This window comes from Phascolarctos cinereus, unplaced genomic scaffold, assembly GCF_003287225.1.
Source record: "Phascolarctos cinereus isolate Bilbo 61053 unplaced genomic scaffold, phaCin_HiC Scaffold_4;HRSCAF=312, whole genome shotgun sequence".
Classification (NCBI taxonomy): Eukaryota; Metazoa; Chordata; class Mammalia; order Diprotodontia; family Phascolarctidae; genus Phascolarctos; species Phascolarctos cinereus.
Window position 1 is genome coordinate 441,849,390 of NW_027555847.1, and position 144,179 is coordinate 441,993,568.

At 39.0% G+C, this 144,179-nt stretch overlaps 2 protein-coding genes across 3 annotated transcripts in view; both read left to right on the forward strand.

The window, feature by feature from the left end:
* Nucleotides 1-3,301, forward strand: part of LOC110214670 (serpin B4-like) — a 12,107-nt gene extending 8,806 nt beyond the window's left edge. Inside the window, exons 7-8 of the mRNA XM_020995695.1 lie at nucleotides 1,772-1,927; nucleotides 2,771-3,301. Of these exons, the coding sequence (XP_020851354.1) occupies nucleotides 1,772-1,927; nucleotides 2,771-3,172 (558 nt within the window). The 3' untranslated portion in view covers nucleotides 3,173-3,301. The remainder of the gene's footprint in view (nucleotides 1-1,771; nucleotides 1,928-2,770) is intronic.
* Nucleotides 3,302-33,423: 30,122 nt separating this feature from the next.
* On the forward strand, nucleotides 33,424-96,698 carry SERPINB11 (serpin family B member 11). Of its 2 annotated transcripts, XM_020995788.2 has the most exons (9): nucleotides 33,424-33,615; nucleotides 52,659-52,806; nucleotides 73,854-74,038; nucleotides 75,405-75,464; nucleotides 77,872-78,000; nucleotides 79,970-80,087; nucleotides 89,889-90,031; nucleotides 93,703-93,858; nucleotides 95,713-96,698. In XM_020995788.2, the coding sequence occupies exons 3-9, from the start codon at nucleotides 73,871-73,873 to the stop codon at nucleotides 96,112-96,114; spliced, it is 1,176 nt and encodes a 391-aa protein (XP_020851447.1). In that variant the 5' UTR covers nucleotides 33,424-33,615; nucleotides 52,659-52,806; nucleotides 73,854-73,870; the 3' UTR covers nucleotides 96,115-96,698. The 2 variants fall into 2 exon arrangements, with proteins under 2 accessions (XP_020851447.1, XP_020851448.1); XM_020995789.2 differs by lacking the exon at nucleotides 52,659-52,806.
* Nucleotides 96,699-144,179: the final 47,481 nt, after the last annotated feature.

Sequence of the window (144,179 nt, forward strand, 5' to 3'; positions counted from 1 at the left end):
AAAATAGTCATTTTATATCACTAGACTATGAAAAAGTTTTATTTTATAGCATTAGACTATGTCCATTCACAAGGGCTCTTAACCAAGAAACAAACCAACGAATATTTACTAACCAACAACTATGTGCCAAACAGTATAGGAAGAAGTACGACACAAAGAAGGGGTTTACAATTCAGTTGCAAAAGAAAATGCCAACAGGTTAAATATTTGGAAGCAATGGAAGAGATTTCTCAACATACTACTGTAGTTAATTACTGAATGATGGTTTCAGATAAGAAATGCCTTGGTTCATGGCAGGGGGAGATCACTGTGGGTTAGAGTGGTTGGGAGTTCTTGCTGGTGTTGGTGAAAGAATTAGAGGCATGGCTAAAGACCGGTAAGGCTTTCAAAAGTCATGGCAGATGAAGGAGGGTGTCCTAGACAGGAAGGAAAGCACAAGATAAAGTCAAAGAAAATGATTCTGTGGCAAGATCTGGCAACTGATTGGATACGTAGGATAAAGAAGACATATAAGTTGAGGATAATTTTTGAAGTTACAAACCTAGGAAATCAGAAAGATAGTGGTGCCATTAACAGAAATAGGGAAGTTTAGAAGAGGATAAGGGATGTGGGTAAAGATAATAAGTTTAGTTTTGGACATGTCGAGTTGAGATGTCTTTGGGGCATCAACTTTGAAAAGTTTGATATGAAATAGGTGATGCAGAGCTAGTGCTTAGGAGAGAGACTAGTGTTGGAGATACCATTCATTAAAAGAAAAAAAAATCACCCCCTGTTAATGCCACTCTTCTTGACACATTTCAACAATGTTAGACATGAAAAATGATCAGTATGTTGGCACAATCCAATGTTATTTTAAGGGATGATAATTTTTTTCTATTAATGTTGGTTTATTAGTGTTGGCAGCTAGATGGCACAATGGATAGAGCTCTGGGCTTGGAATCAGAAGGATTCATCTTCATGAGTTTAAATCTGGCCTGAGACACTTATAAGTTGTATGATCTTGGGCCAGTCATTTAAGGTTGTTTGTGTCAGTTCCTCATCTGGAAAATGAGCTGGAGAAAGAAATGGCAAACCAAAATGGAAAACCCCAAAATGGGGTCATGAAGAGTCAGACATGACTAAACAACTATGAGAACTTTGGTAAGATGAGAAAAAAATTCCTATTTTGTACTACTCTAAGATAACATTTTAGTCATGAAAGGATATCAAGAGTTATTTTAGGATTAAACTGAATAGATGATTTTGAATGAATCTGCTGAAATTAACCAGTTCAGATTTAGCCTCCAGCCGTTTTGTTTACGCTATTTGCGAGGCTTCTCTAGGATTCCATTTGTGGGAAGGCAGAAATAACAACTCACCACTTTTTTGAGGGTTCAAATGCATCCAACTACTCTTTAATCACTGCATTTAATTAATGTTTTCAAGGCCTATTACTGTAGAAGTGGATGTGTCACATCCCCTGGCTTGATGGTTATATTTGTATACCTGACAATAAAGGGTTAAAACATACTTCCAAGTTAGAACTGGATTGTTAATCTGATTCTTTCTGGAGAAATCTGTTGCTAAAGTGGGCTGTACTTTAAAGTTGATTTAAAAATGATCAGTTAGTCAACCCCACGTAGCCATGGTCAAAGCGGAACAGTTTGCTGAAGTTGTTAGTTTATTTTTTTGAAAATATCCTGACATTTTTGATATTATTGAGTTTTTAAAAGGCTAAGTTCTCAGGGAAATAAAGTATTTATTGGATAATTATTATTTTCTTTTATTATAGGACACAAGCAGACCTGTGCAGATGATGAAACAGACAGGCTTCTTCAATATGGGATACATTGAGGAATCTCAGGGGAAGATTCTTGAATTACCATATACAAACAAACATCTAAGTATGTTTGTTCTGCTACCTTCTGATAGCAGCAGTTTAGAGAAGGTAAAGAAACAGAGGCTCTTTGCTCAGAGTATATTCAAGCATTTTCTTGGCAATTTGTTTATGAAACCACAAATAGACACAATTAATCCCCTTCCTTGCAACTGATTACAGTAAAGGGCATGAAAGAACAAGGGCCTTGTCTTCTCATTGTTCTGAGATTAGATGTGTTTTCACAGAGAGCAAGACTGTAGTACAGGGAATGTTCTCAGAGATAGTGTCTCCTGCCACAAGGATTTTATCCTCTGAGGGTTCTGAGACTAGATGCATTTCCACAGAGAGCAAGCTTGTAGTAACCAGAGCATTCTCTAAGATATTGTCTCCAGCCACAAATATCTTGTCCTCTAAGTCTTATGTAGTTGAGCTGACATTTGTTTTTCCTCCCCCTTCCTGGAGGTGAGAGGTTCCCAGGTATTACACATTGAACATGGTTTCCAAATGCATCAATCAGTTGGGCTAACTTTTTCCCTCCTCTGTCACATACTCTCCTGCACATGCAGGCACACACAGGATCCTCAGGGATCAGTCAGGTGAGGAGAGGGAGGTAAAGGGGGGAGGGTTAGAAGAAGGTGGTAAGAGAAGGGAGGAGCAGGGCTGGGGAGGGGAAAGGAAGGGAAGAAGGTGAGAGGCAGGTGGACAGCTGCCAGCAGCTCCCTCTCTTGACTGTGGGGAACAGGGATAAGAACACTTTTAAAGCATAAAAACACATTGTTAATCCATGTCTAAGTTTTCGCATGTACGATGTGAATGGAAACCGGTTTGCTCTGCAGACACACAACCATTTACAATTCTGATGATTTAAAACCTCCCCTGTTATGATGGCATTTGTCCTATTTTCTTTTGTAGTTGGAACAAGATCTCACCTTTGAGAAATTATTAGAGTTGATGAATCCTGAGAATATGGCCCGAAAAGAAGTTAATTTGCATTTTCCTCGGTTTAGAATAGAAGAGACTTACTCTTTGAGGCCCACATTGGAAGCTATGGGGGTGACAGATATATTTGATGCAGAAAGTGCTGACTTTTCAGGAATGACAACCCAGAGGGGCTTGGCTGTGTCCAAAATCATCCATAAATCCTATGTGGAGGTGAACGAGGAGGGCACGGAAGCAGCGGCTGCCACTGGTGTTGTGGTTGGATATAACTCTTCCAGAAAGGAAGAATTTAATTGTGACCACCCATTTCTCTTCCTCATTCGACATAACAAAAGCAATAGTATTCTCTTCTATGGCAGAGTTGCTGCCCCTTAATAAAGAGCAGTTGGGAACCGATAAAATAGAAGCTCCTTGAGGGGAGGAACTGTTTCACTTTTGTCTTTGTATCCCCACAGAAGCTATTGCGTAAAAGATGCTGAACAAATAAACATTTGTTGAATTGAATTTACTCATGCTAAATGAGAAGTGGTTGAAATAACTGGGATATTTGTTTTTCTTTTAAATTTTATTCTTATTTTTGGCTCTGACTTTTCCCTCCCTATACTTCCCCCCTCCTGTGGAGAAGACAAAAAATACTTTACCCTTTGTACACACGAAGTCATGCAAAACATTCTGTATTAGCCATGTTTCAGAATAAAGAAAAATAAAGGGGGAAAATATGCATCAATCTGCATTCTGAGTCCATCAGTTCTCTATGTGGAAATGGACAGCATTTTTCATCATGAGTTCTTTGAAACTATGGTTGATCATTATAATGATTAGGGTTACTAAGTCTTTTACAGTTGATTTTTCTACAATATTGCTATTACTGCATACAATGACCTTCTGGTTCTGCTTACTTCACTTAGCATCAGTTCATGTAAGTCTTCCCAGGTTTTTCTGTGTGTGTATGTGTTTTTTTTTTAATGGGGCAATGGGGTTAAGTGACTTGCCCAGGGTCACACAGCTAGTGAGTGTTATGTCTCTGAGGCCAGATTTGAACTCAGGTCCTCCTGACTCCAAGGCCAGAGCTCTATCCACTGCACCACCTAGCTGCCCCCCAGTTTTTTTGAAACCATCCTGCTCATCATTTCTTATATCACAATACCATTCCATCACAATCATGTACTACAACTTGTTCGGCCATTCTCCATTTGAGGAGGTGTGGCTGAAATCTAAGAATATGGGATGATTTTCCTTTCCCTCTTCTGAAATGCCTTATTATTGTTGAGGATACCACTATCCTAGTTACCCAGGTCCACAACCTAGGTGTCATTCTCTGCTCCTTATTCTCATTCATTTCCCATATCCAATCTATCACTAAGTCCTATCAAGTCTCTTGTCTCCCCTCTCTCCTCTGATGCTACTGCCACCCTGGTGTAGGCCCTCATCACCTCACTTCTGGACACTTACATTAGCCTTTAGGTTGGTCTCCCTGCCTCAAATCTCTCTTCAGCCTTGTCCATCCCCTGCTTAGCTGCTCCTAAAGCACAGGTCTGATCATATCACCTCTTCCCTCCCCTACTCAACTCCCCTTTTACCTCTGGGGTCAAATGAAAATCCTGTTTGGCTTTTAAATTCCTAAGAACTTTAGTAGCCTCCTCACCCCATTAAACTGAAGATGCCTTGGGAAAGCTCTAATTTTGGGAATTAAATCTGTCAGAGTAAGACCAATAGTAATGGCTGAAAGCCTCTTTTCTGGAGAGTTTGGATATTAACTATCTTTACAATTCCCTGGGGATCTCCCCCTGCCCCCCACCTCCCATCCTCCAACTTGTATGAATCAGTACCAGTCTCCAGGTCCAGACTGTTTGCTCCCTGCCCCCGGTGTCCGATATTGCTTAATATAGACATGAAGCCAATAAAAACTCACCAGACTCTACTGGTTTTGGGTCTCAATTCTATCCAGAGCCCCAGTCAGCGGAACTGGTCCACTTCTGCTGTTCTCCTTGGTTGCCCCTATTGTAAAATGTGTGCTCCATGTTTTCTTGTATTGGACCAACTATCAAAGTATTCCACAGGTTCCCAAAGCTTGTCATTTATTGGTCAGTTGTGTCTGACACTTCATGATCCCATTTGGGGTTTTCTTGGCAAAAATACCAGAGTGGTTCGCCCTTTTCTTCTCCAGCTCATTTTACAGGTAGCCTTTTAGGGGTCAGGAAACTATGTCTATTTTTGGCATGGGACAGATGAGGATGATGAGTGTCACCTACTTTTGTTGGTAATTCTGTGGTATGGTAATGAGGGATCTACAAAGAAGATAAAATCAAATGAGTACCAGACACACTGATCAAACCATCTTTAGGTTAGTTCTTCATTTGTTGTTCAGTCATTTTTCATTCATGTCCGACTCTTTGTGATCTGATTTGGGGTTTTCTTGGCAAAGCTATTGGAACAGTTTGCCTGCTCTTACATTGACAGGTCTAGGGTTTCAAGAGAAGGACGACCACCTATGTCCTATGTATTTCAGTGTCCTATGGCTAACCCTATTATGGGTTATTATGTAAGAGTACACTCCCTGACTCATAAATATAGCTCTCAAGCCCCCACCAGTGTGATTTTGATTTATACAAAATCATCTATTCACAATTGATGGCATTAGATTTTAATTATGACCACTAACTTAACAATAAAGTGAAAGTAATGAGAATCATAACATCAGAGATACTCATATAAGATGAATGAAGGAAGAATAACTACATTCCAATCCACAAATAAACCTGGGTCAAATTCTAGCAGACAAAAACCTTCTGAGTTTGAGTGAATTTACCTCTAGACCAAAATGACTCAACAACAATTTTTTAAATGCCAAGGGTTTTTTTTTTCATTTAAAAAACATCACTTCTTGAACAAAACATTCAGAAATGTTATACCTGTCTTGGCCATCAAGATTCTTTTGTTGGCTAGAGAACATAGGAATTACTATAGTTTCTATAAAGAATTGGGGCAGCTAGGTGGAAAACAGGGTTAAGTGACTTGTCGAAGGTCACACAGCTAGTACCTGTCTGAGGCCAGAATTGAATGCAAGAAGACGAGTCTTTCTGACTCCAGGCCCAGCACTCTATTCACTGTGCCACCTAGGCAGACTAGAGTTAATTAGACAGCCTAGACAGTTAGTGAATAGGTCCATGACAGGCATGCGACACAGATTTTAAAACTATTGTGCTTCTTCCTCACTTTCTCCTCCAAGAATCCTTAATTCAGGTACCACCTTTTATAGAAAACCTTGCCTCAACCCAGTGGCTACACTTTCATCTAATTAACCAATATTTATATATCTGATTACTTGTTGGATTTATACTCCAATAGAATATAAGTTCCTTGAGAGCAGGAACTGTTTAACATTTTTGTCTCTGTATTCACAAAGCCCAGCCTTCACTTACTTGGCATTTAATAAATGCTTGTTGATTTAATTAAAAATGAAACACATTAAACAATCAGCGTCCAGTAGGACGTAGTATATGATTAAGAGCTGTTTTGTATGAGAAAGATTGACATATGACACAAGAATTCAGAGAAGGAAGAGATCGCTGTGGGTTGGTATAGTTGGGGACTATTCCATGGAGTAGCAAGGTAAGGGTTTGGCCTTTGAACTGAATGAGAGGAAGGGAGAGGGCTTTGGGGCAGGGCCACAGTATGAGCCAAGGCATGGAGCACAACTTGTAGATGACAAATTAGGGTGTGGCCTGATGAGAGAATTGGGAAGGAACACGAAATGAGCACCAGATTGAGTAAGATCTTCAAATCCAGGCTGTGTTTAGATTTGTACCCAACATATTGTGAAATTACATAATGGGTTTGTTGATTGATTGATTATGTTGTTGTTTAGTCGTTTCAGTTGTGTCTGACTCTGTGTTTTCTTGGCAGAGATACTGGAGTGATTTGCCATTTGCTTCTCCAGCTCATTTTACAGATGAGGAAACTGAGGCAAACAGAATTAAGTGATTTGCCCAGGGTCACACAGCTAGTAAGTGGCTGAGGTCAGATTTGAACTTCTCCTGACTCCAAGTCTAGCCACCTAACTGCTCCCTAATTGATTGTAGTAAGTTTGTAAATTAGAAAGTTTCACACAACCTGGAACCCTGTCTTATAGAAGCTGTGTGTCCCAACCAAGCATTTTATTAAACACCTACTGTGTGCCAACAGTAGATACAAAGACAAACATGAAATAGCATCTGCCCTCAAAGGATTGTTTTGGGAGGACATGTCTGTATATAAATTTGGACAAAATAAATAATAGGTTATTTTTGGCAGGGAACAGCCTCAGGAACTTGACACTTACTAGCTGTGTGGCCCTGAGCAAGTCACTTACCACCCCTCCCCCAACTGCTTCACCAAAAAAAAAAATAATAATAATAGCAGACAAAACCTGAGTTTGAGTGAGTTTACCTCTAGAACAAAATGACTCAATAACCATTGTTAAAATGCCAAAGTTTTTTTTTTTGTTTAAAAACATCACTTCTTGAACAAAGCATTCAGAAATGTTATACCTGTCTTGGCCATCAAGATCCTTTTGTTGTCTAGAGAGCATAGGAATTATTATAGTTTCTATGAAGAATTGGGGTAGCTAGGTGGCAGAGTGAATAGAGCCTGGAGTCAGGAAGACTCATCTTCTTGAATTCAATTCTGGCCTCAGACAGTTACTAGCTGTGTGACCCTGGGCAAGTCATTTAACCCTGTTTGCCTCAATTTCCATATCTGTAAAATAAGTTGAAGAAGGAAATGGCAAACTGCTTCAGTATCTTTGCCAAGAAAACTCCAAATTGGGTCATGAAGAGTCGGACATGAATGAAAAATGACTGAACAACAAATGAAGAACTAATGTGAAGATGGTTTGATCAGTTTGTCTGGTATTCATTTGCTTTTCTTTATCTTCTTTGTAGATCCCTAGTTACTATACCACAGAATTACTGAAAAAAGTAAGTGACACTCATCACCCTCATCTGTCCCATGCCAAAAATAGACATAGTTTCCTGACCCCTGAAAGGCTACCTGTAACAGCAGAGGGCTAAAAATTGGTGTATTGGGATCTCTTCTTAGGGCTAAGACCTTTAAGTCTCATAAAGACTTAAGTCTATTATAATGACAGCTCTCATTAGTATCCACCTTTGTGTTTTCCTTTCATTACATTCTTCTCAGCAACCCTGTGAGAGAGATAATACAAGTATAATTATCCCCATTTTACAGAGGAGGAAAGTAAAGCTTAGAGAGGTTAAACAATTTGATTGAGGACCCACAGTTAGATGCTTCTTCTATGATGCAGAGGCTGCTCAGGGGAATTAGATCTCTTTGGAACCATATGCTACCAAGTATAGAGAACACTCCGCGTTGATCAGTGTGGTACTAGCTTTAGTTAGGGCCAATCTCCAGTCATCCTGCTCTGTATCTTGCCACTGGACTGAGATGTCTCCAGAGGTGAAAGTGAGGCTGGTGACTTTGCACAGCCCTCCCTCAGTTAAATCCAATTCACTTGTAAGTCATGATATCACCTTCCTGATGGCATGGTCCTTTTCAAGAACAAAAGACAAACAACTATGAGCTTTAGTATGTAAATAAGTACATTATTTCAACACATCGGTGCCCTATCACCCCGTGATTCTTATCCATATACTCTTATAAATTCTTCATGGAAGACTGAGCCAGTGTATTGAATGTCTTTATTGAGTTCTTTGAATATTTCTTGGATTCCACTGTAACACTCAGGCTATCTTTGCTATTCTTGTTTTAGTTGTTCAGTCACATCCAACTTTATGTGGCCCTATGGACTTTGTCCATGGGGTTTTCTTGGCAAAGATGTTGGAGTGGTTTGCCATTTCCTTCTCTGGTGTGTGCCCATTTTATGGATGAGGAACTGAGGCAAATAGAGGTTAAGTGACGCCCCCAGGGTCACACAGCTAGTTGATGCCTGAGGCCAGATTTAAACTCAGATCATCCTCACTCCAGGTCCAGCGTTCTATTCATTGCTCCACCTATCCGCCCAAGGTTGTCTATTTGCTATCTATCCCTTGCTCTCAGTATTTGACTCACCCACCTCCATTTCCCAGCATAAATGTCTTTAATGGTATCTTTCATGTCATTTCTCAAGTGCATCATTCTTGGTATAAGTGACCACCAGCTTGTACATACTATGACTCTTTCCAATACTTTTTGAGTCCTCTTAATTTTCATCTAGGTGGCTGCAATGGGGATTATAATAGTGCCTACCTCCTAGGGTTGCTGTGAAGATCGAATGACATAGTAATTGTAAAGCACTTAATTCAGTAATTGGCACATGGTAAGTGCAAAAAAAAATTGCTAGTGGTGATGATGATGATGATGAAGAAGAAAAAGGAGGAGGAGGAAGAGGAGGAGAAGAAGAAGAAAAAGAAGACGAAGAAGAAAAAGAAAAGAAGAAGAAGAAAAAGAAGAAGAAGAAAAAGAAGAAGAAGAAGGAGAAGAAGAAGAAGAAGAAGAAGGAAAAGAAGAAGAAGAAGAAGAAGAAGAAGAAGAAGAAGAAGAAGAAGAAGAAGAAGAAGAAGAAGAAGATGATGATTATTCCTCCAAAGCTGTGGTGTTCTATGATTCATAGCCATATAGCATTACTGGGAGTATAATGTCAACAAGACAAGCTTCTACAACAGCAAGCCCTCAGGATCACTGGAAATGCTATACAATATCCCAAATGTAATCTAGTCTGATCTCCTCCTGTTCTGGGTCCAGTTCACCGTACATCTTGAGCACCAATATAAGATACGTGATGGAATAAAGTAATTGAGTAGGCAGCCATCCTAAGTGCATGTCAAAATCTCAACAAGAATTCTTTAAAAAAATTTTTTTTATTAATTTATTTATAGTTTTCAACAACCACTTCCATAAGAAGAATTCTTTATCTACTTTGTGGATGCTACATGAATGCTGCTTAGGATGAATATGCATTCATTGTGATTTTGATTTGGTATTAGTTGTCACTATTGCTATATGTTACAGGAAGGGAAAGAAGGGTTAGACCACATGATCAGAGAGGTTCAGACTGGGGAAAGATCTTAGAGGCCATTAAGTTCAACCTCCTCATTTTAGTTATGATGACTTAGGTGACAATGACCTAGAGGTTTTGGAAGGCTATAAGCTAAAAAGTGTTAACAGTGTAACATGGATGCCAACAAGGCCAATGTAGCCATGGACTGTGTCCACAGAAACAAAAGTTTTAGAAAGAGAGGCGATTGTCTCATCAGCTTCCACCCTGGATTGTTGTGTTGGGTCTTTTTTTTTTTTAGTGTTGTGTTGGTTTTGGATACCACATTTTAGGAAGACCATTGATAGGTTAGAAAGTGTCTGGGAGAAGGAGAGGAGGTCAATGAGGGGACTGGAAAGCATAACATGTAACCATTGGACATCTTCTGAGGGAGGCTGAATGTTAGCTTGTGGAATTATTTTGTATTTATCATGTTCATTATTTTATATAGTTATATATAACATATTATATTTATTATTTTACAGTTAGGTTATATAGCATCTTCATAAAGCTATGTATTTTATTCCTGACTCCTTTTAAGGCTCATCCCAAATACTACTTGGAGAAACTTGGGAATATATGTACACTGAAATTCTGAAATTAGTTCTGGACCATTAACCATATAGTGAGGGGCAAAAAAAAATATTTTAATTAATTAATTAATTTTTTTTGAGGAAAAACTTTTGATTGCACCAGTCTTGTAAAGACTTCACTTCTTCTCTTGGTTTGACCTCTTTTGTTTGGCCAACTTCTTCCTGGCTGTTGGCATTTTGGTGAGAGGAGAGAGACATGTTGCAAGGGAAGAAACTTCAGGCCTTTTCCCTCTGAGACCAACATGTGCCTCCCAGAATAAAAGCCTTAGATCTTTGCTTTGCTTTGTTCTTTTGTTTTAGGTGAAGGAGATTAATCTGGAGGCTGCAACCTTATAGTTTTGGAAGGTCTGGTGAGTGAACCAGCTGAGGTCCAGGGGTTGAGGATTCTGGGAATTGAGGTCTTGCTGGGTTTTGCAGATCACCAAACATCAGTGCCCCAAGCAACAAGGAGTGACTGTCAGGAATGACCTTCTGGGCCCAGCCTAGCTGTAGCTGAGATGAGGACTCATGCAGCAGTGATCCTGCATTTGGTTGGGAACTTGGTGAAGCTAATGTTATATGGAAATTGTACCAAGTCTGAGTCCATTTTCTTTTCTTTCTTTTTTTTTAATATAAATTTATTTATTTTTAGCTTTCAACATTCACTCCCACAAGTTTTTGAATTCCAAATTCATACCCCATCTCCCCCCTTCTCCCACCCCAAGATGGCATGCATTCTGAATATCCCTTCCCCTAGTCTGTCCTCTCTTCTATCTCTCTCCCCTTCTCTTATCCCCTTCCCCTTCTATTTTCCTGTAGGGCAGGATAGACTTCTGTACTCCATTTCCTGTATTTCTTATTTCTCCTGAGTCCATTTTCCTTAGAGACTTAGAAAACATAGGGGAGAGTATGTCCTAGAGACAAGGGGAGAAATGTTTGCACTATTGTTCTTGCTGTATCTTAGAAGAAAATATTTCATTGTAAAAGCTAATTGACTTTAGCAGTAGAAAGAATGATAGCCTCCAAATCTTGTCATGCCCCACACTTGGGGTCTGAATTCATAACCTCTTACATAGTCCCTTCCCAAAATCCTACGGGTGTTAACTGTGCAATGTCTGAATGAGAGTTTGGCTTGGGTTGCTAGCATGAGGTCAGGGTAGTATGGGGCCTGGCTTCCCTGTTTCCACCTTGATGGTGAAGAGGGTTGAGATAAAAATGTGCCCTAAGAATTTGAGTTTTTCTTAGTGGTATTGCAATGTAATAGTCTTTAAAAGTTGCCCTTTAATCCTTCATGATAGTTTAGCTGAGAAGTTATCTATCACTTTGAGGAATTGATCTATGATCTCCATTCCAGTTCTGTATTTTTCTTATTGCTTGGGCCCTTTAACCCATCGCTTCCCACAACTCACATACCTGGTGTGAGGGCATTCCCTTCACAGAAAGGACAAACTTGGGCAGGCCTGCATTCCTCTCAAGAAGTCTCTGGGAAGCAGCTTGATGTGCAGTCTGAGGGCATGGCTGTGGTTGAGTTCTTCAGACTCATTTGGCCTACTAGAGGCTGTTCTAAATATTAACTCAGCAGATGAGGAGCGATGCTTTTTTTATTTGTCAGGTACCAAGCAAATTTCTTGTAATTTCAGCACTTAAATTACTGCAGTTCTGTCTTTTGAATCCTTTTGTTTATATGTGGGGTGTGAATAACAAAGTGGTTACCTAGTTATAGTTTATTTATATCTATTGTAAGACATGATGGAGCAATAAAACCAAGTGTTATCTATCTATCTATCTATCTATCTATCTATCTATCTATCTATCTATCTATCTATCTATTTATCTATCTATCTATTCATTCATTCATTCATTTATTCATTTGCTTGCTTATTCATTCATTCATCTATTTATTTTTTATTTATTCATTCATTCATCTATTTATTTTTTATTCATTCATTCATTCACTTATTTATTTGTTTGTTTGTTTGTTTGTTTATTGCAAATGTTTAATATATCTCTATTTCACTGGGCTCGCATAATTGAACAATTAAAAAAATAACCCTTAACAACAAGCATGTAAGTCTAGCAAAACAAATTGCCACATTGATGAGGTCCCAAAATGTATCTCTCATTTTAGATTTTTAAGTCCTCTTTCAGAGGAGGTAGATAGCATGATTCATATTTAGTCTTCTGGTCTCATGGTTTATGATTACATTTATCAGAGTTCTAAAGTCATTTAAAGTTATTTTTCTCTATAACATTGTTATCATTGTGTGAATTATTCTCCTAGTTCTATTCACTTCATTCTGCATCAGATCATAGAGCTCTTCCTATTTTCCTCTGAAAATTTGCATTTATTTATTTCTTATGGCACAATAATGTTTCATTACTTTCATACATCACAATTTGTTTAGCTATTTGTGTAATATAGATCGTTTTCTTTTCTTTTCTCTTCTCTTCTCTTCTCTTCTCTTCTCTTCTCTTCTCTTCTCTTCTCTTCTCTTCTCTTCTCTTCTCTTCTCTTCTCTTCTCTTCTTTTCTTTTCTTTTCTTTTTTAAATTTCTTTGGAGTATAGGCCTAGTAGTGGTATAGCTGAATCAAAGGGTTTAGTACCTTCTTTGGGCCTTGTTCTAAATGGCTTGTTTTCCCATACCCCTGTAACATTTTCATTTTCCTTTTTTGTGTCTGCTAACTTGAAGGGTAGAGGTAAAACCTCAGAGTTGCTTTAATTTGCATTTTAAAAATTATTAGTGACTTGGAAAAACCCGGCTTTTTTTTTTCTTCTGGTGAACAGATGTATCATATATTTTGACAACAGCTAGTCCAGATTCAGTATTGTGAATTTAGGGGAGAGAGTGAGAAGAAACACATCAATTTCTTCTTTCAGACAATGTAATATGAAAAATTGAATTAAAGCTATTTTATAACACACTTTATATGTTCCAGTAGTTCTATTATTTACTGTTGGCATTACAGAAAGGAGTTTATACTTTGTACTTCAATAAATTTCTTTGATATCATTTTTTTTTAAAAAAAAAGCTAACTGATATTAAGTGGTTAAGCAAAATCAGGGCTGTTAGTGACTGGCAGCCAACAGTAGGGGAACACACTCAGAACGAAAGCTTGAACTGATGGCATTTCAGGACCCTCCCCACTCCTTTGGCTTATACCTAGAACCCTGAAGGGGCAATATTGCTGGCCTCATTCTGGGAGACTAAGGTTGAGAAGATGCTCGCTGTGTATTTATTTTGTATTTGGTTGTTTTCCCCTAATTGAAAGTATTTTCCTTCCCTTGAGTAGAAGGTACTTTAAGGCATGAACTTTCTCATTTTTGTCGTTGTATTTAAAATGTCTAGCATGGCACCTGGAACATACTGGGTGCTTAATAATGTTTTTTAATGAATTTAATTGATGTCACTTTACAGAAGAGGAAACTGAAGTAGAAAAAACCCCCATATATACATAAATATGTCTATTATGTTTTTATGCATATGTATAATTATTCTTGAATTTTATGGTGATTAGGCAATGATAAGCATATAGAGGCCTTATGGTATAATGTAGAAGGTACTGGATTTGGGTATCTGGGTTCAAACTCCATCCTGAGTTTCTTCATCTGTAAATTGAGGTGTTGGCTTAGGTCAGTAATTTCTGTTCTAGCTCTAAATCTATTTTCTTTTGATTTTTGTGATTATGATTTAATGCAATGCTTGCTTAGTTTTTTTAAGTTGTGAGCAAACCATGATGCATGAAGACAAAATTGTAGATTGAGTACACCAGTGTACATGGTTTAGTGCTACATGTATAGCTTCAAATAAAACAGACCTAAATCAGTTTTACACAGACTAATAAATGTGCATTATGATATCTAGAATCATCTTGCTGTACAATTAGGCACAACTAGTGTGAAAAATGATTCTCAGAGCTTCCCCCTTAGCCAGCCCCCTTCTGAAAAGTTCTTCACCAGAATGTTACTGATAATGAGATTGCGTTGAATCGTATCCTGATCAAATTCCAACCTAGGCCTGAACTGATTTAATCTGCTCAGGTTTGGGTGGAGACAGATTCTTCTGCCTACATAGCTCAAGGCTGAGAGTGGTCTGGTTGGAGGATGGGCTGATAGAACAGATATTTCCTCTGTCCAGTAGAATGATCCCAGGGTGATATCAGCCCCTGTTGAAAAGGTATTGTACCAGGATTAAGTGACCTCAGTCAAGCACTCAAGACCTCATTTTAATATAGCTCACCTCCCAGTGCGTTGACCAATCAGAGTTGCTTGATACCTCTTGGGAATGACTACTCTTTGAAGGGCATATAACCCTGTACTCCCAAATCCCAAATCCAGCCAGTTCTGAACTGGCCCCCTTAGGGGTCCAGTTCTGGACTGTAACTTCCATGCAGTGCATGTCAAGCCAGCTTGAGAGAAATAAAAATGTGTACACACACTTTAATGCATTTATCTCTTTCTTAGAACAAACTCTATTTTTGGGGGTGACACTAGTGAACCAGTATAAATGATAGTAATTAGTATTACTTTTAAAAACAGTTAATTTACAAATTTGTAGTTTTTCCCTTTTAACTTTGTTAATTCTCTAGTATTCACAATCAGCCTCAATGTTGAGAAAGCTCCCCTATGTCATATATCTTTCAGTAGTCACCTTCATACACAGAAAATAACACTCAGAAGTCCTGGATCTAATTTCCCAGCAGCTGGAGTTTTGTTGCTACTGACAACAATCTCAACCTGAGATTGTTTAAAATTCCTAGTGATCTACCTCTTCTATACTCTCCCAAATATCCCCAAAACAACTAAGATTTGAGTTCCTACGTATGGGATTCAAGATTCTTGAATCTTATCTCATGCCTCTCTGCCTTTCCAGCCACGTACCTTATGATTTTTCCCCACATGCACACTATGCTCTTGTGAATCTAAAGTATTCCTTGTCCCTTATATCCATCCTCTAATGAAATCCATTTCGCATTTATAATATAATCACAGTGTCTATTATCTTTTTATGTGTATATTCCTTAGGTATGTTCCACTTTGGATTAGGAGGGAGGGTCTTCTTCTGAAGTTGGCCCTCAGGAAATGGAACAGACTCCTTAAAAAACCTGAAGGTAAATAATTTTTTTTTCCCCCCAACAGGTACTGTATCTTTTCCCTACTTCTTTTTATTCCTTCCAGCTCATGGAAAGTGCTTTGCACATAGTGAGTGATGAAGAAATTCTTATGCCTGGAATGCTTTCTCCTATTTGACTTTTGAATTTTTATCCATCTTTTGAAGCCTCTCCCCAAGTCCTCCAGTGGGAGCCTTTCAGATCTCATATGACACTTTTCTGGACCCTCTTATGTACTTATTTATTATGCAATATATTAGAGTTATTTATACATGTGCCATAATCTTCATTGGGTTACAGCCATAACTTTTCTAAACTTTGTTCTTTCCTCCTCACCCCCTTGCATCCCAAGGGCCTAGCACAATGTTCTGTGGACAATATTAAATGAAACCCTCAGGATAGCCTTAGAATATCATATCTGAAATGCAAAGGACCTTTCACTTATGAGTGAGGTTGAGATATTAAGTGATTTGTCCAAGGTCATACAGCTTGACAAAAGCAGGCTCAGGGTAGGGACTAACCCCATTGACTCTCATTGAGCATTCTTTTTTTTTTTTTTGGTTGGGCAATGGGGTTAAGTGACTTGCCCAGGGTCACACAGCTAGTAAGTGTTATGCATCTGAGGCCGGATTTGAGCTCAAGTCCTCCTGAATCCAGGACCTGTGTAGCTGCCCCCCATTGAGCATTCTTTCTACCAGATTACACAAGTCTGTAGGAAAAAGTTCCTTCTCCCAATTTCCCAATCTCTTCTACTATTCACTATAGTGAGCCTGATGGTTCTGGACAGGAGACAAAATATTTCATTATATATTTGTAGAAAAGGTTTGAAGGTACACCTTTGGTAAAGTGGAAAGAACAGGAACCTGGAGTAAGAGAGTTGGTGTTTAAGCCAAAGTTCTGCTATTTTGGGGCTGTCAGCTAATCTCCTCAGGGCTCAGTTTACTCATCTGTAAAATGAAGGAATTAGAATCAGTGATCTCTTATGATCTCTATGGTCTCTCTCAATCTTTTATCTTTATCTCTTGTGATCTCTTTCAGTGCCAAATCAGATTATCTTAAATTTCTGTGGCATTAACAAAGTGATGATTTGTAGATCAACTATATTGTACAGGAGGAAGGAATAAGAAAGCATATACTGGATACTGAAGAGAGATGTATGTTGGGTATGTCACTGAAGGCAGAAGGAGGCAGAAAAAAGTCTGGACGTGCAAAAGTTAAACTTTCTTGACTTCAAAATTATTGTCCATGGACGAAAAGTAGCTACGGGCAAAGGTGCATTCTCAATATTTTCTGCATTTTTCTTAAGAAGGTTTGGTTGTTAATTGATAAGGCTGAGGAAATTACAGTTTTGCAAGGAAAGAAAACAGAAATTTTCAATTTTTCCTGAGTGATCACTTTTAGGAATCATTTTTCTCATTGATGAGATAAAGAACACGGGCATTCCACCAAATGTGCTTTGCTTTTTAAATATGCAATGACAAAATGGGACAAGGTTTTCTCATGGCCTCAGATAAGAATTTTTCCTAAATGAACACAGACAGAAAGAATAGAAAAGAAAGATTCACCATTCTATGTTGGTTCACTCATTCAACAAGTATTTTTTGAGAATTATGTCCACATCCCTATGTGCCTGTTACTTTACTGAGAAAATTGAAAACATTAAATGTGAGCTTCCACTTCTCAGATTTTCTATATTGTAAAACTTGTTGACATTACTCTTCAGTCTCTCCTGTCTCCCAGCCTCTATGAGGTGGTCCTTTTCCTTGCCAAGGTTAAGTCCTTTGCCTGTGTATTTGATCCCATTCTCTCTAGTCTTCTTTATCCATTTGCAACCTCAACATCTACCCTTTCTCCAGAATCTGCCATCTCTCCTTATCTACTAGTTTTCTTCCCTACTGCCTTAAACATGACTAAGTCTCTGCTATCTTTCAAAACAAAACAAAACAAAACAAAACTTCGCTAGGTCCTACCATCTCCTCACACTATTATCCCATATCTATCTTAATTTCTTAGCCAAATTCTTTTTAAAAACTGACTCTACTTCCTCTCCTCTCACTCATTTCTCAGTCCTTTGTAATCTGGCTTCTGATTTCAGTATGCAACAGAAATTGCTCACTCCAAAGTTAATGATCTCTTAATTGCCAAATCTGATAGTATATTCTCAGTCCTTATCATTCTTGACCCACCTGCTGAATTTGGCAATGTTGACCACTCTCTCCTCCTGGATTTACTCTCTCCTCTCTCTTTTCTGTTTTTGTTGTACCACTTACTATCTCTTAGTTCGAGTACCTGTCTGCTTCTTCTCAGGCTCCTTTGCTGGTCCATTGTTCATACGAAGCCCTCCAATTGTAGGTATTTCTTAAGGTATTGCCCTGAGAGTCCCTTCTACCCCCATGCCATTGCACTGGCTATTCCCTATGTCTGGTATTCACTCCCTCTTCCCCTTCACTGCTTCCCTTTCTCTGTCCCTCTCTATAAGCCCCCCTCCCCAATTGATCTCCCTACTCAAATCTCTTGTCCCTCCAATCTCTTTACACATGTCTGCTTAGGTAATTCTCTTTAACAGAGGAAGAGACCACGTCACTCCCCTACTTAATTAACTCTGGTGGTTTCCTGTGGCCTCTAGGATACAAGATGTATCCTCTGTTTAGTTTTTAAAGCCTTTCACAACCTGGCCTCAACCTATCTTTCTAGCCTTATTGGACATTACTCTTGAATCTGCACTGTGCAGTCTAGCCAAATTGGCCTTTTCTTTGTTCCTTATACGTGATACTAATCTCCTACCTCCAGGTCTTTGTACTGGCTATCTATTATTCCTGGAATGCTCTTTTTCCTTACCCTCTACCTCATAGCATCCCTCTCTTTCTTAACTTGAAGATCAAGCTCCATTTTATTTCTGCATGAAATTTCCTGGTCCTCCCAATGGCCAGCGCTTCTCCAAACTCCTTTGTATTTATTTACTCTATTTATTATGTACATGCTTATATTTGTATTTGGAATCATAGTTATTTTCCACATTAGCATGTAAGCTCCTTGTGAATAAGGATCATTTCATTCTGTGTGTTTGTATCCACTGTGCCGAGCATAGCCCTTGGCATATAGTAAATGACTGTTGATTCACAAAAAGCATAAAACACTAGATTTCCCCCCTGAGAATCCTACCATCTTGCTGAAAAGCCAGAAAGCTGGTGGCAACATATATGACAAAGTCTGGTGTAGTGTGAAGTCCACTGGTGTTGGTGTCAAAAGCCCTGGGTTCAAGATTGACTCTGCTACTTCCAGTTTTGTGTTGTCTTGTGTAACTTGTAGCATCAGTCTGGGCCCAAGTTTTCCTCATTTACAAAATTAAGGTCATGGGCTGTTGTCTTCCTTCAGGCTCTAAGTCTTAGGGTCCTACACCCTCAGTTACTCAATCAACAAATATTTATTAAGTGGCTGTCATGTGTCTGGGCCCTGTGCTAAGATACAAAACCCAAATGAAATGGTTTCTCTCCTCAAGGAACTGATATTCCAATGAGGAAGACCATATGATTCTATATAAATATAAAAATATATATACAAAATGAATACAAGGTGGTTAGAGGAGGGATGGCACTAACTCCTGGTCAAGATAAGGAAAGTTTTCATAGAGGTGCTGGCTTTTCACCTGAGTTTTGCAGGAAATCAGGGATTTTTAAAGGTGGAGGTGAGGAAGGAGTGAATTCTAGACCCAGAAGAGAGCTCTTACAAAGACATGAAGTGAAGATAGGTGGAATAATGTGTGCGGAACATGTGTGGATAGGATGGGTCACAGAGAGTGTGGAGGGGAATAATGTGTAAGAAGACTGAAAAAGAAGAAAGGGCCCAATTGTGAACAGATTTAACTGTTAAATGGAGAAGTTTATATTTTATCCTGGAGGTAACAGGAAGCCACTAATGTTTATTGAATAGCAGGTATTGGAGAGTGACATGATTAAACCTGCACTTCAGGCAAGCCACTTTGGTTATTGCGTGAAGGATGGATTGGAGTGGAGAGAAGCATGAGGCAGGGAAACCGAATCAGAGACTCTGACAATAGTCTAGAACAGAGGTGTTAGTTACTCAGACCACAGGCTGTAGGTTGACCCCAACACTCCCCAGTGAAGCTGGAACCAGATTAAAATGTAAATTTTGTTGTTGTTCAGACTTTTTCAGTTGTGTCCAACTCTTTGTGACCCCTTTTGGTGTTTTCTTAGCTAAGATACTTGAATGGTTTGCCATTTCCTTCTCCAGCTCATTTTACATATGAGAAAACTGAGGCAAACAGGGTTAAGTGACTTGCCCAGGGTCATACAGCTATTAACTGAGGCCTGATTTGAACTCAGGAAGATGAGTCTTCCTGACTCCAGGGCCTGAAACTCTATCCACTGTGCCACCTGGCTGTCCAAAATGTAAATGGGAAATATTTAAAGAAATAAATTAAAATGCAATAGAACATAGATGACATTATTATGTGGTTTTCTAATGCAATATGTGGCCCACAGAGATCCTTATTTATCATTTAGTGGCTGATTTCTATTTGAATTTGCCACCACTGGTCTAGAAGAAAGATGATGAGACCCAGAATGATGTTATTGACTCTGCGATAAGAGAGGAGTGGACATCTGTGAGAGATGTGGTAGGGATAGAAATGAGATTTGGCCAGTGATTGCATATGTGGTATGAATGAGAGTGAGGAGTGAAGGATCTAAGTAAGGTTGGGAAACCCAGATGACTGGAAAGAGGGTGATATTCTTGGAACAGGGAAAATATCTGATAAGGAGCAGTTTAGGGCAGAAAGATGATGAATTCTGTTACTTCATGAAACCACATTCTTGCGTCTTGGTCCACATTGATCATAGGTTTTAGTGAGCGAGAAAGAACACTTCAAAGGGAATTCTCAGCATTAGTTATGGAGTGGGGAAATATCCAGACTAGCCTTGCTTCAACACCAGAACTATGATTTTCTGGTTTCTTCATTCAACAAGTATTTATTGAGCATTTTCTACATGGAAATAAAGGTCACTAGTTCTTACCCCAAGAAACTTAGAATCTCATTGAAAAGTTAGAAACCATTTGAAAGCCACACAAAACACAAGTAGGAATTGGATGGGCAAAATTGGGAAAGGAGGACATTTTATATGAAGGGAACAACACAAAGCAAAGTCAGGAATGCTGGAAAGAATGGAGAGTGTTCAAGAAATGGTAAGTAAACCAGTTTTACCGGAATGTTCTGTTAAGCTATCCTGTAGTACTCAGTGTTCTTGTAACCAAGGTATAAATATCACAACTTAACTTGTTCTAGCATTAATATCCCAGAAGCAAATGCCCGGAGGAGTGTGATAAGACAACATTTAATAGCATGTTATTCAGAACTTTATATATTATCTATCCCAAGTCAAATTTCACTATGGCTGACGAGATCCCATGATACTATGTAGTTCCTGCTCTTACTCAGCATATAACCTGGCTGGGGAGACAAAATCTACACATATGAAATGAGAAAACAAATCAGGCCTAAGTTGTATGACATTTGTTGCAATCTGAATGATAATAATAATTAGTAGCTCACATTCCTAGGCTGGAAGCATATTAAAAACTTCCTTTTTATTTTCTATAGAAATATTGAGAAATAAGTATTTCTCAATGTGTTCTCACTTCTTCAATATTCTTCAATAAGTGTTTCTCAAACTATACTACAAAGAATCTTGAAACACCTCAAGTTTTTTTTTAAAAATCAACCATATGTTTGTTAATAGATATTAAAAAGAATAATTTTACAGGATTTTACCACAATTATTCTGCCAAAGTTTTGTTGAAACTTAAGAATTCTATTACTGTAAGCAAGTTTGAGAACCACTGTTTTAGTTTAAAATCCCTTTAAGACTTGTCTCAGGTCTCTTACTTAGGCCTTTTATTCTGGGCCTGCCTTCCTATGGAGACATAATTATTAGTCCACTAATACATGTAGATGATTTCTATGTAAACTTGTGTTAAAATTGCCATGGAAATAGAGATGATTTCTCCAAGCCCATCAGCCACTGTCAATGTGAGACTGAGGCATCTGGGATTGTTTGTAGATTGTATCTTGTAAAAAGGAAGAAGAAGCCAGATCAAGGGGTAGAGGATTTAGGATTTTGTCCTCCATCTTCACATTATGTATACTTTTTCCAGAGTTGAGTACTTAGCTGGCTCCTGATTTGTGCTTCTCAAAGCTTTCCTAGAAAGATGCCAAGAGGTGGTTGTGGTGAAGGCTCCCCTTAACAAGGCAGTTGATTCTAGACCAAGAGAGACCAGGGGTTGGTGCTTATCAGATCAAGTTTTGTGAGATGCTTTCAACTACTCTTTAGAGACAAAAATCTCTCCCAAGATCTCTGACGCAGAGAAAAAAAGCAAGTGTTTTGACCCCTCTCCAGAAGAAGTTAGAGCAACTAATTCTACTATAATCAGCAGTGTGCCAAGCTGCCCATGCATATCCACAGGCTATTCCCCTCACTCTGTTGTTTTTCTTTTATATTTTCTAATTATTAGATAAAGAAATTAGTGAATGCCAACCATTGCTTCCTGTTTGATGGTAGTCATGGTGATAGAAGTTGGGAGGGGGAGAAGTAGTCTGGATGAAGGCAGAGAACACATTCAACAAATAATGATTCTTTCCCCAGGAAATCACAAAGCTGGTAGCACTATGTTGCCATAGCATTCCTTAGCCAGCTCAAAGGGAGAAGGAGGAGTAGAAAGTAGAGAGCTGTTTCTTACCTGAAGCAAACCAAGAATTAGAGATATTAAGAGTGTCTGTCTGGACTATAGGGGAGAAATAAATGCATTTTTGGAATCCTTTATTAGTGCATACCTTGGTTTCCCCCCACCTCCCCATCTATTTCCCTTAATAAAAGCTCGTCAGCAGGTGACCATATCTACAATGAGGGCCTCCCTCAGACTTTTTACCTCAGTCAATCAACAAGTATTTAAGTGCTTACAATGTGCCAGGTATGTCAAGAGCTGTGGCTGCAAAGACAGTCCCCACTCTCAAGAAGGGGAGGTAGGGACGGAATAAGCATTTATTAAGTGCCTCTATGTGCTAGGCACTGTGCCAAGTATTTTGCAAATATCTCCTTTGATCCTCATAACAACTCTAGGAGGTAGGTGCTATTACTATAATACGCATTTTGCAGTTGAGGAAACTGAGGCAGATAGCAGCTAAGTGACTTTCCTAGTGTCACACAGCTAGTAAGTATCTGAGCTCAAGGACCTTACAATCTAATGGGGACAGACGACATGTAAACAACTCTGTACAAGCTATACAAGTGATGCATTGGAGATAATCCATAGAGGGATGCACTAGTACCAAGGAGGCTCAGGAAAAATTCTTGGAGAAAGTGACATTTTAGTTGGGAGTTACAAGAAGCCAGGGAGATAGGAAGATAGAGCTGAAGAGAGAAGATTCTAGGCCTGAGGACAGTCAGTGAAAATGCATAGAGATGGGAGATGGGTTACATTGAGGAGCAGCAAGGAGGACAGTGTCACTGGATTGCAGAATATGGTGTGTGTGTGTGTGTGTGTGTGTGCGCGCGCGTGCGTGCGTGCGTGTGCATGTGTACACATGCATGCATGTATGTGCATGTGTGTATATGTGTATGCATGTGCACACGTGCATGTACGTGTGTGCATCTGTGTGTGTGTGTTTGTAGGGAGTAAGGGGTAAGAAGATGGGAAATGTAGCAGGGGGTGGAGGGCTTAGGTTAGGAAGGCTTTGAATGTCAAGCAGAGGATTTGTATTTGATCCTGGAGGTGACAGAGAGCCAAGGGGTTTTATTGGATAAGGAGGTTCCATGTTCAGACCCGTGCTTTAGGAAGATCAATTTGGTGTTTGAGTAGAGGAGGGACTGGAGTAGGTTGAGGCCCAAGGTACGGAGACCAATCAGAAGGCTGTTATAATAGTCCAGGCATCAGGTAATGAAGGCCTGGAGCAGGGTGGTAGCGATGTCAGAGGAGAGAAGAGGGCAGGCATGACAAATATCAGGATGATAGAAATGATAGGACTTGACAACAGTTTGGATATTGGGGGAGGGTGGTGGGAAGAGAGTGAGGAGTTGAAGATGACTCCTAGGTTTCTCGGATAGTGTGCAGTGCCTTTAACTGGGATAGGAAAGTTAGGAAGAAAGGAGCGGTTAAAGGAAAGAAAATGAGGTTTTCTTGGTGGACGTTTTATATTTAAGATGTCTCTGTATACCCATCACTGGTATTTCACATTATAGGTAGAGGTATATTTCTCATGGAAATATAGCTGGATGGCTCAATGGAGAGAGTGCTGGGCCTGGAGTCAGGAAGATCTGAATTCAAATGTGGCCTTAGATGCTTACTTAGCTGTGTGTCCCTGGGCAAGTCACTCAATCTTTGCTTGCCTAAATCCACTGGAGCAGGAAATGGCAAACTATTCCAGCATCTTTGCCAAGAAAACCCCATGGACAGTGTGGTCCATGGGGTTGTGAAGGGTGAGTCATGACAGAACAACTGAACAAGAACAAAACCTCTCATGGAATTATTATCGTAAGTATCTCCCAAGAAGACTAGGCCATAAAAAATTTGCATCTGGGAGATAAGGAGCAACCTAAACATTCTAATCTTCCCCATAATTCATATTACATGAAGACCTCCCCCCTTTATTCTTATTAAACATGAATAAAAATCTATCTATCTATATATATACCTATCAATATATATATATCAATATATCAATCTCTCTCTCTCTCTCTCAATATATATATATATATATACATGGTCAATTTTTTTTTTAACTGATAACGTATATAATCAAGAAAGTTTGGAGGCCACTGTCCTAGACAGTTGCTAAGATCCTTTCAGCCTTAACATCCAGATTCCATACAGTATGTGGAGGCAGCAAGTGCATGAAAAACTTAGTCCCTGGAATCAGATATAGCTTCAAGTTCAAGCCTGGCCATTTATTAGCTATGCGATATTGGCCAAGATGGAATTTTATAACTTCTAGGGTCCTCTTCATCTCTAAAATTCTGATTTGATATTCTATAGCATGTGAATATAAAGCAAACTCAGCAGAGCTCGTACTCAGGCAAGCCTTGTTTTCAGTCAGTCTATGAGGCACATCAGAAAATCATCAGAAAATCGGTCCTTTGTCCACTTTCTTATACTATTTTAAATCAAAATGATCGATTTAGAACTAGAAGGTACATTTACCTAGCATCAAGACCAAGTTACTCATGAGCCCTAGAGAAGTAAGGTGACTGATTATAAGGTCCAGTATTCAGACCCTGGTCTTATAATTTCAAATCTAGGGCTCCTTCCATCACAGCATGATTTGCATTTTATGTAAATATTTTCTGGACCTTCAACAAACTCACTGGGACAGCTGAATCACTGGGACAGCAAGTGACAGCCTGAGTGGAGCCTAGATTTATATGTCAATTATTATCTCTCGTCAGAATGTGGCTTCATACTCACCCACGCCATTAATAACTTTGTGGTTGAAGAAAAGAAGGTAAATACTTCTATTCCTTTCTATTCTTCAACTCTTTTCAGGTTTCTTAGGATGTTTTCTTGACACATAATAATTTCCACAGCAATGAACACCTTAGACAAGTCTCAGGGGGAGGAAAAAGCCTGGAAAGAATTTTAAATTTAAAAATTAGTTTAACAGAAAAAAAAAATTAGACAAAGGTTAATGTCATGGAATGTCATTGGTACTAACTATTACATGGTTATAGTAAGGACAGGGACAGGTTAAATGTATTTTGACTCTATTTATGAAATCAATTTTGGTCTAGCAAATTTACCACTTGTGAAATAGAGGCTATTCATTAGTCAAGAACAATCAACACACTTTTGTTTAGCACCTACTAGTACTTGGCTCTGTACTAGATTCTTGGGGTACCAAGACATAAATCGGTCTTATGGAATTAGTCTTGGACAGTGAATCAGAGAACGTGGATTCTGTTTCTATCTCTACGACCATTATCTATATGATTTTGAATGTATCTTATAACCTATCTCTGAACCTCAGTTTCCTCCTTTGTAAAATGGAGAGATTAGACCAGAACATTCCTATGACCATTTTCAACTTTAGGAGACTAAGTTACTATCTAGTAACACAGCTTTAGCATATATTTTTGTCTGCTATCCAAAGGCCTTTCCCATGCTCTTCATTTGCTTTTCTGTTATATCCTCTCTGTTTTAATACCAACATGTTCTTGTTTAGGTCCTTGTTTGGGTACATTTTAGTTTAGGTGCTTGTATGGTTGCTTATTTGTAAGTGGGTTCAGAGCTTGTAAAAAGAAGCATTCAATAAGGCAAAAAGTACTCATTTTCCAAATTCAAAGGTTAAATTCAGCTATTTGTGAAATTTTTTTTAAAAAGTAAGTTACTTATATGCATTTGGGATATAAATTATTTGGTGTATTAAAGACAAGGTATGTCAGGGAGACCCTTGTGCATTTCATATTATATTTATAATATAAAAAAACAAAACTTTAATGTCAATTTAGTTAACTGGAAATGATGGAGGAAACCTCAGTAATTAGTCTGCTTAAAGTAACAGTTCAGAAGATTGGGATCAAATCCTGCTTCTGACACTTATCTATCAATTTTGTAACTATTAGCAAATCACTGAACTACTGAGTCTTTGCTTTCTTAATTGCAAAGTGTGGCTGGTAACCAGTGGAGTTGGAGTCACAGTATGAGGGCTGGAGCCCCAGTTCAGTAAAGTCCTTCCTATGTGACCTTGGGCTAAAATCAGGGGGTTGGACTAGATGAGCATTAAATTTATTTTACTATAATCCTTGCATCTCAGAGGGTTGTTGTGAGATGTACCTTTTGTAAAATGTTAAATGCTACTGTAATGCGAGACTTGACTGTCTATTTACACACAATAACAGCAAATATTTGTATGATGGTAGAATGTTCACAAAGCACTTTCCATTCTATCCCATTCTGTTTTGGTGACTTAGTGGCATTCTCAGAAGAGTCAGATTGTCCAGGGGTGACAAAAGCAAGAGATTGGCCTCACAAAAGGCCTGAGGTTTAAGGGGACAAGCAAGGGTGGAAGCAGAGGTGGTGGGCAGGGACCACAAGGGAAGAGTATGGTTGTTGTGGTCTCTAGATAGCTTTGCACCATGGCAGAATGAGTAAGAAGGCTGAATGATCTTCTAAAGAAGCTATTCTTCATCCTTCAAGCTACCAGGTTTACTCTCTAATCACTCCTCCTAAACAGTGTAGAGACTGTGGGTCTCATCTCCTTTCTCAGGGCCATTCCTTGAACTTCCTCCCTGCCCTGAGGCCAAGGACTGATTCTTCCAAAACTTGGGCCATAGTAAACTCTGTCTGATTTGATCCTCACAGCAACCCTGTAAATAGATACTATAAGTATTATCACCTCCATTTTATAGATGAGCAAACTGAGGCTCAAATAGGTAAATGGAATGGTCCCAGAGCTGGCAAATATCAGAGGAAAGATTCAAACCCAGGTCTTCCTGGCTTCCAGCCTAGCACTCTATCCATTAGACCATCTTCCTTTTAATAAGAGTAGCTCGTTATCTTGATATTCAGGTTTTGTAATTTCTTGTTTTCTTCTTTAGGCTTCATCAGCTTGACAATGAATTCTCTCAGTGCAGCAGATACCAATTTTTGCTTTGGTATTTACAGAGAATTGAAGAATAAAGATGGAAATATTTTCTTTTCACCTTTCAGTATCTTAGCAGCATCATGAATGCCAATATTAGGAGCCAGAAGGTAAGTGCCAACAGTGTCTGATTTTGGTTCCTCAAATGGCCTTTCTAAGTTGTTGGTACAAAAAAGGGCTTTTTAAAAAGCTACATTCCAAATCCTAATTCAGGGTTCTTGTTGAAATGTCTGTCATGATAGAATATAAACTTTTATGTCAGATCTGACTGAAGCTTGTCTGTGTCAATCCTTTCCTCATTGCATTGGACTTAAACAAATGTTGAGATTTATTTGCATTTGTGATCATATACCAGGTCAGAGGGAAATCAGATGGAAAGTAGAATCTAGCTGCATTTAAAGTTCTAGATTTGAAGACCTAGGTTGATCACAGTTCTGTTTTGTTTCACTTTTTTTTCCTATCTGTGTGTCCTTGGGTAAGTCACCTCATGTCTCTGGGCCTCAGTTTTCTCAACAGTAAAATGAGAGGGGTAGACTTGATGATCTTGGTGGTTTCCTCTAGCTCTAAATCTGTGATCCATGTACTGCCAATAGACATGTGGACGACAGAAGTATATGCTTTTTCTTTTCCTCTGACTCCTGTAACAATGTTTCGGATCTCTTCATGTAGGTCACTGTGATGAAGTTGCAAAAATTAGCACACCAGGTGTCAGAGGGAGTTTCAGCACATCACCAGAGGTGAGTTTCATGACTGCAGAGGCTAGGGCAGTCCCTCCATATCCTCATGTCATCTAAACTGGTTTTCCAAATTGCTCAGGAGAGTGCCAAGAAAACTGGCACCCCAAACAGAGCTATTTTCCCAGACAGGATTGCATCAGATAAAGAAATCATCCCTGGTCTGAGACCCTTCTGCTCCTCTGTCTTTGTTGTGTGGTTCCTCCTTCATTCTCTTACTAGCTGTGTGACCCTGGGCAAGTCACTTGACCCTGTTTTCCTCAGTTTCCTCATCTGCAAAATGATCTGGGGAGGAAATGGCAAACTACTCCAGTATCTCAGCCAAGAAAATCCTAAAAGAGGTCACAAAGATTCAGACACTACTGAAACAAATGAATAATAACATATTACCCTACCCTTCCTTTGGGCTATGCGTACCTAGGCTTAGATTAACCCCAGAATTTTCCCTTTATTTGAAGGCATCTGTGACAAATATGGAGAGCTCCATTCCGCATTCCACTATCTTTTGGCAGAGGTAAATAGAGCCCAATGACGACTCTTTAGTAGCCGTTACCTAAAGACCGTATGTCTTTAGCCAGACATTCTGTTCCTGCAAGTGAGTGCTCTGGCTCTGTCACTGATAATTTAACTTTAATTGCTGAACATATTGGTGCTCAAGAACACATCATTTTATGTTATCTGAGTAAAGTTTGATGAATAGAAGTTACAAGGGGTAGTAAGTAAAATATGGCAGCTGGCTGGCATTTTCAGACTGGTTGTAAGAAAGAGGCAGTTTTTAACCCTTTCTTATTTTTATTTATTTATTTATTTGTGTGTAAGCTATGGACTCCTTTGGCAGTCTGACTAGGCCTATGGATCCTCCTTCAGAATAATGCTTATAAATGCAGAAAATGGCATATATAGAATTACAAAAAATCGATTATATTGAAATAAAGTTGTCAAAATATTTTAAAACCCAAGTTCATGGATCCCAGCTTAAGCATCCCCATCACATAGAATGACAACCATAAGACAATATACCAAAATTTATGAGATGCAGCCAAAGCAGTCCTTAGGAGAAAATTTATATCTCTAAATGCCTACATCGATAAAATAGAGAAAGGGTAGATCAATGAATTGGGCATGCAACTAAAATCACTAGAAAAAAGAACAAATTAAAAATCCCCAATTAAATCTCAAATTGGAAATCCTGAAAATTAAAGGAGAGCTTAATGAAATTGAAAGCAAGAAAATCATTGAACTACTAAACAAAACTAGGAGTTGGTTTTATGTAAAAACCAATAAAATATGTAAACCATTTGGTTAATTTGATTAAAAAAAGAAGAAAAACAAATTATGACTATCAAAAATGAACAGGCTGAATTTAAGTGAAATGGATATTTATAAAAATATAAATTGGCCATATTAACAGAAGGACTAGAATACTCAAATAACCCTATCTTAGAAAAAGTAATTGAACAAGTCATAAATGTGTTCCCTAAGAAAAAACCACCATGACCAGACAGATTCACAAGTGAATTCTGCCAAACATTTAAAGAACAATTAATTCCAATACCATATAAACTATTTGGAAAAATAAGCAAAAGAGTCCTACAAAACTCCTTTTATGAAAGAAATACAGTTTTTGTTGTTGTTCAGTCATTTTTCAGTTGTGTTCAACTTTTTGTGACTCCACTTGCAGTTTTCTTGGCAGAGATACTGACGTGGTTTGCCATTTTTTTTCTCCAGCTCATTTTACAGAAGAGGAAACTGAGGCAAACAGGGTTAAGTGATTTCACCAGTGTCACACAGCTAGTAAGTATCTGAGGCCATATTTGAATCTTACTGACTTCAAATCTAGCACTCTATCCCCTATGCCATGGTGCTGATACCCAAATCAGGAAAAGCAAAAACAGAGGAAAAAAAATTATAGACCAATTCCCTAATGAATATTGAGCAAAAAATTTTATATAAAATGCTAGCAAGGAGATTAAAGCAACATATCATAAAGATCACATGCTATGACCAGGTGGAATTCATATTAGGAATGCAAGGCTGATTCAATATCAGCATAGTTGACTGCATCAATAACAAAATTAACAAAAAATCATGATTATCTCTATAGATGCAGGAAATGGTTTTCATAAAGTACAACATTTGCTTATATTTAAAACACTAGAATGCATAGGAATAAATAGAACTTTCCTTAAAATGATAAGTGGTAGCTATCTAAAACCATCAGCAAACACTATCTGTAAAGGGAATAAGCTAGGAGCCTTCCTAATAAGATCAGGAGTTAAAAAAGGATATCCATTATCACCACTATTATTTGATAATTTATCAGAAATGCTAGCCATAACAACAAGAGAAGAAAAAGAAATTGAAGGAATCAGAATAGGCAATGAGGAAACAAATTTATCACTCTTTACAGATAATATGATGGTACAGTTAGAGAATCCTGAAGAATCAACTAAAAATAGTCAAAATAATTAACAACTTCAGCAAATTTGCAAGATATAAAATAAACCCACATAAATCATCAGCATTTCTATATGTTGCCAACAATGTCTAGCAGCAAGAGATAGAAAGAGAAATTCCATTTAAAATAACTGTAGACAATATAAAATACTTGGGAGTCTACTTGCCAAGACAAACACAGGAACTGTATGAACCCAATTACAAAATGCGTTTTACACAAATAAAGTCAGATCTAAACAACTGGAAATATTAATTGCTCGTGGGTAGATCAAGCTGATAGAATTAAAATGACAATTCTACCTAAATTAATTTACTTATTCAGTGCCACACCAATCAAACTAAATCATTTTATGGAGCTAGAAAAAATAATAACAAAATTGTCTGGAAGAACAAAAGGTCAAGAATATGAAATGCATCAAGGAAAAAAAAATGTGAAGGTGGGCTAGCTGTACCAGATCTCAAACTGTATAACAAAGAGGTCAACATCAAAACAATTTGGTACTGGCTAAGAAATAGAGTGGTGCATCAGTGGAATAGATTAGGTATATGAGTCACAGTAGTAAATGACCATAGTGATCTAGTGTCTCATAAATGCAAATATCCAAGCTTTTGGGACAAGAACTCACTATTAGACAAAAACTGCTGGGAAAAGCAAGAAAGCAATTTGGCAGAAATTAGGTATAGACCAATATCTATTTATTTGTTTTTTGGCTTTTAGGCAATTGGGGTTAAGTGACTTGCCCAAGGTCACACAGCTAGTAAGTGTCAAGTGTTGGGTCTGAGGCCGTATTTGAACTCAGGTCTTCCTGACTTCAGGGCCAGTGCTCTATCCACTGCACCACCTAGCTGCCTCTGGTATAGAGCAATATCTCACACCCTATACCAACACAGCTAAGTTTTGCATGCTGAAACATACATGATCCATGTCTAATTACTTGCCATCTCAGTGAGGGGGGAGGGCAGGGAGGTAGGGAAGGAATTTGGAGCTCAAAATTTTTTTAAATGAAAGTAAAAATTGTTTTTATGTGTATTTTGAAATTACATATATGTATATCTAATTTTTTAAAAAAATGTGTTTTTAGTCCAAAGTTGTTTCTACTATGCCATGCTGCTTTTTTTTGAGGGTTAAAAGCTTTTGAAACAGGAGTCTCCTTTTTTTCAAGTGAAAGCCTTTATGTGTGTACATGTGAAATCTTTTGATCTTATTAATTATAAAAATTGTTGAGCCAGAGTTAAGAGAGGCTCAAGCAGCTCTTGCAAGGAAAGTTGAATTAAGATAGAATCAGAGGGCAATTGAAGCACATTTTCCTTCTTTCTTTCTTTCCTTTCTTCCTTCCTTCTTTCCTTCCTTCCTTCCCTCTCTTCTCCCTTCCTCCCTTTTTTCTTCTCTCCCTCCCTTCTTTTCTCTCTTCCTCCCTTCTCTCCTCCCTCCATTTCCTCCACCCTCCTTCCCTTCCTTTCTTCCTTTCTCTATTCTCTCCTTTCTCTCCTTCCTTCCTTCCTTCCTTCCTTCCTTCCTTCCTTCCTTCCTTCCTTCCTTCCTTCCTTCCTTCCTTCCTTCCTTTCTTCCTTCCTTCTTATACATAAGAGAATTAACTTTAAGGAAAAAGAAAATAAAAGACATTTTCTTTACCATCCTCCTGATGGAGAGGCTGATCAGGGGAATTAGATCTCGTCACAATCATATCTAGTGGCAGTTCAGTCACCCTCCTGTAGGGGGGAGAGTGAGACCTTCACAGATGCTCAATGTCATTCCAGTCAATTTTATCCAGTAGAGGGCAAACGTACTCAGCTTTGGAAAGTCTTCAGTTTTGAAATATCAATTGTCAAATAAATTGTCTTTGCAATCACTTGTTAATAAAAAGGTGTAATTTAGATAATGGTCCCACCCCCCAAAACAAAACAAAACAAAAAACAAAACTGGGAGATGCTTTGAGTGATTTTTTTCAAGTCCCTTTCAGGCACATACTCCTTCCCTTTTAATGGTCAGGCTCTGATCTCCTTATATCATGGCGTAATAAGGGCTGGTGAACATTGGTCAGTGTACTTTGTTGATGTTTTTGACACATGGACTTTGGATCAGACATCATGCTAACCACATGAAGAGAAGCCATTTTAGTTGGCTGAGCAGGAGGCATTCCAAAAACATTAATTAGCCTAAGCAAGTCTATATGCTGAACTCCTTCCATCTGACTGGCTTTTAAGAAGAAGAACAAACTGTGGTGGGTCTCTGGGTAGGGAAGGAGCCTCTGGTCCTCTCTGAACTGGAGCCAGTCAGAAGTTGAGAATGCATGACCCTGTGGTTCTCTCTCTCTCTCTCTGTTTCTTTCTTGCTTATTCCTTCCTGCTTTTAGGAGAAAGATATTGGGGCTGATTATGACCTTTTGAGCATTATAATGTCAGGAGAGGTCCAAGACCTGGAGTCCATGAGAGTACTTGTTAGCAGTTGAGGAGTGAAGTCCTGAGCAAGCTGCCTGACACTAGAGATGTTAATGTATCCATCCATAAGCTATTTTGCGTTTGGAGGTGAACTTGGTGGGCTCAATACTAGGGAGAAACTACTTTTTAAGTTTGAGCCCATACTCCTAACAGACTAAGGTAATACAGGAGAGATTGTCACCTTAAAGTTTTGGGGAACTGTTCATACTTGTGTTCTTGTTAAAGCCTCATAGAAAATATCCATTTGTAAAAGTTAGTTGATGTTAAATGGAACTGAGGCACTAATCATTGGCAGTTAACAGTGTGTGTGTGTGTGGGGGGGGGAATTGGGTCTTGAGGCAATAGCATTAGAGAAAAACAGGCACAGACTCTCAGGGGTACCCCTAGAACTCTGAAGAGAGGTGTAGCCATCTTTATTCTGGAAGAGTTAGTCTAGAGTCTTGCTAACTTCCTAAGCAGAGAAAGCAAGTGGGGCTGGCTTTACTGTATGCCTCTAAATGGACTAAGCCAGTGCAATGTGCTTCTGTGACACAATTAGAATTTCATAATTTCTTAGTTGTGTTGTTCTCATTTTTCGTATTTCTTCAGCTAGTAGAACCCTTTAAGAAATATCCTGCTTTAAACCACACTGCATTCCGTTTAGAGGGTACATCAAAACAGTGCAACAACTATTTAAATGAATCATGTATGTGGAAACAAAATTTCCCTTTTCTAAAGTTAGCAAGAAGTATCTGTTTTTAAACCAAGTCAGCTGGAGCGTCTAGGTGGGAGCAACAGGTTCCAGGGAAGAGAAGGCCTACAGTTATTCCAAGGAGGCAGCTTCAGCGAAGGTAAATAATTCCCTTTCAACAGACACTGTATATTTTATTACTTCTTTTTATTCTCTCCAGTCTCTGAAAAGGTCTTGCACACAGTAGGCGATCAATACATTCTTATATCTGGAATGCCTTCTCCCTTATATGACTGTCAAATTCTTATATATATAGTCCAACTCAAATATTACTATCCCTTCAGTGGGATCCTCTCAGATCTCACATGGCACTTTTCTTCCATCTTTCTAGTATTTACTTATCAAATAGTATTTCAGATTATATATAATATATCTATGTATGTGTGTATGTATATACGTGTATATATATACATGTGTATATATATACACATCTACCTATCTATACATTGGTTCTTTTTTTTTTTTGTTTATCCATTGGATCTTATCTAAATTCTATCTTCCCCTTTTTATTCCCCTTCCCCATCCCTAACACAGTGCTCTGTACCCAGGAGGGTATACTGGTGTGTAGTGCTTAATGGATGTTGGTTTAATTGAACTTCAAGGAAAGTGTTAATAATAGAATTTTTGATATGTAAAGGACTTAGTGTTGAGGTTGTGGCAATGATCTGGAGCCAGAGGACCTGGGTTTGAATCCAAGATCGGCTACTTTTTGTCTCTGTGGCCTTGAACATGTTCATAATCTTTTTCTGGTTCAGTTTATTCATCTTTAAAATAAAGGAATTAGGCTCAGTGATTGTTATGGTCCCTATCAGCTTCCAATCTTGTAATTTCATATGCTAGTTGAGTTAACACACTGGTGACTTCTACATTGGACAGGAAGAATGAATTAGAAAGTAGGAAGAGACTGGACATCTGATTAGATGTGTGTGTGCGTGCGTGCGTGTGTGTGTGTGTGTGCGTGTTGGGTGTGTCACCAAAAATAGAAGGGAACAGAAAAAGGAGTATAGACATGCAAAAGATAAACTTTCTTGACTTTCCAAGTTTTATTCTCACGTGTGCTACTTTTTAAATTAATTTTTCAGTGAATAATGATTTATTTTTCTCCTTTGTACTCTGCTTTCTGCACTAGAAAGAAAGGAAACAAAACCTTCATAACAAATATACATAGTAGTTAAAAAAAACAATTGAACAAGCCTAATCGACAAATAAGAACAATTATTACTTGGGGAAAAAATGAAAACTCCTAACTTTCCTTTCTTTACAAAGCTGTCATTCTTCCAATTTAAAAAACAAACTTTAGAAAAATGCAGAGAATGCTGACAAAAAGGACCTTTCTTTGCTCACAACTTCTATTTGCTCAGGGACAGATGAAGATAATAGAACGTGTGAGGTTAAGTGACTTGCCCAAAGTCACATATCTAATAAATGTCTGAGGCCAGATTTGAATTCAGGTCTTCCTGTCTCCAGGCCCAGTGCTCTAGCCACTGAGCCACCAGCTGCCTCTGGGGTCATATTGACTGTCTTCAAGTATTTGACTACCACATCGATGGATGAGATTAGTTCAGCAGGCCCTAGAAAACAGAACTTAAAGTAAGATGGATTTTACCGTGGGAAAATTTCCTAACAATCAGAGTTGTCTATAAATGTGATGGGTTAGGAAAGGTGAAATGGTGGAGGGGCAAGTGTTAAATTTCCCCACCTCCTTATTTAAAGTCTTCCAAAAAAAATGTGGTCACCTACTTGGTATGTTTTAGAGAGATGACCACTCAATATGTTATTGTTAGGTTTGAAAATTAAGGTAAACTGAGAGACAAGATTCTGAGTAAGACCAATTCATTAGTTAGGCTAGCAGCACCAATAAATTGGGTCTATGGTTTCTCAATAACTGAAGATCCCGAGGTAGAGCTAACTAGTCTTTATATAGCTTTGGGAGGTACAAGAGAACAAAGAACAGATTTGGGTAGGTGGAGAAGACAGTGTGATTAGTTGCATCAAGGAAAGTGGGCTTGCACCCACATAGGGCTAGCAACTATTTCCCTTTGTCATTAAGGAATGCTGAATGATTTATGGCATTCATCTTCATGTTGCAGATCTTGTTTGTGGACTTGAATGAGCAGACTCCCTGGAACCTAGAAAGGTTTGTTAGGGAGATAATGGCTTTCCTTAATGATGCAGGGACAGATCAAGGACAGTAGAGCTAGCTCTTAGAGCTAGCTTCAGGACTTAAAGATAATACCAGATGTCTGGGTATTTTCCCAGGAGCCAAAGGTATTGATAGATAGCAGTTTTTCCCATTAATGAGAACTTTAAACCAACTCAGAGGGAAAGCTGAATCCCGGAGCTCAACTCAAGGACATAGAAAAGTGAATTAAGACAGATGCAGACTCAATTACAAAAATCAATATGGCGTAAAATCAATTATATTGTAGAATCAGTACAGTAGAAATCAATACAGTAGAAACTCAAAGTAATAGTAATTTCGATCTTCTTGCTTTGAAATCATCCCCTTCATTATTTCTAATGGCTAAATGATATTCCATTCATATAGCATAATTTGTTTAGCCATTACCCAATTGATTGGTATCCACTTAGCTTACACTTTAGATGCCTATGTTTGAAACCTTAAAGGCAGGGATGTATAAAGCTTTGTAAACCTCATTTATTTATTTATTATTTTTTGGTGAGGCAATCAGGGTTAAGTGACTTGCCTAGGGTCACACAGCTAGTTAAGTGTCAAGTGTCGGAGGCCAAATTCAAACTCGGGTTTTTCTGACTCCAGGGCCAGTGCTCTATTCATTGTACCACCTACTGGTCTCACTTTAAAGTGCTATATCAATGCTAGCTATCATTTACTAAAACACTTCCTCTGTCTCTCTACTTCTGCTTAGTAAAGCATAACACATGATTCTGACATGTAAGGTCTTTTTCACCTTACCTCATGCATTTTTCACGTTCTAGCCAATCTATATTTTTCTCCCTCTTTCTTCTGTCCTGCGTCTCCTGTCTCTGTGTCTTTGCTTACACTGTCTCCCATTTCTAGAATGCCTTGTTCTCACCTCAGTCTGTTGACACCCTTTACATCTTTCAAAGTACATACTGACGTTATCCCTTACATGAAGCCTTATGATTTCTTCTAGGCAGTTATTGATGGGTTCTTCCTATTTTCACTTTGCCCTCTGGTTCTAATAGATCTGGGCAGTTTTCATTCATGATTTCTTGAAATATTTCAATGTCTACTTTCTCTGAATATTAAATGCAGTATTCTTCAAGGTTTTCAGGGATGGCACTGGCTGGGGACTTGTAATCTTTCAGTGAACCTAAAATGGTCTGACAGAGAACAAAGTCGGATTGCTGCCCTTATGCAGTGAGCTTTGTAAGCTCCTGATCCCATTTAGGGTCTGGAAAACACAATTGTAGGCTTGCTTCCAGCAGGTCTTAGATCCTGATCAGCTGACTGGAAGGTTCTTCAGATTTAGAGTAGTAGGACCGAAGGCTCCTCCTTGGTCTGAGCTCCTCTCCATGGTTAGTCAGCTATAGTCCCAAGACCAGCCCGGGAGCTGAATTTGTGGCCCTGCTCTGGATTCAGAGCCACATAGCTATGACTCACTTCTCTGCATGTTCCTTGCCCAGTACATTATGTCAGACTATGACTGCTCCCTGTCTTGGTCCCTAGTCTTATGCGTAGATCTGCTGGCCTCTACCCCTTGATGGGATCTGGGACCACTACCTTTTGCTGCAGCCGCAGGCTCCCAGTTCAGTCTGTTCACTGGAAAGTTCTCTTGGCTAGACCAGTGCCTGTATCCCTGCTGACTTGGGACAGAAGAATGACTCGTTGTGATTTTTCCTTGGATTCCAAATCATGATTTAGTCTGGCACTCTTTCTAGGTCATTGTTAGGGTAGCTGTATAGAGAGTTGTATGGGGTCCTAGCAGCTCTGGTGTGAGGGCTTGCTGAGCCCTTTTCAGGGCTGCTCATTCACCTTTGGTGTCCACCTGACTCACTCAACTCTCACCCGTGGCTCCAAGAAGCTATAGCATGCATAGTAGCCACACCTTGGTAAACCATCTCAGCAGACGGGCTAAACCAGGTTGAGGGAAACTGATGGGCCTCAAACCTGTTGGTGAGTTAAGGGGATGTTTACCCCAAGCATGTGAAGACTTTCCCCAGGGGAATGTGCAGATGAGAACAATTTGTTCCAGTGGCCATGAAGGAGGCTGAAGTAGATGCTGTGGAGCACTTAGAGCTTGGTCAGACTTTGAAGATGCCAAGGTCACCCAATGCATCCTGGGTCATTGTCAGTAATCCTCATTTTTGTCTTGCCACTGGACTTTGATGATTCTGGGAGAGACGGTGAGGCTGACAGATTTGTGCAACTCTGCTTCACTTAAATCCAATTCATATACAAATCACTACATCACCCTGTGATGTCATTGGTCCTCTTTGAAAATAAAGGACAAACAACAACTTAGCACAGAATAGTAGTTTGACAAGCTATACTAAATGGAACCCCTTCCCTCCCCACCAAAACAAATAAAGCCACCGAAAAATAAATACAAAAACAAAACAGTAATCCTCGGTTACAAGCTTGAATATTCATCCAGGTAAGTCCTTTTGAAAAGTTGAAGGTTTTCTACCTCTCCCAATAAAACAAACACTGAAAAACTGAGGAAATAGACCACATAGTGTGATTTCACACAAGTAGGTGTGGGGAAGAGTAAGAGGCAGGGTGGGTGATCCTTGTTTGTGGAGATGGAGATGGGAGTAGAGAGAGATTTGTTGGGAGCAATGATTTTGCTGAAGGCATAGGAAATTCAGCACAAATCAAGGGTCATCATATGGGGCAGTAGAGTGGTACAAGACGCAGGTTTTTTTCTTTAAGGAGCTAACATCTATTTGAAAAAGCCTTTTATTTATGAAATATCTTTGAAAACTACAGGAGCCTGCTGTACTCAAGTTTTTCTTTAATTTTTAAACATTCTTTTGTTTATTTTCAGTTCCAAAATCTCTCCCTCCAACCTTTCCCCCATCCATCGAGAAGGCACTTAGTATGACACCTTTTATATGTAAGGTCATATAAAACATATTTCTGAATTAGCCATGTTGCAAAATAAAAAACAAGAAAAATAAAGTGAAAAATACACTTCAATCTGTATTGAAGATGAAACTATGTTCATCAATTCTCTCTCTGGAGGTGGAGAATATTTTTCTTTATATGTCATTTGGAATTGTTGTGGATCATTATATTGATCAGAGTAACTAAGTCTGACAATTGAACATTGTTACAATATTGTTGTTATTGTTTTAAGTCACCAACGGAGTGAAATCAGGCTGTGTGCTGGCTCCCATGTTTTTTAGCATGATGTTTTCAGCCATGTTGTCAAAGGCCTTCAATGTGGATGAAAATGGCATCAAGGTCAGCTACCACACTGACTGTAAATTATTCAACTTGAAAAGGCTGCAAGCCAAGATCAAAGTGGAGGGGGTATTGGTGCATGATTTTTTGTTCATAGATAATTGTGCACACAATTCATCTCTGAAGATGAGAAGCAACAAAATATGGACATATTTTCTGCTGCTTGTTCTGATTTAGGCCTAACAATTAACACCAAGAAAACACAGGTGCTCCATCAGGCAGCACCCCACCATTCACATGTGGAAGCATCGGTTACAGCCAATGGAGAAGTTTTGAATGCTGTGGATAAGCTCACTTACCTTGGCAGTGCACTTTCCCAGGATGCACACATTGATAACGAGGTTGACATATGCATTGCCAGAACTAGTTCAGTGTTTGGGAGACTCCAAAGGAAAGTGTGAGAGAGAAGAGGTATTAGACTGACTACCAAACCGAAGGTCTACAGAGCTGTTGTGCTGCCCCCATTGTTGTATGCCTGTGAAACCTGGACGGTATACCAATGCATCACTTCCATTTGAATTGTCTTAGGAAAATTCTGAAGATCAGCTGGCAGGATAAGATATAAGACCCTGAGGTCTGTTCTCAAAATAAACTGCCAAGCATTCAAACTCTACTGCAGAGAACACAACTCCCATAGGCTGGCCACGTTGTTTGAATGTCAAACGTACGCTTGCCAAAAAGACTTTTATGGAGAGCTCACACAGAGCAAGTATTCAAATGGTGGTCAGAAGAAGCGATACAAGGATACTCTCAAGGTCTCTCTTTGGAAATGATTGGTGACATGGAAGATACCAGCACAGGACCGCCCACATCAGAGAAGGTGCTGTGCTCTCTGAGCAAAGCAGAATTGAAACAACCCAAAGGAAACACAGGATATGCAACCTTAGAGAATCCACCCCAAATGTTCACATGGACTATTTGCGCCTGACTCATGGCAGAACATTCTGAGCTTGTATTGGTCTGATCAGCCACAGGTGGAACACTGTAACTTGACTCTAACAAAATGATGTCATTTTTGTCCTCTTCGAGAACGAAGAATGACATCCATTGTTGTTATTATGTACAATGTTCTCCTGGTTCTGCTCACTTTGTTTTGCGTCACTTAGGTTTTTCTGAAACCAGCCCTTTTGTCGTTTCTTATAGCACAAAGTATTCCATTATATCCCACAACTTGTTCAGACATTCCCCAATTGATGGGCTTTCCCTCAATTTCCAATTCTTTGCCACCACACAAAGAGCAGCTACAAATATTTTTGTAACAATAGGCCCTTTTCCCTTTTCTTTGATCTCTTTGGGATACAGACCTAATAGAGGTATTGCTGGGCCAAAGGTCATAGTGTTATAGCCCTATGGACATAGTTCCAAATTGTTTTCCAGAATTGTTGGATCTGTTCACAACTTCAATAGTGCATTAATGTCTCTATTTTTCCACATTCCCTCCAGCATCTGTCATTTTCCTTTTCTGTCATGTTAGCCAAACTGTCAGGTATGAGGCAGTACCTCAGAGTTATTTTCATTTGCATTTCTTCAATCGATAGTGATTTAGAGCATTTTTTCCATATGATCAATGGCAGCTTTGATTTCTTCTAAAAACTTCTTGTTCATGTCCTGTGACCATTTATCAGTTGGCTACCTTATTGCTACCTTCAAACAGGCAATTCTGAACTTTGCTTCTCACCATCTGACTTTAGCAATCCTGGCATAGACTTCAGCTCCCTGGACACATAACACTCACTATTTGACATTTTGAAGCTGCAAGGTTGTAGCCATTTCCAATATTTCTTCACCTAAAGTAAGTGAGAACAGAAGTCCATAAGCATAGGCCACAGGCCAACCCCAGTTGGGGAGGCCTTGAGATCCAAGGCCCATGTGGAGGCTTGCAATATGTCTCTCCCATCCAAACAGCAGCCAGACAGGAAAGAGGAAATGCCTGAATATACCCCAGTTTTGGCTAAGCAGCCAATCAACAATCTAGCTCTTTACCACATGGTTAGAGAACTGGAATCAGTTACAGAATATCTGCCTATGTTCCAAATTTGGGAGTATGGCCTTTTCATTGCATGTTGCTATGCCTTTCTAGAAGCTGGTTCTCTGGATTCTTCCACATGGGCTGGCAGATGGTGCCTGCTCTGGGAATGGAATTCCATTGGCCTGACCCCCATTCCATTAACAAAGGACTATCTTCACATACCCCTCAAATAGTCTATTTCTTTTGGTCCCCTGAGGTAAACATTAAAATATAAATAGTTCACATTTCTATAGTGATTTCTTCATACCAGCCTTGTAAAGTGGGGTGTGCCAGGATTATTATTCTAATTTTAGAAAGAGGTAAAGGACTAGTGGTCTTCCAGGCTCAGGTCATTTTAGGGATGAGGAGGGATGATGATGACTCTTTGTAGCTGAGCAAGTTCTCCTGCCTAGTAGGAAGCCTTTGGCCTGCACAATTAGGCTTTGTGCTGACAGTTCCCCAGGCAGCCTGATCTTTATCTCAAACCAACATACTAACAAAGCTTCAAGTTGCTTGATCAAAGGCCTGGTACTGGTAAATATCCTGAAGATAATTCACTGTAGCACTAATGGGTATCTTTACATCTTCCTTTTTCCATAGGAACTCTAAAATAACTATATATACAAAAGTTTATAAATGACTTGGTGAAATGGAATGTGCTGAGTTTTCTGAGGTGTTTAATAATGCTCTGGCAACAGCTAGTGATAGGTGCCTTCTTAATTGCCAGTAATTCATATCAATGGTAAGACAGGACACTTTAAAAACTAAATCCAATTCAACCCAGTAAATACTAATCAAGTGCCTATGATGTGCCAACCACTGGGGTTACAAAGACAAAATGATAAACAGCCATATAATCATAGATTTTAAGAACAATCAGGAATGTTAGAGGTAATTGATTTTAACCATTTCATTTTACACATGAGGAAACTGAGGCAACAGAGAGGTTCGGAGACCTGTTCTGGGTCACAATTTAGTAAGTACATGAGTTGGGATGTGAACATAAGTCTCTTAGACTTCAGCTTCAGTTTGAGAAGCTTGTTTTCACCAGGCAGATAGAATAAACATATAAGCACACATGATACATAATTTGAGGAAGAGGGTGAGACTACTGAAAACCAGGCATGGGGGGAGGGATCAGAAGAGGCTTGGTGAACATACATATATTCCTATGCCACCAGAAGTGGTTCATGAGCTGGATGAAACTTGAGATGTTAAAAAGTGAGGGTGTAGCAGGAAGTACATTTCAGGAATGTGGAATATCTTGGGCAAAGGTACCAAGGTGGGAGATGTGATGCCAGATTTAGGGAATAGGAAGTAGGTCAATTTGACTGGAAAGAAAATTTCTGAAAAAGGAGTAATGTTAGTGAACTTAGAAAGGCTAGTTGTTGGCTGTTCATATCTCATTAAGTCTCAACTTTGAGGATATTTTAATTGGCTCAAGCTATTGTGAGCTGGAACCCCACTTTGTACTGAGCAGATATTCCTGCCGTTCTTTGAAAGATGGGGGAAGGCAGAGCCAAGATGGTGGAGTAAGGCAGGAACTTGCCTGAACTCTCTCAAATTCACTTCCAAACAACTAGAAAATGATGCCTCAAAAGGAATTCTGGAGTGGCAGAACCAACAAAAGGATGGGTGAAACAATTTTCCAGACCAAGACAACATAGAAGGTTGCCAGGAAACATCTATCTCACTTGGGTAAAAGGGGAGTGCAGTCCAGTGCAGGGCATCTGGGCAAGCCAGCAGCAGCCACACCCCACCAACCCTGCAGAGAGACCCTGAGCCCTGGCGGAGATCAGCAGCAAGGCCCCATGGCCCTGGCCCATAGGCCAGACCCTGTGCCCCCAGAGTAGTAGCAGGTCAATGGCTAGGCCCTGTGCCCTCAGTGTGGCAGCCAGCTGTGAGGCCCCATACTATCACTGTGAAGCAGGTCAGCTGTAAGACCCCATGCTCCTATTGCAGCAGAACAGCAGTGAGGCCACGTGCTCCTGGAGCAAGAAACTTGGTACAGTGCCCCTCTGCCCTAGGAGCAGAGCCCAACTTTAAGTCACAAAATAGGCCAGAAAATGAGCAAAAAACAAAAAAAGAACCTGACTATAGAAAGTTACTATGGTAGTGGGAAAACACAAACTCAAAAGAGGACAAAAATGTCAAAACACCTGCATGCAAAGACTCAAAGAAAAAAGCGAATTGGTCTCAGGCCCCAAAAGAACTCCCAGAAAAGCTCAAAAAAGATTTTAAAAATCAAATAAGAGAAGTAGAAGAGAAATTGGGAAAGGAAATGAGAGCATTACAAGAGAATCAGGGGGAAAAAAGGTGTCAATAGCCTGGTAAAGGAAGCACTAAATACGAAAAAAATATGTACAAGATTCATTTAAAAAAAAATCCTCCTTAAAAAGTAGAATTGGCCACATAGGAAACAAGGTACACAAGCTCACTGAATAATTCCTTAAAAATTAGAATTGGGCAAGTGGAATCTAATGGCTCCATGAGAAATCAAGAAACAATGAAACAAAATCAAAAGGAATGAAAAAATAGAAGAAAATGTGAATTACCTCACTGGAAAAAACAACTGACCTGGAAAATAGATCCAGGAGAGATATTTTAAGAATTATTGGACTACCTGACAACCATGATCAAAAAAAGAGCCAGGACAGCATATTTCAAGAAATTATCAAGGAAAACTGCCTTGACATTCTAGAAACAAAGGGTAAAATCTAAATTAAAATAATCCACTGATCACCTCCTGAATCAAGAGATCCTAAAATAAAAATTCCCAGGAATAATATGACTGCGTTCCAGAGCTCCAAGGTCAAGGAGAAAATATTGCAAGCAGTCAGAAAGAAACAATTCAAATATCACGAAGCCATAGTCAGTATCACCCAGGATTTAACAACTTCTACATTAAAGGATTGGAGGACTTGAAATATGATATTCTGGAAGGCAAAGGAGCTAAGATTACAACCAAGAATCACCTACCTAGCAAACTGAGTATAATCCCTTAGGAGAAAAATGGATCTTTAGTGAAATAGAGGACTTTCAAGTATTCCTGATGAAAAGACAGAGCTGAAGGGAAAATTTCATTTTCAAATACAAGATCTAAGAGAAGCATAAAAAAGGTAAACAGGAAAGAGAAAACATAAGGGATTCAATAAGGCTGACCTGTTTACAGCTCAACACAGGAAGATGATACTTGTAACTCTTGAGAACTTTATTGCTATTAGGGCAGTTAGAAGGTGTGGGTATAAATTGACTTTGATGGGATGATATCCAAAACAAAAACAAAACAAAATTAAGGGGTGAGAAAGAGGATTGTACTGGGAGAAGAGGAAAGGGAGAGGTAGAATAGGGTAAATTATCTTACATGAAGAGGCATGAAAGGCATTATAGTGGAAGGAAAGATTTGGGAAGGGGACATTGCTTGCACTTTACTCTCATCAGAATTAGCTCAAAGAGGGAACAATATACACATTCATTTGGCTGTAGAAATCTACCTTACCCTATAGGGAATTAGGAGGGGGGAAGGGCTAAGAGAATGGGGAGGAGACTGATAGAAGGAAGGGTGGATTGGGGGAAGCAGTGGTCAGAAGCAAAATACTGGCAAGGAGGGACAGGGTACAGGGTGAAAGGAGAGACAGAGAGAGAGAGAGAGAGAGAGAGAGAGAGAGAGAGAAGAGAGAGAGAGAGAGAGAGAGAAGGATAAATAGTAGAAAAATAGGATGGAGGGAAATAGTCTTTGAAAGATGTAGAGAGAGATGGGACCAAAGATTGGTACAGACTCCTAGAGATCAAGTGCCCATTCCATTCCCACACTAGAAATGGTAGCTGTAGAGAAGAAGTGATTGAACCTCTCATCTCAAGAGATGGCAGGAGCAGAGATCAGTGGTGGAGTAGAAAGAATCCATGGCTCCCAAGTTGCTGAGCTTTGTTATGGAGTAGCAGTGGTAGAATCACTTAAGTTCAGTGATGGCAGCTATGGAGAGAGGAGCCAGCTAGCTGAGGTGTGGGGATTCTTGAATACTAGCCTCTTGGGGAAGGGTCAAGTGTCCCTGAAATGACCACCCTTCTGGAGGAGTGCTAAGACTAGCCAAGGACTGAGCGCATGAACCTGGATTTGGAAGAGCAGTAAGTAGCTAAGCAAGGGAAGGAAAAAACTCAACATTGCCATAAATTACTCCTTGAAGTTCCGTTATAAGGTTTGCTTCTCTAACAACCTCAAGTTCATTTTGCTTCCTAAGGGAGACCAGTCTCTTAGGGTGGTATTATAAGGCTGTCAGCCTATATAGGTTACTTGAGTAGAAGGTGAGAATGTGGAGGTGCCTGGCTAGTAACACCAAGTTTTTTACCTTTTTGAAGGGAGTATGAGAACTTAGGATGGTACTATAAAGCATACGCCCTTTATCGATTCCTGAGATAGAATGGGGAGTCGCCAGAGGAAAGGACATTTTCTTGATCGTTATGGACTCTCATGGGTCCTTTACATTGTTTTGCATTCTTTCTGTGGGTTGAAATAAAAGTTGTCCTATATCTGGTATACATTTCTACCGTGAGCGCCTGAGTGCCTGAAGCTAGATTTGAACTCAGGTATTCCTGATTTCAAGCCCAGTGCTCTATCCTCTGTGCCTTTGCCATCCATACCTAGGTGAAGTGGATAGGTACTTGGGCATGAGTCTACAAAAGTGTTGCACGGTGGAAAGAGAATTTCACAGAGAATCAGGAGACCTGGGTTTGAGTTTCTGTCACAACAGCTGTGTTAGCTTGGATAAGTCACTCAACTTTAAGCATCATTTTCCTTATCTATAAACTCTTTAGGAGCTTGATAGTCTATAAGCAAACAGGTTATCAAGAAAATTAGGATTATGGGACAGAGATATAAAACAAAAACCATAAAACATACTGACCAACAAAATCGATGTTCCCTTACTCATGTTTTCTTTACTATGGGTTGATCCAGGATCCGTATATCCTGTTGTTTTAGGAACTTCCAAACCAGTTTAGTATCATCAGTGGCAGTAATTTGTAGGTATGTGAGCAATCAGGACAAGTTGTATTTTTCATCTAATTTTTCCTTTTGCAGAATTTTCCCTCAGAAAAATTGGAGCTGATAATAGGTTTATCGTGTGCAGACAAGACCAGTCAACTACATTGTAAACTTGAAGGCGAAAGCATCATTGGCAAGAGGGTGTGGTTGCTTGCATCTAGGAGGGTAACATTTTTAGATGTTGGGGGTGGTAATTATTCTCTGTGAAGGTTTGGAGAAGGTATTTGGACCAATTGCTCTTCTTTCTAATAGAGTATTAGGCTGGAAGAGACCTTATGGATATATCCCAACTTACTCATTTTATCTAAGAGGAAACTGAGGTCCATAGAGTAAAGTGTTTTAAAGTCCAGGGTTACACAGCAATCCTTCTTAAACTGTGGTTTGACAACAGTAAAAGGTTTCTGAACGTGCAATGACCCAAAATTAATTAAAATCAAATTGGTGATGAATCCGAGGTGTTTCTGGCAGCGCTTGCCTGTTTTGCATTCCACAACTTCACTGAAGCCTTGGTTCTGAACACAAAGCATGCACACTCTCTTTGCTATGTATGCCCTCAGGACACACAATGCCAACAAATAGCCGCTGAAACTCCAAAAGGGGTCGCCAGTGGAAAAAGTTTAAGAAGCCCCGCAAAGAGCACCACTGTCAGAGCAAAGGCTAAGACTTAGGTGCCCTGACTCTTGATCCTGTGCACCTACCAGATGCTTTATGGACTTACAAATCAATAGAGTTGAGAAAGAATAATCCAATGAATAAGATCAATGGGAAGATGTCATAACTAATCCATCAATCAACCAACAAGCATTAGTTAAGTGCTTATTATATATCACACTCAAAATAAGTAAAAGCTTCCTAACCATTAGTGCTGTTGCAAAGTAGAATGGACTGCCATTAGAACTGAGATCCCTCGCTGGAGGTATTCATGCCACTCTCATTGTAGGGGGTATTCTTGTTGGGGTACTGATTGAACTAGTGGGGGACAATGGGCCCTGAGCTCCCTTCCAACTCTGAGATTCTGTGGTTAAGATATGATGATGATAAGAAACATGCTAACCAGGTGTTCATATTTATTTATGTAATAAATATGGTGCCCTGGAAAGGAGGGTAAGAAGACAGACAGTGAAAAGTAAAGGGGAAGCCCTTCAGATTCAAAAGAAGCTTTCTTTATCTTATTTATCTCAAGCCTCTGAGGCTTGACTAGCTCAGTTTTTATGTGAAGAGACCAGCAAAGAAGATGAAGTTGCCTCTAGAGCACAGGCTGTATTCTGACCTTTCACCTTACCCATTCATCTGCACAAGACTCCAAAAGAACTCTGGGAAGTGTAACTGACTGGATTGAGACCAATTACCATAAGCCAAGATGGAGTATCTTACTCTGGGGACTGGCTTTGAATCAGGAAGGATTATTTAACTGGAAAGAGTAGATCTCTTTTATCTCCTGCCTAGAGGTGATAAATCTCAAAGCTGAGGCTCTGAGGGAGTAAAACAAAACAAAACAAAACAAATCCACTTCTGTTAATACTAGTCTAAGGGTCATTGACATAGCTGAAAGAGGGCAGAAAGCTCCTGATAAAAATATTGTAACACTACTAATGCCCCACAGCTAACCAGTGATGGAGGTCAGTGAAGTACTACATCTGTCCATGGAAGAACAAATCCAAAGAATGCAGCAGATCAGCTTGTGCAGTAGAGACGCAGTGCCCTTAGAAGAGTTCAATGGCAAGGCCTAAAATGATGTATGTCCAGGGGCAGAGTGATGCCCCTCTCAGTCTGGCATCAGCTGCTCAGCAATGGAGAGATCTAGTTTTGTAGCAGTCCAGTTACCTAGTGACTGGTCTCATCCATCTCAGCAGTGAATTGACCCATCTGGTTAAGACACTGCTTCCTATCAGGATTGAACTTATTTGGGCTATTCATCCTGCAGAGATACAGTTGTACCCTTAGTGAATTTTGAGGGGATCTGCTGTAGAAAGAAATATCATTGAGGTCCTGAATTTCTAGGGATGTGAGTCACTTTGGCTATGAGCATTTGCTATGTGAGTACTTCACTGTACTTATATTTTAAGTCCATGCTCACGTTTTGCCCTCTCACTGACTCTGTGTGCCCAAGAAGGAACGTGCTTGCTTTTTTTGTTTGTTTGTTTTGGTTTTTTTGGGGAAATGCTTTGTAACTAGTATTCTTGCTATGCTATTTGAGTAAATGCCATTGCTGAAGGACTAAGTGAGTCTACTGGCTGACTATTAAGGAGAAGCATATCAATGGGGACTTTTGAGGTTGATTAGGAGGATAATCACCTAAAAGGTTACCCCTAGAATTATGAAAATAGTAATAACCACCCTTCTGGAGACCTCTAGTCCTCCAGTGTGCTAGTTTCAGTGTGAGATGGGGGAGTGAGCTAAGAGAAGGTGTTTTTAACTTTCATTCCCATTCTGATAGGGTATGGGCCCAAGGAGAGACCTTTGCCCCTCACACCAAAAAGAATTTGGCTCTCATTTGTCTATGGGCCCCAGAAAACCTTTGAACTTTTTTTTAACCTCACTCCAGTCTCAAATGGCTACATGAGGCTATACTCCACTCAATGGCCTTTCCTTATGAACTCTCCTTATCTCCCTTTGAAAGCCCTAGTCCCACCTTTGATCCTCTACCTACCAGTCTCCTTCATTATCTATTCAATCTATCGATCCCCATTGTTTATTTAATCTCTCAGACATTCCAATTGGAATTTTCCCTAAGTTACCCAGACCCTCTTCCCAGCCCCTCCTCTGGTCACCCAAAATTACTTGAATGTATCATCCTGGCCCCCATTTAAATGCTGAAATTTTCTCATGCCCGCTTGTCCTTATGGGCGCCAGTAATGTTCAGATTCCTTAAGAGTCTGGCCTGTATGGTTTATCTCTAATAAACTTTTCCTCTTGCTGAAAGAAGATTTGGGTTGAATTCTTTCAGACAGAGCATGCATGTCATGATCTGGGGGTCCCTAAACTTCTAGACCTCATCAATTCAAGCTATTTAATAATTTTCAAATATATTAAAAATTCAAGCAAAATGGTCACTTATTCTGACATAAATTCATCTGCATGTAATGACTATGTTCTGTCTTATTTTTCCAGAGTCAGGAGTTAGTGGGTATCTCTACTACTATCGCTCAAGTCAGTAACTGATTAGTGCCCCAGGTCTATTTAACCATTTAACATGAATTAATTTTTTAAAAAGAATATTTACTTCAAGAATATAACGAGAACAAATATATATTTACCCCCCACACTTCAACGTCATGCTCTCCCCTATACCAAGGTGGTCTCTGAGGAGAGAGGTCACACTCTTAGCACAATTTCTGTATGACATTAGTCCTACCAAATTCACATCTAGGTGAATTTGTATTAGTATGATTGGTAGCTGATTCCACATCTAAGCTGGAATGGGTTTTAAAGGTTACTCACAAAGGTCACCTCTAGCACCTGAGGCATCAATGCTGAACTCACCTCCAAAACTCCTCCAGGACTCTGGGAGGCTGGGAGCCCTCTGGAGGGTCATTCTCCTCACCTTTTTAAAAGTCACAAGGCTGGAGCCTCCAACACCTCTACCTAAAACAATGAGACAACAGGGCCAAGGCCTGTTTTCATAGGGTCATATGTCAGCCTCGGGGGAGAAGGCTCAAGTCTTCTCCCCACACATCATTGTGTCTCAATGTGCACCAACAGTGGAGTCAAACCAAGATTGAGGAGCTGAATAAAGACTGATCAATTTCATCTAAGGCCTTTTGAAGGCACCCTAGTTTTGGCCAAGCATCTAATCAAATGAGTGTTCTCCAAACCATATGGTTAGCTGACCAGAACCAGTTACAGAATATCTATATATGTTTCAAAGACCACTGTCTCCGAGGCACTTCCATTCACTTCATCTCGACTCCCCAGGAAATAGTCTCCTCCATATGAGTGAATAGCGTCGAAGGTGCTCTGGGCATGGGCCAGACCCCATTCCATGGTCATTGATAATGGTAGTAGCTCCAGTTTCCACAGTATTTAACAGTTTTACAAAAATATATTATCTTGTTTTTCTAGGGTTTGTGTGCAACAGCTGTGGCCTGCAAGAATGTGCTCTTAGAAGAACACAAGTTGGGGGCAGCTAGGTGGCACAGTAGATAGAGCACTGGCCCTGGAGTCAGGAGGACCTGAGTTCAAATCCAGCCTCAGCCACATAACACTCACTAGCTATGTGACTCTGGGCAAGTCACTTAACCCCAATTGCCTCACCAAAAAAAAAAAAAGACCACAAGTTCACTATGAGTCAGTAGTATGATCTGGTATCCATGAAAGTGTTTAGGACTAGGGAGGTGATTCCCACTGCATTCTGCTTCCGTTTACCACCCCCAGCATTTACATTCTAGTGGTGGACGCCATATTTTATAGAAGGCCTTGTTAGGGAGCATCAGAGGCAACCATGAAAAGGAGGGAAGGGGAAAGGGAATAAGTATTTATGTAGTGTTTACTATGTGCTAGGCACAGGGCTAAGTGTTTTTTACAATTATCATCTCATTTGAACCTCCCCACCTTGCAAGGTAGATGCTGTTATTAGCCCCATTTTATAGTTTTGGAAACTGAAGTAAAGTGATTTGCCCAGCTAGTGAGGGTCTGAGGTTGGATCTGAACTCAAGTCTTCCTGACTCTAGGCCCAGTACTCTATCCACTGTGCCACCTAAGTACCAATGTTCTTCAAATCATTACGTTGTATCTTTATATCTTTAGTGTGTGTGTGTGTGTGTGTGTGTGTGCGCGCGCTTGCACTAGTGATACCTTGTGTGTAGAAACCAGCCTGTTTGTTGTTAGAAGACCAGCTCTAGAATTGACTACATCTTAAAGAATCTCTTATTGCATTCCTATGGTATGCAGAACACTGTAATAAGTGATAAGGATAGGTAGAGAAACATTCCTTTCACTGGTGTCTTTCTTCTCTACTACCACAGCTTCTAAAATTCTTTCCCTTTGACTCCCTCAATCAAAAGTTCTATCAGAAGATTTTGTATCAGCTGTTTACACTTATGATTTCTTTTGTCTCATTTTTTCCCTAGGGATCATTCAAATTATAAGCCCTCTCTTGCACTTTGGAATGAAAGTCATTGTCTTCCTTTGGGAATTTTTCAATTTTTAGGGGGTTGGTAGTTGGGGTAGGGTTGGGCAAAGTCTTTTCAAGTAGTATCGGAAGACTGCCAGTAAGGTGCAATTTGTCTGTGTAAGAAGGGAGGAGGCATGTGGGAAGGGGAAACAGTGGTTTTGTAGTTAGAAAACCTGGGTTTGGAACAGTTCCGCTCTTTACTGCCTGGATGATCTTTGACAAATCACTGTTCAGTTTCTTCATCTGTAAAATGAGGGGGTTGGATTAGATGTCCTCTGAGAATCCTTCTAGTTTTAAATCTTATGACTTTCATTCTCTTCACCTGGGCTGTATTTGGAGATGTAAAAGGGTGGTGCCTGAAGTTTATACAAGGCTTTCTTCTGTCAGCTTTATCCCCAGACCAGACAATCACTAAACCAAGGGCTGAACCAAGCTCTCTAGGTCCAATCCTTTCTTCCTTTGGGCTTATGGCAGATGAAACTGGGAGTCACCAAAGAGGCAACTGAGCTGTTTTAATGAATGGATATCAGGTTTATAGGTGAGTGAAGGCTGCAGGTGTGGTTGATTCAGCATTAGAAACATCCCCTGGTCTGGTCAAAGAAAGACTTGACAGGTATCTGGATCTTTTTCATTCTGTGGGTGGGTGTGAACGCCTGTTTCAGGGCAACAACCAGATAGTGGCAATTGTCATTTTAAGCTAGTCTTTGCCAGTGCCTGGCACATAGGAGGCCCTTAAAATGTTTCTTCCTGATTATGTAATCTAGGAGATGGGGAAAGCCTACTTGTTAGTGAGATTATCCATCCAATGGCTTGCCAGCCCTAAAGACCTATCTTTGAAATCTAAGTATCAAAAATATAGTCTACCAGTAATACTCTGGTTCTTGTTGAAGGCTGTTGGGGCTGTTGGGCCCCAGTGAGCGGAGTGTTGCTTCATTCTCTGCTTCTAGATTCTGTAAGTTAAGGCTTTTCCTTGCTCTCTTTCCTCTTTACCCCAATGCAGCCACATCCCTCCCTCCACCCACCTGAATCAGCTCTCAGTGCAAGGTTTGCCAGGGGTTAGGGCGTCTGCAGCTTTTCCCCACCAAGCTTTTAAACTGTAACCGCAAATTAAGCTCCTTCCTTGAACTCACTCTCCTGTTCTTTTAAGGAGATGTGCTCAGGAATTACCCAAGCACCACATAAAACAAATGCCTCAGCTTCGGATGAACAAGAAAACCTGAGGGTGGGATGTGCCCTGCTAGATGCCCTTCTTTCCCCTCTGATCAGGAGCCACCCAGAAGAACCCAGTGAAACACACCAGCATTTGGAAGGGGGAACCACTTTTTTCCTAAGTAGAGCTATCTCTCTCTCTCTCTTTTTTTTTTCTTAAAGGAGATCTTTCTTTAAAGTCTTCAGGGGCAGAATCGAATCTGAGAAATCTTCCCACATTTGTCACTGAAAAGGGAAATGAGAATTAGGTGCATCTCTGGAAAGCAATCTGTGTCCTGCGAGAGTTTTTACAGGATGGAAAGCAAGCCAAAGTTGGCTCTCAAAGGGATTTCCTTATAAGTGCTGTACCTCTCCTCCAGGTGACTTAGGAGGCTGAATCACCAAGACACAAACGGAAAGCCTCTAAGGAGGAGGGGCAAGAAGCCAAAGGATTTATATTTCCTCACGATGAATGCAACCCCAGCCTCACTGGCCAAGCTGTAAACTTCACCTGGAAAAAGCAAAAAGGTAAATAAAAGAAACAAGAAAAAGAAAAGAAAAAAAAGATATCAGGAAAGAAAATCCAGTAAAACCCAGTTGTTTTGATACTATAGCTGTTGCTATGCTGCTAACAGCAGCTATGAATGGGGGACCCATGAAGGCAGTGGAAGGTTGCATTTTTATACCATAGCAGTATGAGCTTTTTAAATAGTGGGGGAATTGCTCTTAGGGCAGACTTTGGTGATTATGTTCATATGTCCGAATGCTGTTCATTTCATGTAATTTTGAAGTCATGTAAAAATGAGCCCTTACTTCTTGAGTAACTAGTGGAAAGGGTCTAGATTTAGAGTCAGAGGACCAAAGTTTGGATCCAGGTTCTCTAACATACTTACCACCTGTGCTACCTCAGGTAAGTCACTTGCTCTCTCTGTAGCAATTTCCTCGGCTGTGAAATGAGGGGGTTGGATTAGATGGCCTCTGTATTCCTCCACTTTGAAAGAAAATATTATTTTGGGGGAAGGACAAACTGATATGAATCAAAACCATTTGGTTGGAGAGGCGAAAACCTTTTGGTTTTACTCTGAGGCAGCCTTATTTGTAGTCCTCTTCCCAATGAGTATGGCATCATGAGATCATAAAGAAATGTAGCATAGCTGATGGGGTGACAAATAAAGGCATTCTCTCTATCAGACTGGTTCTGTAAGTGACTTGATTTATGTCTTAGGGCAATTCCTTTCATTTCCCTTTGTGTCAGCTCCCTACCCTTTTGAAACAGGGAGAACTGTACTTGTTACTTCAGGAGGAAATTATGAAGATTTGCCTCTGATGTGAACAATTTTTGGAGTCACAATCTGAAGCATGAAGCAGGTACCCGTTTCAAAAGCTCTTATTATTGTGAGGCAATGAACCGTTTGCCAAGTTCCTACTTTTTCAGGCAGGTTGGGCAAGGTTGAGACTGAGCGAAGGGCGTATTGTGTAGTGAGAGGAAAGGGATGTGGGAAATGGGCCAGTAACTGACTGGGCATGAGTATCCCATTGTAGAAATCTTGTCTTAGAGGCCTTGGGTCAAAAATATGAGAGCTGTAAGGAACCCTAGCAGTCAGCTAGAGAGGCAGCAGGGTTAGTAGAGAAAAGAGTTGAATTTGGAGCCCAAAGAGCCCTGGTTTCAAATCCCACATTGAATGCTTACTAGCTATGTGACTGGACAAATCACTTGACTTCTGTGGGCCTTGGCTGCCTCAGCTATAAAATAAGGAAATAATACCTGTGGTACCCATGTTACAGTGTTGTAGAGAGGATCAAATGAGGCAATGCATTTAAATTACTGAATAAAAAGTCAGTAATTATTACCTAGTCCTTCATTTTATGGATGAAGAAACTAAGACCCTTCAAGGATAAGTGACTTGTCCAAGGTCACAGTGATTGGCATATTTAATAATAATAACTAGCGTCTATATAGTGCTTTAAGGTTTACAAAGCACTTTACATCTATTTTTTGTTTGGATCCTTATAACAACCATGTGAGGTAAGGATCAAAATAATTCCTATTTTACAAAAGAAGAAACTGAGGCTAAGAGAAGTTGCCCAGGGTCATACAGTAAGTGCCTGGGGAAGGCTTTGCCTCAAGAACAGGAATGCAGTCTGATCTTGGGGATTTATTTCCCTCTCCGAGGCAATTTTCTTTCTTTGCATGCCATTTTATCCTTCAAGTCATATGAAGAACACTTTTCTTACCCCAGAACCACCCCCTTCTTTCTTGGAGCCCCACCCACCCCTACCCCCTAACCTGCTCCTAATTTCTGAATTGAACAGTTCCTGTTTCCTAAACCAGAGCAGCTCACACCTTGGTATTTCTCTTCTTACCCACCTCAATTCCTTCTAGATCCCCTTTCCCCCTTCCTCTTCACCCGTACCTTACCCCCACCCCCAGGAAAGCTATCCTGTCTCTAGAACAGGCACACAGTATCCCCATACAAAGGAATACCTTGGACTACTTCTTTCTCTTTGAATCCATCCTCTAGGTTTTTTTTAAAAATTCCCAATTATATAGTCTTCTTGGAACCTTTCCTGTCGCTGAATATCTGTTCCTGAGATTCCATCTATTATGACTTTTTCATGTTTCTTATTTTTTTCTTTTCTTGAATTGAGATATAATTAGAAGAAAATAAAAGATTTAGAATTCATCCTGTAAAAATATGAGGTCTTATTATTTCTGGTAGAGGGAGTTTTCAGTGAAGGTCACTGAATCCATTGATTAAGGATCAACGTGGTTACTCATGGAATTGTGGAAGGAACCATGATTAACTGCTAGAAAGACTGACAGACCTCTGGGTCATGAATGAAGAAGCAGAGATATGGACTCCAGTTCTGATACACAAAACTCCAAATTGCAAACAGTCACTCCAACAAGCTTGTGGGTGTAAATTCAGGCTTTCTCCCACAGTTTGTGTGTGTGTGTGTGTGTGTGTGTGTGTGTGTGTGTGTATATCAACTTATTGTGATTTACACTAGATTAAATCTTCCTAGTTCCTGAAATTTTAAGTGGTTGGAAGCCTGCAAGTTAGAACCTACAAATTAATGCAAATAATATCATATTCAAAAGCATAAAGATACTTGAAATGAAATAAAATGCAAATATTGCAAACCAAAGCTTTAGATTAAAAAAAAAGATCATATTCTCTGCTGTCTCCCTCTCTTTGTTAGGTACATAATTAAAATTAATTTTGTAATTCAATGGTTAACTTTATGAATACTAATAAAATATATTATAGGGAAAAATAAATAGAAACATGGGACCTGTGCTTAGAGTTCATGTATCAGAGAATAGAATTCAGTTTGAGTCATGTTTCATTTGGAACATGTTGAAATGGATTCAAGTTTCTTATGTACCTGAAGGACCTTATAAGCTCTTCCCAGCAAATGGACCCCAGAATATTGATAGAGAAAGGTTCTAATAAGTAATTTTGTTGTTGAGTTGTTTCAGTCATGCGTGACTCTTCATGACCCCATTTTGGGGTGTTCTTGGCAAAGATCCTGGAGTGGTTTGCCATTTCCTTCCCCAGCTCATTTTGTAGATGAGGAAACTGAGACAGACTAGGCTGAGTGACTTGTCTGGGTCACACAGCTAGTGAGTGTCTGAGGCTAGATTTGAACTTGGCAAGAAGAGTCTTCCTGACTTCAGTCCTAGCATTCTAACCACTGTGCCACCAAGCTGCCTCCAGGTTTGTGTTAGATTATATCAAATCTTGGGTATTCTTTTAGCTAGAATGAATAATTGCTCTAATCCCTAAATGATTTATTACAAACAGTTCATGTTAGAAGATTATGGGCATTGATATCTCCAAAGCTGTCGATTCTCCATTTAATTTTATCTGCTTTTCAGACTGAGTTCCTGGAATATGGGCTCCTCACTTTGGGCTACCTCTGAGGCTCTGTGACCTCGGTCTTTCATTGTTGGGCTTCCAGCTCCCTGGAACACTGAGTTTTAGCGAAGAATGATGTAAACACCCATGTCGATAAACAAACAGATTATACCCCAGAGAACTGCTCAGCTCTGACACTGAAGAAGGGAGGTTTAAAGATTCCCTGGAGGATGAGTTAATGGGAAAATTCAAGCATGAACTCAGGCTGTACACTTAGCAAATGTAAGACACTGGCAGACATAGAGGCACCCTGTACCTCTCCCCAAATCATCTCCAGGCCGTAAGTGTTGATGGCCTGATATATTCTGCTCCATCCAGACCAAATGGTGACCAAATGAAGGCAGTTTCTGCCTTCAACCATTTTGAGAGAAGGTAACAAGATTAAATGAATTTAAATGATGATATTTGATGAATTCAAAGTGTAAATTATGCCTTAAACTTGCTTTATTTCTAAGATATTGTTTAATAGAGCATGTGGTCATAGGATCTAGAGATAGAGTAGAGCTTAGAGGTTGTCTAGCTCAACTCCTTCATTTTTCACTGGAAGTTGCTGAGGTCCAGGGAGTGACTTGCCCAAAGATACACAGGAGGTATCAAAGTCAGAACTTGAACCTGAGTTCTATTGATTTAGGGCATAAAACTAGGTTTTGCTAGTAATTGTGTGAGTTTAAATTCAGGGCAGTCAAGTGGTACTTTGCAAAATGGGCCCTTCCCCGCTCTAGCCATAGCCTTCAGGAGAGCCATTGCATCTTACCCTATCCATCAGATTCCCTTGTGACCCTTCAAGGTTTTTGGCTCTCAGAAGTTCTCTCTGTGGAAGCCTCCTGACCTCCTTTGCATCTCCAGCGTGATCTGCTGTAGAGTGTTCGGAGAAATGGTTCCTCTAACTATTAAAAAAGATATTTTATCTCCAAGGCTTACTACTTGTATGAACTTGGTTGAGTCACTTAACATCATGGGTCATAGTTTCCTTACCTGTAAGATGAGGGAGTTGGACTAGAACAGGGGTGGGGAACCCCTAGCCTTGAGGCTGCACGTGGCTCTGTAGGTCCTCAAGCTGAGCCCTTTGACTGAATCTGAAGTTTGATTCTGTCAAAGGGCCACAGCTGAGGACCTAGAGAGCCGTGTGTGGCTTTGAGGCCACAGGTTCTCTACCCTTGGACTAGATGGTCTCCTAGGTTGCTTTCATCTCTAAATCTATGATTCTAGAACTTACAATGAAAGCATCAAACTGTGAAGAGAATAAACAGCATATTTAAAGTCCTTAACAACTTCTATATCTCTGTGAATGGGCTCTAATTAGTGGCTTTGAGGAGGGGTTAATTATGATGACAGGCTATTTACTCTACCTTCCCCCACCCCAAATCCTTAGAGATAACCCCTCAGTCAGGTGGGGCATCCTCAGTAAAGAAATGAGGTCAGAGATGTCTTTGCCAAGGTATAGTAGTAGACTGGGGAGGCAGAGACAAGAACTAAGGTCATCCAGTGAGACTGTAGCCCAATCCCTAGGAGAACAAAGAAATAATATGCTCTAGCCCTGGAAAAGGCTCAGAACAGGAAAGTTATTCTCTCTGAATTAGCTGGGGAGGAGAATTCATCCGAAAGGCAAAAATTAAGCTACTCTGAGACCCCTTTGAAGACTCCTAAATCTGTATGCCTTAAGGAATGCTAGTAATGGGCCATGTTCCCAACGTCTCTATAGCGCTCAGTGAAAGGTTCTTGTCCAAAAGCCACGGCCTGAACTTCGACTTACTAGATGTTAATTTTGGGATAACATGGATCCAGTTTTCACAGAACTGCAGAACCTCAGAGTTGGACAATCCTTCAGACTTGTCTAAAATTAGACCAAAGCCCAGTTATAGAGGTCAAAGCAGAGTGGAAACAGAATCCAATTACTCTGAACACTGTTTTGATTCTTCATGGCACAGCTTTACATTTTTATAGATATAAGGGGAGAATGGATTAAGCAAGAGTGAAAAGGAATGTCAAGGATTTTATAACATTTTGTAATTTTTATGTTAACATTCTTAAATGCTTTATCTATACTTTAAATTTGGAGACATTTGGCCTTATAATCATGTTTGTAATTTCATAATAATGTGCTTGTCATATGGGTTCTAAGTGTCAAGGTTTCTGCAAGATGGAGTTGGTCTTGCCCTTCTTCTGTAGAGTATATACAATTCAACACAATATATTCAAAACAACTGGTTATCCAGCCTCCACTTGAAGTCTTCTAGTGAGGAGGTACCCTATTACCTTTCAAAGTGGCCCATTCCATTTTTAGGAGAGCTTTTTAAGTTTTTCCTCAGTTGGAGCTGAAACCCACCCTTCTGCAAGGGATTGCTCCTAGTTCCACCCTCTTCTGGCCAAACAGAACAAATCAAAACCTTCTTTCACATGGCCCCTCAAGTAAGAGAAGACTCCTTTCTGCCTCATTTTTCTTCAGATGAATCCATATGCTATGATCACTCACCTTTGGAAGCACTCCAGTTTGTCACCATCCCTAAAATATGGTGCTTGGGCTTGAATAGAAAGATAGTGTGAGGTTGGAGAAAGAGTGTTGGACTTAGGACCAGGAGAGGCTGGGGTCAACTCTTGCCTCTTCTTTTTTCTAACTGTGGTTCTGGCCAAGTCACTTTAGCTTTCTGAGCCTCATTCTCCTTACCTAATAATACCTTTAGTGTCTACCTTACCAGGTTGAGGTAAGGATCAAATGAGATAATGTATGTAAAATACTTTGCAAACATTAAAGTGCTATATAAAATCTGTGAAAGATGAAAGTGATACAGCGGGATTATCATTGCACTCACTCGAGTTATCATGCCTCTCTTGCAGTAGTCTAAGCTCATATTAATATTGAGTGTTTCTATGTCATATTGTTGACTCATGGTGACCTTGCAGTCCACTAAAATCTCGTGATATTTTTCATAGAAACTGTTATCTTGTCATACCTCATTCATTTTGTATTTATGAAATTTTTTTACCTAAGTAACTTTAGAGTTAAAACTATTTAGTTTCATGTTATTAGCTTAAACTTATCACTGTAGCTTACCAAGATCTCCTTGGATCTTGACTCTACCACTAAATACCTTAACTCTCCCTTTTAGCTTTATGTATCTGTCATTGTCCTTCATCGATGTCACTGAACATAGAGTGAAGGATTGATCTCTTAGATAGTAATCCTCTGGAGACCTTGTTCCATCTGTATATCAAGATACTCCTGGCTATTCTTTGGAGGAATCCTCTAAAATCTCACCATATTATTATCATTTAATACATATCTCTTCAATTTGATCAGGAGGCTTCCAAATCAAAGGGACACAAGAATGGTAAGCAGCAAGACCAAAAAAAATTGTTCAAAGAACTGAAGAGAATCTATTCTAATTACAAATTACATATAATTTCTGAGCATTACTACTTGCATATGCTTGAGTAAGTCGCTTAACTTCTTGGGCCTCAGTTTCCTCATTGGTAAGATGAAGGAATGGGACTAGATGGCTTCCTAGGTTCCTTCCATCCCTAAATATGTGATCCTAGCTCATATAATGAAAACATTACACTATGAAAACAGAGCCTTGCGACCAATGGCTATACTGTGATATGCTCATGTTTGGGTGAAATGAAAAACAAAACAAAATACCTCTCTGTGCTGTGTATGTTTACTTTGAAAAACTAACCTTGACTCTGTCCTTATTCTTGTAAAGCTGACTTACTAAGTAGGAAGTGGGTTTATATCCCAAGAATAGAGAAGCCAGCTCCTAAGGAGGCCCATATACCTTATTGTCCTTCCAGGTTTTCAGTGATAAGAAGATGGCATAAGCAAGCAGTATGTTAAGGAACAGAATAGACAAAAAGGGCACAGGAATATTGTAAGTTAATAAGATATATGCATATGAGGATAGCAAGGAATGATAGGAGAGAAGTGTGAAAAGGGACATTATTTGAAGGTGCTTATAATAACTATCCATTCCCTTAGGTTTCATAGGAGAGTAATGCAAGGGATTTTCTAGTCTTGAGGGACTGAAAAAGGCAAAGTGAAGACCTAAGGAGAAAGGTTGGTTGAGAGTATTAAAAGCTGCTGAGAGATCAAAGAGGACAGAGAAAAAGCCATAGGACTCGGTAGTCAAGAGATCATCAATATCCTTGGTAAGCCAGATTTCAGTTGAGTGATAGAATCAGAAGCCAAATTACACGAAGGCAAGAAGTGAATGGTAAGGAAGTGGGTATAGGCAATATAGCTTGATATGATAGCAAGGTAAGGTGAAGGTTTAAACAAAACCTGAGGCATATTTGTAGGTAGCAGGGAAAGAGCCAACAAATAAAAATATACCTGAAGAGGAGAAAGGAGGAATCAATGAAGGGGGTAAAGATCCCCGTAGAGGATGGAAAGATGCTAAGATTAAGGGAACAAGTAGATGAATTGGCCTTTGAAAGGTGAAGGGCATCTCTTATTCAGATGCTTAATCAAATGGGGAGAAAATGGGTGTTCAATGAGGAAGGGTTTTGAGCTATAGAATACGGGAAAAGAGGAAGCTCATGACTTGCCTTCCATTGCCTCATTAAAATAGGATGAGGCAAAATCTCCTGCTGAAAGAGAGTGGGGAAGAGTGAAATTGGAGGCTTGAAGAGAGAAGATGGTTTGGAACAGCCACTGAATGATACATTTTGTCAGTAAGACTTTACCAAGTTCAGTTAATTCCATCTCCACAACCTTTTTTTGTATTCATCTCCTCTTTCCATTCATATGGTCACCACCTTACCTTCAGGCCCTCATCAGCTTTCCTCTGAACCATTCTATCCTAACTGGTCTTCCTGATTCAAGTCTTTCCACATTTCCAAACCCTTCTCATAGCTATCAAATGAATCTTTTCAAAAAAAGCACAGGTCTGACCATGTCGCTACTCCCATACTTTTCAAAAATTTTCGGTGGCTCCCTATGGCCCTGAATCTAGTTCAACATTTAAGGGCTACACATTTTCTGCTTTATGTTATTAATTCCTTTCACATATTCTGGGTTATAGCTAAACTGTATTATTTGGTGTTCCCCAAATTCAATTTGCCATTTCCCCTTTCTATGTACTTTGCTTTCCAAGTCCCCCACTGCCTTGGACTAAATGGCCTCCTTTTGTAGTTAGAGGGGCAGAACTTTTCCTGACCCCAAGGCAAATCATGCTCAGCTATATCATGCTGTCTCACCTCAGAATTAATAGGGTAAACCATGGAACTTTCCCATTTGACATACATCAAAGACTTAAAAAGAAACACAGATCAATCATGATTTTTAAAGGACATAGACTTATGATTTTCCAATATGACTAGACATATGTATATATTTTTATGTTTGTATATATGCGTGTATTCATATAATATAGATTTATACATATTATATATATGAATATATGAGACAGGGAAAAGGAGGGAGAGACATAGAGATAAAGAGAAAAAGCCAAAAGAAAGGCAGGGAACAGAGAGTGAGAGAGAGAGAGAGAGAATATGAGAGAATAAATGAGAATATTCATGCACATGAACTGGAAAGATCATTTAGTTCAGTCAGAGGTAGTGTGTCAGGGGCAGTGGACCTGAGTGCAAAAGCAAACTCTACCACTTGCTATCTGTGTGAGTTTGAGCAGGTCACTTCCTTTCTCTGGGCTTCAGCTTGCTTATCTGTAAACAAGGGGATTGGACTAGATGGTCTCCAAGTTCCCTAGCAGCTCTAAATCTAGTTCTAATCCCATCCATGGAGTTGTGGCAGAGCTAGAGAACAGCAGTCAAACTGGTGCAGCCAACTGGTCCAGTGAGACATACTTTAAAGGAAACCAAAAAAGGAAGCCGTGCAAGATGATTCAATGTGCCTACAAGCTTGAGAAAGAAAACATACTGAGGATCCCTGCTTAAGATAACCAGGTTTTATCTATGTTCATTAGATTAGTTGATGACAGATTATTGACTTTTAACTTCTGTGAAAGATTTGTCTTGTCAGCTGACAGTAAATGTGAAGATATTATAAGCAGAAAGGAGAAATGTTCCTTCCCCAAAAGAGTTTTTAGCAAGAAGAAAGTTTGACATTCTCTTTGCATTTCTGGTCTATTTTAGACACACAGAGGGGAGTTTTATAATAATTTAGAGAAATTTGCATAACGTTTAATAATAATAATTAGTATTTACTTAGCACTTTTTGGAGTTAAATTTTTTGTTCAGTGAACAATTCTTTATTCTCTCTCCCTCTCACCTCTCTCCCCACCCTACACACAAAAGAAAAAGAAAAACACAACCTTTGCAACAGATATGTATAATCAAGCAACGTGTCCAAAAATGCATGTCTCATCCTGTATATTTAGTCCATCAACTCTCTGTCAGGGGGCAGGAGCAACATTCTTTATTTTGGGTCCACTGAAATGATAATTGATCACTGCATCGATCAAAGTTCTTAAGTCTTTCAAAACTGCTTTTATAGTGTTGCTATTGATTCTAGTACTTTGAGATTTGGAAAGCATGTTGTATATATTATTTCACTTGATCTTTACAACATCCTTATGAAGTAGGAATTATTATTACCCTCAGTTTATAGATAAGGAAACTGTTAATAGAAGTGAAATGGTCAGTTCTTCCTGACTCCCAATCCAGTATTCTCTCTACTATGCCACCTAGCTTTCATTAGAGTATAATGCTAGGGATGGTACTGCCATCTAGTGAAAAGGAACCAGTAGACATGGGGATTGGGTTCTAGCCCTAACACTACCATTGTTTAACCATGGGACTTTAGGTAGGTCAAAAAACACTCTTGGTTCTATTATCTTATGGAGTCATAGCATAATCTCAGAATTTATTCTTGATCTTGAAAATAATCTATTTTAAATTTTATTTTATTATCTTTGACAATGTAAGTTCTGTCAAATCCTACAGAATTTTAAAAAAGTCACAAGTATGGACTGGGCAATGGGAAGTATGATTCTGTCATTGGAGAACCAGCTTAGTTAGGTTCAGAGGATCATAGGCAAGGATATCCAAGCCAGTCCAGTGATGTAGGTTGTACAAATCTTATTCTGCTCCCTACTTTATAAATTATGAAATTATGAAGGAACTTGACTAAGGTGACATAGCTACTGAGTATCAATGTCAAGATTCAGTCAGGAGTGCTGACTCTTGGAACCTAGCATTCTTTCCGTTATATCACATGGCCAAACAATTGAATTTATGTTACTGACATGTTTTTAAACCTAAGTTTAACAACAACAGCAGCAGCACTCCAACATTTGACCCATTTTCTATTGTTCCTCTGCCAGTATTTACTCTTCCACTTCCCTTTAAATTTAGTTATGTGGACTTTGATACTATGAATAATCTGGGCATGATGGAAAAGCATTAAAGGTATTGTTCATGTTTACCTAAAATTCTCATGTGGAAAACATTACCTTCACTGGATACATTGGGCCAGGCCTAGTAATGGTTATGAGATAAATGGTATTATTGACTTCACCTTTTTATGCCCCTTTCCCTCTCCCTCTGTCATCCTTCTCAACCCGTCAAGGTGTCTCTTTGGCCTCCCACTATTTTTCCTCACAAGTTAATCCCTGAGCTTATTGTGCCTCTCAAGAACATCATGCTATAGTAGATAGGGGGCTGTCCTTGGAGTAGGAAAGGCTTGAATTCAAGTAATGATTTTTGATACAGAACAGCTGTGTAGCCCTGGGCAAAAGAAACAAACAAACAAAAAAAAAGATGGCTAAACTCTTAATACCAAGTAGAGGACTTCTTCACACCAGGAAGCTCCTTACACTGATGAAATCACAGACTTGGGCCAAAAAACCTCTCCAGTAAAACAAAACAAAACAAAACAAAAAAACCCCAAAACCTTCAGCACTCACTGTTTAAGACCTGAAGGAATGAATTTCTTAATAGTGGAATTTTAAGTACCTTGAGATATTGTAAGGAGGTATGGGATGAGAGTGGGGAGTTTCTCAGGGCTCCTTAAATGATTAAATTTACTCCATTGCTCACTCCACCTATTTTAAGCAACATTTCTTCTAATATTGTCAAATTTGGAGCAGAAATCTATGGTACATGAGCAATGGAAGACTGATCTCGAAAGAATAGAATTTAGTGTTCTAACCAAACTTACAAATGAATCTGACATAAATGTGTAATATTAAAACAATCACGATTAGCATTATTTTTACATATCTGAATCAATTTTTTAAAAAATGTTTTCTCTTTTAAATTTCATTCCTGGGGGGGCGGACCCAGATGGCAGAGTGAAAGCAGTGACTTTCTTCAGCTCTCCCCCAAACCCCTCCAAATACTCATAAAAAATGGCTCTAAACAAATTCTGAAGCAGCGGAATCCACAAAAAGACAGAGTGAAACAAATTTCCAGCCCAAAACAACCTGGATGATTGATCAGAAAGGTGTATGCGCCAGGCTGGGAGCGCAGCGCAGTGTGGGCACTCAGGCCACAGCAAACCAGGAGCAGGCCTCAGATGAATGAATCATTGGCAGCTGTGGAGGTTTCTAGACTCCTCAATCCACTAATGCCAAAGACAATTTAGAAGGTCAGTGGGAAAAGTCTGTTTCTGCCTGTGCTCAGAGAGGAAGGCGGGGTTTCAGCTCCATTCCCCAAGAGTGTGGCCCTGGGGGGGGCAACTGCTTCCTGAGCTTCTGGCCCACAGACTGAGGGGGAATCCAGCGGCTGATCAGAGAGGGACTGCAGGGATCTCTTTGCCAGTGCTCAGGCAGGAATCTCTTGCTTTGTCCATGTGTGAATCTGGGTCACAGTTCTGGGCAGCGATGCTGGGGTGAGGAGGAGCACTGGCTTGGTGGAGCTTGTAGTGGCTAGAGAGGAACCCCTCCTCACAGTTACAGGACAGAAAAGAGCACTTGTGGTCACAGGCCAGGAAAGGAGTAAACACCTCGCCCCTTATCATACCACCTTGGAAGAACTGAAAATTTACAGGTCCCTACAAGTATCTCTGAAAACAGCTATACAAACCCCTGAAGCTTGGGACAGTACACTCTCCACATTGGAAGCAGACTCTTACCTTAACAAAGAGTTTAAAACTCAAGTAATTGGCCGGGATCATGAGCAAGCAGCGCAAAAAGAGTCAGACTATATTATCTTACTTTGGTGAAAAAGAAGATCAAAATATACAACCAGAAGAAGACAACAAAGTCAAAGCTCCTACATCCAAAGCCTCCAAGAAAAATATGAATCAGTCCCAGGCCTTGGAAGAGCTCAAAAGGGATTTTGAGAAGCAAGTAAGGGAAGTAGAGGAAAAACTGGGAAGAGAAATGAGAGTGATGCAAGAAAATCATGAAAAACAAGTCAACAGCTTGCTAAAGGAGACCCAAAAAAATACTGAAGAAAATAACACCTTAAAAAATAGCCTAACCCAAATGGCAAAAGAGGTCCAAAAAGCCAATGAGGAGAAAAATGCCCTAAAAAGAAAAATTGGCCAAATGGAAAAGGAAGTCCAAAAGATTACTGAAGAAAATACTTCCTTAAAAATTAGAATAGAAAAATTGGAAGCTAGTGACTTTATGAGAAATCAAGACACTGTAAAACAAATCCAAAAGAATGAAAAATTAGAAAACAATGTGAAATATCTCATTGGAAAAACAACTGACCTGGAAAATAGATCCAGGAGAGAGAATTTAAAAATTATTGGACTATCTGAAAGCCATGATCAAAAAAAGAGCCTAGACATCATCTTTCAAGAAATTATCAAGGAAAACTGCCCTGATATATTAGAACCAGAGGGCAAAATAGAAATTGAAAGAATCCACAGATCTCCTCCTGAAAGAGATCCCCAAAGGAAAACTCCTAGGAATATTGTAGCCAAATTCCAGAGTTCCCAGGTCAAGGAGAAAATATTACAAGCTGCCAGAAAAACAATTCAAGTACTGTGGAAACACAATCAGGATAACACGATTTAGCAGCTTCTACATTAAATGACCACAGGGCCTGGAATATAATATTCCAGAGGGGAAAGGAGAGAGGATTACAACAAATAATCACATACCCAGCAAAACTGAGTATAATCCTTCAGGGGAAAAAATGGTCATTCAGTGAAATAGAGGACTTTCAAGCATTCCTGATGAAAAGACCAGAGCTGAAAGAAAATTTGACTTTCAAATACAGGACTCCAGTGGAACATGAAGAGGTAAACAGGAAAGAGAAATCATAAGAGACTCATTAAGATTGAACTGTTTATATTCCTGCATGGAAAGATGATATTTATAACTCATGAGACCTTTGTCTGTATTAGGGTAGTTGGAGGAAAAAAAGTATATGTATGTATATAGATAGATAGATAGAGGGCACAGGATGAGTTGAAGATTAAGGGGTCATATCTGGAGAATAAAATTAAGGGATGAGGGAGGATTATACTCAGAGAAGAAAGGGAGAGGTAGAATGGGGTAAATTATTTCACAAAAAAAAACCCAGAAAAGTCTCTCACAGTGGAGGGGAAACAGGGGAAGGTGAGAGGGAATGAGTGAATCTTATTCTCATAGGATTTGGCTTAAGGAGAGAATAACATACACATTCAATTGGGTATGGAAATCTGTCTTACCCTACAGGAAAATAGGGGGAGAAGGGGACAAGAGCAGGGGATGATAGAGAAGGGCAGATTGGGAAAGAGGGTAATCAGAAGCAAATACTTCTGAGGAGGGACAGGGTCAAAAGAAAGAATAGAATAAATGGGAGGGCAGGATAGGATTAAGGGAAATAGAGTTAGTTTTTCACAACATGTCTACTATGGAAGTGTTTTGCATAACTGCACATGTACAACCTATATTGAGTTGCTTGCCTTTTCAATGAGGGTGGGTGGGGAGGGAGGAAGGGAGAAAATTTGGAACTCAAAGTTTTAAAAACATGTGTTTTACAAAAAATGGTTTCACATGCAACTGGGAAATAAGAACTACAGGAAATGGGGTACAGAAGTCTATCCTGCTCTACAGGAAAATAGAAGGGGAAGGGGATAAGAGAAGGGAGGGGGGACAGATAGAAGAGAAGGCAGACTAGGGGAAGGGGTATTCAGAATGCATGCCATCTTGGGGTGGGGGGGGGAGGGGTGAGAAATTTGGAACTCAAAAACTTGTGGAAGTGAATGTTGAAAACTAAAAATAAATTTATATTTAAAAAAATAAAAATAAATAAAATTCATTCCTTAAGACCTATAATCAGAGAAACTTAAAGTTGAGAACATCTTGTTCAGCCTCTTAACCAGGACAGCAGTCTTGTTATAATCACCCTTACATGTGGTCTTCCATCTGCTTCTTGAGCATTTCCAGTGATAAGAAACTCACAGCTCAAATTGTTGAGATCTCCCTTATATTTAGTGAAAAACAGTCATTTTATTCCTCTTTTCCTCAGCTCCCCTAACAGTCCCTGCCCCTACCTCCCAGCTTCCACTTGGCCTGATTTACTGCATCCAAGGCTGAAGAGTCACTTTCTCATTGGTGTGTGGCACTGTTAAATGTCACCCATTCATCCTAATTCTCCAGAGGAGTCTGATTGCTTTTCCTTTTTTTTTTTTTAAATTTTATTAATTTATTTTGATTTATCAACAATCACTTCCATATGCTTTCGAGTTGAAAATTTTTCTCCCCCTTCCCCCCCCCTCCTCAAGACAGCGCACAATCTGATATAGGCTTTAAATTTACATACCCATTAAACATATTTTCACATTAGTGAAGTTGTAAGTAAAAATTAAAACCAATAGGAGGAACCATCAGAAAGATGAAACAAAACTCAACAGAAGGTAAAAATAAGTAATTCGACCTGATTGCTTTTCCACATAATAGCCTTTCAAATATTTGAAGGCTGAATCATAGAATTATCAGGGATCACGCGCTATGATATCTAAAGCTGGAAGAGATATAGGAGATGATCTGGAACAGGGGTTCTCAAACTTTTTGGTATCAGGACCCCTGTACATTCTTAAAAGTGATTGAGGATGCCCCAAAGAGTGGGTTTACGTGGGTCGGGTCTATCAATATTTACCACATTAGAAATTAAAACTGATAAAACTCTAAAATATTCATTAATTTATTTAAAAATAACAACAAACCTATCACATTAAAGAATATGTTTTTATGAAAAATAGTTATATTTTCCAAAACAAAAAAATTAGTGAGAAGAATAGCATTATCATACATATTTTTACAAATCTAATGTCTGGCTTAATTTAAAACAGGTAGATGCTCATATCTGCTACTGTATTTAATCTGTTGCTATATGATGTTTTGGTTGAAATATATGAAGAAAATCTGGCCTCGTACAGATATATAATTGGGAAAAGGAGGAATAGTTTAATAGGCAAACAACATCTTGGTATTAATATGAAAATGATTTTGACATTTTGGATATCCTGAAATGGTCTCAGGCACCCAAACCCCACTGGTTCTCAGACCGCACTTTGACAGCCACTGATCTAGACCAACAACCTCATTTTACAGATGAGAAAACTGAGGCTCAAGGCAGTGAAATGACTTGCCCAAGGTCAAACTCGTAATTAGTGTTACTGTAGGATTTGAAACCAGGTTACTTTGACTCCAGAGCCAATATTCATTCCAGAGGTCACCTAGTCCAACCCCAAAATAAACCACGAATCCCATTCCTTTTAAAAGGTTATCTAGCTTGAATACCTTCAGTAACAGGAGATTTACTTACCCCTGACTTGATCCATTCCATTTTGAGGTACCCCATAGCCAATTAAAGGGTACCTCTAATTGTAAGATTTTTTTTTTCATATTGAGCCAGACTCTTTCTTCTGGGAATAGCTACCCACTCATTCTGGTTTTGTCTTCTTGAGAAGAATAATTCTGTCATTTCTTTTTCCACATGACAACTTTTCAATCATTTGAGGACAGTTATCATACACGTTCCCTATCACCATCTCTATTCTTATTTTCATCTCCAGGTTCAACATCATCCCTGTTAATGACTTTTTTTTTTTTGGAAGAGCTCCTCATCTCCCAATAAAACAAATCTTTTGAAAACAAAACAAAGCAAAACAAAACACACACACACACACACACACACACACACACACACACTTCAGTTTATGATCCTCTGGGATTCTCCTTTTTGTCCACTTTTCCTTTCCACCATGCTATCCTCTAATAATGACCTGATCAGCAGGACTTAGAGCTGAAAAGTCACTTTCTTATCAGTATGAAGCTACTTGAAAGAGCCCTGGATTTTGTGGCTACTTCCTTACTACCTAAAAAATAATCCCATGTCTTCCCCCTTCCTTCCAAACTCTTGCTAATCCAACCATCTTCACTATCATCCCACATCTCTCCTACCTTTTGTGGTTAAACTCCTTGAGAAGATCATTTACAATAGATGTCTCCACTCCCTTCCCTACGTCATCATTCAACTGAAACTGCTCTCTCCAAAATTATCAGTGACCTCTTAATTGCCAAATTCAATGTCCTTTTCTTACTCCTCATCCTTCTTGACCTCTCGTTGTCTTTGAGACTGTTGACCACCCTCCAGTCCTTGATATTTTCTTCTCTCTAGGTTTTCTGGACACTAGTCTCTCCTGGTTCTCCTTCCACTTGTCTGACTGCTTTTTCTCAGTCCCCTTTGCTGGATGCTTATCCAGATCATGCCCTCTTATCCTAGGTGTCCCACAGGACTCTTTCATGGGCCCTTTTCTCTTCTATTTCACCTGGTCATCTCATCACCTCCCTTGAATTTAATTATCATCTCTAGGCTAAAGTTTCTCAAATCTACTTATCCAGCCCTCATGTCTCTGTTGACCTACAGTTTTACATCTTCAACTGCCTATTAGACATGCAATGAGTGGTATCACTTTGTTTTAATTTATAGAATTGGAATCAGATTTGAGTTGGAAACATGCGTCAGACACTAACCTGTATGATCATTTAACCTCTCAGACTCAGTTTTCCATCTCTTAATAGTATTTATTATTTTTATTTTATTAAATATTAATAGTTATTAATTGTATTTATTCCCCCTCATAGGGCTATGGTGAGACCATTTGAGATAATATATGTGAAGTTCTTTGCAAACCTTAAGGGCTACTTAAATGATAACTATTATTAATATTTATTATTATAATTGCATACCTCATAGCCCTTTGTAAAGTGTGCTGTGATCACTTCTTACTCAGCCTGGTTTATCTTCACCTGTAGGAGTAGGGAGAAAACTGCAGCTTGGAGAAACAAAGACAAATTTCATCTATGTCTTAATTTTGATTGGGAATGCTTTGTTTGTATCCAACTGTTGGGAAAGATACAAATAGTGGCCAAAAGAATAGCTGTGCCCTGTGGCAGCTTAGTAGTAACGCAATAATTAATAGCCAGCTTCTTGGTAGAGAATACCTCTTAACTTAAACAGGAAGAGTAGAAAGTAGTATTTCTTCCCCCCCCCCCAAACTTTCCTTCCAAGATGATTGTGTAGGAATTTAAAATGAGCCTTCCTTGAAGGCTTACTCCAGTACTGGATTCTCTCAGTGTGGTTGAGGCGTCTTCTAGTTATGTGAGTAGTATGCATGTACTGGCAAATTCTATCAAGGGAGAAAGGATGCAAATGTGGGCTCCATGGCATATTGTCTGTCTGCTGAAAACTAGATTAGATAATTTTGGAGACACTTATTATCAGAAATATGGCTAGCAAATAATAATTTTGGGGGGGGCACGTGAATTCATGAAGGCTACATATTAAGTAATGGTAGGGGCAATATTGGTGGAGAGCATACAAATATAATACAGGAAAAATGGAACGAAAAGAAAAGCAAGATGTCTCTAAGGGATTACTCCTATCCATGTACCTACCCTATGGTCTAGCCAAATTGGCCTTTCTCTTCCTCCTACATGACACTCCTGTGTCTGTAACTTTAGAACACTGCGGTTCCCTCTTGGAATCTGGTTTCCTTCAAGCTTTAGTTCAAATACTATCTGTTGCTTAAGGTTTTTCCTGGTTCTTTCAGCTATTAGTGCTATCCTCTTAAAGTTACCTTATATCTGCTTTGTTTGTGTTTTGTGTACACACACACACCCCCCCACACCCACAGACACAGACACACACCCACACACCCCCCCTTTCAGATCTGGCAGTTTTGGTGATTCTAAAGACAAATGTAAGATGTATATGCAATACACTAAGAAATCAGCCCTAAGAGACAATGTACTTTTACCTAGCCCCAAGATTGCCTCTGTGTCTTGCTTCCCAGTTGCTCACTTATATAAGACCAACAGGAAAATTTGAGAGTTAAAAACAGAGGAAGAATGGAACTGTTCAAAGGATATGAACAAGGAAGGAAAATGACAAATTACTAACAACTACATGAAAGAATACTTCAAATATCTAATAATCAGAGAAACGTAATTCACAATAATGCAACTTTGAGGCTTTACCTAAGACCCAGAAAATTAGCAAAGATGACAAAAGATGGTATTGCAGGTATTGCGGAAGAACGGGCACACCAATGACATGTCTGCAGGGACTTACTGCAACCATTCTAGAAAGAAATTTGGAATTATACAAAAAAGTGGCTAAAATATCCATACCCTTTGCTTTAGAGATTCTATTAATAGGCAAATGCCCGCAAAAGAAAGCCTGTATTTGACAGAATATTTGTAGCAACACTTTTGTGGCAACAAATAACTGGAAACAAAGTAGTTGTTCAGTGATTAGGGAATGTCTATAGAAATTGTGAGTGTGAAGGTAACGGATGTTATTGTGCTATAAGAAAAAACGAATATGATAAAAAAGAACATAACAACTTACACAAACTGATGCAAAATGACTTAGAGCCAATAAAACAACATATACAATGATTACAATAATGTAAATGATAAGAACAGCAATCATACAACAATTAAAAATAAATGTTGCTATATTACAAAGAACAAACATGGTCCCAAGAAGAGATATGATAACATACTTCCCCTAACTCCTTTGCAGAGTTTGGGGGTGGGGTAGAGAAGGAGCATTACAAGTTGGGTTTTTTTTGACATATTATTGATTTTGTTGATTTTTTTCCCCTCTGTTTTTTTTTTAAATATTCTTTGTTATAAGGGATGGATGTTTGGAAGAAAAGAAGGGGCTAAAAGAGGAGGAAATTTAGGTGATATAAAAACAAAACATGACCATAAAATTTTATTTAAAAAACTGGGGAACCTTGAACCCTAAAACTGTTTTTTCGCTAAATATCCATTGACTGGGAGTGGTCTAAACAACAGAGATCAATATCTGATCAATGTAATGGTAGATGACCATAAGTTAGAGTAAAATCTCTGACTGAGGGGAGCTAACCCTCAACTATAATAGTTAGTCAAAAGAAACTTCAGAGCTTATGGAGGAAAAGAGAGGTTAAACTTTGCTGCTACTTGGGAAGTAAAAAGCTCTTAGAGCCAGGCCAAAGAAATAAAATTAGAGAAGTTTTTCCAGGTTCCCAGCTAAGAGTCATTGCCTTTGTACTCTGAAAGAATGCAGCTCTACACTGTCCAGGAATAATCTCAGCTTGGCAGAGGAGTGACCCAGCTCAACAATGGAGAGGCACAGCTTTGGAGCAGAGCCATTTTTCCAACACAGATTCGATGTCCATTAGTGAACTATGTAAGAACAGACCCCAAGAAAGAGAAAGGGCAATGAGACAATAACATAATGAGTTTTCTTGGTCACATATATTCCCTAAAAACGTGCCTCATTAATATGGTATTTTAAATTTATGTCCACTTTTCTTACAGATGTTACGTATACTGGGGAGAGAGTAAGTCCCATGTTTATGGGCAGACATATTATAAATATTGTTCTTGTTTTGCCTTCTGAGTTTTTTTTTAGGAGTTAATTGAGTCATCTGGCTGATTTGTTAATGGAAAATTTATTAGTAGGGTCTTAGTAGCTGCAGTAGTATAAGTAGCCACCCACAGAGTTACCTATGACAGTAAAAACAGCTCCCCTTTTGAATCCAATATGTGTTAATGAAAATTGAGAAAGTGAGCCATTTGGTGTGCTGGTAAATGTTTAACCAGCTCTCTGGGGAAAAATGTATGCACGACATACTTCTAAATTTAATGTGCATCACTAAGATTTTCTCCATCATTTTATTGTCTAAACAATCAACATAACAAATTTGTGGAGTTTGCAAATTTCTTAGATGTAAATACTTACACTGAAAATTTGACAATTAATTCTCATGAGGTGATACAAGTTGGCCCCAGTATACCTCTAGAGTAAGATGAGAGACAGAGAGAGACACACACACACACAGAGGGAGTAAGAGTAAGTAAAGAAGAAGAAGGGGGAGGAGAATGCCCATTACATTTATATATATATGTATGTATGTATGTATGTATAGTTCTCTCCATTTGAATATAAACAACTTGAAGGTAGGAACTGTTTTACTTTTACCTTAGTATCTCCAGAACCTAGCACCATGCTTACTACATAGGAGGTGCTTAATAAGTCTTTTTTTTCAGTTGGATGATTGACTGATTGATACAAGAGGATTTTGAATCATCTAGTCTCAGGATCTAAAGTGGCGAGGTCAGTGGTGGGCTGTTTGCCATTTGTAATGAATTGTTCAACACAGGACCATTAAACCTGGAATACTAACCCTCTGATGAAAGTCCAGGTTACCAAATGACATCCTAAAGTTGTTTTTTCTTTTCTTTATAGACAATTCTGGATTTAAAATGGACTCTCTCAGTACAGCTAATGCTGAATTCTGCTTGGATGTTTTTAAAGAACTGAGCAGGCACAGCGTTGAGGACAATGTCTTCTTTTCCCCTGTGAGTTTGTTCTATGCCCTGAGCATGCTTTTGCTGGGTGCCCGAGGCAACAGTGCAGCACAAATGGGAAAGGTATGTATGATTTGGGATAAGTGTTTATCTAGAGGCCTTCAGGAAATTTCTTCCTGAGTTAAGCCCTTCAAACCCATCACACTTCAAAGACTGCTATACTGTGGAGCACCAAATACTGTGAACCAACTCATGCCTCTTAAATAAGAAGAGGTAGCTTTAAAGGCAATATACTTTATAGAACTGTACTGTAGGAGGATTTTGGAGTGTCCCACTCTCATAGCTACTATCAAAAAGGGCTGGGTTAGCTTTTTTTTTTTTTTGGCAATTGGGGTTAAGGGACTTCCCTAGGGTCACACAGCTAGTAAGTATCATGTTTGGTCTGAGGCCGTATTTGAACTCAGGTCCTCCTGACTTCAGGGCCGGTGCTGTATCCACTATGCCACCTGGCTGCCCCTGGGTTAGCTTTTGAGCTGGAGGTATCTGTCTAACTTAGTCTAGCTCTATTGCTTTCCATAGGGACAATATCACATAATAACAGAGAGTTCTTGGGATTCTCTGTTGGAATGTTTTAGGTATTTTTTATCCCTGTAACTAATTCTTCTTTGTGTGATGCTCAAAGCTGTGTGTCTGGGTGTGGGGTAGAGATGAGGTGGTGATATGGGGAGTGGTTGCCATCAGTAAACTCCTACTCATTAGTCACTGTACAAATGTCTTTGTAATAAGGGTTGCCAAGAAGTTGGGCATTATTCCTGGCTGAGGCACCTGTATTATGATTGTATATATATGTGTGTACATATATTTATGTCTACCTATATGCAAATATATATTTTTACAAAAACATCTCACTTCCTTCACCAAATCACTGCATTAATTGGCAGCACCAGTAGAGAGAGAATCAATGAATCAGCAAGCATTGATTTACTAATATTATATGCCAGACACTGTGCTGGGCTTTGGGAATATGAGACAAGAATGAAACAGTCCCTGCCCTTAATGAATATAGCTTTTGTAAAAATGGTCTCCCATCTATCTCTCAGTAATAGACGGGTAGCAGTTGGTCTCGGTTTCACAACGATTACCCTTTTCTGTCACCCTTGCCTAACCCAGTGAACTAGATGCTGGACAGAAAATACATCTGATAGACCCTTAATACATTTCAAGTCTCTTAACCACTTTAGTTATGTCCATACTTCTTTGTTCTTTATCCTTCCCCTCTCTATAACTCTGTATACTTTTGGATTATTCCTTACTTGAAACCAGGGTGCTGTGATAAAAGACACCACATAATACCCTATGTAATTGTGGGTAGGCCTGGCATAATAGCTATCTAAAATATTAACATATCAACATGGCAGAGTTGCTTATCATGGATAACCTCTATGTATCCTTCCTTTATTTCCTCTGAAGTTGAGCTCTCTCATCTTAGGTGTTACACTTTGGTTATGTGAAAGGATCATCAAATCCAGAGCTTGGGAAATCTTCTAAGGTATGAAATTGTTGTTCAATAATTTCAGTTGTGCCTGACTCTTTGTGACTCCATTTTAGGGTTTTCTTGGCAAAGATAGTAGCATGGTTTGCCATTTCCTTTAGCTTATTTGACAGATGGGCAAACAGATTTAAGTGATTTGCCCAGGGTCACACAGCCAGTAAATGTCTGAAGTTGGATTTGAACTCATGAAGATGAGTCTTCATGATGCCAAGCCCAGTGCTCTATTCACTGTGCCACCTAGCTGCCCTAAGGTATGAAAGCTACTGTCCAAAAGACAAGTTTATCTTAATATAACAGGATGAAGCAATATTAATCGAGCAGAGTTAGGATCAGCAACCTTTGTTCATTCTGCTCCTCAATTAACTTAATGAAGACTATTGTAATAGTCTAGGTAGAGGTGATGAAAGCCTGAACTAGAGAGAAGAGGACAGATGATAAAAATGTGGAGGTAAAATCAGCAGGACTCGGCAACTTATAAATGGATAATGATGAGGAGAGAAGAATCAAAGGCAACCCTAAGACTGCAAATATGGGTGACTAAGAGCATGGCAGTGCCCCCAGGAGAAACAGGGAAGTTTGAAAGGTAGGCAGTAATTAGTTCTGTCTCGAATGTGTTGAGTTTGAAATGTCAGTGGGACATCCAGGTGAAAATGCCCAGCAAGGACTAGAATTCAGTAGTGACACTAGGGTTGGATATCCAGATTTGGGAGTCATTGATGTAGAATGGGAGCTGTTGAGGTAGGTTATTAAGGGAGAGATATCATAGAGAGAGAAGAGAAGAGGGTCTGGGATAGAACTTTGGCTCTATTGAACCCTTACTGAAGGGAGAAGATGGATGATGAGTCAGTGAAGGAATGCAAGGAGGAGAACAGGAGAAAGCAGGCTCATAAGTGAGGAGAAGGGGCTAAAAGTATCAAAAACTGTTTAGAGGTCAAAAAAGGATGAAAACAGAAAAAAGGCAATTGGATTTAACAGTTAAAAGATACTAATGGCTAGCATTTACATAGTGTTTTAAGGTGTGCAAAGAACTTTACATACATTATCTCATTTGGTGCTCATTTAAGTCTTTCAGGGAAGTAGTATAATTTTCTCCCATTTCAAGTATGAAGAAAGTGAGGATCACAAACTTGCTCGTAGTCACCTGGCTAATAATAAATGTCTCAGGTAGGATTCCATTTCAAGTCCGAATCTGAAGTCCAGTGCTCTCTGCTTCCCCCTAGCTGCCATCCCTCATATTCTTGGGGAGAGCTATTTCAGTGATTGGAGAGTCAGAAGCCAAACAGCAAAGGATTAGAAGTTAGTACTTAGTGTAAATGAAGTTTAGCTGCAAAAGGGAAGGATAGATAATTGGAGAATAGCTTGAGGGAATGACATGTTTGACTGGAAGTTTTTTAAGGGTGGGGCAAAATTGAATGAATGAATGAATAAAAAAGCACTTATTAAGAGTTTAGCGCTAAAGGTGAGTGATACAAATAGAAAAAAAAACAATCCCTGCTCTCAAGGAGCTTATGCTCATAAGCTGGGAAGATAACACGGGAGAGTCCAGGCACAGGTCAGATGGAAAGGCCTGTGGTCCTAAGGGTTCAGCCTCAGGGCAGATGTCAAGGACCAGGAGTCCTTAGGATACTTGTGTGTATGTGGATCTGCCTTAGGCCCACCACCACTGGGAAAAGAAGAGTGGCCCTAAAGGTCAACGTTCATACAAGAGGAGAAAAGGGGGAGGCAGAATTTCAGGAAGATATGCCACAGGGAGGGCAATGTTGGTACCAGCTCTGGCTGGGGACTTCCAGGTTCTCCTGATACTGTCTGGGGAAGCTTCAGTAGGGAAGGAATCTAGACATGTTTGTAGGGAGTGAAGATATTGAAGATGAATGAGAAAATTTGAACAATCAGTGAAGTAGCTTCCTAGAGGCAAGAGAGGGGATGGGATCAAGGGTATAAGAAGGGTATAAGTATCATGATTAGCCTTGAGAGCTTCACATAAACTGTAATACAGGCTTATCAATTATGATATGGAAGGCAGACAAGAGATATATGTTCTTTTTTTTTTAAAGTCCAGTTCAACTTGGGATTTATAATGTTTGATTAAATCAACACAAACCTAGAGTTGGTTGTTAAGGAAGCTGAGAAAAATGACGAAATTGCAACAGGAAAGTGAAGTGTGAAATGATTGACCAGGAACAAAGACCTGAAAACCTGAATTATAATTCTTAGTTCTCCAAGCTCCTCAGCCTGGGCAAGACTTGTTTTTTGTTTTTAAATAGAATCTATTTTTCTATATCCTTCAATATCCTGAGTATTTGCAATAAACCAGTGTGGTTATACCTTTGTTTCCATCTTGCTAAGCACTTTCCAGCAGCCAAAGGTCAAATAACACACCATTCTTTGTTTAATGATATTTTAGTGTGGCATAACTGGAGGGATACATTCAGAGTTTCCAGCACTATTCTCTCGGATCAGTCAGTCGGGCAGTAATTACACACTCAGCATTGCCAACAAACTCTATGGGGCAAAGAACATTGAATTCCATCCAGTAAGTACATAAGGAATGGCTGTATTCATGGCAAACAATACTCTTGGAATCTCCTACCAAGATATCTGGAACCGCTGGGCATTTTTATCATCATCGATTTGTGTTGGCTAAATTACAGAACACTGCTTAAAAGTTACTCCCAATTTAAAGTTGGTTCTGCATTAAAAATCACCTGAAAAATTAACTTCTGGAAAGACTATATATGTTATTCCCCTTAGGTCGACTAGTTGAAAGGCAGATTTGCACTGGGTCTAGAAGACTGCCCATGGGGTCAAGAAGACATGGGTTCAGCTCCTGCCTATGACATACCCTGACTGTGTGACCCTGGGCAAGTCACTTTTCCCTCAATGCCACAGGCAACTAAGGCTATAAATTGCCCAACAGTTGCCTATCTGCATTTGTAAAGGGGATTTCCTCACTGAGAGCTCCTATGCTGATAAAATCCTCACCAAAAAAAAAAAACGTTGACCAGTAAGTGAAGGAAGAACTAGAAAGCATGAAATCAGTCTGGCTCCCCCAAACGAAATAAAGAAGGGTAATTATCTGTTTTCCCATATCTCTATCTTCAAATGTAATTTCCTCTGGAGCAGAGAACATTGTAGGTTGGTGAAAAGAGCGCCGGACCAGGGCCAGGAGATGTTAGTCCTGAATGACCGTCCATACATGTTGTTGGGCATCTTGCCCCTCCAGTTTGCAGCAAATGCCTTGCAGGAAGCTAGCAAGGGTCAAAGATGTAGAATTTTGAGTTGGAAGAGAGCTGATCTAGACCAATTTCCTTCTTGTACAGAAGATAACAGCAAGAACAATAGTTCTTCATGTGGCACTTCAAAGCCTGAGAAGAGTTTTACATGTATGATATTCTTTGATCCTTACAACAACTTGGTGAAGTAGGTGCTATTATTTCTCCTATTTTACAGATGAGTAAACTAATGTTGAGAGAGATTATGTAAATTCTGTGTTTTCAAATGGGATTTTACTATATGCTGGTTACACAACTTGGCTCCTGCCATCCTGCTTCTGAGTGCAAAACAATGTGGCTGGACGTAAGACAAACCCCAGCAGCAAGTAGCTACCTTCACAAACCCTCTCCTCACTGTTTTTGAAGTCCCTGGATCATCCAGGATAATCCATTTATGTGTATGTGGAGGTACACTGTAAGAGACAAAGGACTCCCCTTATTTGTTGGGTTTTTTTCACTTGTGTCCTACTCTTTGTGACTCATTTAGGGTTTTCTTGGCAAAGATACTGGAGTGGTTTGCCATTTCCTTCTCCAGTTCATTTTACAGATAGAAATAAACTGAGACAAACAGGGTTAAGTGATTTGCCCGGGGTCACACAGCTAATAATTATCTGAAGCCAGATTTGAACTCGGTCTTTCTGACTTCAGGCCTGACACTCTATCCAGTTGCCCCTTAGTCTGTCCCCAAAGCTTACCTACCCAGCGGATTCTGCTCCCTGTGACTTTAGAAACCATCTGCTTTAACCCTCTGCAAATTGTTAGTGACTCATATAACAAGGAGACAGCATAGTTTTGTGGGGAGTGAACTGGCCCAGGACTTGGGGAGATCTGGGCACTGGGGCCACCAATTAACCATGTATATTCGGGCAAATCACTCAGCCCGCCTGGGCCAGAGTCTCCCATCTGCAAAATGGGGTTATACTTATGATACCTACCCTACAGGTGTAGGAAAGCATCTCATGAGCCCAATGTAGGGGAGTCTATGGATGCACTGTTCTGTGTTTTGCCCACGTGGGTGTGTCTAGATGTGGTTCACAAGGAAACAAGAATAGGTATCTCTAGAATCTCTTCCCCTACCCCACCTCATCTTTCTTCAAGGGAGACACATGTTAAACTTAAAATACTGGTTTAGTATGAGCCATGTTGATTATTTTAAGGGGCTTACTGTGCTAGTGGCTTTATTCTAATTCTATCTTTATGATTTTTGTAAATTTGTCTTTTTAATTACAGCAATATTTAAGTTGTTCAGACAAGTTCTACCAGTCCAAGCTGCAGACTGTAGATTTCCAGCACGCTCCAGAGGAAGCCAGGAAAACAATTAACGCCTGGGTTGAAAGTAAGACCGATGGTAAGCTTGAGTCAGGTTCCAACTGCTGCACTTGCCAAGTTTCTGTCTACATTCTATATCCTCAAGAATGTGGGCGAGTCTCCTTCCCTGAGGAGCTGCTGAAAGAGGCCAGCGGAGAGAGGTCAAGGCCCTTGTAGTTCCCCACAGTGACGATACAGGCCAAAGACAACTGTGTTAGATACTGAAGGGATATTTCCAAATGGCCACTACAAAAGGCTGCCTTATGGAACAAACAGTTGCAGGATACAGATCTCTCTCTGCCTGTGACTTCTGTGATTTATCTGAAATGCTAGCTTTTCTGAAGTTTCTAGAATGCCATAGGAGAAAGGTCACTGAATTAGGAGTCAAGAGATAGAATTCCTACATTTCAGATTTACAGGGGACCTCATAGGCTACCTGGTCCTATTCATACCCGAAGAAAAATCCACTTCACAAAATCCTGGAGTACTGATCCTGCAATTTGGAATCTGATATGGATTCTAATCCTAATTCTGCTACCTCTGTGATCTTGAGCAAGTCACTTAACCTGTGTGGGCCTCAGTTTCCCTACCTGTAAAATGAAGGAGTCAGATGATGTTGTCCAGTTCTAATGTTCTATGTTCTTAAATATATTAAATTTCCTCTTATTTTAAATTGAGCACATGAAGCTCTAAGACCTGAGTGATCTACAGGGAAAATAATTAACTCATTCCAGGAGCAGATGTACCACTATCAGAGGAGTTTTATGGAATCTGAAAGGCCCTGTAGCGTCTCTTCATCTGTAAATTGAGAGAGTTGTTATTAGATATTATCAAAGTTCTCTCTTAACTCTAAACCAACAAGCCAATAATTTCATGAGCCATCTTTCTAGAGCTACATATAAAATTGTATAACATCTAAGTCTCTCATTGTAGCATGATGAGCTAGATTATAACATTTAACTATGAGTATGTTACTGTTTACACAGAGAGCTTACCGCTAATATCTATTACAACAGATATAAGCAGGTCCTAAATGAAAATGAGGTCTGCCCCCGAAGACCTTGGGAATGGGAATGGTACCACCACCATCACCAAGATACATCTCAGAGTCTTGGAACATGATTGTATTTCCCTAGCCACAGTACTCTATGTAAACTCAGGAAGGATCTGTGATTTTGTAAGTTCAGGGAACTCTAGGTATGAGAACTCACTTTACTAATACATAGTGGGATTTCTCTGTGATTTAGTAGATAAATCCTAGGAAGTAGTTTGAAGGACCTAGATGGTTAAATGACTTGCCCAGGGTTACAAATTGAGTAAGGTGTGAGGGCAGGATTTGAATCCAGGTCTTCCTGATTCCAAGTCCAGTACTCCGACTATTAAGCCACACCACCTGTTCATATTATTACTATGAAATTTGTGTGTGTGTGCGTGTGTGTATTTAAAATATCCATACTTCTTATTAACTCCTTACCATATATCATAGATTATACAGATAGAGACACACATACACACAGATCCCTTAAGGTCTCTTGAAGGTCTCAAATTCTACAATTTTTTGATATGATACAAATGACCAAAATTGTGACAGAAAGTTGTTTTCAATATTAACAATATGCAGTAATTAACCAAAGAATAATATGATTAACAAGCTTGACTGCACCTTACCCCTCCCTCCCCAGTCTCAAGAAGGCACTATTTGTATACCCATACTAGAAGCAAAAGGGAGGTATCTCTTTACATTTTTCTCTTTCTGTTATTTCCTCTCTATCCAATACTACATTGTTTTTTCCTGACCTTATACTTTCTGTACCACTGTCCTTCCTCCTTTTGGAGGATTGGACTGAATTTTTGGTTTTGAGTTAGGGCATGATGTTATACATGAATCTTTATCATTTTACAAAATGCAAAGACAAATGGCTAAAAATGTACTCTGCTCTAAACCCTAAAGGACAAAATATTGCCCCCCCTTTTTTTTTAACTTTGTAAGGGTCAGGGTGGGAGGCCAATTGTCAATTGACTAGACTCATCTTCTGCAAGGTGATATAACGGTGCTGGGATAGACGGTAAGCCTGCATTTGGAATCAGACAATCTGGGTGTGAGTGGAGGCCCTGTAAATTTCTTTCCATCATTTCCTTTCTCTAGGCCTCAGTTTCCTCACTTTTAGAATGAGTGGATTATATTAAATCTTTAAAGTCCCTACTAACACTAAATGCATAAGCCTAGGAACTTGGGCACGGTTGTCACAGGTTTGTTCTTGTCCCTTAGGACATCCCTGCCCATAGTTTTCCAAAGCAAGCTCTTTGTCTGTGCGCCTTCCTGAATGCTTCCCGTGCCCACAGTAAGCCCTCTCCTCCTGACCACTGCACTCAATCCATAGGTGGCTCGCAATAACAGAGTTAAATTTCTCTTTCATTTGTCTGGAATTCTAGGTAATAAGAATAAAAAATTGGGGTGGGGGGGAGCGGACCAAATGGCCTCCAAGGCCATCCAGCTGTAATATTTATGGCTTTGTGGTTAAAGGGGAAAAGAGGAGGTACATGGAATAGCCTCTGAGAATTAATACTTGATTATGTATTTTATATTTGATTTTACTCTAGAAGTGATTTTATTCTGTAACTATATTCTGTATTCTATGCAACAAACCTAAGCCTCTTCTCTGTTTCTGAGTGAAGAAGCTCATGAGTTCAAAGGTTCTGCCCCTTTCTCTCTGAAGTTAGATACCAAGGCTTAAGCTTCCCATAGTTACTGTTAGTTAAAGAAAAATCTTTGTCCTCAATGTTATGATAAAACATTACCTCAGCATTTCCTGTAAGGTTTGTGTGTTACCCTTAAGAAGCTATACTAACTGACCTTGTCCCATCTTTAGCAATTACGAAGGTGGTCTTATCTACTCCCCCAGGGGCCAGTGAGTTTGTGTACCTGGGTCCCCATCAGTGACCTCAGGGACCCATATCAGGGGCCCATAAAATTTACAAAAGCATTCCTTAGAGATAGATAGAAGTGGTCTCTATCCCATGTGTGTGCTATTTCTTTGATGTAATTTTTCATGATCCCTCACTCCTACAATGCTAGGAAATCATATGATTTTTGTTCTGTTCTTTGTTTTATGCTCGTAAAAATGAGTTGCATCAGGGGCAGCTAGGTGGCTCAGTGGATAGAGCACCAGCCCTGAATTCAAAAGGACCTGAGTTCAAATCCGGCTTCAGACACATAACACTTACTAGCTGTGTGACCCTGGGCAAGTCACTTAACCCCACTGCCTAGCCAAAAGCAAAACAAAACAAAAAACAAAAAAAGAGTTGCATCTTCAAAGTGGGGTCTTTTGGCCAGAGGCAATGCCATTTGACTCATCCTTTATTAATAGGCTCAGCACTCTATTAACAAGCTGTTGTCTTGTGCAGAGAATTGCTTCAGTTTACCTTTTTGTTAAATTTTACATGTGTCAAGCCCATTCTCATACCCCATAGGCAGGTGGCACTGTGGATCGAGTGCTGGACCTGGAATAAGGAAGACCTGAGTTCAAATCTAGCCTTAGACACTTCCTAGCTGTGTGACCCTGGACAAACCACTCAACTTCTGCCTCAGTTTCCTCAACTGTAAATAAGGATCATAATAGAACCTACATCTCAAGGCTATTGTGAGGATCAAATGAAATGATATGTGTAAAGTGTTTACCACAGTGCTTGGCACAAAGTAGGCATTTAATCCTTTCTTCCCACCCCCTAGTGTGGGGAGAATTGGGCTAATTAAATATAAAAGTTAAAATCAGTGAAGATGAACATCAAAATGTAAATGAATGAATGAATGAATGAAAAAATCAGTTAAATGTTTACTATGTGCTTAGCACCATACTAAGTGGTAAGGATACAAACAGGAAAGCAAAACAGTCCCTGCTCCCCGGGGCTCACGTTCTAATAGGGTAAGAGAACACAAATGGGATGGTTCAGCTGCAGGGTAGATGGAAAGGTCTCATGGTCCTTAAGGTATAGTGACAAAGCAAATGTTAATGCATTTTCATTAATGTCATTTCCATCAACTAAAACATCTCAGTTTTTGATGTTGAATCATTTTGACAGTCCCAAGGTTTTTGGTGAAGAGAACTTTCTTTTTTGAGTCTTTAAGAACTGTGGCTACTATGGAGGAAGGAGCTGTAGTACCTATAGAGGCAGGTTGCCAGGTCATATCTCCACAAGGGTCATTTCTCTGGATGATTTCTGCAGGACCTGGGCTGGTGGCCCTGGGAACAATGCTCTCACCACCTATTGGGGGCAGTTAGTGATCGGTGTTGGTGGTGGGGATGTCGGGCACCTTTTCCTTAGTAGTTGTTCCCCTGCCCAAAGGCAATGGGGGCCAGGCTGGAAGCAAGGCTGTTGGCATAGGAGTAGATATTGCTATTCTTGGAGCTCTTCATCCATTGATGGCAGCTGGTCAGTGGGTTGATGTTGTTGGAGGTAAGGATGTTGTGATCTTTTCCATAAAGTTTGTTCCTCTATGTAAATAAAAACAAATATATGTTTAGATAGTAATGATATAACACATACCTATAATGGAAAGTAGTTTTCATAGAGGTGAGTACTATGTCTTCTCCTTCTTTGTGTCTTTGAACACCTAGCATACTGCTGGGTACATATCAGAAACATAGTAAGTTCTTCTTGATTTAAAAAATACTCAGAGGTGACAGATATTATTCATTATTATTAGTATTATTAAACAGCTTTAAACAGCTATAAAACTTTGAGGTTTTCAAAGCACTTTATATATATATATACACACATATATATACATATATATACTATATATATACACACATATATATATATACATATATATATATATAATCTCATTTGATCTTCACGACAACCCTGTGATGCAGATGCTTTTATTACTCTCATTTTTAAAAATTTAAACAGTATTTTATTTTTTTCTCAATTAAATATCAAGAAAACTTTTAACATTCATCTTTGCAAGATTTTGAGTTCCAAATTTTTCTCTCTTCCTCCCTCCCTCCGTCTCCTCCCCTTTTCTCAAAATGGTCATAAATTTAATATAGTTTATTTTATACATGTACTCTCATGTAAAACATAATTTCTATATTCATCACAGTTGTGGAAAAGGAAACAGATCAAAAGGAAATAAAATCATGAGAAAGAATAAAGTAATTGAAAAAATACTTTGATCTGCATTCTGAATCCATCAATTCTTTATCTAGATATGGATAGCATTTTCCTTTGTGAGTCCTTTGTACTTATCTTAGATCATTGTGTCGCTGAGAAAAGCTGAGTCATTCATAGTTGATTATCACTACCATGTACAATGTTTTCCTGGTTCTGCTCATTTCACTTTGCACAAGTTTGTACAAATCTTTACAGGTTTTTCTGAAATGTGCCTGTTCATCATTTCTTATTGCACAATAGTATTCTATTACATGTATATACCACAGCTTGTTCATCTACTCCCGAATTGATGGGAATTCCTTCAGTTTCCAATACTTTGCCACCACGAAAGGGGCGGCTATAAATATTTTTGCACATGTAGATCCCTTTCCCTTATTTATGATCTCTATGGGATACAGACTCAGCAATGATATTGCTGGATCAAAGAGTATACATAGTTTGGTTGCCCTTTGGGCATAGTTCCAAATTGCTCTCCAGAATGGTTGAATCAGTTCACAACTCCACCAAAAGTACATTAATGTCCCAATTTTCCCACATCCTCTCCAACATTTATCATTTTCCTTTTTTTGTCATATCAGCCAATCTGATTGGTGCAAAGTGATATCTCAGAGCTGCTTTAATTTGCATTTGTCTAATCAGAAGTTATTTAGAGTACTTCTTCATATGCCAATAGATATCTTTTATTTCTTCATCTAAAAACTGTTTGTTCGTATACCTTGACCTCTTATCAATTAGGAGATGGCTTGTATTCACATAAATTTGACACTGTTTTCTATATATTTGAGAAATGAGGCCTTTATCAGAGACACTTGTAAAGATTGTTTCTCAGCTTTCTGCTTTCCTTCTAATCTTGGTGGCACTGGTTTTGTTTATACAAAAGCCTTCCAATTTAATATGACAAAAATTATTTATTCTACATTTCATAATGCTCTGTATCTATTGTTTGGTCATGAATTCTTCCCCTCCTCATAGATCTGACTGGTAGACAATTCCTTGCTCTTCTAACTTGATTGCTTCATTGTTTATGGTGCCTTTTCAGCAAGATGTAGTTTCCTTCCTTATCTCTTTTAATTAGGTCTATTTTTGCTTTTACTTTGTCTAAGATCAAGATTGCTACCCCTGCTTTTTTTTTTTCAACTTCAGCTGAAGCATAACAGATTCTGCTCTAGCCCCTTACCTTTATTCTGGGTATGTCTCTGCTTCAAGTGTGTTCCTTGTAAGCAACATATTATAGGATTCTGGTTTTTGATCTACGCTGCTATCTGCTTCTGTTTTATGGGAGAGTTCATCCCATTCACACTCACAGTTATGATTATTACCTGTGTATTTCCCTCCATCCTATTCTTTCTTCTGTTTGTCCTCTCTTTCCTTTCACCCTTTCCCATCTCATCAATGTTTTGCTTCTTTCTACCCCTTCCCCTGATCTACCCTCTCTTATGTCAGCCCCCCTCCCTTTACTTAATTTTCTCCCCTCCTACTTCCTTGTTGGGTAAGCTAGATTTCTATATTCAACTGATTGTGTATATTATTCCCTCTTTGAACCAATACTGATGAGAGTAATGTTCAAGTGATGCTCATCACATACTCTCACATCTTCCCCTCCACTGTAATAGATCTATTCTCACTTCTTCATATGAGATAATTTACCCCATTCTACCTCTCCCTTCCTTCTGTATCATTTGTACTCCTCTTTCTCATCCCTTAAATTTTTTATGTCATTCTCTCAAATTTACCTTAAACCCATATCCTCTGTCTATGTATATTCCTTCTATCTGTACTGTTAGTGATACAATTTTTAAGAGTTACAAGTATAATCTTCCTATATAGGAATGTAAACAATTTAGCTCTTTTGAATCCCTTATATGTTCTTTTCCCTTTTTACCTGTTTATGCTTCTCTTAGGTCTTGACATTGGAGGTCAAATTTTTGGTTTGGTTCTGGTCTCTTCCTTACGAAGTTGTGAAATCCTTCTATTTCATCAAATGACCTTTTTTCCCTTGATGTGTTATGTTTAATTTTGCTGGGTAAGTGATTCTTGGTTGTAGTCCTAGTTCCTTTGCCCTCCAGAATACCATGTTCATGATCTCCGATCCTTTAATGTTGCAGCTGCCAGGTCCTGTGTAATCCCACTTTTGACTCCCCAATATTTGAATTGTTTCCTTCTGCCACTTGTAGTATTTTTTCCTTGACCTGATAGTTCTGAAATTTGGCTATCCTTGGGGTTTTTATTTTGGGATTTCTTTACTGAGGTGATTGGTAGATTCTTTGTCTATTTTACCCTGTAGTTCCAGAACATCAGGGCAGTTTTCCTTGATAATTTCTTGAAAGATACTTTTCAGGTCCTCCTTTTGATTATGGCCTTTAGGTAGTCCAATGATTCTAATATTTTCTCTCCTGGATCTATTTTCTAGGTCAGTTGTTTTTCCCATGAGGTAGTTTACATTTTCTTCATTCCTTTGAATTTGTTTGATTGATTCATGATGTCCCATAGAGTCATTAGATTCCACTCTACCCAGTTCTAACTCTTAAGGTATCATTTTCCTCAATTAGTTTTTGTACTTTCTTTTCCATTTGGCCAATTGTACTCTTTAAGGAGTTGTTTTCTTCAGTGGATTTTTTGCATCTCCTTTTCCATTTGGCCAGTTCTACTTTTTAAGTAGTTTTCCAGGCTGTTGACTCTTTTTTTTTCATAATTCTCTTGCATCATTCTCATTTCTTTTCCCAATTTTTCTTCCATCTCTTTTACATGATTTTAAGCTCCTTTTTGAGCTCTTCTATGAGATCTTTCTGGGCTTGAGACCATTTCCCATTTTTGTTTGGAGTTTTGCCCATGGGCATTTTGACATTATTGTCCACTTCTGAGTCTTGGTCTTCTCTGTCACCATAATAACTTCCTATGGTCAGATTCTTTTTTTTCTTGTTGTTTTCTGCTTATGCTTATTTATTTATTTATTTATTTTACCTTTTCCCTTTCTTTTAAATTTGACCTCTGCTCCCAGGGTTGAAGGGGCACTGTCTCAGGCTTCTTGTGCCAGGGGCTGCAGGACCTGGCTGTTTACCTGATGCTGTACTGATGTTGTTCTGGGGCCCATGGGGGACTCTCATGTCTGGTGCTGCACTGAGGGGGTGGGGTGTGGGTTGCTGGCACTGCTGGGTGCCGTAGGGGTCTGGCAGCTTACTTAGTACTGAGCTGGGGTCCTAGCAGTAGTGTCTGGCATGTGCTGATGCCTGGTGGGGTGTTTCTGTGTTTCCTCATGGTTACACTGAAGCACATGGTAGTCAGGCCTCTGGAGGCTGCCTGTTTGCTTAGGCACCTGCAGGGTAGGCATCTCCTGTTTCCCTGGGTCCGTACTCTAGCTCGTGGCAGTTTGGCCACTAGAGGCTGCCCATCTGCCAGTTCTCTTAGCTATGCTAAGGCATATGGTGGGTCCTGGTGTTGATATTTGCTTACTCCACTGCACTGGGGCTTAGGATCTCCCACTGGTTTGCTGAGGTGGGAGCTTGCTGCTGGCTTGCTGGGATGCTTCCTGTCCTGGGCTGTACTCCCCTTTCACCTGAGTGAGATGGACCTTTCTTGCTTATCATCCAAGTTTCTTGGGACAAAAGATTGTTTCACTCTGTCTTTTTGCTGGCTCTGCTGTTCCAGGATTTGTTTGGGGGCTCTATTTTGTAGTTGTTTGGAGGTAAGTATGGAAGAGTTGCTGCAATTTACTGCTTACTCTTATTATTCTCAATTTATAGATGAAGAAAGTAAGTCTGACAGGAAGGCAACTTGCCTGTAATCAAATAATAAGTCTCTGAGGCAGGATTTGAACTCACATCTTCCTGATTCTAGGTCCACTACTCTTTCCACTGCACCACCTAGTTATGAGATCATGTGACTTCACTAAATCAAATTATTCCTGTTTGCCTCTTGTTGTGACTTTAGGTGCTTAGGAAGATGCTTCTCACTGGGACTTAGGTTACCATTTAGTACAAAATCATTATATTAAATATACCTGTGTCTTACTTTATGTAGCAGCTATTTGCCAAGTTGAATATAAATAGAATTTTTATAAATTGACCCACTTGAAATTTAAAAAAAGTCACGTATATTCTGGTGAATCTTCTTAAGAAATTTGTTTGACACATGTATAACTACTTTTCGGTTAATCTTTTTCTTTTACTGTGTATTTTCCTATATCATTTGCTTAAAATGTGGACACAATTCATATTCGTGATGCTAGTATTAGCCAAGCTATGAAAAATAGAGCTTTAAACTAATAAACATGGAAAGAATACCACAAAGAGCTAGTGAAAACAATTCCAGACAAATAGCATTATTGTATGAGAAGTCATTCCCTATAAATTATCATAGCAATTATTTCACTGGAGCAGAAAGATACCAGCACCTCCCAGAAGGTCTCATGTTCTGACTAGGAACAATCAGTCCCTTCTTATTTTTGAAATGGATTCTGATTTGATGGTAAGGTGAAATGAAAGATGAGTGTACAATATAGGAGGAAAAAAAAAAGCTTCTGCAGTTCAGACTGATTGTCAGTGTGGGAAAAAATCCTAACAGGTCCAATTCTCTTGTGAATGGTCAACTATCTCAAACCAACTTGCATAATCACCAAAAGCAAACAATGCCCTCTTCTTTATTTTGTTTCTCCTTATTTTACAAGGAAAAATCAAGAACCTGTTTCTTAAAGGAACAATTGACACTTCTTCTGTCATGGTCCTGGTGAATGCTATCTACTTTAAAGGACAGTGGCAGAGTAAATTTCAAGAAGAAGAGACGATTAAAATGCCCTTTAAACTAAGAAAGGTATGTAACTCATTTTCATATTCATCAATATTTGTTTGTGGAAAACAGTTATCCTCTGGGTACAATCTAGAAAAGGTCCATACAGAATTTGGTCTATGCTCATGTAGATTCCTTAACATGTCTTACATTATTTCAGGGTTGCGAAACTTTCATTTTTCCCCCCTGAAAACACTGAGGATGATCTCTGAGAGTTTCCTCTTCTCCTCTCTTCCTTATCTCACATCACCCAGATGCTTTTGGCCACTATCTCTTCCTAAACATTTATCTCAAGTGAAGAGGTGGGCCTTTTCCTTGAAGGAGGTCCTCTCTCTCTGTCTCTCTCTGTCTGTCTGACTGTCTGTCTGTCTCTCTTTCTATCTCTCTCTCCTTCACTTTAGAGTCTGGCTTCCAAACTCATTCATTTAATGGAAAGTAACTAAAAGTCTCTTAATGATCAAATTCAGTGGTCTTTTCTCAATCCTCATCTTTCTTGACCTCCCTGCAGCTTTTGACACTGCTCATCACCCTCTTCTCCTTGATACTCTCTTCTCTCTAGATTTTCACTATTGTTAGTTGGTTGATATTATTCTTTCCTAGTTCTCCTACCTATCCAACTGCTACCTCTCAGTCACCTTAGCTGGCTCTCTATCCAGGTCATACTCACTAACCATAAGTGTTTCCTAGGACTCTTTCATGGCTCCTCCTCTCTTTTCCCACTATACTATTTCAGTTGGTGATCTCATTAGCTCCCATGTATTCAACAATCATTTCTATGTTGATGATTCTCAGTTTTAATTATCTAGCCCTAACTTTTCTGCTAACCTCCAGTCTTACATCTCCAAAAGTCTGTTGGGCATCTTGAATTGGATGCCCCATAGACATCTTAAACTCAATATGCCCCAAACTGAATTCCTTATTTAAACCCTCACTCTTTCCAAACTCCCCTGGGTGTGACCCAGGCATCATCATCAGCTCCTCAGTCTTTCTCACCCCTATATCCTATTTATTGCTAAGGCTTATTGATTTTACCTTTGCAAATTTCTCACAGGCACTTCACCCTCTCCTCTGATACTACCACCACCTTGTGCAGGTCCTTACCTCACAAGTGGAACATTGAAATGGCCTGCTAGTTGATTTCCCTGTCACAATCCTCTCCTCTTCACATAATTGTTAAAATGATCTTTCTAAGTCACAGGTCTGACCATGCCATCCTCCTCAATGAACTCCAAAGAATTCCTATCACCCCCAAAATCAAATATAAAATCCTCTGCTGTCATTCAAAGCCCTTTATAACCTGGCTCCTCACTTTTCCAGTCTTCTTACACCTTATACTCCCCTAGGTAGTCTGTGATTCAGTGACACTAGCCTCCTAATTTTTCCTCACATAATACATTCTATCTTCTACCTCCTGGTATTTGCCTCCTGGTTTCCTTGGCCTCTTTCAAGTGCTAGATAAAATCCCACTTTCTAGAGGAAGCCTATCCTTATCTTCCTTATTTTTAGAGGCTTTCCTTTGGTGGTTATCCACAATTTATTTCTTGTACATAGTTACATGTTGTCTCTCCCATTGGACTGCAATCTTCTCTAGGATGACTATCTTTTACCTTTCTTTGTAGCCCAGTGTTTAGCACACAGTCCCTGAAACATGATAGGTGCTTAATAAATGTTTATTTGCTGACTGACTTTCTGTGACTACTCTTATTTCCCATTTTTTCCTTCAAAGCCTCAAAAACCTATTTCCTACAAGGTGCTCCCTTGTGGTAATAGGCACGTGGTTTTCTGATATAGAACCTGGACCTTTTTTTTTTTTTTGGTTAGGCAATGGGGTTAAGTAACTTGCCCAGGGTCACACAGCTAGTAAGTGTTATGTGTCTGAGACCAGATTTGAACTCAGGTCCTCCTCACTTCAGGGCTGGTTCTCTATCTACTGTACCAGCTAGCTGCCCCTGGACCTTTTGATTCAGTTCTCCTTCTTTGATTGGTACTGTGCCCTCTGACATGGAATCATAATCATGTCTGTTTCTTCCTACTCTGTAGAACTTCTAATTAGTTAGGACTCTAAGTGATCCTATTCTACTCTGTCATTCCCTAAGAATTCATTTTGGGTAAAGGCCTTTTGGCCTCCACTTTGGGGAGAATTGAGTTATCTATATCTATATCTATCTATTATTGTTAAGACTATTTGTACTTTTTAGTCTTGGCTCCTCCCCCTTCTAATTTTTATTACTTCCATAAAAGTGGAGAGAAACAGAATACATATTCTATTTTCTCAGTATTTTATATGCAGATGAGGAGTGATTTTAAACCAATGAGACTGGCTTTTATGAGCCCTACTTTGACAATCTTTTTACTTTGCAGTCTTTTTTCTACCTTCCTTTATATTCCCCTCCCCTTCCTTTTATCTGTGTCTCTGTCTCCCTCTCTCTCTGTACATCCCCCCCCCCACATGCATATATTCAGGGCCCAAAGTCTTAGTGAAATTTTAAACTTTAATAGCTTTTCATCTATTGATATATACAAATGTGTATATATACATACATATTAGCATATATCCAATACACATATTATATATTATATATACACATATATACAGGGTGTCTCAAAACTCAATGCAGTTTTAAGTTTTAATAGCTCAAATAGCTTAAAACTACACTAAGACTTTTGGGACATGGGGTATGTGTGTGTGTGTGTGTGTGTGTGTGTGTGTGTGTGTGTGTGTGTAGTGGATCCATGAAGCAGGAGCTCCCAGCAGAAGTTCAGATTATAACACATTTGCAACCTTTTAATCTGTGTGACTTTTGTTTATGTCTTCTTCCTCCCCAATATCCTCTGGAGAGGATCTGCACAAAGCACTCAATACTTTCCTCTAGATCTTTCAACATTAAATGGGTATAGTGTAGTACTTGTGCCAGCCATATGTTATCCCTTATTATATGTCATACTATATGTTATATATTATATGTTATCTCTTATACGTGGACAGCCCACCTCTTTTATGATCAAATGCTTTCTGGATGATGTCTTTTAGAGTACACTATTTCTTCTGTACAAATCATCACTAGAAATACATTGCTTACTAAGTCAACAAAAGAAGCATTTACTAACTACCTGCTATGTGCCAGACACTCTGCTAAGCACTGGACTACAATCTCCCTGTGCTCACTGTGCAATCTTTCCATTTTTCTTTGGATCACCTACAATTTTGATTTGTAGCTATGTAGCATCACTGCAAGAATGTAGATGTTTTTGTGCCATGGAGCAGCTTGAAATTGTTGAAAGCACTGGCAATTTTCTAAGTGCATTTTGATTCATTCTAGTCCTCATATTCAATTTTGAACCCAGCTCTCTGTTCATTTGTAGTATTGCCCACCCAAGATATCATGTGTGGACTAACTCAGTGTCTGGACTATATATGTGGTGGTCACATGCTGTACAAACATGAAGATATATACACATATCCAGGGGCAGCTAGGTGCACAGTGGATAGAGCACCAGCCCTGAAGTCAGGAGGACCTGAGTTCAAATCTGGCCTCAGACCAAACACTTGACACTTACTTACTAGCTGTGTGACCCTGGGCAAGTCACTTAACCCCAATTGCCTAAAAAAAAAGATATATACACATATCCTATACACATTTATATTGTGCACACCACAGGATATTTAACATTTTTCTTTTCCCTGCCCCCAACAGGGTCGGACCGTACCTGTGCAAATGATGCGTCAAATTGGAACATTTAAAGTGGCTCTCATAAAAGAACCTCAGATGCAAGTCCTTGAGCTTCCATATGCTAGTGGAGATTTAAGCATGATTATACTTCTTCCAAAAGACACAGAGCAGGTAGAACAGGTAAAGCTACTGCAAAATGTATTCATAAACGTATGTACTGTATGCATGCCACATATGGTTCATTCATGAATTATTCATTCAGCATTAATTTATTGAATACTTTTACATCCATAGACCTGGGTTCTGTGGAGAAGTCAAAAGAATTAGAAGCTATATTCTCAGTCCTTGAAGAGAGTCTACTTTGGGAGAATAAAACATACTTAAACGAAACACCTGAATCAGAAGGTACCATGTAGGAAGTAAAGGTGCATTGGTGCAGTGTAAAGCATACTGGACAAAAAACTGGGAGATCAGGTTCAAGCTCTGCTGCTAAGTAGTTATGTGATGTTGGGCAAGTCATTGAACCTCTGGGTCTCAGTTTCCTTATTCAGTTCAATACCAAGTATTTCCATTCCTAATTTTTTTGTAAACAACTTTTCTAGATTTAGGGGATACATAAGTAGACAAAATGCAGACTTTTCTTTTAAGAAGTTTATAATCCATGGAGGTGGGAAGACAAGTGACACTGATAACAACCATGACACAAGATGAGTGAGTTAAGTACCATGGAGAGGTCCTGGGAAAATGTTTGAAAAATTACTGTCCTTTGGCTGGGGGTGAATTGTGTCAGATGAAGCTTTGTGAAAGAAGTTAAAACTGAGTTGATCCCTGAGGAAACAAAAGCAATACAACTGTGGGGAAGGGGAAGGGAAGGAAACGTGGAACAAAGTACAGTTGGACTAAGTGATTTTTAGGGTGGTGATGTAGTAACCATTCACAGGCCTAATCCCACTACTAATCAGTACAGAAGTTTTGATCCTCTTTGTTTTCTTGATCTCTGCCAGACTGCACCTCCTTTGTCAGCCTGATGGCCCCCTACCTCTAAAGGTTCATCATCTTGGTGCCAAACTTATTATGGATACTTGACTTACTTTAACCCAACTGCAGCTCAGAACTTTTGAGTTCCAAGATATGCTAAGCACAGCCTACCCAGTAGCAAGGACTATTGGCATGTGCCATCATGCCTGGCATATGCCTGTATTGAAGGAGAATAAAGTTAAGGTTTAAGCAACATAATGTGGAGTTAGGATCTTTGCAGGAAAATATGAACTTTAACCTAGTATAGGGTAGAATCATATTGGGAACTGTTATAGGCAAAGCTAACATTAAATAGGGGAGAGATTGAGGATGATATGAATTGAGAAGAGACCAAGAAAGTAGTCATTAATGTTCTTAGAGGATATAATTTTTATATAATGGTGCAAGGTGGTGAGGAAGGGATGGGGGTGGGGTAAGGAACTGGAGGTAACAAGTTATAAACTATGCAGTTAAGAAGTTGAATTATAAGGGGCAGGTAGGTGGCTCAGTGGATAGAGCACTGGCCCAGGAGTCAGGAGGACCTGTCTTCAAATCTGGCCTCAGACACATAACACTTACTAGCCGTGTGACTCTGGGCAAGTCACTTAACCTCAATTGCCTCACAAAAAAAGTTGAATTATAAAATGCAAGCAAGAATTATGTTTTGTTTTGATTTGTTTTGTTTTTGGCTAGGCAATGGGGTTAAGTGACTTGTCCAGGGTCATACAGCTAGTAAGTGTTATATATCTGAGGCCAGATTTGAACTCAGGTCCTCCTGACTCCAGGGCCGGTGCTTTACCGACTAGCTGCCCCCAAGAATTATGATTTAATAGCAATGGAGGGTACATGTTCAATAGAAGATTTTTTTTTTAAGACTAGTGAAACTTGACCATAATGTAAAGGCAAATAAAACAGAGTCAATGTTTACAGCCAGCCTTACTCAGAGGACCATAAAAATAAATCTAATTTTAAATGCTAAATCCCATATCAGATTTTAATCTGTATTTTATCTTTTAGATTGAGAAGCAGCTCAACCTGAAGACATTCAAAGAGTGGACCAATTCTTTCACGATGGAGAAAGAAGTTGAGGTTCAACTTCCCCGATTCAAACTTGGAATTAAATATGAGCTAAATTCTCTGTTAAAAACACTAGGAATGACAGACATTTTTGACCATTTAAAAGCTGACCTTTCTGGACTGTCTTCAAGTAGCAACTTATGTTTATCAAAAGTTATCCATGAATCCTTTGTAGATGTAAATGAAGAGGGCACAGAGGCATCTGCTGCAACTGGGGATGTTATTGTTGTAAAGAGACTTCCCGTCCCCATCAGGTTCAGGGCAGATCACCCTTTTCTTTTCCTCATAAAGCACATTACTACCAACACAATTCTCTTCTTTGGCAGGTTCTCCTCTCCATAAACAAGGGGGTGGTGGTGGTGTTAGTCAGGGCTAGAAGTATTGAAAAGGCATAAAGGTAATTAACATGCTTCTACCATATGGGGAGAGAATCACAAGATTATACAAAGCAGCATTTGTATATCACCTTTTTTTTTCCATCCTTCCCTTCTCTTGGTCCTTACATGACGACCTCCAGTAGTGACATTGTCAAAATAATAAAGACAAATTAGAGGGTTAGTCATTCTCAGCTGGACATCTTGATGAGATATTGCATAAATCAAAATAACTGTAAACCACATTCCCATAGAGAACCACAAAAACTTAACTCTGTTCCAGAAAAAAATTCATTAAGTACCTACCTACTATGTTCCAGGTATTGTGCTGGGTTTGGGGGCTACAAAGGTGAAATTGCTTACATTCTTCTTTCAGTGCAAGCTAGCAGGGAGTTTGAGTTTTGGAAATCTCCTTTTGATGTTAGCATTCATGTGTAAAGATGACAATATTTTGGTTCAAAAATGACATGCCGATTATTAATAAAAGAACTTCTTTGATAACCTTTAATTCCTGGAAGAATTAAATATGGAAGGCAACTTTGAAAACTTTAATTTGTGTGTTTTCTTGTGATAACTGAAAAAAAATAGCAATGGTTGCAGGAAAATCATTGCTTAGGAGAGAAGTTGAGTAGTTTCTTTGTATTTCTCCCACCTAGAAAGAGTAAAGAAAAGAGAGCAAGTTATGAGTTCTCAGTACCTGAAGGAATATTGGCTGTTACCTTGGTGACAGTAGAGCTAAAACAGGCAGCTCTTAAGCTTCTAAAAGATGCCAGAGCTGCTTTATTTTTTTTCTTTTTGCTTTGCTTTTGCCAGTTTGGAAGCATGTGGAAAAGGGAGAAAGGGGTAGGAATAAGATTGCCAAAAAAAAAAAGATAAAGAAAATAACAAAAAGAGGGTTTTTGACTTAGATATTAAAAAAAAAACCTGGGGCAGAAGAAAATGGCAAAAAATCACAGACAAGGGGAAGCTAGGTGGCGCAGTGGATAGAGCACCAGTGGTGGAGTCAGGAGGACCTGAGTTCAAATCTATCCTCAGGCCCTTACTAGCTGTGTGACCTTAGGAAAATCACTTAACCTCAATTGCCTCCAAAAAAAAAAAAAAAAAGAAAAAGAAAGAATTACAGACAAGCAAGATGTATTTGAGAGTTACATGTTGAATTTACTACACATTTAAAAATTAAAGCAAGCTTTACATAATAGAGATCTACAGTTTGATGTACAACCGTCTTTCTGTTCTACTGCATGCATGGAAATGTCCACTCTTTTTTAAAGTTTAGAATGGAAAAAAAAGGAAATTGGGGAAAAATAAAAATAAAAAAGACATCAGAACCCAGCCAGATTAAGAAGAAAAGCTGTCTCCTTCCCTCAGCCTTAGTCCAGGCAGAGAGAATGGAGGGATAGCCCACTTTCCTCTTCCACCTCAACCTTTGGATGTCATCTAGGTAAAAGGTATTAGAATTATTATTAGTTTAAGGTTATGCCTAGAGAACTTAGATAATGCAGGCCCCAGGATGCTTTCACTTCTAATAGTCAGATATACTCCTCTGGGCTTACTCACTGAACTCCTAGTCACTGGCAGAATGTGTCCACAGAGGGTGGCTGCTACTATTTTCAGTGACCTAAGGGTAGCCCCTTGGGTGGCTAGCCTCCTAACACTAGCTCACTAGCTCCCACCAGTGTTTTTCCCCTTGACAATTAAGTTTTTTAGTAAAAGCATTTATTCAAAGGGCATAGTAAGAGCAGTAGTTACAAAACAATAATAATAGCTAGCATTTATATAGCCACCTACTGTGTGCCAGGCACTGTGTTAAGCACAACAACCCTGGTAGGTGAATCCTATTTTGGTCCCCATTTTACAGTTAAAGAACTGAAGCAGACAGAGGCAAGTTACTTGTTTAAGTTTGCATTGCTAGTAAGTGTCTGAGGCTGGATTTGAATTCAGGTCTTCCTTACTCCAGGCCTAATGCTGTATCCACTGTGCCATTTAGATTCATTTCCCATGATATAGTGGAAGTGATGCACATATGCAGGAAACACATATGGCTGAGTCAACTTATAACTGAATTGCAGGAGAGTTTGTCCAGAAAGTACTCATGATACTCACTGGGTGATACTGGTAATGGATGAGTTATTCCACTCTTCATCTGGGCTTGATCCTCACATGACTTGGTGTGTTGACTGGATCGCCCAGTCTGCTGTGGCTTGGGTCAAATGAGTTGTCCAGCAGCCATATTGGCTCTTCTGTGGGGTTTAGTTGTTCCTGGAGGCTGCTGGGCCAGTCACTCTGCCACTGGAGGGCAGTAATGGACAGGGCACTTTGCTTTTGGGCAACAGTTAACAACAGAGGCCATGTTGCCTCTGGACAGTCACTGCCTCACAACACCAATTAGGCTAATCTGCCACTGCACAGTGCCAGGGAGGTATAACTGGACTTGTGGTCTTTTCATATGCAAATTAGTTATTCAAGCCTTCCTAGAGTGGAAAATGTCCACTCTGCATCTGAAGGCCTTCTCCTTTACATTTCACTTTCTGTCTTTTAGCTCCTTTAGACATTCAGTTTTTGCTAGGGTCTCAAGATGGCACCCTTTCTTACAAAGATACTTTTTCCTTTTTTTAGTCAGGCATTTAGGACCAAGGGTAGGGAAGGTAGACTGATAGATGCCTGGGAGCAAAATGCACAAGTTGGAAAAAAAGGAACATTTTTAATGGTTTCTTTTGATTACTGCAAATTTTTTTAATGGCAGGAGATATTATTCTTTATAGGATATAGACATTTATTTTGCGGTAAGTAAAGCCTCCTGTATTACGGTGAAGTGTCAAAGTCTTCAATAGCCAGGATCATACCTGCCTTTTTTAAAGATAAAATTATATTTATGTTTTCTTTATACCAACTTCAAACCCTGCCTAGGCCTCAGGATTTAGCCAGGTTCCTTCTTTTTAGTCTTAATTATCTTAAGCAATTGTTTCCAAATTTTTAATTTTTAAGCATGTACCTCCAGTAAATGCATTTTAGCTTATTTATAAGTTACATGCATGTAGCACTCTGATAGTATTACATTAATAATTATGTAATTAGGTACATTATATAATTTACACAAAAATTTAAAGAATGAGATAAAGATGAAATATTATTTTGAAAATGTTTTATTATGATACAAAACATCTTTCTCTCTAAGTTATCAGTAATGACATTTTTAGTGAGAGTAATGTGATTAATATGCTTCCTGATTTTGGAAAATCTTGGTTTAAAACTTATGATTTAAAACAGTGAGTCAAAGGTTTGATTATAAATTCAGTTTATTTTTATACTTGATTCAATGACTATCATAACTCAAAAAGATACCACACAAAGACCCGAAGATCCAAAAAGAGGTACATAATACAGCTAAATCATAATATATTCTTTTTAATTCCATCCTCCAATTATGCAAATTTTTAAAAATCAACTAGTAAATTTCCATCTTCCCTTATAGCAATCAGTTGCTCTTGTGAACTAATCAGAAGGTGATACATTTTAACATTTTTAGCAAATAGGCTTAAGACCCACCCAAACTCTTCCTTGGGAAGACTTTCAATGGGTTAGAAAATTCAGTATCCTTGTTTTTAAAGTATATAGAAATGAGCTTTTTTTTTTTGTTAGAGTTTCATACACATTGTTCACAGCAACCCAGAGGGGAGTCAATATTCAGGGAAGAGAATGGTCTTTCTACAGTAAAGATCAAGAAGGATTAGGTTTGAGAAAAGGTCAATAAATTTGGCAAGAAGAGATCACCAGTAGCTTCTGAGAGAAGAGATCAGTTTTACATGAATAAAGAATCAAGGGTAATTAGGAATCTGAGAAAATGGGGGACTAGAATGTTATTGGTGCCTGGATGAAGTTAGATTACAACCACCCTGACAGGCTGGTTTTCTTCAGCCATATGAAGCCAGAAGTGGGAAGAGTTGGATTGGGGGAGTTGTGGGTGAAGAGGATGGTTTATTTGGGCAGGAAATAAGCCCATGATAGTATATTCTATCATGCAGACAGTGAGATGTGACCTATCTTTTCACCTTCAATTGAATAATCATATACCACTTGGGGTCTGGCCTTAGCTTGCCAGCTGATTGTGGCCACAACTTTGGAAATCACTGATATAGAAAAGTATCTGGATTTAACACTATTTTGCTGTCTAGATTTGTCCTAGAACTTTAGGTTAAATTGTTTTGTTGTACTGAGAAATCAGCGAGTGAGACCCAGACATGATTTAAGATGTGGACTTTATTAGCGTGTGGCTGCAAGGGGTATGCACATCCAAATCAAGCAGCCCCCATCAGGGGTCGAGCTAGGGTTTATATAGAAACAAGCATGGGAAAGAAATGCGAGGAGCACTGATGAGGTAATCCAAAGATGCAGGTGTCTTTGGGCCTATGGATGGGAAAGTACAGGGAGTATAGAGGACAGGGAGGGGGATGGACCTTTGAAGTCTGGCAAGAGGAAGAGTTCTTGGGCTGGTCAAGGACACCCCTCTCCCTCTGTCTTGATGAGAGAATGCTCTGCAACAAGGGCAAGCTTTCTCACAACACAGGAACTTACTGAGGAATTGGGAGGCTTCCAGAGACATGATCTGAGGGCTGGGGCCTGAGCAGCCCAGCTCTGTGTAGCCGTACCAGGGAGAGAGATAAGGGTCATGCTGAGGCTCATGCATGAATAACTGCTAGGCACAGTGTCCTTGGGCTGGGGAATGGTTGTTAGAGACAGTGTTTCTGAGACTAGGGAGAAATTGGGGCACAAGTACAAGCACAAGCATCCAAGCACCCCATTATTACGGATCAGAGATCACACAAACCAGACCAGGTGTCCTGGTCTCTGGTATAAACATAATTATCTAAAGCAATTATATTGCAAGCTTTATTATCCATTTGCGTTAGAGGTACGGGCTATGCTGAGCTATGCAAGAGTACATTTCACTATTGTTTAGATTTAGGAGGAAAGAGGTCTGGGGCAAGATTAAGCACCAACTTTTGCTTTCCATGGATTAAAGGGCCCTACTACCTAAATGGCAAAATAATGTTCTGTATTACAGTTTTATAGTAAAGGAGAACTATAGCCTATGAAATTGGACTTTTCTAAATGCCCTCAATTGACTAGAAGTCCTATATCATGTGTTTTTTTCCTCTAATAGTACTAATATTGAGATCCTGGACAATCTTCAGCATATCCAGAGAGATACTATTGTATTCCTCTGTGACTCGGACACAGTCATAATTTTCCTGACAGCATTCACACCAAAACCTTTCATGAACAGGGAGGCTTGGAATCCTTGAGTCAACAGTGAGTGATAGCATCACTTGGAATCATGACTCCCAGAGCCCATGGCAACTATCCTGTGAAACTTCATTGCTCTTCAGGGAGGAGGTTTCATATGAGGGGTGATTGTTTAAGGTGAGACTCCTTGGATCCAATTTACTGGAAAGATAATAAGGGTAACTCATTTTTTTGGGTAGTGGTCCAGTAAGGAATTGAAGTCCAAGTGAGTGAATTTTTGTCCCCCCTGATTCCACAAATAAATCTTATCTGTGGTCAGGTTCTTTCTTGAGAGTTTTAAGATCTGTATCCTTTATCATGAGAGGAATAGAATTGAAGTGTAGGGCTTTATGGAGACCAAATGTCAGAAGCATTAAAACTCAGAATAGCTGAGGTTGGACTTATATATCACAAAATGGTGGTTTTACAAAATTATATTGGGGAAAATAGGAAGATCAAAGAAGGGATGGTACCATTATTTAAAGCAGCACTTCTTAAACTGTGGGTCACAATCCCATATGGGGTCAGAAGCACTGAAGGAGTCTCAAGTGGAAAAAGTTTAAGAAGCATTGGTTTGAAGTAGGTAGGATGAGATAATTATAACAGACAACAGAGAGCAAGGAGAAGTATTCAGCTCTGCCAAGGAGAATAATCTTACAAAATAATCTGTAAAAGACAGGACAAAATTGGCAAATAGGGAATTTAAACCCAAGGTAGGTAAGACATTAGTAAGACAGTACTTAGTTGTGTTTGATGAATTTGCAGCAGCAGGCCCAGGTGAATTATGTCCTCAACCAGAGCCATAAATAGCAGGGTATGAATAGGAACCTCAGGTACCAGATTGAGGGGGGAGGCAATTCTTCCCTGTGGGTTGTACTCCTTCTTTTGGATAGCATATTTATTCCTCATAGTGAACCTGACTTTTCATTATCCCTGGTTTCTATGTAGTGCAATCATACCTGACAAGGTCCATCCCCCATCCTGGAGACTGTGTTTGTGGCACTCCTGTGGTAGAGTCCACCTTCTTCCTTAATCCCTGAAGGCATGAGAGTTAGAGTGCCCTCTCTCCCAGCCCTACTGCTCCCAAGGCTGGGCTGTCCTTTATGTAGCTTATAACCTCTAAAAATGTTTTTGCCCCAGATGAAAATATTACTAGTTAACAATACCGTAGGGGCATGGAAGAACTGGAGAATGTGATTGCTGAGTCATTGATTCTGGGGAATAAAAAAATGTGCATCCAGACTGGAGAAGGACAAATGACATTCCTACTTTTAAAAAGGGAAGAAAGTAGATTGTACAGGTTGTAAGTCAGTGAGTTTGGTTTCAATTCCTGGAAAAATTCTAAAATATATTATAAAGGGATGATTAATGAGCATCTAGAAAGGGAGTGGTAATCACCAAGAGCCAGTATGATTTCATCAAGAGCAAGTCATACCAGACAAAACTCATTTCCTTTTTTTTTATATTTATTTTGATATTAGACTAGTAGACTGGGGAATTCTGTGCATATAGTTTATTTAGATTTCTGGAAAGCATTTGGCAAAGTTTCTCATGCTAATTTTAGAGATGAGATGGAAAGAAATGGGTTGTCAATAAATGGATTCATGCTAAACTTAGTGGCTGATTACAAAAAGCAGTGATTTATGGGTCCATGCCAATTTAGAAGAGATTTCTAGTGGAATGCCCAGGGATTCCTTTGGCTCTGAGTTATTTAAAGTTTTGTTCAATGACTTGGGTCATACAGATGCTATGCTTATCACCATTTTAAGTGATATGTAGCTGGGAAGAATATTTAATATATCGGATGACAGAGTCAAGATCCCAAAGCACCATGGCAGGAAAGAACGTGAAGTAGGTCTAATACAATTAAATTTAGTAAGAATCTCCTAACTTTAGGCTAAAATATCAACTTGACAAGTATTAATTGGGATGGAGTGTTTTGCTTATGTGAAAAAGATCTGTGAGTCTTAGTGAATTGTAGACTCAATTTGAATCACTAGTGTGATATGGCAGCTAAAATAGTGAGTGCAACCTTAGACTATATAGTAAAGAGGAATAGTGTCCAAATGAGATGATAGTCTTACTATGATTTGTACTGATCAAGTCACTTTTGAAAGATTGAATTTAATTCATGTCACATTTTAGGAAAAACCAAAGCAAACCAGACCAAACATTGATGAGCTGGAGAATGTCTAGGGGAGGGTGACCAGAAAGCTGAAGGGTTTCGATGACATCATACTAATCGAGACAAACTAACAGGAATTGCCGGAGCTTGCCTAGTGTTTGAGGCTCCAAAGTAAAGTGTGGGAGAGAAGAGGTAATAGACTGACTACCAAACTAAAGGTCTACAGAGCCATTGTGCTGACCTGTTGTTGTATGCCTGTGAAACCTAGACAGTAAGCCACCACCATGCCAGAAAATGGAATCACTTCCATTTGAGATTGTCTTAGGAAGATTCTGAAGATTATCTGGGACACTGAGGTCCTTTCCTGAACTAAACTGCCAGGCATTCAAACTCTGCTACAGAGAGTGCAACTGCGATGGGCTGGCCATGTTGTTCTAATGCCAAATGTACACTTGCCAAAAAGACTATTTTATGGAGAACTCACACAGGACAAGCATTCTCATGGTGGTCAGAAGAAGCAGTACAAGGACACTCTCAAGGTCTCACTTAAGAACTTTGGAACTGATTGTGTGACGTGGGAGAGACTGGCACAGGACTTCCCAGTATGGCATGCCCTCATTAGAGAAGGTGCTGTGATCTATGAGCAAAGCAGAATTAAAGTAGATCAAAAGAAACGTGAGATGCGCAGATTTAGAGAATCACCCCAAACGTTCACATGGACTGTTTGTGTCCGACCTGTTGTAGAACATTCTGAGCTCATATTGGTCTGATCAGCCACAGTTGGCATTGTAACCTGACTCTCACATGGTGATGTCATTTTGGTCATCTTCTAGAATGAAGGACAGCAACCAGCACTGTGCAATGGGGATACAAATACAAACAAAAAGAAAAAAACTCTGACCTCGAGGAAGTTATATTCTAACATGGACAACATGCAAAAGGGTGCTAAAAAGGAGGCTGGGGAAAGGTACCAGGGAAGGGGCTTAGTGGCAAAATCGTGAGAGTCAGAAGCAGAGCCAGGAGGTCAATTGACTGGCTGGGCCTGGCCCCAAAGGGGAGGAATTGAGAATCAGTTGCCTACTTTGTCTCTCTCTTTTTTTATTCAGTGTGCTTTTCCCTACGTCATTTTTACTCTGTTAAGTCTATCCACCTTAAAAAAATGTGGGTCCACTAATTCAGGATACAAAAGTAATAGGCCTCGGGCACTGGCGACCAAGTATTAACCTTTCTTCCAGGGCTCTATACGGTCATTTCTATTATCTAGAAGAAGGCCACAGCCACTACATCATGATTCTAAATCCATGTATGCTCCTGTCCTCATCTTTTAGATTCTCAGTTCCCAAAATTCATCTTGGGGGAGGTCTGGGGAAGTGATTAGTAGAAGGAATGAGTGGGTGCATTTTTTTTTAAATGGAATGCCTTTGCTGGCTATAAGACTACCATATAAGTCTATATGGAATTCCTTTCCTGTGTGTCAGAGGTGTCAAGCACATGACCTCAACACTCCAAAGCCCAGTCAAACTAGATCAAAATGCAATTGAGAAATATCTAACAAAATTAATAAAAATACAATACAATACAGATAATGTTAATATGAGGCTTTCTAAGTCAATATGTGGCCAGCAGATTCTCAGCAATACAATAATCCAAGACAATCTTCAAGGAGTCATGATGAAAAATGCTATCTGCCTCCGGAGAAAGTACTGATGATCCAAATATACACCAAGGCAATGCTATTTTTCACTTTCTTTTTTTTTTAGTTTGAATTTTCTCCCATAAAATCATTAATATGGAAACATTTCACATGATTGCACATGTATAACCTATATCAGATTGCTTACTATCTAAGGTAAGTAGAAGGAGAGGGAGGTAGCAATAGAATTTGTAACTAGAAACTTAAAATAAAGAATGTTAAAATTGCTTTTGCACTGTAATTGAGGAAAAATATAAAATATTGTTAAAAATATGTGGCCAGCAGGAATCCTGATGTGTGGCTCAGTGACCGCTTTGGATATCACTGCTATACGTATCATTTCATAGTGGTCCCAAGGACTTTCACATCCATTACTTCATTTCTTCCATGGAGATTAAAAAGTCTAAGCTAAATAGCCTAAAATTTTCCTGGTGGTGGGGAAAGACAAATAAACACTTCTAAGACTGGCTCTGGGTGTGCACGGAGTAAGTAACTCCCAAAAGGACTCTAAGGGGCCCAAACAGGGTTGTGTGGGAGCCAGCTCAAACCAGTTTGAGAACCTGCTGTCAAATTTTTAGTGCGAGCATTTATATCCTGAACAGGCAAACTCTATAAATCACGGTTGATTTATTGTTTTGTTGATTGTCTAAGACTTAAGAAAGTGATGGAGAAAATGTTAATGGTGCAGATTAGATTTAAGGTGTACCCTGAAGACATTTTTTTTTTAAATGAAGAGCTGGTTCTTAATCATTTACCAGTTTGCCTCTGGTCCCTAATTTTCCCCTATTAGCCTGCTCTAATATCTGAAATTACCACCATTAGAGTCTTTCCTTGGAACTGTGTGGTATATCTCAAGGATGCCTTAGCTAAAATAGAATCAGACTATTTGTGAGGTTTAAAAAATTAAGCCAGTTAGCGCCATTGAACATATTCCCATGAGTTAGTCCATAGGGCACTGATGCCTAGCAATTCTGGGTGCTGAGGAAATGGGTCATATCACAGACAAATTTTGATGTGAATGAAGAGGAAGATCTGAGGCGTAAACTTTTTCAGGCAAGAGGAGGAAACAGAAGAGGATGGAGAATCTGGAATGTTGGGCCTTGCATTATAAAAGGCAACACAAGGATGCTGGGGACCTAAAGGATTGGGATGTAGGAAGGGAAGGGGAAAGGAGCTGAGGACCAACTTCACCTCGTTGGTAGGCTGCTAGGGGCTGACCTTGATGGGCTCTTTTTAATTTAGAACATCCTAAATGACTAATTGTCTCAATAGATTCACCAGGTAAATAAAGACATGAAATTTGAAGACTGGGAATTCTTAATTTTTTAAAGGCATTCTGCCATAGGAAAGATAATTTCCAAGTTAGTCTAAGACAACCTTAAGCAAAATGCCTCATGTCAGTAGGCTCTAGTACTTTAGAGGCAGAGACAGAATTTCTGCCCCATTTCTTTTGGTCACATAAAGATTTTATCTCCACCCAAAAGACAACTTGAGAATTATAGTAAGAAGCACCACTGAGGCATTTAAATTGATGAGAGAGTAATGTAGTTGTGAGTCACAGACATACCTATCAATTCATTATGTGACTGCTGAGATAATTCATTTAACTTGATGTTCATCATCTTTGTCTAATTGGTTAAGACGTTTATGTTGGAAACTCCCTTTGCCAATCAGGAAGCAGAACTGTAGGGCTGGCCAAAGTGGCATCTACTCAATTTGTTATTCTGGAGGCACAGGAAGATCCCTTAAAGTTCTAAGAAATAATTATTCTAAGGAACTTACAGACTAATTGGGGAGATAAGTTCCTCCCTTTCCGTCTTCCTAGCTCAACCCTCTTCTTGCCTGGTAAAATTCCTTCCTTTAAATGTCACTTCCTCCATGAAGCCTTCTCTGATCCCCCTTGACTCATTTCATCTCCTGACTCCAGGGATTTTCACTGGCTGTCCTCCATTCTTGGAATACTCTTCCCTTTTCATCTCACCTCCTGCTCCTCTGGCTTCCATCAAGACCCAGTTAAAATCGTGTCTTCTAGAGGAAGTTTTCTTGATCTGATTATTTCCAATTTATCTCGTGTCTAGCTTGTTTGTAAATAGCTGTTTGCATGTTGTCTCCCCCATTAGATTGTGAACTCCTTCAGAGCTGTGACTATCTTTTACATTTCTTGGAATACCCAGCACTTAGCACAGTGCCTGGGACATAACAGTTATTTGATAAATATTTATTGACTAACTGACCAGATGAAAGTGATTCCTTCTTTGAAATCTCTTTTAACACCATTGCCTAGAGCCTAGGCCCTAGACCTTTCCTACATGTTTACTACAATCAGCCTCTTATCATTAAGTCCCCTTATCCCATTCTCCCTTCACCTCATTTTCCCATTGGACTGTAAGTACCAGAGCAGGGACTGAATTTCATTTCATCTTTGTATCCCTAGCTCCTGACATGGCATCTTGTTCACAGTAGGTATTTAATAAATATTTTAGGGTGGTATTAGGGATCGCAATGACTAGTGGGCAATGTTGGGCTTAAATTCTTGTTCTGCCATGTAAAATCATAGGATCATTGTATGATAGAGTTAGAGGAAACTTAGAGGATGTATAGTCCATTTTACAGATCAGAAAGATTAGGCTCATAAAGGTTAAGTGATTTGGTCAGAGTCAGCGTTGGGGTTTGAGCCCAAGTTTTCCTGACTCCAAGTCTAGCATATACAGCTACAACTCTTCGTGACCCAATTTTGGGTTTTCTTGGCAAAGATACTGAAGTGGTTTGCCATTTCCTTCTGCAGATCATTTTCCAAAAGAGGAAACTGAGGCAAACAAGATGAAATGTCTCACCCAGTTCACACAGCTGGTAAGTGTCTGAGGCTGGCTTTGAATTCAGGAAGATCAGTCTTCCTGACCCCAGACCCAGCACTCTACTGTGCCACCTAGCTCCTCTTAATCCATTTATACTTCCCTAATTAACTTACTATTTTACTCACTACAGTGGCCTTTCCTAACCTTTTTATATCTGTTCAAACCTCTCAGGCTCCTTCTCACCTCAGCCTCTCAGCTGACAAACTTGTTTCATATTTTACTGTAAAAAATTGAGGCCACTCACTGAGAATCTCTTTTCTCTCCCCTCCTCCACATTTTGCATCACTCAGAATCCTTCTGGCATTATGTTCTCCACCCATTTCCCATAATGATTCCCAGCCTTTCTCCTTGCCGAGGCTAACACCTCTACTTGCACAAATGATCCCATTCAAGCTTGTCTTAACCAAAAGATTTCTTCCTCTATCATTCTCACTCTCTCACTTTTCTTCAATCTCCCCTTATCTACTGGCTGCTTCTATACTGCTTACAAACATGCCTATATTTCCCAGTACCTCAACAAAACAAAACAAAACAAAACAAAACAAAACAAAACAATAACTAAACCTCACTTGATCCATCTATTCCCTCTAGGTATCTTACCTTTTGTGGCTAAATTCCTTGAGAGGGCCAACTACAATAGATGCTTCCACTTTTTTTTTCTCTTACTCTCTTCTTAATTCTCTACAGTCTGGCTTCTGACTTCATCATTCAATTGAAATTGCTATCTCCAAAGTTACCAGTGATTCCTTCACTGCCAAATCTAGTTGCCTTTTCTCCATCCTCATCCTTCTTGACCTGTATGTAGCCTTTGCCACTGTTGATCACTCTTTTCTTTTTTATACTCTTTTCTCTCTAGGTTTTTGGGACGCGATTCCCTCCTTGTTCTCTTCCCTATTTGACTGCACCTTCTAAGTCTCCTTGGCTGGATCTTCAGCCAGGTGATGTTCAGTAACCAAGGGCTCTGTCCTATGCTATTTTCTCTTCTTCCTCTGTAGGGTTACATTTGGTGATCTCATCAGCTCTCATTGGTTCAATTATCATCCCTATGTTGATGATTCTCTAATATACTTAGCCAGCCCTAACCTTTCTGCTAACATCTTGTCTCACTTGTCCAGCTGCCTATTGGGCATCTAGAACTGGTTGTTCTATAGCAATCTTAATCTCAACATGTCTAAAACTTAACTCATTATCTTTCTCCCCAAATCTTCCCCTCCTCTAAACTTCCCTGCTATTCTCCAGGGTACCACCACCCTCCAATTCACCCAGACTTGTAATCTGGATGTTGTCTTCCTCACTTCGCACACTCTCACCACTTCCCCCTCTCTTACACATCCAATATGTTGCCAAGACCTATTAACTTTACCTCTCATATGCTCCCTTCTTTTATCTTACAATGCCATATCCCTGGAAAGCTCTCTCACCTTCTCCCTACCTTCTGCTTTCTATGAAACTTCCGTTACTAGCTAAAATTCCATGTTCTGCAAGGAATCTTTCCCGATTCCCCCTGAATTCCAATATCTTCCTTCTTTTGATTATTTCCAATTTACCATGTATAAAGCTTGTTTGTGTGTTATCTCCCTCATTAGTTTGTGAGTTCCTTGAGAGCAATGACCATTTTTTGCCTTTTTTTGTACCCACAATGCCCAGTATAGTACTCATAGCAGGTGTTTAATACAAGTATATTGCTTACCTGACTGATTATATCCACTCCTTTGTCCAAATCTCCACAAGCTCTTAAGCAAATCACTCAACTTATCTCTGCCTTAGTTTTGTCATCTGTAAAATGATGGAATTGGATTGGATGACCTTTAATGTCCTTTCCAGCTTTATGATCCTATGAAGATAAATAATAATACAAGCCAGAATGTAAGTACCAAATAAGTACCACTTACAGTAATGCTTTAGGAATTCAGAGGAAGAAGACACCACCATGGATCTGAATTTCTAGAAAAGGAAGCAGTGATCACAACAAGCCAGGATGGCTTCAGCATGATAGATCATAGCTAACTAACTTTATTTCCTTTTCTGACATAGTTAACGAGGTTGGCAAATCAAGGAAATGCTAGAGAGAATTGATTTCCTAAATTTGAGTGCAATTTACATTTCAGGGCCCCAAACTCTGTGTTTACACTGACTGGTTTCAGTTTTAGGGTCTCCTCCAAAAATATTATCACTTTGGCTTATTTTGTCCCCACCTAGAGTTTTCTCTGGAAACTTCAGAAGGTAACTTCAGTCTTGGACTCTATAGTTGTAGGTTAGCTCAAACCTAAATTCTGAGCATTTGACATCTTAGAAACACTAAAAATCAAGGCTGGATTTATTGTTGGTTGTTTAGACTTAAGAAAGAAATAGAGAAAATGTCATTCAGATTAAACTTTCAAATACGTTGTGTATACATGTTACTTTTCCTGGAGAGCAGGATGTAAAACATTTACCAGCTTACTATTGGTTGTTGTCCTTCATATTTCAAAGAGGATTAAAATGGCATCACAATGTTGGGGTCAAGGTACAGTGTATCTGACTGTGGCTGATCAGATCGATATGAGCTCAGAAGGCTCTGCCACAGGTCGAACAAAAACAATTTGTATGAACATTTGGAATGGAGATGTCTTTAAGCTTGCACCTCTCATTTCTTTTGAGCTATGGCAATTCTGCTTTGCTCATAGAGCACAGCATCTTCTTTGATGCGGGCATGCCATGCTGGGTGGTCCTGTGCCAGTGTCTCCCATGTCTCACAATTGATTCCAAAGTTCTTCAGAGTGACCATGAGTGTCCTTGTATCATTTCTTTTGACCTCCATGTGAGCACTTGCCTTGTGGGGATTCCCTGTAAAATAATCTTTTAGGCAAAAATACATTTGGCATTTGAACAACATGGCCAGCCCATCAGAGTTGCACTCTCTGTAGTGGAGTTTGAATGCCTGACAGTTTATTTTGAGAAAGGACCTCGATGCCTGGTATCTTATCCTGCTGGTGATCTTCAGAATCTTCCTCAGACAGTTCAAATGGAAGCAATTCAGCTTCTTGACGTGGCACTGGTAAACTGTCCAGGTTTCATAGGCATACAACAATGAAGTCACCACAATGGCTCTGTAGAACTTCAGTTTGATAGGCAGTCTAATATCTCTTCTCTCCCACACTTTCCTTCAGAGCCCTCCAAACCCTGAGCTAGCTCTGGCAGTGCATGTGTCAACCTCATCATCTATGTGTACATCCCTAGAAAGTATACTGCCAAGGTAAGTGAACTTATTTACAGAATTCAATATTTCTCCATTTGCTGTAACCAATGATTCCATGTAAGAATGGTATGGTGCTGGCTATGGGAGAACCTCTGTTTTCTTGGTGTTAATTGTCAGGCCAAAATTAGCAAAAGAGGCAAAGAATCAATCCATACTCCATTGCATCTCAGCTTCAGAGGCTGCATTGAGTGCATAATCATCTGTGAACAAAAAGTTGTGCACCAAATCTCCCTCCATTTTAGTCTTACTAAGAATCTCAGTTTCAATGTAAGCACATAGCTCATCACATCAGCTATAGAACAGCTTTTATTTCATTACAGAAACTTTTAAATGATACAAAAGACCCTGGAATCTGAATATTCCTTGTAATTCTTAATCAACTTTCAATGTTGTGGTGTCCAATTTTTTATTCCAGAAACCTCGTCTGAATCTCTCTGTTTATAGTGCTACCTAAGAATTTGGACTCTCGGGAAGGGAGCTCTCTCTGCAGTTGCAAGAGAGTTAACCTCTCTCATTTTGGAGAGACTCACTTTTTATCCCAGCCTAAATAGGCCTTCAGTCTTAGAGTGCTATCCTTAAGTATATTGAATTCTTCTAAGAATGGAAGCAAACTTGGAATTGCTAGAAGAAGAACTTCCCACCTTCATTGCCAGGACAAGGTCAAATTGTTCCCCCACATCGAGGCGCAGTCTGCAGTGTCTGCTCCATCTTTGGGGCCACATGCTTGATTATAAGCCAAGAAACTCTCGGTAATTCTTCGGAAAGCCAGAGTTTAGGAGTGCCCACCACTCTTCTGGAAGTCTGGCCCACTACATGATTCCCCTGTCTCTAGGGCTGAGAAGTTTTCCTGCTGTCCTTCCACAGTTGGGAACAGTTATTTAAATCCTAGGAACTCCTGTTACTCCAACACTACCTTCTGCTATTGCTGCCTCTTGGGCTAAGAAGTTCTGCCCTTGTCTCTCCATAACTGTCTTCACCTTTGGTGCTGAGGGAAAAAGTAGGTGATCTCTGGGGACTGGGATGATTTGCAGGTTTCATGTCCCCTAGGAACCTAAGACCATTCTCAACTTATTGGACTGCTTCAGCTCTTTTTGTGAATCTGTTTCTATGCAATTTCTCCTCATTACAGAGAGGCCAGTGGAAAGAACGCTAGATTGGAAGTCAGAGGACCTGGGTTAGAATCCTGACCCCCACTGCTCCCCATGTGATCGAAGGAGAGTCATTTAACCCCATGACTGATCCTTGGTTTCTTCATCTGCAAAATAAGGGGATTCGACTAGATGATGTCTTGGGTTCCTTTAGGCTCAAAGTGTTTGTCTTAGGCTGAATTCTGAAAAGCAGTACTTCTTCTTCTCACTAGATGGCAGAATGGTATATTGTTGTTGAGTTGTGTCAGACTCTTCATGACCCTGTTTGGGATTTTCTTGGCAAAGATTCTGGAGTGGTTTGCCGTTTCCTTCTCTAGCTCATTTTACAGATGAGGAAATTGAGGCAAATAGAGTTAAGTGACTTGCCCAGGGTCACATAGCTAGTAAGTGTCTGAGGCCGTATTTGAACTCACCAAGATGAGTCTTTGTCACTCCAGACCTGGTGCTCTATCTACTGGGCTACCTAGGCCACTGGGCCTGCTGCAAAAGGGTTCCTCTAAAAAGAAAAGATTTATGGTAGCAAATGACATTTATTTTATTTTGTAAGATGTAAACTACGTATTATTGTGTAAACACTGAAAAAAACTATAGTCATCTCTGATAATTAACTCACAACTGTTTTCTATAGTGCTGTTGTCTTTGGCAATGGACAATCACACTGCTTTGTTTTTCTTTGCAGTCTATTTTTTTCTTCTTAAAAGAGAAAAAAAAACCTACCTGAATGTTGTCCATTCCTATTGCAATAAAAACAAAACCAAAATACCAAAAAATCTACCACAGCTTGAGTTCTACAAACATGTGCACACCAGCTTCTTTAGCCTTTGTGCTCATGTGTACTTGTTTTTCCTCATTCTTTCTTCTTTTAAAAATTCATGCTAAACTTCTGTGGGAGAGAACAACTGTTCAAGCTTTAGTGAAATCATACTCATAAAACTCTTTTCGTATATGCCACTTTAAAAATTAAATGGTCTTTGATAAAGGAAAAAAGCTGTATGTATCTTTTGGTACCTTTAAAAATTAAATGGTCTTTGATAAAGGAAAAACACTGTATGTAAGGAGAAAAATCTGCTGGAGGCTCAGGCATTTTATTTTTTAAAGTTGAATGAATTACAGTGAAATGTTTTCATAGAAGTCATGTAGCCCTAGACTAGTAGAGCTAATAGGGACTTCATGAATCATTTAGTCCAACCCACTCATTTTAAAAACAAGTAAGCTAAGGGTGAGTGAGTAAGGAAGGAGTATGAGATAGTGAGGGAGGTCAACATGAAGGATTCAAGTTCTCATACTGGGCTCTTATTCAGAGAAGAGAATAAACATTTGTTAAGTGCCTATTATGTGCCAGACACTGTGCTAAGCATTTTGTAAATATCCCATTTGGCCCTCCCAACAATCTTTGGAAATAGTTGCTATGATGATCCCCATTTTACAGTTGAGGAAACTGAGGTGGATAGAGGTTAAGTGACTTGTTTAGGGGCACATAGCTAGTAGGTGTCTGACTCTAGATTTGAACTCCAGTCTTCCCGACTCCAGGCCCAGTGCTCTATCTAATATATTACCTAACTATTTCAACAAGCCCTCATTTAGCCCCTGCAATGTGGCACATACTGTGCTGGAGACACAAAGACAAAAATGAGATAGTTTTTGCCCTAAAGAAGATTAGATTCTATTGGGGAGAGGCAGGGAAAAATGTCTAAAGATAAGTAAAATACAAAATATATGCAAAGATAACAGAATAATGTTAAAGGCTATCATAATTAGGGGATCCAAGGTGGTCAACTGGGATGCTACTACAACAATCCAGGCAAAAGGTAATGTGAGCCCAAGGTAAAAAAAAGTGATGGATTGAAAATGCTTTAGATCAATGGACAATATATGACAACTGATTGGATAGGGGGGTCAAGGGAAAAAGAAGAGGCAAGAATAACTGAGGTTGTGCTCTTGGGTGACTGGAAGAATGGTGATGCCCTCAACAGAAATAGGAACATTGGGAAGAGGAGTGAGTCTGCCATGCTCGGGCTACAGTTGGATTATTGTGTTCAGTTCTTGGTTACATATTTTAGGAAGGATAATTGGCAAGCTGGTGAGAAGCAATCAGGATGGTGAAAGGTCTCAAAACCATACCATGTGACGATTAGTTTAAGAATTGTGCATATTTATCCTGGAGAAGAAAAGATTTGGGGGTAAGGGGAAGGCATAATTACTATTTTCAAGTTATTGAAGAATTGTCATGTGGATGACAGTTATATGGATAGCCTTCAACCAGTCCTTGTATGGTATGTTTTCAAGGCCCTTCATTATCCTGATAACCTTTTCCCAGATACGCTTCAGGATAATTGAATGTATGATTGATTGAATGAGTTTTAGAAATGAAAGGAACGTTGCTATTGTTCAGTTGTGTCTGACACTACATGACCCCATTTGGGGTTTTCTTGGCAAAGATACTATAGTGGTTTGCCATTTCCTTCTCCAGCTCATTTTACGGATGAGGAACTGAGGTAAACAGGATTAAGTGACTTGCTTAGGTTTGCACAGCTAGTAAGTGTCTGAGGCTAGATTTGAACTCATGAAGACGAGTTTTCCTGACTTCAGGTCCTGGCGCTCTATCCACTGTGCTACCTAGACGCCTGGAAGGAACATAAGAAATCAGTTATTTTAAAGAAGTTTAAAGCCAAAAGGAACCTGGGAAGTAATTTAGTTCAACCTCCATATTGTGTAGGAACTGAGGCCCAGACAGACTTCCCAAATGTCATACAGTTAATGGCAGAGTTAAGTTTAGAATTTAGGTGCCTGTAATCCAACATAATTTCTACTGCATAACGTTGCCTCTAGTCTAACCTTTTTATTTTGCAGATCAACCAATCAATCTATCAATTAAAGAGGAAGCTAAGGCCAAGAGAGGTGACATGGTTTCCCTAAGGTCAAGTAACTAGTGAGTGGTTAGAACCAGGACTAGAAATCATGTCTTAATGGAGTGTTCATTCTTCTACACCACAAATACTTCCAACTTGTCCTATATTCCAAGGCATAAAGTGTGGGTGGAAAATCAAAATAGTCAACTTTAAAAGCCACAGTCCAGAGTACAGTATTTATTTAAAGAAGATGTTTTTTGGATATCTTTTGTCTTTGCATTGTAGTCATTTTCCATTCTCCAAATTGAACCCTCCTTTGTGACAAGAAAACAAATTAAGCACAAACATTTGATACAAAAACCTTGTCTGACATTATATGCAATATTTTGTACTAACAGTGCACTTTAGAGAGAGGAGGCATATTTTCTCTCCTCTAGAATCTTTGTTTTTTTTTCTATTTCTCAGAGTACAACTTTCTTTCAATGATCTTTTGCATTGTTTTAGTCTTTGCTTACATAGATTTGTTGGTTTTTCTTAGTTTACTGTAGATGAGTTCTTACACATCTTCCCAAATGACCCTGAATTCTTCTTGTCAATTTTAAAATTCCATTCCATCTATAAACCACCCTTTTTTTCCAGTTCCCTAAATTATGGATACCTACTCTGTTTCTAGTTCTTTGTTAGACAACTGCTGCTATGAATACATATGGTAGTAGTAGTAGTAGCAATAGCAGCAGCAGTAGCAACAGCAGCAACAGTAGTAAATAGTAGTAGTAGCAGCACTATGCTAGTCGTAGCACTAGTAATAATAGTGGTAGTAGTAGTAGTAGTAGTAGTAGTCATAGTACTACTAGTAGTAGAAGTGGTAGTGGTAGAAGTAGTAGAAGTAGTAGTAGGAGTAGTAGGAGGAGGAGGAGGAGGAAGAAGAGGAGGGGTAGAAAAGTAGGCCAACCATTCCAGATATCAATTAGTGATTTTGCAGGAAACCTCACTAACCTATCCTTGTCCTTTAACTCATCTTTCATCCCTTGGCTGTTAAGGTCCTTAAGGTTTTCTAGAAGGCTTTTAATTACTTAAGTAGCTTTGGAGATGTGACTGGTCAACTCTGACTTCTGTTATTCAAGTAGCCTTATATAGGCAGCACTAAAGGAAGAAGAGAAAAATTAAAATAGAAACAAACAAACAAAACCAAAAGAAATAGTGTGACAATTCCCTGAAGGACAATATAAATCTATAAGAATCCCAGGAATGACTGAGTTCTGGATCTAAAGGAACAAGTCTATCTGGTGAATGATGCCAAATCTTTGCAATTCGCTCTTGCTGGGGTGGACAGCTAGGTGGCACAGTGGATAGAGTGTTGCCTGGAGTGAGGAAGATCTGTCTTCCTGAGTTCAAATCTGGCCTCAGATACTTACTAGCTGTGTGGCCCTGGGCAAGTCATTTAATCCTGTTTTCCTCAGTTTTCTCATCTGTAAAATGAACTGGAGAAGAAAATGGCAAACCATTCCAGTGTCTGCCAAGAAAACCCCCAATAGGATCATGCAGAGTCAGACATGACTGAAAAATGACCAAACAACAACACTGCCTGCATCTTTATCTGCTTCTGTCTGTTATTGCTGGGGCCCATGTATCTACTATTATCTGCTGCTATTAGGGCCTTTATCTTTGCCCACTGTCCCCCTGCCAGCTAGTACCTGGACTTACATCTGCCTTAGCAAGCTGCCCAATGTTTTTCCCAAGTCTGATGACTGAGTACATTGGGACTTTGCCTTTATAAAAACATCTATAATTTATTTCCTGGAATTTCAGCTAAAAACAAAACAAAACAAAACAAAAGCAGGCACAGCCCACTCTTTTCCCTATTTGGAAGAATTCAGTTGCATAACTGAAGCCTCCAGCTGAAGTCAAAACTCCAGAACCTCATGTCCATTAAAGCCCTGACTTGCAGTGACCAGGAGAAAGCCCTGAACTTATAGAGGAATGTTAAGCAGTGACTATATAAAGCCAGTAGAAGGCAACATCTAGCAGACTCCACCTGCCATGGTTATATATCCAGCAGAGACATGTCAACTGCATGTCTAGTAGACATAGACTACATATTTCCAGAGATAGCACAACACCTAAGACCAGCATGGCTTAGTTAAGGCTCTGGGTCAGTCACCCAGCAAGAAATAAGTCCAGAAACAGCAAAATGATGACATTACTGGAAAACACTGATGACTTTGCAGCACCATGGGTGTGTTACCACTCCATACTTGGGTCTTGGCCATACATGTTCCTTAGGTGTGTGACATTCCACACAGGTATTCTAGCCAGGTACATTCCTTATGTGTTTTACGCTCCATACATTCCTTATGTATGTGGACTGTGACAGCTGATGGCATGGGTATTGTGGGAGAGTGTGTCCTAAGTATACAAGGGAAATGTTTTGTCGTCACTTTTTTTTAACCATGCTGTTGCTAGTTTTTTCTTTGAATTAATTGTGTCCTGTGGCTGAGACTTGAAAAAGTAAACACATTAGTGCTACAAACATATGTATGCTACAAAGAAATGAATTCATGTTTGCCAGCCTTAGTGATATATGGGAGAGGTTACGTTCCCTCTCAGGCCTTTATTGGCAATAGGTGAGTTAACAGGTAAGTTAAACTAAATAAGGTATTTAAATCTTCAAAATTCAGTTTCGAATATTTTCAGCAGATAAGGAAAAAATGTGAACTGGTAGACACTATAACAAGTTCCACCAGTGTTTCTTGAAAGATCTCATACAGGCTTTGTAAAGTCATGTACCTGTGCCCACGAAATCTCTTTCAATCACAATAGTAAGTGGTCATTCATTTCCACATATTTAGCTATCTACTTAACCTTGGGGAGAGAGCAAACCTTTCAAATCTCAATTCAGTTTTTACCCTAGGAATACTGACATTAGCAAACAGGGGTAACTGTTTTCTGAAAATAAATGCCTTTACATTTTGCTTTCTCTCTCTGTCTTCTGTCTCTGTCTCTCTATATCACTCTCATCCTTCCTTCCTTCCTTCCTTCCTTCCTTCCTTCCTTCCTTCCTTCCTTCCTTCCTTCCTTCCTTCCTTCCTTCCTTCCTTCCTTCCTTCCTTCCTTCCTTTCTTCCTTCCCTCTCCCCTTCCCCCTGCCCCCATCTTTTTCTGCTCAGGCAGATATCAACGGCAAAGAATCTGAACTATTGCCTTCCAAGAGGACTGGTAGGAAAGGGAGGTGTTAAAAGTGAAAGGAGGGTAGAAGTCAACAATGTTAATGACAACAAGGAAAAATCTTCTCAAGTGGATATGGATATTGCAATAGCCCTTTTGATATCTATCTATCTATCTATCTATCTATCTATCTATCTATCTATCTATCTATCTATCTATCTCTAGATATATATCTCTTCAGCATAGTTTATGTAAACTTAATAGGTTAACGTCAACAAACATGTACTGGATGTATAGATGTGTGTGTGTGTGTGTGTGTGTGTGTGTGTGTGTGTGTGTGTGTGTGTGTGTAAGCACTCTGCTAGTACCTAGAACAAGAGCTGTCTCTGTTCTCAAGGAACTTATAGTCCAATAAAAGAAGACAAGGTACTCATCCAGATAATGGATACAAAGAATGGAAGTAAATAAACAACAGAAAGTCTTATCAGTGTTCACAAGAGGGAGATATTATTTTGGGGAGGAGGGGGTCAGAGAAGGCTTTTTAGAGAAAGTTGAACTTGAGCCCCAAATCTTAGAAAATAGAAAGCATTTCAACTGATCAAGTTGGATGGTGAATATAGGGTGGGTCAAGGGAGCATTTTAGGCAAAGGAAACTCCATGAGTAAAAACAGGTAAATGGCAAATTATAGAATATACTTGGGAAAAGATGATTAGACTGGTTTAGCTGGAGAGAAGGGCAAGTAAAGGAAAGATAACACACTATACCTTGTCCATAGAAGCTGAATGATAAATATTTCTTGAGTTGATAAGGATGGAAAAATAAGTTTGGGTCAGATTGTAAATAGCTTTGAATGTCAGGCTAACAATTTTTTAAGGTAAGCAATGGAGAGTTTGAACAGGACAATGATATGATTAGACTTGTGCATTAGAAAAATTAATATGGCAGTGGTAGATGGAATGGATGGCAAGGGAGTTTAGGTTGGAGAGGCTGGAAACAGAGAGATCTACTAGGAGGTTATTGCTACAGTTCAGGTAAAAGATGATGACAGCATGTGCAAGAGGATGATAGTGAGAATGACAAGAAGGTGATAGATACATGTATATTTCTCTGCTTTTATCTAATAATTAAGAGTTGAAAGCGAGCTGTGGAATATGGATAAAGGATCATAGATAGCATTAGGTTAGATCAAAGGTCTTCAATTTTCCATTTAAATATGTTTTTCAAATTATGTATACAGGTATACATACATACAGACATACAATTTAGATTAAATGAAATTGAAAGTCTTTTGCATGAGCAGAATCATGCAGCTAGAGAAGAAAACTATTAATGAGTAAAAACAAAATTAGAACAAATATCTCTAATGAAATTCCAAAATCCAAGACATATAGGCTGTTAGCACAAATATATAAAACTAAGAATCAATCCTCAATAGACAAGTGGTCAAAGGACAAAAATAAACTATTCTCAAAAGAATTGCAAACCGCAGAACAACCTTATTTAAGATTGCTCCTAGTGACTGAGAAAAGCAAATCAAAACAACTTGGTTTTACTTCATACCTAGCAAATTGACCATGATGACAAAGATAAGAAAGATTAAAATAGTTAATGTTAAGGTGATTTTGTAAATAAAGGATCTCTAATGTACTGCTGGTGAAGTTATGAATGAGTTCAACCACTTTGGAAAGCAATTTGAAATTATGTTAAGTGACTAAGATGTCTATAACCTTTGACCCACAGATTCCTCTAGGAGGCTTTTACCTCAAAGAGGTCCATGATAAAATGAAAGGTCCTGATATATATCAAAATATTTATGGTAGTACAGACCTGTAAAAGTAGAGTCTCATCAGTTGGGGAATGGCTACAGAATATTACCAAGCTGTAAGAAATGACAAAAATGACAATAGAAAAATATGAGAAGACATATAAACTGATGCAAAATGAAGTAAGCAGAACTAGGAGAAAATGTAGACAATGACCAAAACAATGTAAATAGAAAAAAGGAAAACAACAAAACCATTGAACCTGAATTCTGTGAAATTAGAATGCCCTAGCTTGATCCAAAAAAAGATATGAGAAGATACCACCCTTAATTCTTTGCATAAGTTGGAAACTATGGGTATGAAAACACTGTTAGAATTTTTCCATTGTATTGAATTATTGTACTGAACTCTTTCTACCCCTCTTCCTATTTTTTTGCTACAAGGAACGGATCCCCAAAAGGGACAACAAGGAGGAGTACATTGGGAAATGTGTATGACATAAGAGCAAAATATTTCAATGAAATGTATTTTTAAAACAATAAACACAATGACCACAACAATGTAAATAGAAACAGCAATAATTACAAATTGAATGCTGTGAAATTGTAATGACAAAGCTTGACCCCCAAAAGAGATATGGGAACTTACCTCCCCTACTTCTTTGTAAAAAGGTGGAGGACTAAGGAAGGAGGGTGTTAACACTTCCAATAGTGTCAGACTTTTTTGATATGTTGGTTAGCTTTGATGACCTATTTTCTTTCCTCTTTTTAAAAAAAATTCTTTGTCAAAAGGAATGGTTCTATGGGGCAAATAGCCCAGGCATTCATTGAGAAACATGAGATGAAAAAACAAGAGATATGAATGAAAATTTGTTTAAAATGAAAAAAAAACACAAAGGATATCTAAAAGTTTATATTCAAAAGAGTTCTGAGGTTTCACTTCATACTCAACAATGATATCAAAAGATAAGAAGAGTCAATATTAGAGAAGCTGTGGAAAAAAGGCACACTAAGGCACTCTTGGTGAATCTATGAGTGTCACCTATTTTGGAAAACAATTAGAAGAAATTACTAATCTATTAATATCTTTTGACCCAGGTATTTTCCTGCTGGAAATGCACCCCAGAAAGTTCCAGGGAAGAAAGTTCCCATACATACTATAATATTCAGAAAAGGACTTGCAGTAGCAAAGAACTACAACCAATGCAGGTGACCATTGATTAGGAAATGGCTAAGGGACTTTAGTATATAATGTAATGGAATATTGCTGTAGCGTAGGAAATAAGAAATGTGAAGAATTCAAAGAAGATAGGAAGACACATGCACTGCACTGATACAGAATGAAGTAAGCAGAATCAGAATAACAAATGCACATATGACACCATAAAGTAAATAAAAAGAATGCTAAAATGAAGATAAGTATTATGCTATCGTAACTATCGATCTGACCCTAGAACGTAAACAAAAAAATTCACTTTGTATCTTCCCTACGATGGAGGAATGAAGGACTATGTCATACAGAACACTGCATAGGCTGTTAGTAGGTTTGATTAACTGTGTTCTCCTTTGTTATAGTATGCAGCTTTTAGAGCAGGTGCGAAGAGATGCAGGAAGTGAGGAATATCCAGAAATAATTGTGACATAAAAACAAGAGGTATTAATGACACTACTTTTAAAACCTCGCATACATATGTATACGTGTGTGCATTTATATCCATTATACTTACCTGCTTGCTTATGTAGGGTATCTTCTGAATACAACCCAAGTGCCTTGAGGCTAGGGACTATTTTTTTTTTCATTTTGTTTTTGAATACCTAGTGCCCAGCACTTAATAATGCTTGTTGGATTAGATCACGTTCATCATAAAATCCAGGTATCTGGACAGTAAAAGAACAAATGTAAAAGGAGAAGAGAGATGAGGAATAGCTTGGCTAGATATTAAAAGCGATGGGCATTATGAGTCTTTGGTAAGAATGGAGACCAGTAAAAAGTGTCAGCCCATTGTACTCTTACTGTGACAAGAAACTGTGGATCCAGTAGAAATCGACTGTTTCCTCAGTCTTGGAGAGGACTTCAGGAGTGAACGATAGCTTGATTATGGTCATGGCACATACAGCAGAACGAAGAAAAACATTTCTTGGATAGTTAGGCTGAGGAAAGACGTGTCTCTGATAGCATGGAATCAGGTGGCATGACAAAGAGATAAAGAACAAAACAAAACAAAACACACTCTTAAGAACTACTGAGCACTAAGCTGGACAAAGCTGACATGAGCCCACCTGGAAAATCAGAGGGCTGCTCTTTACTTGTGGAATATCAACACAACAGTTTTCTAAATGAAACCTTGCAGTGGCTTAGCCCTTTAAGGATCTTTACTCACCATCTCTACCTACTGGATACTCTGCTTCCTCTGCGGCCAAAGTGCCACTTCTGGCTCAGTTTGGTGGAGTAGAAAGCCACCGTATTAAAGTCAGCAGGCTTAGGTTTGAATCCAATATATAAACTATGTGACACAGCACATTGCCTGGCACATAATCAATGATTAACAAATTCTAGTTACTCACTGATTGTGACTCTCAGGAAATCAGTTCCCCTCTCTCAAAGATTTATTAAGTTTATTTTTTAAGTTGTATTAATTTTATTAGGCCTAATCTGTGTTAAACTCAGGGAATACAAAAATGAAAACCTTTCACTGCCTTATGGGCACTTTAGGGGAATACAATACACCTACTGAAAAGTAAATACATAATAAATTGATGGAGAAAGCGCTAAGGAATTGAAGAGGAATAAATATAAAAAAGGGCAGCTGGGTTTGAAAGTGGGTAGAGTGCTGAGGCTGAGGTTAAAAAGACCCAAGTTCAAATGCAAGCTCAGGCATTTAATAGCTGTGTGACCCTGGGCAAGTCACTTAACTCTATTTGCCTCATTTTCCTCATCTATAAAATGAACTGGAGAAGGAAATGGCAAAGCACTCCAGTATCTTTGCCAAGAAAATCCCAAATGAGGTCATGAAGAGTTGGACACAATTAAACAACAACAATGTATACAGAAAGGCTTTGTGTTTAAGTGGTACTTGAATTGAGTCTTAAAAGAAATTAAGGATTTTAAGAGATGGCTTTTTGGCATAGGGGAGCAATCAGACAATGCAAAGACAGTGAAGTGAGAGGATGGAATACTGACATCAAGCTGACCATTTGGACCAGTTTAAATGTGTAGTGTGTTGTATATCAAGGGGAGTGAGGAGAAAACAGTCTGGAAAGGACTAGAAAATTCTTTGATTTTCTCACTCATACAATAGGGGTAAAAAAATCACCACCTGGTTCAACCACTAGGGGAAGCTACTGGACATCTGGTCACTGATCCTGTTCAATAATAGAGACCAAACAGGGTCAATCACTAGTGGTTAGATGCTCCACCTAACCCCAGGGGGTGCACATGAACACTTACGGTGGAAGCAAGCATTGAAAGCAGGTTTGTGCTTCTCACACCCAGGCAACTCCAGGTTTACAAAGCTTACATACTCTTCTGATTGCAGCACATTTATGTAACAAGCATACATATTACAGGGTAGGAAATGGGAAACTTCTTTTTCCTCTCTGACAAATAGTTACTTGCTCTGAGGGATCAAATTACCAACGCTACCTCATACTTGGACTCATAAAGTTTTTATATTTTGTAAAGAGAAGAAAAGAACAGGTAATTTAATTGAAATGTCTTTTTATTTATAAGCCAATTCTGTGATTTGCCATTGCAATCCACATAACATGTTGTACCAGTTGGTGAATCACTTCTGTTCTAGTCAGATCAAGCATGTGAGCAGCATAAAATGACAGAAAAAAGATCATCATACTGTGTTGCCTTCATCTACATACTGCCTGTTTAACACATAATCAGGCCTAGGAGAGATGCCCCCTGGCAACCCAGCAAATATTCTTTGTATAGGCCAGAGAGTCACAAATCACCCCAACTAGAACTGCCTAGCCATGGAATGTTTGTCTTCGGCAGAAAAGCAGAACCAAGGACAAAAAAAGAAAGAGAGAATAGAGGAAGAGGGTGAAGAGAACAGAGAAAAGGAGGAGAATGAGAGGAGAGACAGACAGACAGATGGAGAGAGACAGAGACAGTGAGTTCCCTTTGAAATACACGTGTCCGTCCCCATTCTCTTCAAACGTGGGTTTTTAACCATTTACTTTTATATCTTGTACAGTATAATATCTGGATTGTATAAAGTTAGTGGAGAATATACTGATGTTAAAAGAAATAATGGGATTTAATTGAGAAAGCACTTGTGTGTATGTGACCACAGACAACCTCAGTTCTCTTATACATACAACGAGGATGTACTATACTATCTACTTATACCACCTACCTCACAGTATGGTTGAATGTAAATTGACTTATAACAATTAGAGTGCTATGTGAATTGTTATTATGTAATTTGTTCCCATAATATTTCTTGGAAGATAGTAAAGAAAATACCCCTACTATTTCCATTCAAAATTATTTAGATGGCTTTGAGTGTCTAGCGTTTTTGATTCAGAGTGGATTGGTTGTACAAGTAATGGCGCTAGATTTGAGAAAGTCTGCCATCAACTCACTGTCTTTGATGTTTAGAGTAGTAATTTAGAGCTTTAGAGGGGTCCTGAAGAAATAAAATTTCTACCTGACAACATAGAGTTTCTCTGACATTTATTCCAAGCAACAACAGTGTATTCCTTCTTGAGGAATTTTATTTTGAGGGAGAGTTCTTTAATATTTCTGTAATATCAGGTTTACATGTAGGGGAAGAATGTGTTCCTGGGCTGTAGGGAATGTTTCATAACTACTCTCCTTGTTATAGTAGCTTAGTAAATACCCTCTTCTAAAAGCTAATAGAGGTTAACTGGTTGATTGATATTGGAGAGCATTCTGGTTAGGGGCTTGGGAGAGACAGTCTTAGAAGCCACTCAGAGTTATCCCTAGAACCTTTAGAGAAGTGTCCCTCTATCAATGCAGTGAGAGTTGAGCAAGTAGCCCAGAGGAAAATGCTATGTATGTTTGCCCATTTTTTCCCCAGCACAGTTCATACAGTTCAAATAAATACACATAACTTTCCCACGATGTTCTCACATTTCCATAAACATTTTTTCTATATCTGGCATAGCATCACTATGCTAACCAGCCTTCTCTCATTACTCACTCCCTAGCTACTGTTTCCTATCTTAATCTATATATCAAGCAACAGTAGCACAAATTAATTTGTTCTTTAAGAAATGTACTAATTCCGTATGCATAAATACCCAACCCAGGGAGTTTTCAGTAGTGTCTAGAATATACCCAGAGCCTGATACTCCATATATATGTAGACACACAAGTATATATGTATATATGCATATGTGCATTCATGCATGCATCTTTATGGATATCCGGTTGTTGAAAACTATCAGATAGCACCTACTTTTTCAATAAAATCAAAGTCACAATTGTATACAAAGCATAATTAATAAAAAACTAAGGATAGGAGCCATTAATAGGTGTCTTAAGGATCCTTTCTATTGCATGAAGAGATTGTAGGGAAGCTAATTCTAAATATAAGTAACCTAGCAAAACAATTACCCAATTAAACCTCCCTTTTTTGTCACCAGCAACTGGCAACCAAATGGTTTCAGTGGAGAATCACTTTAAGAGTCCAAGTTATTGTCTTGCCTCCCTATAGTATGAGAATTCAGGGAGTAGTAAAGAAGTAATTTCTTTTGAGAGGCCTGGGAGAACAGTGGGAAGAACTGGATTAAAAAAATTGAGTTTGAATCCCAGCTTTGCTAATTACTTTCTGCCTGTGTGACCTTGGCCAAGTCAATTCATCTTGATGAGCCTCCGTTTTCTCCTCTGTAAAATGAAAGGGCTGGACTCTAAAAGTCTCTCCCACCTTTGAATTTGAATTACGCTTCCTGGTTATTTAATATGTTTAATTTGAACCTCAGAAGAAATCATGAAGCATCTACTCTTAATGAGGTTGAGAGGTTTAGAGGTGCTGGGACCCTGAGATCACGATCCATGGATTTTGCCCAAAAGAATTCAACCCAAGCCTTTTTTCAGCCAAATTGTAAAGGAATCTGAGAATCTGTGAGCTACTGCCTAGATTGTAAGAATCTGAGCACCTTAATGGAGACAAGATGGACCTTATATACAGAAAGACTACGGGAGGGATCTAGGAGTGGCCAAGTAGTCTGCAAGGACTGTGAGGTAGTTCAAGTCAGGAACTTGGACCACCTGGTGAAGGGAGAATGGAGCCTAGATAGGATTAATGGCAGGAAGTGGCCTGGAACTAGAGAGAAGTAACACAATGGACGGCTAGGCTAGGTTAAGGGTAACAGAGAATTGGGAGATTGGGTACAGTCACAATGAAAGCCAGTTGATGGGATTGAAGCCTCAGGCAAATACCAGAGATTTGGCCATGTGGGAATTTTTGATGTCTAGATCCCATCCTCATCATTCCCCTCTTAAACAAATGGGACCCAAGTTCTTTTTGGGATAAGGGGCAAAGATCTCAGCTTGGGCCCGTAACCCATCACTCCCATCTTATTTGTCCTTATACCTCAATCGGTGCCTAGAACACAGTATTTCCCTTAATAACTATTTATAGAAATGAAAGAATCAATGAGTGCCTCAGTGTACATAGGAAAACTGTAATAGCTTTAGTGGCTGTCTATTGCCTCCAGAAGGAAATTCAAAGTCCTTTCTTTGTTCATTTTGGCATTTAAAATCTTAACAATTAGGCCCCAGCTTGGCTTTCTAGATGTATTTCACATTACTTCCCATTCTATGTTCTAGCCAATGTTCTCTGAGGTTCCTTGAGGTGCCCTGTATGAGCCATACTGTTTCCTTTCCTGGTTAGTTTGTATTATTTCCAAGTTCAGAATGTTCACTGTCACTCCAGCTCTTGGACCTCCAGATCTTTGAATCCATTGCCCCTAAAGTATCTCCTTATCTTCCTGTACACTCCTCCCCCCCCCCACCCAAGTCACTTTGTATATGTTTGCTCTGTGTGCATATTTTGCTCTTCTAAGTAGAATGTAAATTCCTTAAGGGCAGAGAATATTTCTTTTTCACCTTTGTATCCCCAACACAAGTAATGTCTTGTACAAAATACCTGCTTAATAAATGCTTCTTTGCTTGAATTTAATTGATAGCTATTTCCTACCTTTAATTCTCACTCAAGGTACTAATGCTTGGTATGGTGGGAAAGGCATACGATCTGACATTAGAGTTATCCATTCTCATTACAGCTATTTACTGACTCAGAATTTAGATGTCTTAACTGCCTGAATTACCTCATGCAAAAGAGGAGAGGTTATTTTAAATAATCTCTAATAGAGCTTATGCTATGCATTGATGATAAATGAATTCTACTCTGCTTGAAATTTGCTTCGGGAGGACACCTAACTTTTGAAAGGTGACTTCAAAAAACCTAAGGTGGTGAATGATGAAATATGAAGGAGCATGGAGTAGGCAACCTGGGGGTTTTCTTGGATTCATCATGGAACATGGACTTCTGGGGAACCACAGTATTACTGACAAATTCTTCTAGCTATCAAAGGCAGAGTCAGGAAAAAAAAAACACACACATCCTTTTTCTCAACAACAAATACCTGGTCATAGGTAATGGCGTTACTGAGTTGGGCTTGGGAAACTAACTGGTTTAAAACTGTCCTGTTTACTTTGAATATCTCCTACCCATTCAGAGCCATATTCCAATCATTAGCCCCATTTTATCGAATCTCAGAAAGAAAATTTGCTTGAGTCGTAAGACAATTTTAGTATTGCCCCATTTGTTCGAGATAGCAAACCAAATCACTAGTTAGAACTTGCAGCTCTGGTTAGTGATAGAAGAATTTCTGGTTCAAGCTTTATTGACCCTACTTACTTAAGCTAAGGGGGGCAACTAGGTGGTACAGTGAATACAGTTCCAGATCTGGAGTCAGGAAGACTCATCTTTCTGAATTCAAATCCAACCTCAGACACTTTCTAGCTGTGTGACCCTAGACAAGTCACTTAACCCTGTTTGCTCCAGTTTCCTTATTTGTAAAATGATCTGGAGAAGAAAATGGCCAATTACTCCAGTATCTTTGCCAAGAAAACCCCAAAATGGATCACACAGAGTCAGACACAACTGAAACAACTGAACAACAACAAAGGTGGTACGGTAGATAGCATGCTGGATCTCAATTTGGAAAGACCAGAATTCAAATTTCACCTCAGATAGTTATAAGCTGTGTGGCCTTGGACAAGTCACTTAGCCTCTCTTAGTTTCAGTTTCCTCATCTGTAAGATGGGGGTAATAAAAGCACCCACCTCAAAAGGCTCTTGTAAGAATCAAATGAGATAGCATACATACAGTCTGCTGCAAACCTTAAAGCACAATGTAAGTGCTAGGTATTATTAGTATTAATATTATTACCTTCTTATGTCACTTCCTTTCTAGCTCTGGAACCACAATCAACTGAATCAATACTACATTGCCACTGAAAAGAATGTGCAAATCTACTTTCCTATGGCTTCGTGAAGCACCCTAATGGTTTTGTGTTTTAGAAGCCCTATTCTCTTTCAAGACTAAGCTCAAGGAGGGTGGAGCCAAGATGGCAGAGTGAAATCAGTGACTTGTTTGAACTCTCCCCCAAACCCATCCAAACACCTATAAAAAAATGGCTCTAAACAAATTCTAAAGCAGCAGAACCCACAGAAAAGACAGAGTAAAACAAATTTCCAGCCCAAGACAACCCGGATGATTGATCAGAAAGATACATTGTGCTGGGCTGGGAAAGGACGCAGTTCAGCGTGGGCGCGCAGGCCGCAGCAAACCTGGAGCAGGCCTCAGAGGACTGAATCTCGGGCAGCTGTAGAGGTTTCCAGACTCCTCAATCCATGCATGCCAAAGACAACTTAGAAGGTCAGTGGGAAAAGTCTGTTTCTGTGGTGCTGAGAGAGGAACACGGGATCTCAGCTCTAGTTCCCCAAGAGCGTGGCTCTGGGAGGGCAGCTGCCTCCTGAGCTCCCAGCCCACAGACTGAGGGGGAATCCAGTGGCTGATCAGAGGGGGATTGCAGGGATCTCTTTGCCAGTGCTGAGGCAGGAATCTCTTGCTTTGCCCATGCTTGGATCTGGATCACAGTTCTGGGTGGTGGTGCTGGGGTGAGGAGGAATGCTGGCGTGGTGGAGCTTGTAGTGGCTGTGAAGAAGAACCCCTCCTCACAGTTACAGGACAGAAGGGAGTACTTGTGATCACTAATAAACCAGAGCACAGGCCAGAAAAGGAGAAAACACCTCACTCCTTATCATACCATCTTGGAAGAACTGAAAATTTATAGGTCCCAACACATATCTCTGAAAACAGCTGTATAAACCCCCGAAACTTGGGACAGTACACTCTCCACATTGGAAGCAGACTCTTACCTTAACAAAGAGTTTAAAACTCAAGTAATTGGCCGGGATCATGAGCAAGCAGCGCAAAAAGAGTCAGACTATATTATCTTACTTTGGTGAAAAAGAAGATCAAAATATGCAACCAGAAGAAGACAACAAAGTCAAAGCTCCTACATCCAAAGCCTCCAAGAAAAATATGAATCAGTCCCAGGCCTTGGAAGAGCTCAAAAGGGATTTTGAGAAGCAAGTAAGAGAAGTAGAGGAAAAACTGGGAAGAGAAATGAGAGTGATGCAAGAAAATCATGAAAAACAAGTCAACAGCTTGCTAAAGGAGACCCAAAAAAATACTGAAGAAAATAACACCTTAAAAAATAGCCTAACCCAAATGGCAAAAGAGGTCCAAAAAGCCAATGAGGAGAAAATGCCCTAAAAAGAAAAATTGGCCAAATGGAAAAGGAAGTCCAAAAGATTACTGAAGAAAATACTTCCTTAAAAATTAGAATAGAGCAATTGGAAGCTAGTGACTTTATGAGAAATCAAGACACTGTAAAACAAATCCAAAAGAATGAAAAAATTAGAAAACAATGTGAAATATCTCATTGGAAAAACAACTGACCTGGAAAATAGATCCAGGAGAGAGAATTTAAAAATTATTGGACTATCTGAAAGCCATGATCAAAAAAAGAGCCTAGACATCATCTTTCAAGAAATTATCAAGGAAAACTGCCCTGATATATTAGAACCAGAGGGCAAAATAGAAATTGAAAGAATCCACAGATCTCCTCCTGAAAGAGATCCCCAAAGGAAAACTCCTAGGAATATCAAATTCCAGAGTTCCCAGGTCAAGGAGAAAATATTACAAGCTTCCAGAAGAAACAATTCAAGTACTGTGGAAACACAATCAGGATAACACAAGATTTAGCAGCTTCTACATTAAAGGACCGCAGGGCATGGAATATAATATTACGGAGGGCAAAGGAGATAGGATTACAACCAAGAATCACCTACCCAGCAAAACTGAGTATAATCCTTCAGGGGAAAAAATGGTCATTCAGTGAAATAGAGGACTTTCAAGCATTCTTGATGAAAAGACCAGAGCTGAATAGAAAATTTGACTTTCAAATACAGGACTCAAGTGGAACATGAAGAGGTAAACAGGAAAGAGAAATCATAAGAGACATTAAGATTGAACTGTTTACATTCCTGCATGGAAAGATGATATTTATAACTCATGAGACCTTTGTCAGTATTAGGGTAGTTGGAGGAAAAAAATTATATGTATGTAGATAGATAGATAGATAGATAGATAGATAGAAGGCACAAGGTGAGTTGAAGATAAAGGTGTGATATCTGGAGAATAAAATTAATGGGTGAGAGAGGATGATACTGAGAAGAAGAAAGGGAGAGGTAGAATGGGGTAAATTATCTCACAAAAAAAACAAAAAGAAAAGTCTCTTACAGTGGAGGGGAAAGGGGAAGGTGAGAGGGAATGAGTGAATCTTATTCTCATAGGATTTGGCTTAAGGAGGGAATAACATACATTCAATTGGGTATGGAAATCTGTCTTACCCTACAGGAAAATAGGGGAGAAGGGGACAAGAGAGCGGGGATGATAGAGAGGAGGGCAGATTGGGAAAGGGGGTAATCAGAAGCAAATACTTCTGAGGAGGGACAGGGTCAAAAGAAAGAATAGAATAAATGGGAGGGCAGGATAGGATTAAGGGAAATAGAGTTAGTTTTTCACAACATGTCTACTATGGAAGTCATAACTGCACATGTATAACCTATATTGAGTTGCTTGCCTTTTCAATGAGGGTGGGTGGGGAGGGAGGAAGAGAGAAAATTTGAAACCTAAAGTTTTAAAAACATATGTTAAAAAAAAGTTTTCATAAGCCACTGGGAAATAAGAAATACAGGAAACAGGGTACAGAAGTCTATCCTGCCCTACAGGAAAATAGAAAGGGATAGGAGGGGAGAGACAGAAGAGAAGACAGACTAGTGGAAGGGATATTCAGAACGTATGCCATCTTGGGGTGGGGGGAAGGGTGAGATGGGGTGAAAATTTGGAACTCAAAATCTTGTGGAAGTAAATACTGAAAACTAAAAATAAATAAATTTATATTTAAAAAAAGGAAAAAAGAATATTAAAAAAATAAAATAAAAAGAAGACTAAGCTCAAGCACCATCTTAAATGAGACTTTTCTGATGTTCCTCTCCCATATGCTAGTCATTATCAAAGTTCCTTAATATTTACTGTATTCAAATTGTACGTACTTTTACATGTAAGTATTATCCCCCTCAATTTTGACTGTGAGCTCTTTGAGGGCAAGAATTGTTTCCTTCTTGTTTGTATCCCCAGCATTAAGCACAGTGCAAAGGAAATAAGAAGTAGGTTTCAATAAATACTCATTGATTGATGCATTGATTAAAAATCTGAAAAGCAAACCTCTAGATCCAGTTCTCCTGTATTTAGAATATTATCCCACTTGGCTACAAAGCATCATTTTATATGATGTATTGAGTAGGCTGCTTCTTGATGTGGCATATTCTCCCTCATTGGATATTTTCAGTTAGAGGATGCTTATGTTATAGAGGGGATTCCTTTCAGTCATGGATTGGGCTAAGTGGTCTATATCTCTCCTCTATTTTGTGGCTAAATTCATTGAGGAAGTCAACTACAATCAGTTCTTCCACTTTCCCCCTACTTTTTCTCTCCTAAACCCGCATTAGTCTACCTTCTGACCTCACTGTTCAGTCAAAAATGATCTCTCCAAAGTTACCAGCGATCTTTCTTTAAGCTTTATCCTTCTGGACATTTCTATAGCCTTTGACACTATCCATTACCCCTTTCTCCTGGATACTTTTTCCTCTCTAAGTTTTCATGACATTGCTTTGTCTTGGGTCTCCTCCTACCTGTCTGACTAATTATTCTCAGTGTTCAGTGCTGAGTCCAGGTCATGCCCACTAACTGTGGATGTCCTCCAAGAGTCAGTCTTTGTCCCTTTTCTTGTCTTCTATATTATCTTGCTTGGGTGTCTCATAAGTTCCTATAGATTTAATTATACCTCTTTACAGATGGTTCTTAGATCTACTTATCTACCCATAATCTCTCTCCTGACCTCCATTCTTGCATCTCAAACTGCCTATTGAATATCTTGAATTTAATGTCCCATAGACATCTCAGGATGCCCAACACTTAGTATGGTACCTGGAACATAGTAGGTGCTTAACAAATGTTAATTGATTGATTGATTGTCTTAACATGTTGAAACAGGACTCATTTTCTTTACTTCCAAACTTCTCTATTATGAGTAGGGCACTTACCACTCTCTTATCTTTTATGACAACCTCAGTGTCATAAGACTCCTCACTTATATTCATCCCCCCCATCAAATCTATTGCCACATCTTGTTGTATCTACTACCTTCTCTTATACTTCCCCTTCTATCTTCTCACACAGTTACACCCTGGTATAGGCATTTTATCACTGAATTGCAATGGCCACTGGGTGGTCTTCCTGCCTCAAGTCTCTCTCCATTCCAATACAATCTTTACTCAGCTGCCAAAACGATCTTCTTAAAGTGCATGTCTGATTATGCTACCCTCTACTCAACAATCTCCAGTTGTCCTCATTACATCCAGCATCAAATGTAAAATCTTCTGTTTACCTTTTAAAGCCCTCACATCTTGGTCCATTCTTACCTTTCCAGTTTTCTTGCACTTTACATTCCTATGCACTAAGATATTGCTGTTCCTAGCATATAGTAGCACATCTCCTGACTCTACGCATTTTCACTGACTGGTCCCCCATACCTGGAAAGCTCCACTGACTTCCTTTAGGATGGCTAAAATCTTATTCTCGGCATTAAGTTTTTCCTGTCTACCTTCTCCCCTCCATCCCTCGCCATTCCCCCCACCCCCACAACTCCCCAGCACCTTCCCTCTGTGATCACCTCCTATTTGTCTGGTATATCTCTTGTTTACATATGGTGATTTAAATGTTGTCACTCCCTGGGAAAAGGGATGTCTAGTACATAATATGTGCTTGATAAATGCTTGTTGATAATGACAGCCGCTAAAGTTTCTTCCAGCTCTTAAACTTTGTGATTCTGTAATTTTCTTCAGCAGCATTGTGCCGTACGCCAATAATAATAATAATAGTTAACATCTATGTGGTTCTTACTCTGTGTCAGGCACAATACTAAGTGTTTTACAATTATTATCTCATTTAATTTTTGTAACCCTGGGAAGTAGGTGTTATTATTACCCCCTTTTTACAGATGAGGAAACTGAGGCAAACTGAGGTTAAGTGACTTGCCCAGGATTACACACTTTCTGAGGCTGGAATTGAATTCAGGTCTCTAGACTAGATGCTTATATGCGAAGACATCTTTGGAACTGGTTGTTAGGTTCCCATGTGGAGTAGGATTGTGACATTATTACTATTTCTTTATTATTATTCAGTAAGCACACCACAGTTTTTTTCCTGTACTTTGAGACTATATGTGTTGATATACTCCATTATGACTGGGTTAAATTGTATAGATTAGTCTGTATGGTAGGTGCCAGGAGACATGGAGTCTTTGTAGATAATGCTTGTGGGCTAAGAAGAATTGTAAAAGGATTATATTTTGATTGTACATTCATAAACCTAGCTTCAGGCATTCTCTAAATATTTTCTTTGTGCCAATCTGCATGGTTTTCTCTGGCATTAACTTAAATTGTGTCATAAGTCTGCTTGTCAGTTCAAGTATCATAGATTATACTGCTGTTAACAATTACCTTTGAGTTTCAGCAGAATAAACCAACAGAAAGAGAGCATTTCACCAATGATAACATTTCACTTGGTTCTGAATATTTTATTTAAATGGGTAAAAGTGTTTGTATAGTGAAATAGAATGGTTGTTTTACATCAAGCAAAAGTGGATTAAATCTATTGGAATATTCCAGCTATCTCAACCTATGCATATATATATATTCATGATTTCAGCATATGCTTTTGATAAGCTCTAATTAACTCTCCTTTACCTGACTTTTATGATGTTCTCAAAATAGGTGTTACTTTGTTTTCTGAGTTTTACTGAACATTAAATTTACATAGACAGATACTTGGAGATGTCCATGAATTTATTCTGATGACAGACACATTTCACCACCATATGCAATACCTTCCAGATTCTTCTGTATTTCTCAATCCCAATTTATTCGGTCATAAAACATTAGTTGCAACAGGAAAAAAAAATTAAATAGTTCATTTAATTACATCGATACCTATGGATTAAATTGATTATTGTGGATTAAGAGGACAAATGATGTTGGTTAGAGGCCATGATATGCCATGCTATGACATAGTCCTGTTGTTCAGATGTAAAAACCAGGAAAAATGGCCTCCAACTATTGAACGATACTGGCTAGATCTTGCAATGCAAATATTTTGTATCTTCTTACTGGGTAGTAATGGGACACAGAATCACTTTACTATAATGGTTTCTGCTACAACGAACATAGAAGGACTATGGAACTGAAACAATATTAGATGTAGAAGGAGCAAAAAGTCCTTTTGTTCCTCTTTGTCGAAGCTAAATCTGAGACCCATTTTCCCTGACTTGCTTGTATCTTCTCTGAACAAGTAGGAACTTAATTACTTCATCTGTCTACTGATTCTTTCCTGCTAGCAGACCCCTCGTTCCTAGAAGGATCAATTTAATTTGAAATGCCCACTCAGGGAAAAATAAATAAATGCAAAAGCTGTGATGTTAGTATGGATATAACACAAAACAATTTGGTTAGTCTAGGAATTCCTCAATTCCTCAGCATTACTATATGGTCTTCCTTTTACTGAAGTTTATGATTCTTTTCTCCTTCCTAAAACTGCTCTGTAGCAATTGATTTTTAAAATTAAATGACTTCACTAACTTCATAAAATAAGCAGTGAGAATACTGGACTTTGAAAATCAAGTAGCTGACGGTTATATAGACCTATCTTTACTTACAGACCTATTTTTGTTATAATTCTCATCATTAATTTGGTCCGTTCTAGAACTTATTAAGTGCCAAGCACTGTACTTAGTGCTGATTAAAACACATGGAGAGATGATTTCCCCCCACCCTCCACCCCCAGTGCTCCTGTTAATAGAATTGTATTTGGGAATAGTTTAAACTGAAATAGTTTAAAATCCATGCTCAGTTTAGATTTTTACACCTCTTGATATTTATATACATGTGCCTGTGTATATAAATCACATTGTATTAATAGATCTTTATATCACCTAATTTGTTATGTAGAAAAGTGCTTAAAGTTAGAATTCTTCCTTCCTTTTTGTCCATTATTATTTGTACACTTTAAAACTTTATCAAAAGTTTGACTATATGAAATAAGATGTCAGCACACCTGTCACTGACATTTAACAGGCAGCAACCATTCAGGACATAAGCATTTATTAAATGCTTATTATGTGCCAGGCAATCTACTAAGCACGAAGAGATATAAATAAAGGCAAAGACCATTCCTGCTTTCAGTGAGCTAGTGGTCTAATGGGTGGGTGAAACAACATGATAACAGCTATGTATAAACAAAGTATATACAGAATAAATTGGCAATAATCAACAGAGGGAAGGTACTGGTATTAAAAGGGATTGGGAAAGGCTTGTAGAATGTGGAGTTTTATCTGGGACCTGAAGGAGGCCAGGAGATAGGGAGCAGAAGGGAGAGAATTCAAGCTGTGGAATTCCAGGCAGCACCTTCCAGCATGTCCTAGGCTTCTTCACTTTCTACCTGCTCTTGTAGCTTTGATCGCTTGACTGCCAGATGAGTGGAAACCATGAAATCTTTAGCTGATTTTGAAAAGTACTCTGGGTAGAGAGAGGGATGTGTAGACTGGGCATTTCCATCTATCAAGAGTCTGATAATGACCTGTTCACTTCTAGTTAAGAACTGTATGAACCAGTAATTGGGTTCTATCCACTGCTAATTATCTTTAGCAATATGCTAACGTTGAGCCTGGGCTTTGGTCATAGTGTATTGAACCTATAAAGTACCAACATTTAGTGTCTACTACGAGCTAAGCACTATGCCAAGTGAGGGGAAGATAGAAGGGTTGATTCAAAGACACACACACACACACACACACACACAAATAGTCTCACCCTCAAGAAGTTTACAAGAGATTAAACTATAAAGCTGCTGAGTGAGAAAGATTAATTATTTAAATGTACTAGGGAAATAGCTAGCTTATGTATAAAATATTTGGTGGCAGAAAAGTGGAGGACCCTCCTATGTTTTCTTGGAGTGTGAGTTTCATGTGTCTTGCCTAGAGTCAGATAATTTAGTCATTGGTGAATCATAGGATTATCTTATCATAATGGTCCTATTGTAGGGCCTTGCTCTTCATTATGTACCTTCAGGGGCTGATGGTTTGAGGGGAGTGATGTGTTAATGGACCCATCAAAGTGGTTAATGGTCAGGGATGAGGCTTGGTTTACTGACTTTTTGAATATCAATTGTTTTAAAAGCCTATCTATCATAATCAAGGAGTCTTGAGCCAAAATCTCCCTAAGAACCTTTAGGTACTTTCAGAGAGACATTTAACTCTCTCAAATCCCTAGAAAGTCATGTGAGAAATTATTGTCATACATGACTTCATCATATATCTACATGTATAATAGGAGTGAAATATGTAAACTGGTTTAATTTTTAACCAAAGCAATTGGTATACTCTCCTTCTGCAGTTATGAATTCTTCTGTGTCTTCAAATATCGTCTATGGGTAGATTAATCATGTTGATTAATTTGTTCAAATTTTTAATTAGCTATAAAAAGTTTTAATTAACCATAACAAAAGTTATAATTGAAAGAATTCTGAGAACTTTTCTGCCACTAAATATTTTAGACATAAGTTAGCTATTTCCCTAGTACATTTAAATAATTAATCTTTGTCATTCAACAACTTTATAGTTTAGTCTCTTGTAAACTCCTTGAGGATGAGACTATTTCTGTGTGTGTGTGTGTGTGTGTGTTGTGTGTGTGTGTGTTTGAATCAGCCCTTCTATCTTCCCCTCACTTAGCATAGTGCTTAGCTTATAGTAGACACTAAATAAATGTTTGTTGGATTGACTTGAATTATTTCCCAGGGTGACTAGGAGGAAAGTATTTAGGATCTTAAAGCATCAGCAAATATGTGCGTTACTACTATTTACATTAAAATAGATAGATTAATGTACCACAAAAATGAAACGGAAGAATACTGACTCTGGCAGAATCTGGCAGGACTTGTGCTTTTACCATTGCATACATACATACAAATACATAGACATATATCATATATATGTACACATATACATGTATGTATATATGGAGAGAGAAAGAGAGAGGGAGAGATGGGGACTGCTAAAGACTGGATCTGTGTGTTTTTATTGGTATAGGTAACTCCGGTGAGGAAACTCTGTCTACCAATGGAGGTCTGCAGTTTATCTTAGAGAGTTGCTTAGAGCATTGAGAAATTAAGTGACTTACTAAAGGTCACATAAGCAGTATGCATCAGAGATGAGACTTGAAGCCAATTCTCTAACTGTTGCTCCATGCTTCCATATACATACATGCATGTGTACATATACATTGTATACATATATATACATATATATATAATATATTCTTCCAATTTTTATTCTTGAGGGGTTATCTTTTGAAAAAAATCCATTTTATCTTATTTATTATAATACATATATATGTTATATAGCTACATAACATGTTATCATACATAGTTATATAAAAGTTATTATAATATAAATTCTGATGATATTTTTGTTTGATATAATTGGAAATCGTAGCATAGATCTTGAACTGGAAAGGACCTTAGAAGTAATCTAGTCCAGTTCCTTCATTTGAGAGTGGGGAAACTGAGGTCCAGAGAAGTGAATGACTTGGCCAAGGTCACATAGGTGCTAAGTGGCAGATCCAAGATTTTGATGTCCTTAAATTCCAAGTTCAGGGCTTTATTTACTATATGCCAGATGGAAAGTATGAAAATTGGAGTTTGCAGGATGGAAGAGTTGATTTTAGGAAATTAAATGCCAAAAGGAGCTAAAACACTCAGGAGTTTTTTAACAAAGTATTTAAAATGACAGAAGATTAAAGGCTAAATGGCTGGAGTCAATGAGAAGATAAACCTTCTGAGGTACCTTTGATTCACTTCTGGGTGGGCAATGTTTGTTGACCAGATCAAATTGTGACAATTGTCCTTCTGAGAGTGTATCCTCACAATGAATGTCCAATAAGGTACTGTGATAAAGCACAATTAAGAAAAAAACGTATTTTGGGAATCTTTTTGCTTTCTTTTGGGATTTCAGAATTCCCTTGACTTAGGGATTGACTCTAGGCAAAGAAGCCCAGACAGAGAACAAGTTCTTCTAGTGTTATTAAATGGGTCACTCTAAAGAATTGCATTGCAATACAATTAGCTCCGTGTATCATTACCCAAGATCTAAAAACCAATGAAAACAGAAACTCTGTGTGCCACTTACATGGTACTAGCCAAATTGTGGGCAGGCCCAAGATGGGGACTTGCCCAATGTTTTAGCAACAAACTCTCCTAGGAGTTGGGACTTGAAGTGACTGGTGGCTTACTTATTTGTGGATTTGTGACAAACATTTTTATATACTTGCAACCTTGATTCCTTTCCTACCATCTCGTGTGAGAGAATTTAAGACTTGATTTGATTTCTATATCTACTTCAAATCCATTTCATTCATAGTATTCATTCTAGTTACCTTTGCTTGCTGGGAAATTCAAAATAAAATTTCTTTTCTATGTAGCTCCTATCCCATTAAATAAACTCACACTGAGCGATCATAGGGTTTGGCTTTTTATAGAAGAGAGACAGATCCTTACTTGCCTGGCTTTTTGCTGGGTTTCTTCACATTTGTATCCTAATTATGATGTTTCCTGCTTATTACCTAGTTGAGTGAAATTTCCTGTGTATCCTCAATGCTGTATGTATAGTCTTCTTGGAAGGCAATATGAATCACAAATATACCCAGAACTTAACACTAAAATATCCCATTTGTCAAAATACCTTGGCAAGGTTATAAATGACTGATGATCTTGTCCAAGTCATAGAAAGTAATAGTCATGCTGCACTCCACATTAATCAGATATTTTCTCAAGAATGGAATTCAGTGGTAGACGACACATTGAAAAGCAAGGTTGACCAACATGCAGAGAAGGCAACACAAATTGTACGGGAAGTTACACTTCATGAGGAACGATGGAAGAAATGGAACACTTAATCTAGAAACGAGAAAGCCAAGATGCTAATTTTGTTGATCAGTCATTTTTCAGTCATTTTTGACTCTTTGTGACCCTATATGTGGTTATTTTTTTTGAATTGTGGTTTTCATGGCAAAGATCTGGAATGGTTTACCATTTCCTTCTCCAGCTCATTTTACAGACAAGGAAACTGAGGCAAACAGGGTTATGTGACTTGCCCAAGGTAACATGGCTAGTAAGTGTCTGAGGCCAGACTTGAGTTCGGAAAGATGAGTCTTCTCGACTCCAGGCCTGGGACTCTATCTACTGCACTACCTAGCTCCCCTAAGATGCTGAGATCAAATATTTGAAGGATTTTTAAGTCCATTTTCCTTCTTTCCCAATTTTGACCCCAAAGTTAACCAATTCAATTCTATACTCTCCTCTACTATTGAGTCTCTCACCTCCCCTTATTTTATCAATGTTTACACCTTGCCAAACCCCAGAACTAAATTACTGCTACCAACGACCTCCTCTGCTTCATATTCCTTCAGCTGCTAGTGCCCTCTTCTGTAGGTATTTTTATATGCTGCTTGACAGAACTGGATGAAATTAACACAGCCAATTGGGTTCACTACAAATTTGTTATTTAATATTAACTGGATCCCCACCTCCCTGATTGATTTTTACACTTCCCCAATTGATTCTCTGTCCCAATCTGCACAAAAGCTGTTCCATAGACTTCAAATACTTCTTTCTTTAAGTCTCTGATATCACACCAATCCTGCTTACTCAGCCAAAGATCTTCCCTTATATTTTACAGAGAGACCATTTGCTGGTAAACTCCTTCTTCTCTTCTTTTTTACCCCTTGCAACTCCTAGATATAACCCTTTATTTTCTCTTCCTTTCCATCTGTCTCTGAATAAAGTGTGAATCTTATAAAGGTCAACCTTCACCCCATGTAGTCTTATTCCTATTTCCTCCTTTCTTCTCTGGAAGATTTTCCACAAAATTACCCACACTCTCCCATTAGTCTTCAATCTGTTCTAAACTACTGTTTCTTTCCCTGATGTACATACACTTGATTAAGTCTCTGCTATTCTTAAAAGAATCCTCATTAGACCCAACTATTCCTTCGAGCTTTCATATTATGTCTCTCCTCCTTTCCATAGCCAAACTTCTAGGGAGGGAAAACTGTCTACACTCATTGCCTCCACTCGGTAGCAATATGTGAGATAGACTTTGTGGGATTATTTAGTTCAGGAGTCCACATTGCTCACATAAGATACTGCATCTCCCCTCTTTGTACCTTTACACTGGCTCTTTTCCATGCCTGAAACGCACTCCTTCTTCACCTTCCCTTACCTCTTACGTAGGTGAGACTCCATATGTAGGAACAGCCTACATGTAGCTTGGGGGTGTCATTGGAAGGAATGCAAAAAACACTTTTCTAACCTCTTCTTCCCCTATCCTTCTCAAGGGAAACTTTAATTCCTGCCAGGAGGGGAAGCAGGAAGTTGGGACCACACAGTTTGCAATCTCCTTAGAGAGAGGGCATACTGGGCTAAAATTATATCTATCTGTTCCCTTAAATATTATTAGTCTAAATTCAATTAAGTTCAATCTGAATTCTGATTGCTGTTTCAATTACTGGAGAGAAGTAGAACCCCAAGATTTATATCCAAAGTTTTACCCCTTTCTTTCCAAAGAACAGTTCCACAATGAACTCATATTGCACTTAACCAAGAAACTTATTTATCCAAATCATAATAGAAATCAGAGAAAGTATACATAGGAGAATATATAACAGAAATATAGAATGAAGGAGTCTCCCATTAGGAGTGAAGTAACTCTGCTTAGCCGAGAAAAAGAGAGAATCCTAGATCTCATCTAGGGCGAAGTTCCACAGTCTCTGGTATAACAAACTGGAAAAAGACATGTTGGAGACTACTGCCTCTTCTCAGGTCTTCCTAGAGTTTTTTCCTTTAGTAACCTGTAGTGGAGTTGATCTTGTCCATCTTCCCTCTCAAAGGTGGTAGCCACAAGTACCCAATGAAACTTGAAGCTTGAGGGCTTTAGTGACTCAAAGACAACTCGAAGAAGACAATCTCTCTTACTCTCACCAGCTTTGCCAATCCTTTATGGAGGATAGCACATTTATCTCCACCAATGAGGAGAGAGTTCTATACCAAAGGGTTTTGTAAGTGGGCTTATACTTAGAATCTTTTGTTCCTTTCAGAACTCAATTTAAGTGCCACCTTATTATTCCCAATGAGCTATCAAACTGCATATATCCTTTGACCCAGCAATACCACTACTAGGTCTGTTTCCCAAGATGATTAGGGAAAAAGAAAAGAACCTATATATTCTAAAATTTTATAGTAGCTCTCTTTATGGTGCCAAAGAACTGGAAATTACAGGGATGCCAATCAATTGGGGAATGGCTGAACAAGTTGTAGTATATGATTGTGATGGAATACTACTGAGCTATAAGAAATGATGAGCTCAATGATCTTTGAGAAACATGGATGGACTTGCATGAAATAATGAAGAGCAAAATGGGTAGAACCAAGAGAACATTATATATGGTAACAACATTATTGTTTTAAGAACACCTTTAAGTGACTAAGTCATTTTAACTATTATAAATACTCAAATTAACTACAAAGGACCTATGAAGGAAGATGCTATCTGCATCCAGAGAAAGAATGGATAAATAGAAGTATGTACAGAATGATTTATCTGTATCTATTTGTGTCTAATGGTAGCCAGCTCTAAGGTGGAGGGTAGGGAGGGAAAAAAAAGTTACATGATAATTTTATTATGTATTTAAAGACAATAGCAAGTTGTATATAATAGATTTGCAGTTTCGTGTAAGACCTTTTTTTCTATTCTACTATGTTATGGAAATGCTTATTTCATAAGTTCAGAATTAAATAAACAAACAAACCAAAAAATGAAACCTTTTTGATCCCCAGCTGCTATTACCTTCCACAAAAATCACATTGTATAGATTTTGTATACATCCATATATGTACATATTGTATCCCCTACTAGAATGTAACCTCTTAGAGGACAAGACTTTCATATTTGCCTTTCTATAAATAGTTCCTGGTACAGTGCCTGGACCATTGTAGGTACTTAATAAGGGTTCCTTGATTAATTGATTGACTGATTAATGAAGAAGCAAATTTGTCCTATTGGTTCTAAAGCCTGAACCAGCACCAATGAATCAGATTGAGGATAAATAAACGATAGAACTTTCTAAGAATTAGAACTGTCCCAATAACGGTACAGTCTCCCTTATGTAGTAGATAACTTACCATCACTAGAAATACTTAGGCAGAAACTGAATGATCATCTGTGGAGGCTGTCTTAGGGCAGTGATTCTCAAAAATTTTTGCTTGTAAATACATTATTCTTTGAATGAAAGAAAAAATTATTAAGAACAGGCTGTGCTCCAGGCACTGTATTAATTGTTGGAGATACAAACACAAGCAAGCCAGTCCCTATCCTTAGGAACTACATTCTAATAAGGGAAAACACTAGATATAAGGGAGTGGTGGCCAGGGAGGAGTGTTGGGTTTTTTGTGGTTTTTTTGTTTTGGACAGAAAGAATGGTGACTAGAGTCACAGGGGGACTGATTGACATGTTCTTCCAGGAATGGTAAAATGGTAATGTCAATTTGATTATTGTTCTCAGAGGTGGTGATTTATGGGTTAGTTTATCACTTTCAAATTTAGGATTAGTACTGCTATGTTTTATTTCCTTTTATCAAATCCTGCAATAACCGATGTGCCTTTCTCTTTCCTTCCTTCCTTTCTTCCTTCTTTCCTTCCTTCCTTTCTTCCTTCCTCTTGGATTCATCAAATGATTTTATTTCATTAATTCTCTTGAGATACTTGGACTTTTCCCCCTTATTGTTTCTCTAGTTCTATAAAGTAATCCTTTGGTAAGTTGAATGGTATGGCATTGAATAAAGACATTAATGCTGGTGCTATTGATACTTTTATTATATTGGCTTATTCTACACATAAGCAATTAATATTTTTCCAATTATTTATCTGTGTCTTTATTTCTGTAAACAGATGTTTGTTGTCATGTCTATATATTCTTGTGTATATCTTGGTAGGTAGACTTTCAAGTATTTTATATATTTTGAATTGTAATTTTAATTTTAAATGGCATTTCTCTTTCTACTTCTTGCTTTTTTTGTATTATATTTATTATATATCTTGCAGGTTTGTTGAAATTATTGTTTCAATTAATT

What these genes read in the sequence shown, in the direction of transcription:
- SERPINB11 (XM_020995788.2), top strand. Translation starts at nt 73,871, where the DNA reads ATGGACTCTCTCAGTACAGCTAATGCTGAATTCTGCTTGGATGTTTTT. An exon ending in AGCTTGGGAAATCTTCTAAG is followed by an intron (nt 75,465 to 77,871) that starts GTATGAAATTGT and finishes ATGATATTTTAG; the next exon opens with TGTGGCATAACTGGAGGGAT. An exon ending in TGCCCTTTAAACTAAGAAAG is followed by an intron (nt 90,032 to 93,702) that starts GTATGTAACTCA and finishes TGCCCCCAACAG; the next exon opens with GGTCGGACCGTACCTGTGCA.